At 41.1% G+C, this 144,179-nt stretch overlaps 1 protein-coding gene across 2 annotated transcripts; it reads right to left on the minus strand.

Annotated features, from left to right (window-relative positions):
• Positions 1 to 1,870: 1,870 nt before the first annotated feature.
• GPD2 (glycerol-3-phosphate dehydrogenase 2) lies at positions 1,871 to 107,829 on the minus strand. Of its 2 annotated transcripts, none has more exons than XM_072982969.2 (17): positions 107,649 to 107,829; positions 86,478 to 86,588; positions 78,456 to 78,627; positions 63,125 to 63,249; positions 54,485 to 54,582; positions 51,813 to 51,976; positions 33,230 to 33,394; positions 32,199 to 32,343; positions 23,888 to 24,081; positions 18,495 to 18,629; positions 17,829 to 18,004; positions 16,707 to 16,838; positions 15,449 to 15,607; positions 14,131 to 14,243; positions 12,056 to 12,134; positions 11,701 to 11,799; positions 1,871 to 5,876 (listed from the first exon to the last, which is right to left on the minus strand). In XM_072982969.2, exons 2-17 carry the CDS (start codon positions 86,577 to 86,579, stop codon positions 5,751 to 5,753), a joined length of 2,184 nt encoding a protein of 727 aa, XP_072839070.1. In that variant the 5' UTR covers positions 86,580 to 86,588; positions 107,649 to 107,829; the 3' UTR covers positions 1,871 to 5,750. The 2 variants fall into 2 exon arrangements, with proteins under 2 accessions (XP_072839070.1, XP_020656819.1); XM_020801160.3 differs by lacking the exon at positions 107,649 to 107,829 and adding an exon at positions 107,060 to 107,184.
• Between the last annotated feature and the right edge of the window lie 36,350 nt (positions 107,830 to 144,179).

A 144,179-nucleotide genomic window follows, 5' to 3' on the forward strand; every position in this document is an offset into this window, starting at 1 on the left:
TGTTATGAAGGCAGTCACGTAGCCCAGAAGATGTACCTTATTTGCTACGTAGCAGCACTACACTGTATGAAGACTGGATAACAGAGATAGTGGAGATCATACAGTTGTTAAGAAGAATTAATCAAGGGTACATCACCACTTTTTTAAAAAAAAAACAACTTTAAAGAAATAGAACTCTAAGCTTTAACAGCGAAGGCCAATTTAAAGTTCCAGTTATACTTTTTTTTAAAAGAACCTTTCAAAACAGAAAGGATTTTTTTCTCTTTCTGTGCTCTTCTCTAGAATCCCAGCTTAATCTAATGCATACTTAGGTCTTCAGAAATAAAAAGCTCCAAGTAAATTAAAGTAGGCAAAGCACCATTTAGCTCCACTTATCAAGGAATTAGCCACTGACAGTTTATGGAAAGCAGAGACACTAGCAGGGAGCAGAGACCTGGAATTCTTCTAAATTAGTTGCGTCTCGCACAGATTGAGTGAAGTATTGATTCTGGACTGAAGCCTACAGCCTTCACATCAGAGCACCTGTGCAAATATTGTACAGCATGAATGCTCTTCTGCCTTTGTATACGTTTCATACCTCCAGCGGATAATTGGGGGGTGGAGGTGGGGAAAAAGAATGAGACTAAAAGGCAGCATAAACTTGAGAAGCCCTTCATTTTCCAGAGGCGAGAATACGAACACGTTTAATGGCAAAATGCACATTACCGAAGATGCTGTTCTCTTTATAATCTCCTCCAATCAAATGCAATCAGTTCAGATTTGATGGCAAAATTCACTCTTAAGCACTGCAGCTGAACTACTAACACTGCTGTGATATTTCCTGAGAAAATTGGCATGTCCTTTTCCCACAGGTTTTGAGGCCAGGGACAAGTCCCCCCCCCCATGTCAGGATGCTTATCTATGTTTATCCTGAAGATAGCATTCCACAGATATCTACATAGAAATGATAGTGGTTTCTATGAGCTCCATGTAAGAAAGACATTAATGTTGTTTTGTAGGAGGAGAGAGAAGGCCCTATAGGTTTGGGTGGCAGAGCTGATATGGCATCATGGTTTTATTAACATTGCCTAACACACCATAATAATGTGGAGAGAGGGTTTCAATAATTTTAAAGACATTTCAGTTCTAAACCTTCTGGAATGTTCTGGCCACCTCCAGCAGAGCATATGGAGAATAACCGTAAATAGTTAAAAAAAAACCCCAAACCAAAACCTTTATGCAACATGCAAATAAGATGCTATAAAAGAATAGCAGCATTCTAAATTAAATTGTGTTAAAAACTTATAAACAGCTTTGCTGTTTAGTGTCACTGAAAATATATAGCTTTTTCTTCTTGTTGTCAGAACATTTATCAGCGCTCCGCAATTCTGGACTAACCTGACATGCAAGATGATCAAAATGGATTATGTAATCTTTTCCATTTATTCCTATTGATTTTAGTCATGATAAAATTCATCAGTGTGGTCTGGGAACATTGCGCCTGAAGAGAGTTGGTTAAATGAAAAATAAAATAAATAAATCAGTCCATCCTGGTAACTATTTGCTGGCTACTGTCATTTGTTTGATCCCAGAGGGAATAAGACAAAAATGGTAAGAAAACAGCAATGAAAAGCTTCAAGAAAAACACCCATCATTAGTATTTCAAGCTTCTCTGTATTTCAACTCTTAATTTGCCTTACTAAATAAAGAGTTAAGGCCAATAATTTACAGGTATATTATTTATATTATTCATTACAACGGATGTTTAGGAATTTGTTTTAAACTTCACCACAGGAAAAAAAAGGTGGCAGCGGGTGGTGGTAGAAACAGTTCAAGGCTAATCCACTTTATTTCCGTAACTGCCAGTAACATCAAAATGCCAGTGACTGGACCATTTTAATCAGTTTTATTGATTCATGCTTTCAGTTCTTGTTCAGTTAAAAACAAGGCACATTAAATACATTCTCTTATTGCTCTATAAATGCATGCAGCTCATTCTGTATATCAAAAGTAATAAATAATGGCAATAAAACACAGAGACAGTTATAAAAATGACAACCAGCCTCAAACACAGTATTTAACAGTCCAGTTCTCAACAATAACCCAACCCAATACATAAAAGTACCAGATGGAAAAACATGCGGCATGTATATATGTATATGTATGTACATATGTATGCGTGCATAAGCACACATGCCACACACCCCCACCAACCATACGGCTCTTTGCTGTTAAATTTCCTTCCTTGCTTTTTTACACACAGCAGTACAATATCTTTATACAGCATTAATACGACCCAACACAGCCTTAGAACTGCTTCACATTTCCCATATTATAATCTTCCAAACAAATATTAAAATCCAGGGATGGCACATAATCAAGTGACACTCCATCTTCAATTTTACGGGATCAAGCAGGTGTGGGATGATGCATGTAACCTTTTTCACACACACAACCCCACCCCCAGCCCCATGAAACAGAGATGAGCATCTGACTGCCATAAGAAAAGATCAGAAGAGAAAAGTTGGGCAGAAATCTAAGGAGTAATCACATCCAAAACTGAGAGCACCCACATAAATTATGAAAACAACAGATGTATATGCATGCATGCTCACGACACCACTGCACTAGTAGCAAAAGAGGGAGCAGGAATCATGCTAGCCTAGTCAGAGAAATAATGAGATATTACTGAAAATCCTGCATTATCTTGGAGAGGAACTCTATTTGGAAAAATGCATGTGAATGTGTATATTAGATCCTCTTTCAGTTGCTGGGTACAGGCATGGTTTGACCTTCAATATTTCACTACAGAGCTTAGTTAAAGTTTGGAGGCAAAGAAATGGATTGGTTTAACTGTGATGCCCATGTGAATGAAGGACGGGCATGCTCACATAGACACACATTCCTGATTATAGGCATTATCCTTTATCTGAAGGGGAGGAAGTTAGTTTGAAAATACCATTTTATTTAAATGTTTAGATTTTTTAAAGTGTCAAGGCACTAACATTTCATACAGCAAACATCCATTTCCCTGTGCTTTTAGAACATACAGAAAAGCAGTTGAGCTGATTTTTCTATACTAAATAAGCTTAACCTAATGATAGGAGATGAAAATCGGCATGTAAAACATGTGGAGGGAGAGCAGCAAATAGACCAAGAGCATAAAACAGTCTCGTGCACTCAGAGAGAGAGAGAAAGAGAGAGAAAGTGAACTCCAATTGCTACGTCTGGCACAAGGATAAGCCAGATGCATCAACTCCACTGAAATGCTCAAGGCCTGGAAGCAAGAGGAATCTGTTTCTCCACCCTCACCCCCACTGCCAGCAAACAAAAAAGTAATGTCCTCCAAAGACTATTTATGTATCACAGTAGAAAAGTAATGATGAAAAACATCTGCACAAGCTTTTGCAAGGCTGTTTTTAGAATGATGCCTTCTCATCCAGGTTCAGACCCCCCATGCTGGACAACATTTTAAAATACTACATATACAACGGGCAAATCCATCCCTTTGAAATTAGCTGTTGTGTGGCAAATACTTGTATTTGTTTACAAGGAGGGAAAGGCCTCAGCCACCTTCAGTGCTTGCAGAGAGCTGGAACGGGCAACTCTGGCCCTCGAGATGTTTTTGGCCTACAACTTGCATCAGCCAGCATAACCACGGGTGAAAGATCACGGAAATGGCGATCCAAAAACACACGGAGGGCCACCGACTTGTTACACAGGATTCTGATGTTATTGATGTTATGTGCCATCAAGCCACCTCTGATGTACAGCGACCCTATGACTGAGCAATCTCCAGAACATCCTGTCCTTAACTGCCCTGCTCAGCTCTTATAAACTCAAGCCATAGCTTCTTTCAGGGTGTCGACCCATCCCGTATCCAGCCGTCTTCTTTTCCTGCTGCCTTCCTCCTTTCCCAGCATTATTGTCTTTTCCAGAGTATCCCGCTTTCTCATGATGTGCCCAAAGAAGAACAGCCTCACTTTCATCATTGTTACCTCCAGAGATCATTCAGGCTTGATTTGGTTTAGGATGTTTTTTTACAGAAAGAAAAAAAGTTGGATGATATTATCTGTGAAATATTAAGACCAAATCATTGTTCATTAGAAGGGCGATATGCACTTGTACCGAATGCAAATCCCTGGTGTACAGAGCTACTTTCAGTTACATGTATCTGGAAACCAGGCAAAGGCCAATTCTCACGGTTTATTCAGATGATTGCTCTTCTTTTTGCCACTCAAGAGGTGAAGGTAATAAAGTGGGGGGAAAATGCTAAGCCTGAAAGCCACGCCTGTGTAAATCTTACACACCCTGTGATTTAAACATGCAAAGAAAAGAAAGAAAAAAGAATGTGGGTGAAAAGCCTGCAGAAGGTAAAAAATAAAACCCAAAAGGATATCAGCCGAAAGCTTTATCAGTACTGTGATGTGCTTCCCTTCTGCTTCATGTCAAGGAAGTAAGAAACTTCTTAGGGACCTCTGTCCAGTTTAATACGGGGATAGGAGGCAAGTTCATTCAAAGGCATTTTTTTTCACTCCTAGTTTTTTCAGACAGGGTAAGTAGAAATATCACCTTTTATGAAATCCTGCTGAATGTTTCTACTGTACAGTGACGCCATGATGCTAACTTTCTACTTGTGCTTTTGTTTTATGCATCTAACGTAGATGAACAGATTTAAAAACATGTTTCTACAGAAATTTCACAAGAAAGGGGGGAAACCAGCTACCTGCACTATTCACCTTACTATGTGCTAAACAGAACATGCATTTATTGGGGAAGGAACAGAGATGGAAACTCTATCCTTGTTACAGTCTTCCACAGTGGGATAAGAAGCACCAAGTTTTTTACAGATATCCTTATAATGTGCTTTTATTCTAAAGCTGCCTCAGTGTGTTTCTCAGACATCCATCTGTAAATTGCAACTGCTGTACAGGACATGGCGACTTCAACCACACAAGCTTCCATGAGCCGTAGCTGTGTTTTTAGTTGAACTGGGCCCAGTACTCAAATATGACTAAGCATTACTATGATTAACTGGAAGAACATTTTCTTATATTTTGAGTAATAGTCGACAACCACAACAAAATTATCCTAGATGCCAACACCCTTACATTCCTGTGACAAAACACTCCGTTTTATGCCATGCACATTTAAACAGCCTTGCAACACTTTTAAATACACCATTAGCCCCAATGTTCTCAGCCAAAGATGGAACTGAACACAAGACATTTCTTCAGAAGAGGGAAATAAGCCCACACATTAAGACTCTAAAGGCATGCTAGTGCCCTGAACGTTTTGCCAGGTCAATGCAGCGGAAAGGGGACATTTTAGAGATGGAGCCCAGGAAACTATTCTCACTCCTGTGCAGGAGGTGCCAGCGTGAAAGGTCACTCAGATTCATATGATCCCTGGCTTCAGAGTTCAGACAAGCAGCAGAGCAGATCTTCCAGGATTAGCCTAGAAATGGCATTTCACAGTCACAGACGTTCCCTAACTCTTTCTTACTCCAAATTCTTGTCCACCATTGATTTCACAAAAAGCAAAAACAGATGCCCAGTTCAGTAGGCAGTTAAGCGGGAGCAGTAGCATCTTCAGAGCAAACTGAAAGGGGAAAGGGAGGGGGAAGAATTGCAACAATGCACTTTTATGCACCGCTGCTCGTGTCAGGTCTGTGCAGAGGAGGCAGACACATCCAAAAGCACTGGAATGTTTTTCAGCATCGAGAGAGGCAGCTACACGGGGCAGCATTCTGCAGCTGTTAAGGTCCCCACTCACAGTCCGCCCCCGCTTCGATCCACCGAAATGACTTCACGCTGATGAATGTTCTCTTCAGCTGCTTTCATGAGTACAGCTAGCCGGCTTCCAGAGACATATCCTTTCTGAATAGCAGTCATGAGCTGGAGAAGAAAAAGATGAGAATTTTTTAAATGTCTATTATATTTCTCTCTTTCTCTCTCTCTCTCTCTCTAACACACATTCGCTCATAGGAGCATTGGTGTCGACAGAGCCAAGTAAACTGGTACTCAAATACCAAAGGAATGTTTCTAATTGCCAGTGCCATGCCCAGAGTTCTATGACAGACTTTAAAGTCTTCCTTTACTCACAATACAAAACATTTCAGCTCAACAGGCCAGTCATAAGGAAGCCAGAGCCTTTCAATACGTCACTGGCCTTCAACTCTTATCAGTCAGCCCGAGTGAGCGCTGCCAGTGGTCAGGAATGATGGGCACTGAAGTCTTACTACATCTGGAAGGTCACAAGTTCTACACCCAGGCCAAAACAAACAAACAAACAAACAAGCAAACAACAACAACAACGACGACAATAATGATGATGATGATGTCATCATTATCCCAGCATCCTAAGGAATGAAAAAACAACAATTGCACTACATTTACCAAAAGCACCTCCAGTACTATCTCAAGCATGCAAACCTTCTTAGTAGTGCATTTATAGAAGCTCACATTTTACTTTACAAGAAAGAAAGTACTGGAGATCTGTAGAACAATCAGAAAACTCTTCCCCCTCAGTACGTACATCCCTTTCATGCTGTGGTTGAGTCATGACACAAAAGGCTACAAGCCACATCCTTATTTTACTTTTCTGACTTCTTTCTTAAGGGCTGAAGTAGAAATGAATGAACAATTTGCAATGCATTTTTTAGCCTCTTTTTCTGTTTGTGATCAGGAATTCCTTCAGGAGGTAACATGCACCCACCCACACATTTTTTAAAATTGTTTTTGACATCAAAGTTAATTCACTAGTGTGTGTGAGAAATGGTGGTCAAGCATTTACTGGAACCCTTCTGGCTACTTGTGATATGCCACAAGATCTAAGCAAGTGCATCTGCTTTCTTTTTTGTCCAACACCAAATGAATGCATTTGTTTACTGACATTATGTACGTGTCATGTTGCAAAGAATGGGAGGACAGAGCTCTATCCTGAAGGCTTACAGTATAAAATAAAGACTAAAGGACAGATAGTTAAGCTAGGTACATATGACCTGCTTGAGGAGCTGTAAGACCCTTTTAGTACTGCAAAATTTTAAAATTATTTATTTATTTTAAATTTGTGTGTGTGTGTTTGTGTGTGTGTGTGTTGGAGAAAGGTGGGGAGAAAGGTGGTAAGAAATAGAATAGAACAGAACAGAATAGAAAAAAACATTCAAGCAACCTTCTCTTATACCCTTATGTATATTTCACCCAACATTGTAACCAATCTAATATGGTTTGGAGGATGGGGAAAAGTTGTCCTTTCCCCCATTCTTCTTCTGATAATAATACATTTCCTGCAAGGATTTGCCAAAGAGCTAATTAACTCAGCAAGAGCACTCAGAACTATTTAGCAATCCCAATAGTGCATTCTGCATTAGGAGAGTTATGCAAAAGACTGTACTGGTACATTTCATTCATCTGAAAAGACCAAACAGGAACGTTTTCTAAATGCTGTAAGATTTTGTTTGTAGTGGCTTCAAACGGTAGGAGGCAAACAGATGTGTGGGAATTAAATACAGTGGTGCCCCGCAAGATGATGTTAATCCGTTCCACTGAAATAGCTGTTTAGCGAAAACATCGTCTTGTGAAAAGCATTTCCCCATTAGAATGCATTGAAATCCATTTAATGCGTTCCAATGGGGAAAATAGTTGTTGTGCGAAGATGGCCCATAGGGAAGCCATTTTGCAAAGCGCCGATCAGCTGTTTAAATCTCTGTCTTGTGAAGCATCAGTCCTGAAAACACCCGTTTTGCAAAGATCACCAATAGGGAAGCCATTTTGCGAAGCCGCTGATCAGCTGTTTAAATTGTCGTCTTGCGAAGCTTTGGTCCCGAAAAATAAACCGTCTTCCAAAGCATGGACCGAAACATCGTCCAGTGAAAATCGCCCATAGGAAACACTGTTTTGCGAAGTGCAATGGCGATCACAAAAACTCGTCATCATGCGGATGCGTCATTTTGCAGGGTAATCGTCTAGCCCTTGGGTTGTGCTTTGCCCGTCCACATTAGTACAGTTTCAATCAGATTAAAGAAGCCCTAGGAAGGAAGCCCCGACTTCTATACAGGAACAAACTATAAACTAAGATTTTCACTTGCTCAGGTTTAAGAGTTCATAATAATTAATTAATTCCCCTAACTTAAAAGAGCACCTGTCGGACCCTTCTAAATGAGAAATAATGTTTGAGTATGCTCTCACACACCCTAACCCTATCCACCTTCCCAACTCCACCTTTTGGTATGCTTTATCTTTTAGACCTTAAGCCTTAGGCCAAGATCTCTTTTGTTCCTTCTGCTGCTCAGAATGGCATGAAAGTGCTTTTAAAAAACATTATTATGACCTGAAGTGTGTGAAGCAAGATAAAAATTGTCTTTTTTAAAGAGATTATCATAAAAATGGATAAACTGTTACCACATTTAAAGAGGCCAAATTTTAAATAAGTATGATTTTAAACTAGACGCCTGCAGATTTTTAAAAATATAAAATTAAGGGTTATTCAATTTGGACCCTAACAATAAGACCCTCAATGAGATAGGGAGGTTACTCTTTCCAAAAACAGAACCAGCATGATAGAAATCACAACGCAACGCGGTTCTAACCTCTCCAAAAATGTGTTTAGTCATGCAACTTGACCTACTATGTCTGAGTTGAACTCTTCTGCTGACTTTATATACATGAGAAAATAAATAATTATGGGAGACAACCCATGAAAATTTCTGCATTTAGATTCAACAGTGCTCTTATCTGTGGACCATCTTGAGGGAGAGAGAGACAATTACCATTTCCCCTCGCCTTGATCTTGTTTGTTTAACTTGACACACTGAAGAAAGGGCTGACACTGACCAAAATCCCCGAGCATTAATTTACCACATGTTCTGCATTCATCATTGCCACAGAGCAGGAAGGACCTGGCAGTCATTTGAAAAATCTAACCAAGAAAAGATCTACAAAACAACCCGGCTAGCAACAAAAAACAAATAAGCTGCTGCCTGCATGGAAGGACTCAAATGGATGCGTAGAAACATTTGGGAAAGCTCTTAAAAACCTTTCATTCTCTACAGTATTTTCAGTTTAGGATGAGACATGTGTTCTACTTACTGATACTCCCCAAATTATATACTGAATTTCTCCCTTCCATTTACAAGTTAACAGGGCAATTTACAGTTGAGATGGCATATAATGGTTCAGTTCAGTTGTCACGGGAAAATACAGTAGCCAAAATCACATTATGTGACTATTCCAACAGAAGGAAAATGATGTAATGCACAGTGGCAAACTGCTGTTAGTCAATGAATCTCTGCTTTGAATCCTGGACACATACCTAGCTCCCCACATGAAATACAATGAGGAATATTTAATGACCCCCACATATAAAGTGGGGACTCATCAATTAGTGGCAACTTGCTGCTGCAAGTTACACTACTTTCCTTCCGCCAGTGTTAACTAGGCAAAAGGATTTTGTCTAGTTAGCCGGCTTGAGTTCTTTTAAAGGAGAAAAGTGGAATAAATAAATAAATAAATAAATAAATAAATAAATAAATAAATAAATAAATAAATAAATAAATAAATATTTATTTATTTATTTATTTATTTATTTATTTATTTATTTTTATCCCACTTTAATAAAGAATAGTGGGATAAAAATAAATATTTATTATAATATTCTTAATTTTTTATAAATAAATAAATATTTATTTATTTATTTTTATCTCACTTTTCTCCTTAAAAAGAGCTCAAAGCGACTAACTAGACAAAATCATTTTGCTTAGTTACACTGGCGGAAGGAAAGTAGTGTAACTAGTGTAACTATATAGGCTCACATGCTACTGAAGAATCTGTTACAGGTGCAAGCATGCTGACACTCTCCTTTGCTTCCTATGTCCCAATGTTCTCCTCCATTCACTAAGTGTTTGCTTGCTACCATTTGTCACCATATCTGGAACTGTGTCAACTAGTTTTACTTAGTTTCAAACCAAAATATGAAACCAGTTACAAACACTGGCTTAATTACACTTCATGTTATTAGCTTCAGAGGTGGGGAGATTTGGGCCAAATTCACCTCTAAACTTTGTATGCCTTTTCTTTGTAAGTTTTCACCCCAATGTTTTGAGGGTGTAAGATCACAGGACATCAACTTTCCCTTTCAAAAAGAAATGAAGAAATGAGTAGAGTGATGGAATCTAAGCACCCCCATGGTCGTTAGCAGGTGAATATCCTGTAGGTAAAGATAAAGGTTCCCCTTGTCAATTTGTCTGATCGTGTCCAACTCTAAGGGGCGGTGCTCTTCCCCGTCTCCAAGCCATAGAGCCAGTGTTTGTCGGACGACAGTTTCCGTGGTCATTTGCCAATGCGACTAGACATGGAACGCTGTTACCTTCCCACTGAGATGGTACCTATTCATCTACTAGCATTTTTACATGCTTTCAAAATGCTAGGTTGGCAGGAACTGGGATAAACGATGGGAGCTCACTCTGTTGTGTGAATTCGCATTGTTGATCTTTCAACCTTGTAGCCCAGGGGCTTTTGCAGTTTAACCCGCAGCGCCACCCTCCACATACAATGTAAAATAGCAGAGGTTGAAAACGATGTGGTAAAATTCCAAAACAGAATTTAGGTTTATGCTGCTCAAAATGAAGTCCTGCATACTAGCTAAAGAGGTATAATTTAGTCCTCAACAGTCCTTGCTCTTCCTGTAAAAAGTTGTACAAAGTAAAAAATAACCAGGAGGAGGTAAAACACCAATTCTTTACTAGCCACTTTCTACTGCACCTCTGCGGTTTATATAACAATATGATGAATGCTGAAAAGCAAACAAGGGATGAAAACTTGCCTGACAAGCTTTAAAACAAATCTACCTAGATTTGCTGGGTTATCAGAAAGCAGACTGGAGAAGAATTTTTAAAAGGGAAACAACTACAGGACTGAGCACAAAGGACCTAAGATGTGGTGTAAGTGTTTTCAATTATGAAACAAAGAACCCTAATTGCACTCAAACTGGCAACAGAGTTCAAATTTCATGACTGACAAAATGATCCCTTTGAGCATTCCAACCACCACAAAAAATTAGCTCCTATATTAAGCTCCCTTCAGGGCCCCTTGACTTCAGAGCCACACATTACTTAAAGTCAGATGGTGGGGGTAAGAGTGGAACATGCGTCAAATCTTCCACTGAACACTTTTTGCCACTCAGTAAACATCTGAAGCAGCATCTTTTGACCTCCTATTTTAATCTTACAAAAGCCAATGTAACATTGCCTCACAACGAAGGCACTACTAGAAGAGGCTACATAGAACATGTACAGTGTTAATACAAATGACATCAACCTTTACCGTGCCTTACTTCTTTGAGTGTGATATTAAACACACACACACATATCACATATGTGTATATCGTATGTGTCTCACACATGATATACACATACACATAAGTGTGTGTATATGTATATGTATGTATATACATGTGTGTGCGCGCGTGCGCACTACATATATCTCTAAAGAAACTCAGAAGATAGATGTTTGTGTATTCTGTGCCATCAAGTTGGAACTCACTTATAGGGACCCTAATAGGGCTATCAATGTAAGTGAGATAATTAAGCAGTGATTTTACCAGTTCCTCTCACCCAGTGAGTTTCCACAGCCAAGTGGGGATTCAAATCCTGTTCTCCAGTCCTAGATCATCACTACACATCACACGAAACAAACATATAAATTAATAAAAAGAAGCACTCACCTGCAAAAATTCATTGAGTTCAACCTGCCCATTTTTGTTCAAATCCACTTCGTTCAAAATCTCATGGAGTGCACTTTCATTAATTTGAAAGTTGATGCTCTATAAGGAATTTGGAAGAAAAAAACCCATACATTTGCATTAACAGGACACTCTTAATATCATGCCAAACAATTTTGATATGTTTTTCTTTTGACAGACAGACAGACAGACAGACAGACAGACAGAAAGACAGAAAGAAAGAAAGAAAGAAAGAAAGAAAGAAAGAAAGAAAGAAAGAAAGAAAGAAAGAAAGAAAGAAAGAAAGAAAGAAAGAAAGAAAGAAAGAAAGAAAGAAATAGGGGATGTAAAATGTTACCTCTAACACACGTTGTACATCCAATATAGTAATAAAACCTTTTCCTTCTTTATCAAACATGTGGAATCGCTTTTTGTACCTGCAAGATTGGATTACTCATGAAAAAGATGGACACTGACAAATGGTAAAAGCAGCTTTAAAATAGCAGTCTTTTAACAGGAGCCTTCTTATCTTCATACTAACAAACTTAGCATTGTGCGTACAATGTCTTAAAAAATGCAACCCCACATAGCACTATCCTTGTTGTCATCCCAATGAATCTTGACTCAACTCTCTCCCAACTTCTCTTACTTTAACGCCACTTCATCCCACCTTCTCTTGTACCAGGAGCCACCTCCTTCTGCTAAAGAAAGAAACCAGACCACGCTGAAGAAGCTCATATGAAGAGGGGAGAACCCTAGCCTTGCCCCTTCACCCCTGTTGGTTAAACTGCAACACTGTAGCCAAGCCTTTGCTCACAACCTGAGTTCAATCCCGACAGATTCAGGTAGCCAGCTCAAGGTTGACTTAGCCTTCCATCTTTCTGAGGCTGGTAAAATGAGCAGCCACATTGCTGCGAGTCAGTGTTGTTTGCATATTTATGCTATAAACCACCCAGAGATTGCTCTAACACTATAGGGTGGTATAGAAGTCAAAACAATAACAACCACCCTCTTATGTCGGGATGGACAATAAGTCTGAAGCAGAGATCTTGCACTTTCTGTAAACATTGTTCATTTGAATTGGAACCCTGATTTCCCCCCCTCCCCCACAGTTTTGACTCAAGTAGAGTGACTCCATATGTAGAGGCTCCTCCTCTTCAGACCTGTCACTCTCCATGTATAGCAAGGGATGAGAGGCAGGGCTACAGTGCTCTCCTATTTGCATGAGATTTGTACACGAACATATAAATAGCGCTACAGTCTCTCAGTGTCAACCCCATAAGATCTTTGGTTAAGAAGATCTAAGGTAACAAAACAGAAAACTCTGGCTTGAAACCCTTGTCATCAACCTGACCCAATGGCCATGGCACTTGCATCCAACAACCTCCAGAGGGCACCGATTTCACACCCCAACCTAAAACCTCAGGAGGGACCTCTATCCCTTGTTGTATAGCAGTGTCAGATACTCAATCATCTGTGTATATAAGGTAGGTTCTTAGGTAAAACCCACAGGTCTTGTGCCAAGATAGAGACAGGGAACACAACAGCCTTAAGTCTATCAAGGACAGAGATTGTAAACATTCTTTTTTCAACTATAAAACCTTTGCTGGCTGGAGGATTCTAGGAGTTATTGTTCAAAGACAATGTTTCTTAGTTTTGAGCAAACAGCAGAGTAACAAGAGTTCAGAATAACTGCGAATGCACCATGAAATTAAAATAAGAATACACTGTGCTAATTGGTAGTAAAGTTGAACAAAACAGGACTTGCTTAACTTCTATGGCTGGAGGCAATTTTCTCCACTCCCTAATCGAGTGATGGCAAACCTTTTTGAGCCCGAGTGTCCATTATTATAATAATAATGAAAGAAAAAAAAAAACTCCCCACAGTCCCCACGGCCAGAAATGGATGGTCACATAAAAGAGAGAGTTTGCCGTTTACTCCTTCCCTCTCCGCAACCCCCTTTTTTTCCAAAACCACACCTGGAAAGCCTCTGGATCCTGCCTTGCCTTTCCGTCCCCGCCAGCTCATGAAGACGAGGTACCGGTCCATGGCCAAAGATGAGCCACCCACTTGCCATCCCGATCCCCACGGTTCAAATTTCCCGCGCAGCCTATTAGGCCTCACCCGCCTCAGCCGAAATGCTCTTTCCGCTTCCCGGGAGAGGAGCAGCCGATGTCCTCCTTATGCTTGAGGCCTGGAGGAGTGTCAACGTTGCGGCCATGGCCAGCTACTCCAGGGCCACCCAGGGATCGGAGGACGGGTAAGTATTTCTTGATGGTGACTTATGGCTCGCGTGCCCACAGAGAGGACTCGGCATGCCAGCTGTGGCACACGTGCCATAGGTTCGCCATTGCTGCCCTAATCCAGTCCACCCCATACCATACTTAAAGAGTCCAGTGGCGAAGGAGGAGTATTTTGCACCACACATTTACCTCTCAATATCTCCTGGCGAAAGAGTGATTTCACTGCTATCTGTCAGCTGCTCCGACCGTGCCTTGTAGCCCATTTCATAGTAGAGGAACTTCTTTGCCTGTGCCAGCTCCTCCTAAGGAAGGAGAACAGCACACTGTCTCAGCTCTAGGGTAACAGCAAATATTTACATTCTGAATTTCTTCTTTGCTGTAATGTTTTACTGGCTCCTTTCACTTAATTATAATTGCCAGTCCTTAGAGGAATATCAGCAGTTGATGACCAAAAAGTGCTTAAAGGTGAACAAGGTAATTAAGATTAGGCAGCATTTCATGCTTCAGCTAGATCACTGGTTCAGTTGTACAAGTGTTGATTATCAAGCGATAATTACTCTGGGAGACGTGCAATGGAAAGATTTTTAGGGCTGTATCATGCCCTTAATCCACTGCGCAACTCGCAGCGATGGCAGCAAGACCTGTGCCTGCAGACAAAAGGGCCAAGAGATGGCCTTTAAATTTTATGCTGGTATATCTCGTAGCTACAATAAATACCCTAAGTGGCAAAGTCACGGGTTTTAGCATCTAATTTTTGAGGCTTCTGCATTTCCTGATTACTCTCTTCAGGTAGTAGGGCAACAATGTGGGCTCATGGTCTAGAATCTTAAAATACTTTCTTTTGCCACAAAACTTTCTTTTGTGACATTTATGACCATCTGGATTGTTTCCAGATTCTGCTCACTGGAGAGCGAGGACTGACAATCAGGACTGCTACCTTTGGAAATAGAATCTTTTCTTTAACATGGAAACCATAGGCAACTCTGCCTTTTAGCTCCAAGGGTCAGGGAACAAGATTTGAGAGTTCCTTTCCACGTGCCACTGCAATTACCGAACCAAAATCCCGTTCCTCAACCCTTACTCTCTTTCAGATATATGTGAGATTCGTCTCTGTGTGGGTTCCAATATGGAAATGCAACACTAGAGCAGGGACGAGATGTATAGCTGAAAAGGTTGTTGAAACTGATCTCCCTTCAATGAGGATCCATTCACACTGGAAGTACCTCCAAATATTAAGCCAAGGAAGAGAAGCAAACACTGTCAGGGGCTATTTTTAGCAATAACTCCAGAGCAGATTTCATGTGCACCCTGCATGTGGTCAGAAAATAAACCGATATATAGAGAGAGCTATCCCATTTCCCCTTACACCTCACAAGGAGCTCAAGGCAGCTGACAGCTTTCTCCCACCTTCACAACTACACAGTAACTTGGGGCATAATTCCCCATCACCAACAACACACTCCTTACGAGCTCCTCCCCCACATACAAACCCCCACCTCAGCTGTACCTTCTTCTTCTGTTCGCTCCATTTCAGCTTCTTCCCCATGATCTCAATGATTCGTGGTAAGGCTTCATCAGCAGCTTGCACATTAAGGAAGGCCAAACGTGTGCGACGAGCAATCATATCCACAGCCGTGCAGGCGTACTCTTTGATGCCATACTCAATCTATGATATTTAAAAGAAAAGAATTCAGAGATGAATTCTAGCCTGTGAATCTGCTGCAGACAGACATTAAGAGTAAAGGGGAACATATATATATATATACTGATGACTCAACATGGAGCTAAGCATCCCCACCTTCTTTCCGGACCATATCATGCGGTAAACTGAACTGACCCATGACTAACATTACGAAAAAACCTTCGTTTTCTTAGATAACATATTTTAAAAGAAGCATTCTGAATGACCCCATTTATCTACAAATTCAGAAGCTCTAATTTTAGAACTTCCTCCTTGTTCTATTCTAGAATTTAATCATACGTATCTAACCTTCCCAGATCTTCTACCATCTGTACCTCACTAGGTATGTTCATCCCATAGCTACATCCCCTGAGCTGTTCTTCCTGATCTCCGGAGGATGCCAGCTTTTCCACTGGTTCCTGAAGCTGTGCTTTTTTATAGTAGTTCGATGGGCTACCATACTCAGATAATTATGGTTACGTCACTACAAAGTAAAGCTTTCCTGCTGATTTCCACACGCTTTGCCATAAAGGAGCAGTTCTTTTCTGGTCCCTCTGTAGAATGTAGGACCCTGGCTCCTATCTACATTCTTTCAAGTTCAAACATGTGCAGGCACACACAGAGACACAGTATGTGCCTCCTCCCGTTTGCTGCTGCTTTCCCATCCACCTGGTCCCATAAATCCCTCCCTTCTAGGCTCTTACAGGCCATCCTTTTTCAATTTTCTCCCTGGGGGAAGAGGCAAAGGTAAGGAAAGCAAATAAATAAATAAATAACCCAACAACAACAACAAACAAACAAAAAACCCCACAACATTTGTATTGCCTTGGAATGTGTTTCCCTCCCACTCATCTTTACAACAACTCCATGAGGTAAGTTAAGTGTTCACATCTCAAACTGAGGAAAGACACTTCCCAGCTTAGAATTCACCCTCTTTTGTGGGTGAATTGCTTTCATTTACTAATACGTACTAGTGATCAGAGTCAGCTTGCTTACAGAATCTTTTCTTAAGAAAACACAGAGCATTAAAAAAACACACACAGAGAAACAAAAGAGGAGGGAAAGACAAAGGGCTCAGCCATACCTCTGACTCAATGTACGGAAATTCTGATACCAGGCGTTTTCCCACAATAGGCCACCTCTTTCCGGTCACTTGGGCTAATTTTGCCACTTCAAACGCCTTGTCCCCGAACGTATTTGCAAGATGTTGGGCCACCTATGGAATTGAGAGCAGGTTAAGTGCTTGGTGCTTCCTAGCATACAGCTCTATCTCAGACAGGAGAGATTCTTGTCAGTTCTCTCATTGCCTGTAACTAATAGGCTGAGGAAAGCATCAGATGTGGATTGTGTGGGAGGCAACTCCTGATGCTAGGAATGCTGAGGCCAGCATTACTGCTGCTATGCATGTATCAACTGAACAGTGACTAATGATGCTTCAGGTTTCTGCTACTGTGATCCAGCCTTAAGAATAGATTTCCTTAGAACTGAGAAGCCAATCAGCTCAGGTTGACATGGTTAAGAGACAGCGCATTCACAGATTATACCAGATATAATATGGGAACTGGTCTTATAAAGTAGCTAGAACAACAAAATGGCATCTCCTTAACATTTTTAAAGGGGAAAAGACATTCGGTCTCCATTTTAGAAAGATGGTCAAACATCATGATTTATAGCTGACTTCATGCTGTCAACCTTTAAAAGAAAAGCTCATCCCAAATAAAGGGTTGTACGCAATCAGTAGAGGGGAGAAGGAAAGGGTGTTTCTTCCACCTCCCTTTCCCTCAAGAATGCCCAAGCCGTTCTGCCTTGGCCTAGCCAGCCCGTCCTCTGCTCCATCTCCTTCACCTCAGCCTTCTTCCTCCCCACTCATTTCCCCTTGCTGGCCTCAAGAGTGTTTTGAAGCTGGCTCCAGTAGAACCATTCACATATTTCAAAGCCTTAGAACTCATGGTTTCAACTCTTGTTGTAATCCAGAAGTCCAGTCCAACTTTTCCACTTCCAAAGGTGCTTTTCCTGAATTTGGGTGCATTTCCCTTCTATCATCCCCCCCCCAATGGTACAGGACAGGTTCTTCAGAGAGGCCCAGGGACACCCTTTGCAAACTTCTTTCCATTCACAGTTCTACAGATACAATCTGTTCTGCCTTCTCTCTCTCTCTCTCTCTCTGTGTGTTTATATTCCATATTAATGATACCACAAGTCTCACCTCACTTTCCAGTCCATAGTCTTGAACCAGTCGTATATAAAGGGTAGGGCTCCAACCTTCTGCACCCTGCAGGACGAGTCCTACAGTCCTACAGGGACCTGCTTGAAGGCCATGAGCTTTTACAGCAGCATCAATTGTGTCCTCTGCCATGGAACGGTAAGTTGTCCATTTCCCACCTGAGAACATTAACAAAAATCAGTATTGTAGGACCCTTAATCTACCATGTGTAATAGGCTGCAGTAGCATTTTTAGAGTTTTTAAAGGAAATGTGGAGAACCAGTTGAGAGAAGCAGGCCCCCCAGCCCCATCATAAACTAAATGATGTCAGAGGCTGGGCTAAGCCCCTTGACATCACTGGCTACCTAGTCAAACTGTCTGCTGGGAGGGAGGGACGAACACGGGAAGGTGAAAACAGAGGCAGGAAGGAGGGGATTCAAACTATCAACAAGCTGCAAACTAAGCTGATTTCTTCCCCTCTCTCTGCTCATTTCTGTGTGGCTGACTGAAGCAAATTAACCTGGGGAAACCTGACTTCTCCCAGTGCAATATCACAGCAGAAATGCTGCGTTTTTTTCCTTCTGTGTACTTGCACCCTAAGAGAGAATTCTCTATGATGTAACATAAGTGATGCAACAAAATGATTCACAAGAAGTGAAGTCCTTGTACCGGCTATAGTCACAAGGCCAGTGTCACTGACGTGTACGACATGATTCCGCGATATAGACTGGGTGTCTTTAGAGTTTGGGTCAGTCACGAGAGGACGAATCCCACTCCATGCTGCAAGAACATCTCCTCTCCTCACTGCAAAAGAAAAGAAAAGAAATGATGTCAGAAGTGCCTTCTCACGAAATAATGTATACACAAAGTATCGCACAAAAAAGGAAGGAAGGAGCTCACCACAATTTCTAAAATGTCATTTTGGGGAAATAATATTGCCAGCTCCACAAATGTTAATGACAGAAAGGTGACAAAGAAGAAGGTAGCAATCTAGCATAACAGCATCTTTTGATTTAATATGGTCTAATGCCTAATTTGTCTCTGAGAAACTTCAAAATAATACTGTGATAAAAGAAAGCAAGTTACTACTTTTCAGAAGATTAAGATGCAAAGAAATATGAGTTAACTTACTCCAAATGAATGCCTGCATTGAGGAAGTCACAAGCCAACATTTTGTAGATTGCAACATTTGACAACTACCTTGGTCTTAATGTTGTGAAGAATCTTGGATTACTGATACATTTAAAAGCTATTTTCCGCACACATTTTTACACCAATCTGTTGCTATTTACCTATGTATTTAATTTATGCTGACCTGTTCTTTCCTCTTTAGTAATCTCATGTGGAGCCAAGTCAATTCTACTTCTCTTAAATAAACATGCCAACACACCACGGGCAGATAGTCACAAACACATGCTCTCTCGCTCTCTCCTTCCCCCCTTTGTTTGGATTATGGAGTACGGACATATAACTCTGGATACACTTGTGTCTCATTATCTTCATACCTATTAAAATACTGAGCATTCCTGTTCTCAATATAAGTTTCTAGACTTCCTTATTATTTGAGAGAAGCCTGACAAACAACATATCACCATCTATTATGAGGAATTTATAAACAGGCATTCTCACAGAGATTCTACTGCTTTTCCTTTATTTTTCCTTTATTTCTACTTATTCCTTTATTCCTTTATTTCTACTGGAACATTTTTAAAAGGCCAAAGTAGTTTGTTCCTGTCGATCAAAAATATTACTGGATAGTAAAATACTACCATCTTACTGCTTACAGGGGATATTGTCTCAAATTCTTCACAACATCTATAAATATCTGGAACCAGCACTTGCTGGAAAATTGCTTAGCTTCACAGAACAGAATGAGGACAAATCACCTTTCAGACTAAGACATGTCCTGCCTTTCTCTTCCTTCTGGATTAACACGGATCTTGATTGTTGGGAAACAAAGATCAGTCTGTATGATTAGCCAACGTAATTTAAGTATTCATTGTAAGCTATCATTACATATATCACAAAGCAACAACTGGAACCACGTGATACATATGTAAACCAGGACTGTGTAACCAGCTAACATCGATAAAAGCCTTATGCCCCCCCTTTTTTCCATTAGTTAGTTTACCTACTTTGCTCCTTGCCAACCACAGCACAACATTGCATGGCACTACCAAATCTGTCCACTGTAGTTTTAGCAACAGAATGCAAGAATTTCTGATTTTCTCGTCTACCACATACATCAGAAAATTTGGTCTTATCTGGGAGTTGCCCCAGACATTACATGTCAAACCTAAAGGAAGATTACAGGTATTCTGTAGGAAAGAGAACTGTCAGGGACTCTTCATTTGTGAGGGAAGTGAAAGAAATTTGAAATTTGTCTTTTCACACTTTAAAACCCGTGTTTGAACTGTTTCTTCTCTCTCTCTTTTTAAGTATTCAAGTTACTCTTTGGACCACCTCAAGGGGTTAAGGAGGTGTCACTGTAGTCAACATCATACAATACTTTATTTTTCACTTGTCATCAAGATGGAACACAGCCAGGGGCCCTCTGTCACTGGGTTTTATCTATGGTTATCCCTTGGAAACAGTATGCTGCCTTTCTTTTAAAATTAACAACCTGTGGTTCAGCTCTTTTAACCAACTAGTAGCCACAAATATTTTTTTTAAAAAAATCCCCCCTCTCTCAGAATGGCAAGAGAGTCTGCTTTATCCCAAAACAGAAAAGGAAAAAGGAAAACTGTCAGTGAGATGTCAAAGGATCTGTCTTAACCTTACCATGTCACAGATATGGAGATAGTAAATTAGGACAGCAAAAACAAAACAAAAGAACTCTGTGGTTATAGGACTGCCAGGCCACAGGCAAAGTTGGGGAACATGTGCTTTTCTTGGAAGTAAATGAGATAATTCATCCCAAAAAAGACTTTTATCTTCCATCTCTCTCTCTATCTTCCCTACATGACAAGTAGGTATTTCCCCATTTTCCCCTCTAAAATGAAAGGACAACTAAGAAAATCTGTAACGTAATTTCACGGTTTTACCAAATGGTGCACAAGAACCATCTTACATAAAAGCTTATATAGGTACATGTGGTGATGGGATTGTTTTAAAGATACTGCTTTCACGGGAGTGTTAACAGAAAAATCAATAACGCCTTGTAAAAATATCCTGAAAGAACAGAAGAGAGATCTGAGAAATCAATGTTGTTCCCCGGCACGTTTAACCCACCAAAATGAAGTGCTAATCACAGAAATAAGATACCATATTACATTTATAAATTAATGAAACTAGAAAAAGCAGCATGTGTGACACCATAATTAAACAGCTGGAACACATCCAAGCCTGTGTAAGTTGATAACCCTGCCACTGTCTTTGGCAGCAAAAAGGCAGGTCTGCAGTGAGTTGATATGGCCAGCACCATTGTTAATTCTTTAACAGACAATCTATAAACACAACTAATTACACATATGGAAAACAGTGTGCAGCCCAGGTTGGTGACTTTCAGAAGCATTAAACACTCATGAAAACTACTTCTGCAGAACTGTTCCGCAAAAATAAATAAATAAATAAAACCCTGTCTGAATCAATCCTCCGAGCTCTAGCTTAGTGGAACCAACCACCTTGCCTGACAAACCACAGCTTTTTGTTTGTTTGTTTGTTTATTTATTAATTTGTGCATGCAGGACGTAATGATAGGGTTTCCCCCCCTCATCTCTCCTCTTGCAGACCATTTTTCTTTAATGGCTACAACAATAACAGAACTATCAATTACCCATTTCAAGGAAGAACAAACAAGTAATCTAGAATTTTCCATCGGTGAAGAGGAGGTTTCTGAATATGAATATTCAGGCTCTTTTAACACCTATAAAGGGCAACTCAGAGTTCATGCCTTTTTATAGGATGATTTGAGGGATTTGGTAATGAAACCTGAAGCTTTTTGCACCTCTCAGTGATCAGACAATCACCAGTCTTCAAGGACCTAAAGCTAACAAAAATAAACAAAAAGCCACATCCCATTTTAGCTTCTCAGTGGTGAACTTTGTAGAGGGAATTTTTAGCCCTTTCCACAATGGAAATTGTTTCCATTAGTTAAACAGAAACACCTGAAGTTTTGCAGAGTGACAGCGGGTTACAACTTCAGACAGAATGTTTTCTGGTTCTTGAAAGCATTTCATATTTTCCTAAAAGTTATCCCCCATGCTAATGATAGCAAACCTATGGCACGCATGCCACAGCTGGCAGGCAGTGCCCTTTCTGCAGGCATGTGAGCCATAAGTCATGGGATCGCTACTCTCCCTCCCCCCAGCCAAACCCGAGAAGGCGGCTGTAGCCGCGGTGGTGGCACTCTGACAGGCTGATCTGGAGCAGCTGGCGCTGGTGGCGGATCTAGAGTGGGGTCTCGAGGCACTTCTGTGCCCGGGATTCCCCCTTCTGCCACTGCCACTTCCAGTTCTGCCGTGGCACACTGCCTTTTTCTTTCTTTTTTCAGCCCACAAGGTTCGCCGCCACTGCCCTATGCTTACTTCCTATTAAATCCAATATAACTTAATACAGATTAAATACCAACCTTCTAGTTACAAATAGGATTATTAGAACTCCATACTTATTGATGGAATGCAAATCTAAATTATGTTTGCAATTATCTGATCGTGAACATTAATTAGATTAGATTTATTACTGACTGAAAATAGTGTGATTTCCTTTTCAAGCCAGCTATTCTCAGCTGCAAGTGCCAGCCGAGAGCTTTCTGTACCTCCTTCCTCTTCTTTATAGAGGGAAAAGGAAGGAACAGCAAAACTGGCAGCTCTCCTGATGTTGTTTAAAGAAGCCCTCTGGCACATCTGTAATCACCAACTGAAAGCACTTTGCTCCTCCTTCCCCTTCCCCATGTGGGGAAGGGAGAGCCATGCTATGTCCTTAGAAAAGCTCTACCCAGCACTTCTACCCAGTGGCATCAGAATATGTGGTAATGCCCTCGATGTCTCCTACCACACCACAGGCATCTCCTCAATGTCCCTCCAGATAAGGTACCACATTCTTTTTGCAAAAGACGGCGAGAATACTCCTGACTAGAGATGGGGACGACTCACCATTTTGCCAAGTCATCTTGCTTCGTGATCCATCAAAGTTGACAAATCATGAAGCACGAAGCTCCCCTCACGAACCGATGAATCACAAATTTGTTGATTTGTGGGGGGTTAGACAGAAAAAAAAAACCTGAAACACCCCCCCCCCCGTCGCGGCTTTGACTTCATTTAGGGTAGGGAAGCTGCAGCCTCCATCTTTACAAAGGGCAGCCTGGATTCCCTTAAGGAAAGCTAAGGGAATCCAGCCTGCCCTTTGCAAAGATGGAGGCTGCAGCTTCCCTACCCTAAATGAAGCCACAGCCACCATCTTTGCAAAGGGCATCCAGTGTCCCTTCCTGCAAGTTGTGGCTGCGGAGGCCAGCTGGAGACCGTGGCGGCACTGGATGGTGATAGTGGCTAAGGTAGGGAGAGGAAGGAGGCAGGGGATAGGCTGTGGGGGTGGGTGGTTGTGGGGGTGGGTGGGCTGCCTATCAGCCTGCTGATCAGCTGATCGGCAAGCCCATAGTCAGAATGGGAAAGCCATAGGAAGAAAGAGAAGGCCAGTCTTCCCTCTCTTCCAATGGGGGAATGAATAAAAATGGGGAAATATTCGTCCCTTCTTATTCATCGGAGTCTATGGAACTGACAAACATGAAGGGATGAATATTTAACGAATCAGTGATTTCTCACGAATATCACGATCCATTTTTTAATTCATCCGCATGTCTACTCCTGACCCATAACTCTCAGGAATTTCTCTCACCCTCATTCTTCAGAACATTCTCTTCTTACCTTGCCACACCCTACAAATGGTTGAATTGAGAGAGTGTTGAAATATCAGTTCATGCTTGCTTTATACAGCCTTGCCATATGGCATTTTTGGCTTGGAGAAATCTCCAAACATATCTGAAGCAGTATCATCCAGCAGTTTTGAAAAATTTAGTGGAAAGGTGTTTACTGACCCAGATGTATTCCATTACTGCCAAAGATTACCTTCAACATCACAGCTAAGATAGTTGCGCACTTCTGTTAAGATGAAGTTGATATCTTCTTCTGTAGGAATTGGATGAGGTGTGACTTCAGTTGCAGTATCTGTGGTACCAGCAATGGTCATCTTTTGCCATGGCAGGAAGAAAATCACTCGTCCATCACTAGTAGAGGGGTCAAGGAGTCCCATGTTATCCGGGCTGGAATAAACAAAAATTTAGTTATCAAGGAACTGCTTCAGGAAACTTATGAGAATGAGAACTGCAGAGTTCCTCCTGTTTATCCATTACTCAAGAGGGAGGAAAGACACACATATATTTTGTTCTATCTACTGCATTTGTGTGACTGAGAAGGGAGAAAATTCTGCTGCTGTTTTATGAATTCTGTCACTAAATTGGATTCATAGTTTTTAGGACATCTGTACCTTTGATCCTTTTGCATTTCTCAAATAATACATGACTTGTACTTTCCAGCTCAACTTGTTCTCTTAAGGTAGCAGCTTTGTATGAAGATTATTTTCTGTTGTCAGTTAGTGGTACTGTTGTGCTGATTTGCAATGGTCAGATACTATGGATAGATGGTACAGCTTGATGATAAGGAGGTCAGAAAGACCTGGGAGTCAAATAAGGGAGTCAGGCAGACATGAACAGAGTGCATTATTATACTAATTTCTCTTCTATTGCTTCTCAGGAAGCTGGAGGAGTATGTGTGGCAAAATAAAAAGACCAGCTATACCAGTGGTTCCCAGCTTTGGGTGCTCATTGCCCTCCCAACCCTGGAATAAAACGCGAGACAGTGATATGGGTTAAATATGGGACACACTTTATTAATATACATTCATATTCAAAATTTGCCATTCATAAGGAGGGGGCCTGCTGTAGTGCGGAAATAGTTAAATGACGTGAGTATCTAAATACTCCTGTATTAATGAAAGGGCGAGTCCCCGGCCCCAGTGATCTTAATGGCAGCAGGAACCTGGCCGGCCACTAACAAACACCCACAGACCTCGATCCCCCTTTATTCGAGGGTTGTTAGTCTGGAAGTGGCCCAGCGCATCTTCCCGTCACAGGCACTGTAAGCGCATGATCCGCAGTGCCAGGCGGTTGGATGTACTGTTGACTTATTTGAATTACAGCGGGACCCACCGTAAATACCTGCTTTTTCCGCATTACCTGCCACTGTGACCAAAGTTTATACCACCAACTTGCCACAACCCTCATCTAGTGTGGGATAGGCAAAAACTCCCCCATCCACGGGCCAATCAGGATGAAGGCCAAAAATCCTATCTGGCCCTGTAATGGTGACCAGAATAACTCATACTAGAAATAGGGAGGGAGGGTGGGTGGCCGAAAAGAAGAGGGTGCTCCAGAGAGGAAAGCCTGTTTAAATACCCTGGCTTTCCCCTCCTGCCTAGGAATCATGTGATACCAATCCGTCTCACGATATCCCGGGTGGAAGGCAAGGCCAGCTTCACTGCTTGAGGTCCAAGGACTGCAACTGTTCTTGGACTGCAGCTCTCAGAAATTCTGCCCAGCACAGCTAGTGGTAAAGGCTTCTGGGAGTGCTAGTTCAAGAATATCTGGGGAGCGAAGATTGGGAACCACCAGTTATACTGAAAAGTCTTGAGAAACTACTTTCCACTTCCCTCTTTAAGCAAACTGGAAGGCCTTGGGATAAGGTGGTAGAGATATTCGTTACTTCTCTGTGAGTCCAATTTGGAAGGCAGTGAGCCATGTTTTAATGCAGGTGACAGTGGATCACTCAGGCAGCTGCCCACTCAAGAGAAAATGTAGAGAACTAACTTCTGAACCTGATGACAAGGATTATAATTAAAGATTCATATACTGACATCCAAATAAAAACTCATTCAATTCTACATATCGCTATGCATATTTTCCACCCAGAAGGGGTATTGTCTAGGTGAAGGGAAAAGATGTGTGTGAAATGCATCAGAGAGAAAATGACAATTACATACACTTGAATTCTAAATTCTACATTAACAAGTCTTTGAGATGATATTTATATACAGCTTAAGGATACATTTGGAGAAGTAAAGCTTAAAAAGTAGGTGTCAACATGGACTTGTGCAAGGCAAACCATAGCAGACAAGTAATTACTTTTCAAAATGAAATCACTATTGATTTAGAGAGAGGCAGAAAAACTTAGAAATTTAATATACAGACTTTTACTGCTCAAAAAACTTTTGACAAGTTTTCAAATAAGGTCTCTAAATTGGTTTAAAGCAAGCAGAACTACAGAGGGCTGAGTTTATTCTTTGCAGAGATTGCTGGGAGATTAATTTGAATTAAGTTTTAATATCTGAATCACCAGAGGAGATAAAATGAGAAGAAGGATAAGCTTCTGAAAAGAATGGTAATCCCACCATCTTGCCCAAATCTACCAGATCTAGCTGATCAACTTTCAAGAATTAAGGTGTCAAATAGGTGTCAAAATCCTAGAATCTAGATGGAGTAATAGTAACAATACTTGCATTTATACAGTGCTTCATGCATTTAAAGAGTTTCGCATATATCACAATAAACCCCTGCAAGGTTTGTCTGTTTTATTAAACTTCTAGAGACAGATGAAAAAATCTTATTGCTTAGCACAGTACAGTGGTGCCTCGCTTAGCGATCGCTCCGTTGAGCGACGAAATCGCTTAGCAACGGAGTTTAAGCGATCACAAAAGTGATCACTTAGCGATGGTCCCTATGGGGAAAATTCGCTTTGCGATGATCGCGGGGAAGTGATCATCGCAAAGCCCCCATTTTCGGCCACCTGATCAGCGGTTTCAAAATGGCCGCTGGGTAAACAAAATGGCCGCCCGCTGTGTGTCCTCGCTTTAGAGGCATCGAAAATGGCTGCCCCTATGGAGGATTTTCGCTTAAGGTTAGTTTTGAAGCCCACAGGAACGCATTAATGGTGTTTTAATGCGTTTCTATGGGCTTTTTAATTCCGTTTAGCGATGAAATTGCTCAGCAACGTTTTTCCCTGCATGGATTAACGTCGCTAAGCGAGGCACCACTGTATATCACACTAGAGTTTTTTAAGGTGCCACAACATTTTTGTCTTCTTCAGTTTTTATTTTTCTTTTGTTTTTGCCTGATATGCTAGCCAAGACTTAACATGAGTAGCTCTTCAAAAACACTCAGTAAAACTCTAATGCTTGGAATAGACATATGGCCAGAAATTGTCATTCTCTTTAGTCATGCCAGAAAATGTAGTTTTTTGGTTGATGGTAGTGTTCTGTCATCATCTGGGTTAAATACTATTTCTTAAATCCCCTGGCTTCCAGAAAATTTGGAGTCAAGAACTGAACAGCATAAAGAAGTCATTCCACAGGCCATAATTAAGAGGCCTTCTTCAAGTAACCAGGGATGCAAGATGTATGTGGGGGGTTTGGGTGCACCCAGCAGGATTTTTCGGCACTACATTTAACAAAGGTTGTGCCTGATATCTACATTTCAAAAGCAACTTGATGTTTTGCTGCTTGAAGAAAAAATAATGAATTATAAAATACCTGTATGGGTGTCACCGTTAGAGGCCTTTATCCAACCCAGTCTTATGACAAAAACAAACTTTTTAAAATATCAAGATCTATTAAAAAAGGATGGTGAACTAAAGTCTAAAGAAGAGCTAGAGTCACAGAATATATATATAGAGTGGTGGCCTAGAGCACAGTTAGAATCTAGATATACAAAAGATAAAATAGAAGGCTTCTACTTAGAGCAAACAATTTTTGACAAACTTTTATTAGGTTCAAAAGAACAAACTGTTAAGAAAATGTATAATTATATGTTGGAAATTAAGATGCAAGATGAAATGGTTAAGGAATGTATGATTAAGTGGGCACAAAATATAGGGCATAATATTGATATTGATCAATAGCTGAAAATATGGCAAAATAATATAAAGCTTACAAGATCGGTGAACTTTAAAGAGAATATATATAAGATGTTTTATAGATGGCACATGACCCCAGAAAAATTGTCAAAGATGTATACAGATGTATCAAATAAGTGTTGGAAATGTGAATCACAAATGGGAAGCTATTATCATATGTGGTGGTCATGTGGAGTAGCGAAACAATATTGGAAAAGAGTACATGTAATGTTGGAACAAATATTGCTCTGTAAAGTGCCATTAACCCCAGAACTGTTTTTATTGAGTATGATACCTGAAAATATAGATAAGTCAAAGAATTATATAGTTATATACATAGTTACGGCAGCTAGAATGTTATATGCTAAAAATTGGAAAAGATCAATGGTACCGAAACAAGAAGATCTTATTGAAAAGATACGGGAAATAGCCGAAATGGACATTTTATCAGAAGTCATGAAGGACTATCCCTTGCAAAAGGCAACAGAAAGATGGGATCTATTTAACAAGTGGACAGAATCAACAGGCAGCTTGTGAACAGTACATATTGAAAGGAGAACTGAATCTAGAAGGCAGAAAAGAGTAAACAGAATAATTTAAAATCTTGATATGGCAATAGGTACAGAATGGATGAAAGTATGTTATTGTCTCCCCTCTTCCTCATCAATCCCAATTCCCTTTTCCTTTTTGTTATCCCTTATAAAAAATAAAAAATACAAAAAAAAAAGAAGAAGAAAAAATAATGAAAAGTCCTTAGCATTTATATAGCTTACTGCTTTTTGAACATCCTGAGAGAAGAAACCAACATCAGAATCCACACTGAAATGCAATAATTCTACAATTGTTGTTACGATCGAACAAATTGCTTCCGACTTACAGTGACTTCCTTAAGGTTTTTGAAATGCATTCTAAGGGTCAGATTTTTTTACTGAGATGTTCCAAGAGTGGCTTACCATTACCACCACGCCACCCTAAAGAGTTTCCATGTTCAAGAGGTGAGTTGAACGCAGGTCTCCTTGGTCCTGATCTGGCACTATCCAATACACCACTCTGGCTTTCAGTTCCAAGATTATGTAGTTATTATTTGACACTCTCACACAGTTCCTGATTGTGAATCTAGTTAGGTGCTGACATGGGACCACTAGAGACAAGGCAGGTCAGAATCATAAGAATGGTCTGACACTAGCCAGGAGAAGATCTACCCCGTAAGATCCCATTTTGAATGTGTTTACTGTCAGATAGATGATGCTACAAGCCAAAACCACTCAGAGAGGCAGTGACCCTCTTTTAAATTTATTTTGATCCTTAGAATACATTTCAAGCTCCTGTCTGATTAGTGAATCAAGAGGTAATTCCATGCCCTTCCCACTGCTTGGGGAAAACTCTACCAGCACAGGTTCTTTGAACTGAGCATCTGTTTTTATACCATTTCAAGAAGCAGCACCACAATGAATGCTGCAGCTAGCAATCGGAAAGCAACATTGATTGGATTAAGGACTGAAATGTATAAGGGATTACAGTCACAGTAATAGCATCATGGGTGTAAGGAAGTCATGCAACAGCTACTTAAGTGTGGACCTGTATTGGAAGAACAGAATTAATGAGAGGAGAGGGAACATGGGGATTATTAATGAAGAATATAAAAATGTAAGAACCCACCGGGAAACACTTGCAGTGTATTAACATTAAATTAATTAAATCTTATCTACATTTACACATAAAAAGGCTTTAAACTATTTACCATTTTCCCAAGATGATGTCAAAGTACTTTCCCAAAGAGACAAGTAGTTGTAATGAAATGACACACATTTTCTGCTAAACAGAATTCAATTGGCACCAGGGGCCAAAACTTGTCACTAAATTAATACATACATTTAAAATATCAGTGAGGCACATATTCATTATATAGGCAAATTCCTGGCCTTATCTTTAGGATGAAATCAATGTTGCCTTCACTCAGCAGCACTGTGAATGATATATGTAGAAAGTTATTGCTTTTGAAAGGAAGTAATGTGAATGCTAAAAGATGCCAAGGAATAGGGCAAAGGTGGAGGCTGACACTCAGTTTATTATAAAGTAAATAATCAGATGCCTCCGCCCCCCCCCCCCCCGGAAACTTGTGTTCCCTTTAAGACTGGAGATGTTCTATTCCAGTATGATGAATATTAGCTACTCCCAAGATCTTGCTTGGCAACATAGCAAAAAATATATATATATATTTGTTTAATGCTTTTGACTGAACTTATTTCATTCATTGCAATAGGCAGAAGGTGTAGGCAGCAGCTCTGGCAAGCATGCTAATAACTGAGAGTAAGTGCCCCAGTTGTTCAGTTCAAACAAATAGAGAGCATAACAAATGTACCCTTGTCCTAGAACTCTGCTGTTTTATGGAAAGGAGAAAAAGTAATTTTTCAGACGGGATCTTTAAAAGGCTGGCCCTATTCATTCTGATTTCCTAATATTATGGAACCGAGGTGATACTAAAACAATGACAGCAACAAACAGAGCTGGAAACCAAATCCTGCTCAAATCAAGAACTCCACCAGAGCAGCAATTCAACAGCTGAATGGCGTGCTCAGTCAAGGTAAGTGTGTTTTTGCCAGGCTGACTACGATGCTGAATTAAACTGGGAGCAGCATCAGGTTTCTTTAAATTGATCAGAAAGGATTTAATTTAATCCTTTTAAGGAGAAAGGCAGGGCAGCAATATTTTAAATAAAATAAATAAAAATAAAATAACATATGGTTTTTGTGTTGGTGTGTGAACAAAGGGAACAACTTTTAGTCTGACAGTAAGCGATGTGGTACACTGGCACTTTGGCATTCTGGGTCCTGTTTTCCTGGTTTTTGCTTTGAACAAGGAACTTAATTCTTCACCTTGTTCTCGAGACAGCTGACACCAGATTCAGCAGCTTTTGTTCTGCAAGTCACCATCAGTTACCTATAACACAGCCCACAACTTCTTCAACTGCCATTTTCTCTGTCCTTTAAGAATTGCTGTATCTGGTAAATTCATTTTTAATACTTAATTTTTTGTACTATTTTGAAGTAGCATAGTGCTATACTGTACTGAAGAAGCGATGAAATAGAACCTGATGGGGGGGGGGAGGGAGGAAGAGTCTGGACTGCAGGGTATTCTGCAATCCAAAACCCCTTGTACTTAGTAAACCCCACAGACCTCACAGGCACTATTTACACAGGCAATCACACATGGCAAACGTAGTAATTAAGGCATGACCAGAATTTATTTAAAATAAAGTACCCCCAAGTGGGCATTTAAAAATACCTGCTTCCCAGCCAAAAAATCCGGACACTTAGCTGTACGTTATGTAGTTGGAGATATTTAATTCAATTTCAATCATGACAAACCTGACTCAAAAACAGGATTATTTCAACATGGAATTGTGGCCTAAACTCTCCAGTTCCACTCTTTTTATCATCATTTTGTTCATATGATGACAAAAGAATTTGAAGAGGAGAGGTTTCTGTCTGCATGTGGGCTGTTGACAGAAGCAAGCACGTTCTCCTCAGATGCTTCTATTATTATGTGAATAAGAGTAAAGGAGTGGCAATGGGTGCCCCTCTAATACTTTTGGTGAAATCAGGAAATCTAACAACTGAGTAGGGCTTATGTGTATTTCATGTATTCCCTTTCAGTTAGATGTGTGCTCATGCAGTACTATAGCAGCAAGTTCTACTGTAAATCTCATGTTCTTGGACAAGAGGTTGCACAAATGTCTAACATAACTTATGTCATGACAAGAACATATTTCAGTTTGTTTTACTTTTTCTCCACAACAATTTAGAAGTGGCTTAGCACAAGGCATAAAACAGTCCTTTCACACGAAGTACACATGTGGAAGGTGTGCCTTTGAAAACAACCCATTATTAGTGATACTGAGCACTATATAGCACATTCTGATTGATGGCAAAAAATTTTTGAACCTGTTGGTCAAACTCCAATGTCTGATTAAAATAAAGTTGCTCACCCTGTTTTCTTCAAAAGACAATTTCTCTCAGAGATCACACACACAGAGACCTACCATATTCAAGAGACTTTACACAAACGCACCTTCTCTCTACATTCATATCAATACTCAGCCCATCTTTGTTTAGAAACATTCCACTGGCAGGTACTGTGTTGATGCACGGGGATATTTTGAATCATCCATATCCTTTGAGCACCACATGTTCCAGCCATGCTCCCCCTCCCTGGGATAAGAGGAATGAGTTCATTTTTATTTTTATTTGACTCACACGAAACTGTTTTCCTATGGGGGTGTGGAAAACAGTAGCTTACATTCAACTGCTTTGCTGACCCAGTAGATCTCTCTCCTCTCTTTCTTTCATTCTCTCAGTCCCTCAAATCTTTTTTTGTTGGTTAGGCACACATCTTTAAAATTGTTCTACACAATCTAGGTTTTGACTATCATTACCTGTAATAGCCAGGCATCACAATATGAACGCCTGCGCTTGGCTGACAGATGTTCGGCACTTCCTGCTCATCCATTTTCCTCACAGAGTCTGTGAAAGGTCCTGTAGCATTGATAACACATTTGGCTTTGACATCAAATTCCTGCCCTGTGAAAGAAAACAGCATCAATCACATACTCCATTTGTTTCCCTGTTCACTGACTCTCTGGATTATTAATTTATCTATGAAGTTAACCTATTGTGAAGTGTGTGTATGCACACTCGCACATAAGGCACGCTAAAAGAACTAAACAGCTGGATTTTTTACAAAAATTAGTAATAACTGGCTGAGAGAAAGAGAATAAAAGAGATAAAGCATGTATAGATCAATTCTTTTTAACTTTAAGGATGAAAATACACAGAGCCTCCCCGGCAGCTCCTCCATAACATATAAATTTCATTTTATTTAATGATGTTTTTAAACCCTGAAATTTGTTAAATGGTACTATTACTGAATGTACACCACACGGTATTTTACAACGTCAGCTTTGCTTGACAGAAGGGCTTGGATGTAAAGCATGGCTTAGCTTGCCAAAGCACTAGGATTTGAATGAAAACCTGACAGAAGTTAAAGATGATTGGCATTAATGACATGCCACTGCACTTTGGAAATATGCCTCCTTTGTCAGTTAAGTGATATTTACAAACTCCAGCCTCTCATTGCACTCTTCCATCCCCCACCTCCATTTAGGGAGGGGTGTGTATGTGATGGTGGTGGAATCCATTTCTTTAACAAGAGCAAAATGTGTTTGTAGACAGCTGTGCTTTACTGCAGTTCAGCAACAGTGTGCTCCATGTACACAAATATGATGGAGGTGGCTATGGAATTTCAGGTTCCTCCATACAACAGAATGTGATGCATCAGAAACACCATGAGTGGGAAAAGGAAGCACAACTAACGCGGGTGTCATATGTGCATGTCTGTACCACTTCTATGTAAGGTAAAGAGAGGCAAAGAGCTTTTTAAATAGCACAGTGAACAAGCCCTCCATACCTGTTAGAACATCCCTGCACCTTGCTCCATAGAGACGACTCTTCCCGCTATTGGGATCTGTCTTCTTCAGCAAATGCAGCACTTCAGTATAATTGGCTATGGCAGCACCATACCTGGCAGCAGTGAGGGCAATGGCAAGGTTCATTCGTGCATCGTTGTGTTGTCCTGCAGCAGGGGGCAGAATCAAAGGAAGGACATGAGTCACCTCAAGCCACTGACTTGTGCTATGGAAGTGTGTCAGAACCGATCTGTCACATCTGTCCCTGTCACACTGAATAGACGTCACGGCTGGTCAGGTCTAACGAGAATTATTTAGAGAAACATCATCTCTCGGTAGGGCAGAACATCCACCTCCCCCTTTTAAAACAGCAGAACAATACAAAAGCACTAACAGTTGCGCGGACAGCCAGGATAACTGTCCAAGCAAAACACTTTGGTGCTGCAACCAAAGCATTTATATTTTCATTCACCCAAGACAAGCAGCTTACATTAAAAATAGCTGCCATGTTCCGTGTTGGAGGTGGTGGTAGTGGAGGCCTCTCTAATACCACCACCCCTTTTGAAGAATTTATTTTTTGACAGCCCCACTGGTGTTAATTAACAATCTCTATTAGCACATACACTGCATGACATTAAAAAAAAAGCAATGATCTTTCAGGAATTCCACTGCTGGGCCTCAGCTGCCTATAAAACAGACATCCATTTTATGCACATTTTAAGTTCACCAAAGCCTTAATAGTGTTTTAAAAAAAAATCTTGAGAACACATAAAAAAAACCACAAGAAGGTTTAATTCACAGATCATGCTTAACATATATCATTAAAGATGTATTACTGAATCTCCCTAGTTGTGTTGGGGGGGGGGGAATCAACATGGAAGAAAGAACATTTGGGGGGAGGGAGGGAGCGAGAACGAAAGAGGAGAGGAGATGATTAATTACTTTAAAATAGTGGCATCACCTGAGACTTTCTATTTATTATTGCCACTGGAGTTAAAACCCTGGATGTTGGCTGAGAGCAATTATTCCGCATAGCCAGGGCCAAGTTCTGTGTGCCCAGAATAATTAATGACAAGGGGCTAGACTTCCAAAGGCAGGGTTCAGCATGCCCATGTGTTAGGATCAGTTGTATCAAGGATAATACTGATTTAAAAAGAAGAAGAAAAAAGTGTGTGTGTGTGGGGGGGGGAATGAATGGTAATGGATACTGTTGTTGATTTATGTAGCCAGCATACCAAGTGCTTGGTGTAAATGATTTATCTAAAGTTCGGCCCCTTCCGATTCTACTTGAGCAACACCCAGGTGCTAGGCTAGCAATCTGTTTCAAAACCAAAAGGGCAAACAATGTAGGGAGGAGGATCAATGGCCTCCAGAAATGCACATACACCCCACCCATCTCCCAAACCTCTTTCCCAACATGTTAAGAGCGCAGTGTGCATGAAGCTTAAGCATGCTTGCTTTTAGAAAAAGAAACTCCAAAGGGCATGAAATCAAAGAATTTGGTTATGTGGAGAGCCAGAAGGTTTTGATGGGTTTTATCTCTTCTCTTCGTACTTAAATTGCTGGCCTCACTTCAATCGCCTACAGACTGAAAACCAAATTGACCAGGGGAGAACTGTAATAAATAAATGAAATGGGAATGTCCCTAGCACTAAAAGGAAATAAAAGAGAATGCTAATAAGCTACAAAATAGATTAATACATGAAAATGTAAGCAAAAGGGAAGAATCAAAACAAAGCATGCAAAAATAGCATGTTCATATGCAAACGTGTGCCTGTGAGTAAAATAAAGTCTGATTACAATGGTCTACTTTTTAGTGTCATCCGAAAAGAAACCTGGATGAATTATTTGTTTAATTAATTGAAAGACAAATCTCTCTGTATGTCTGTTGGCCTCATTCACACACGATCATGGCGTTTTCATGTGGTGAGGAATTTCCAGGATCTTAATGGAAGACACTTTGGTAACAGTAACTGACAGTGATGGAATGCTACTGTAATATTCTAGGTGGTGAAATGTTATTTAACAAGGAGCTATATCTCATTTAAAGAAAATACCGTCTAACCTTCAAAATAGCAAAGCATGAAGACATTCACAGATTAAGAAGTATTGCAGTTTCCAGCTATGGCTCAGTTTTATAGTTAAGAAAAACTTTACTATAAAATTTTGTTTGGAAAAGAGAGGATGCAAGACAGAAGTTGATAATAAAAGGGACTGATTTTCATTTTTATTTGGCATAAAGAGCATTTTATGCTCAGATCATTTTGCTTTACAAAATTTTCTGTTGCCAAGATTAGTTGTGCCATTCAGATTGTAGCTGTTACAACGGGAAACTGTCAACATAATAAAAAACAGCCAACTTTTGTGAGATTCACATAAAAATGTGAGTCACTGTAACAAAAATTCCCCACCCTCACACATATATAGCAGCGCCCAGAAAACTGGTTCTGAACTTGACATCACAACAGCAGAGTTGAAAGTATACACAAAAGGCCAGATCTATACGGATTTCGCCATGAAATGTTGGGTGGGCAAAATGTAAGCTGGCATCGATCCAAGATGGTGTCATTTCTGGCTATACTGATGGGAATACGGAGAAATGGGCAAACATGTGATTAGGATCTTGAAGATGTTTAATTTCAGCTTTCCGGAATCTCTCATAGGTTTCTCAATCCAAGCCTCAAAGAACAGAACTAGTTAAAAAACTTGCATTCCCTTTGGATTATATCCACTGTTGTAGCACTGGTTTAGTGGCAAAAAAAGTGGGGAAAGTTTGTCTTATGCAATCTTCAAGGTAAATCTCTAACAGTGTCTTCTCCCTGGTCTTCTCCCTCCAGCCTTTTCTGGGTACCCCTCTTAAGCGTCAGCTCTCTTATGAATTCTCCAGAAGTCGCCCTTCTTAAGAGAGCAAGCCTTATGAAGCCCGTGCCTTCTATCTTTGTTCATGGATGATTAACTTGACAGAGAGAGAGAAAAAAGAGCAGTTTCCTCCCGTTGGGCTGACAAGTTGGTTAAAAAGAAAAAAAAAAAGATGGAGAGGACTTCTGCTGGAAGACAAGGAGAAGACAGTACGGGAACACTTATTTCTCAAATCACAAGGCAGTCATAACAAGACATGTACATCTTGATTTGATATGCACATATTAATCATTTTAACACAAAAGCATACGAAAAGAGAGATCGCGGGGTTTTTTGGGTTGTTCACCAAAGCACCTCGATACTTAAAAATCAGAGAGTGTACCATGCACACCCAGTACAACTATTCTATGCAGGCACAGGACCCAGCTGTGTGAGTCAGAGAGACCACAAAGAAGTCCTACCAGAACACACTGCTATTTTTATGAAAATGTTGCATAAAGAAAAAAAAATGCTTTCAGACAGGGAACTGATCAAGTTCTACAATAATGTTTGATTGAATTAAGGGATATATTGTAAATAAGAACCTTCAAGCGTCAAGTCTCTCTTTTTCACTCTTCTCTAATAAACTGTAGCCCTTCCATGTAACTGGCCAGACATGGAATGCCATTTCAGAGTTGTGGGAAGGAGGGACACAGGTTTCATTATAGACGACAACATTCAAAGCAAGGTCAACAGAGCTGCACTGAAGAATAATCCAAAATTAAAGTAGAAAAGCAGTATCAACCAGCAATGTATTTCAGAACTGTAGGTGGTGATGACTATACGTATATCATATTATTTTCTGTATCAAAAGTAGGGACAAGGAATTGGTGGCCCTCCCAATATCTTTGGACTCTCAGCTCCCAGGCAAATATAGCCAATGATTTCAGTTGTAGTCCCAACGTGTAGATGGCCATCAGATTTTCCTGATCAAAGGGATTTAGAAATTTAGACTTCTGGCATCTATTTAACTGTGTTTCGTTTTCCAGTCTACAAAGGCAAAGGGTTTTAATTAATCAAATGGGGGAAAGGGGAGAGAAAAGTGTTTCTTTTCCTTTTTGGTTTTGTCTGTTTTGTTTCAAGAACAACTTGTATATTAAATACAGAAAGTATTTAATTTGCCATCATGTCTGAAAAATGATATCCAAAATAAAAGACCAGAGCTGTCAAAATAATTCAATGCTCTTTCATAGTAAAGAGCTGAGTTAGCCATTTTCAAGCTCACCACAGCTAACCTGTGGGCAATACAGCAAGAACTGTAAAGGCACAGCACTTGCCCTGAACACACGACCACTTAACACTTTTTCTTCAACCCAGTTACTGCTTTTTTAAAGCTCTGTCACCTCTCAGGATAAGAACTCGGCTGGGAATTTCACTGCATAAAACTGAACCCTCCAACCCTAAACCAATTTGCATATGAAGGACCCCACTAAATTGAAACTATGATTCTAACAAAAATCATCGGCGAAGAGTCTACATAGACTGATCCTTTTCTTAACCATTCTCTGCTTTTCTAATCTGGATGTTCACAACATTTTCAGCTACACCTAAACCTCCAATGAATCCTGATGGTATCACTGTTATTGCTGGATCAGAGGAAGAGGGCAGGGAGTAAGAAGGCAGGGAGACAGAGACAAATGGCAAGAGGAACGACATGAAAGACCATGATTTGTGCAATGTGGATCTGTGACCACATAACCATAACCACAACAACCACCACCAGAAATTACATCAACAGAGCTACAAAAGGGGCAATATTAGGAACAGCGCATATACTACATTGATATGCAAAAGATATATACTGTAGGTTTTTGGTTAAAAATTGTATCTATTATGCAATTTTGACTGACAGTGCCTGGTATTTCATCATCAGCATCATCATCATCATCACCATCATCATCATCATCATCATCACAACAACAACAACAACAACACAACAACAACAACAACATCTTATTGATTTAAGTTTGTGAAGAAATCGCGCAAAGTACACTCAAAGCTCCATGCCTTCCTAACTGTACCCTTCCTAACAGGTTGTCTCTTTATATACAAAGTTAGATGGCCACCCCATTTTCAAACCATTAGGGCAAATAACCCCTTCTCACAAAAAACCAGAAGCATCCACAAAGGTGACTTCTGGTTTTCCTAAACACCTATTTTAATTAAAACAAGGAGGAGCACAGCTCCTAACAACTTCTGGAGGAATGACGCTTTCTGGGAGTGTTTTGACAATTTTTAAGGTTTTGCTTTAAAAAAAAAACAGTCAGGAGGATCTTGAAAGCTGGGGCAGCGCTGAAGGTTTTTGTGGGTCATAATGCAGTCTATAGCCTGTACAATTCCCACTACATAATACATTTTCAGCAGAAAATGTTGTCAGATGGGGGGGGGAATTATCTTTCTCTGTTGAAGTATCTCTTCCTAATGAAGATAGTGAAGTCTAGGAGCCCATTCTGTAATGTCTCCTCAGAAGTAACATATGTTGTGGCACAACACCTTCCAGCATGGCTTTTTTTTTTGGCATTGTAATCTTTAATACTATGCACTTTAAATATCTTTAAAATTTAGAAAGAGCAAGGTATTTAAAGACCTCTAAAATACACTCTTTCCTATTATTTTATTTTATTTATTTTATTAGACTTGTATACCGCCCATCTAGAACATGTGGCAGGGGTCACAAACAGTCTATGAGATGTGGGTAGTGCAACCCTGGCTTAGTAGAAAAGCGACTTAAAGATCAATAGTATAAAATGAGAACTTTTGAGGTAAGCATTTAGCTGACCAGCTCCCACTGCTTACTATGCCACACGTGTTGTTTATTCCATCATGTAAGTAAACCCGCAGACGATTGAGGGCTAAACCTAATATTCTGACCCTTCCCTCCATTGCAGCTCTCTGCACCACCTGAAAACCAAGAGCATCCTGCCCATCCAGTGCCACTTCTGCACGTCCATTGGGGGGGGGGGCGCTGCAGTTGGATGGGAGATTACCCATCTGCCTGTTCTGCCAGCATAAGACTATAACTATATCCTGCTTTAAATCACTGACACTATTCCCTCCGTCCCAAGCAAAATGATTCATCTGATCAAGAGTTTTTGGGTCAATGCTTCCTCAAAGGTTTTCATAGATGGAAACTGAGCCACTGATGAGGTACTGTATTAGTTTTATCAATGGAAAAATAATATTCTAATTTACAAATTAAGCCTGTATCTAGTCAAAGGGAAAGTTGATTTGTATGACATCAGGTGTGAATCACTTGTCAAGCCCTCGGAGGTATGGTGCCAAAGGCCTTACCAGATAATGAATTTTGCCTTGTGAAGAAAGGGGGCTCAGGGGCAGGTCAGAATTAGGATTTACTCAGTGGTGTTGGGTTTTAATTATGTTGTTACCCCCTCTTCTTTTACATCAGCCTTCAACTTGTCAAAGACATCTAACTGCGATGTCAGTGTAAGTAAAAGCACAGTGTGAAAATGAAAGCAAAATGTTGTCAGTGGCAGTTTATGGAAGCCACGTTGAAATGTCACAATGAAAAATGTCTTGACAGCCCCTTCTGCAGCCATGCTACAATGCTGGACAAATGTGGTGATGTCAGGGCACATTATTAAATGCGGTATAATTAACATACCCTGTGTGGATATAAAAGTGCAAGTGAAGATCCAACAAGACAAAATACACACACATTTTAATTTTGCAGCAGGATATATAATACTGACTGCCATAAAATATCTATTCTGACCCAATCCAAGGCCTCTGATATGGTGCAAAAAAGCCATGTTCTCTTCCATCAAAAGAATAGGTGCATTAATAGCTGCTACTTTAAACTGTCTCCCAGCCTAAGGCTGTTTCAAATGCTGAATGAGCAAATTCTCTCAAACTGATATTCAGTTCATGTGAAGGCTATGACGACGATGATGATGATGATGATGATGATGATGATGATGATGGACACTTCTTGTGTGCAAGACATTCAAATTACCCATTTATAGATGTTCCCAATAATCAGTAAACCAGGCTCCTTGTATACCAAATTTCAACTATCAGGCATTGAAACAGCCATACTATGTTGATACTGTACCTCTATGAGATATCCTCCATGAGGAACGGGCTGTATCTCTCCCTTTCTCTGCCCCTGTCTTGGGCTCAGTTTTATTTCCACTGGAACTGGTCAATAGTTATTTTTCTTATCTCTTTTAAGTCAAGTTGAGCCTAGTCAATAGTTTTATGAACTATTGCTGACTTCATAAGACATCAAGGAAATTACTGTCTCTTACATGACCTTGTCTAAACCAACGAGAACTAAAATTATGGTCTAAGGTTATAAAAACAGACGGAGAGTAATATGTCAGAGATATATGGAAGATGCAGAATTACTCTTCATGAAGCAGAGTGACTTCATCACTCACAAGAGACATGTAGTGGTTTTTAAATAAATAATGAGAACTCTCTATTCACTGCAAAGTGAGGAAACCTTCATATGAATGCATATTTATTGTATTCATGGACTACCCACTTCCAAAGAAATCATACACACCTAAGATGCCAAAACTATCATTACATTTCGTCAGCAGAGACTGGATGCATCTAATGAGGAAGATATATCTATCAGCCAACTTAAACTAAGCTAGTCACAACAACCCCAATAGTAAGAACCAAGAACTGCTTTATACTTAGGTAACAATGCATTTTCCACGTGTACTATATTGGCATGCCCACACCAAACACATAGACTACAAAAGGCCATGCATCCTTAAATACCTGTGTACATATATACATTGGGAGACCACAGTTCAATGCGGGCTCCAAATTATATGTACAGAAATTGTTATTCCTATGTGTCTGTCATTCACATATGCCTGCTAAGAATGAATACTAAGGGCACATGGAATTTCTGCATACTCTGGGAAGCATCCCCAAAGAGGCACTTTATTAAGAATGAAATCTTATAGGGAGGGGGAAACTAGCATTCAAATAAGGAAATACCATGAAATTAAAACAAAGCAAAATGATTTATATATTAAGCAGGGAGCAAAGGACAGACTGGGAACAGGTTCCTTTGACAAAGGAGTCCCAAAGGCAAACACTCTTTGTCAGAAGTTCAAAAGCCATAAAACATTCTAATGTGTTTGCTTTCTTTATCACCACATTAGTGAGGTTCCCTGATATGGACAAGGCATGTACTCCCATTTGCCAAGCTCTTAAGAGTTGCACAGAAATACACGGATAATGATAAATAAAAAATAATTTTGAAAAGGAACCTTCCTTTTCAAATAAACCTTCATAGGAATATTAATGCTCCATTTCTCTACATTACATCCAGTCCAGTAACATATACAGTATATACCCAAGCAACCTTACTAGGCTTCGTTGTTGTCAGAACTAGCCATTATGGTCTAAAACAGAAATGTTACAAAACCTCTGTTCTTCAATGGAATTACTGTTGAGATGTCTGATGAATAAGCTAGGCACACTGCAGGGTGCTTCAGGCTGCCTGTACCTGAAAATATCCCCGTTCCATGTACTTCTCACTGTCTGTGCTGAATGTTGGCCTCCAGATATTGTCCACCTTCAACTTCTATCAGCCCTCGACATAATAGCTAAGTATGGATTATTATGGGAGCTGCAGTCAGACAACATCTGGAGGGACATACCGTATATTCCCCCTTCCAACTGTTACGCAAATAGCTTCTACAATCCACTGAAAAGCCTGCCAACTAACAGAATGGCTACTATCCTCCACTTTATTTCCTACAACTGGCAGTTGCTCACAGCACCATGGGGTGGAGAGGTGGGGAGAGGACTGTAGTAACCTTTTAAGCCCATGGTAAATCAAGAAAGGCTTGGAAGTTGTCATCAAAGCCTCTCCTGCTCATCCACAAAACCAAACTCCTTCATTTGAGTGTGCTGCAGTGACCCAAGCAAACAAACAAAACAAAATAAAAACGGCAGAAGCCACACAGCTACTCATTGATGGATTCTTATTAGTGATGAACAGTTCTGTGGTTTTGCACTGGAAATCTCATAATTCCCTAGGGAATTCTGAAAGGTGTCATGGAAAAAACACAGATCTACACATCTCTCATTTTGGGTGAAGAGGAAATAATCTGATACCTTTCAGGTTTCTTGCACCAGGAAAAAAATTGCATTCCACAACAATACCTCCCCTTTATATTTTCCCCTTAGCAGTATTCATAGCACCATCATCACTATCTTATGGAACATGATACATATTAACTAATGGACTACCATTAAGTTCACATAAAACACACACATATAAATTACATGCTTCAGTGGAATCTTCCCTCTGAAAAGCCATGACACATTGGGGAATACAGAGGTGTTTGTGGCATAGTGCACAAATAATACCACTTCACTGAAGAATAATCCTGTATCTTTAAGGCTGGCATGAGATAAGAAAAAAACCATTCATGTTCATTTCTTGTGAAGAGAGACAGAGTTATTGTTGGGTCTGCCACCAAAAACACACAAACAAAATAAACTAAGATCCTTGGAATGTTTACTCAGATACTCATAGATTTCCAATCTTAAACTCACAGCATACAGATAGACGAATCCAGCAAGTCAGAGAGCAAAACCAATTTAATCTGTGGCTCCCCCTGAGGTAAATGTAGTTCACAGTCCTGCCCCCACCCCAACCTCAGCCATAATCTGTGGTTCCTGGAGGTTAAAAAAAGCACTGAAGTGAGGAAAATTCTGCAGCAGGATATAATGATCCAAAATGACAGGGACAATAATGACAATGAATTTCATGTCTCCCAGTCATGTGCTGAGGATGCTTGACTGGGCTGACTTATACAATTAAATTGTTACAGGTACAGCAGGAGACGCAGTTATCATCTGCATGCTTTTGGGAACGGCGCCTCCAGCAACTGGAGTGCTGTGGAATGCGCAACCAGGCTTTTGTTACAAACAAACTGGGAGAGTCTGGTAGGTCTGCTCAGGCATTTGGCTGCCCCCTATAAAAGAGTGGGGAGAGGGATTCGTAAACACAGATATACACCATTCCTGAAGGGCACCAGAGGGTCTCAGAAGCTTATTTTATACACTGAAAACAGCATAGTGTTTGAGGAAATTGAAATTCCAGGTGGCAAAAGATATTTAAAGGATGGCATTAGGAAGAAAAATCTCACTGTCGTCCTTTATTGTATGTACTAAGGAAGATATCCGTGCTCGTTCATCAGAAAATGTGGAAGTTTAAACCTCCTTCCTGCATGCACTATTTACACAAAATCACATTAGAAAGGACCCTTCAATTACAAAAATAGGCATCACCATCTAAGACTAATTATTCATGTCTACTGCATTCCAGCATAAGGGGAAAATTGGCTTTCTATAGCTATCCTCTCTGCAGGTAAGTGCAGGTTTCTCCTGAAAAATTCCAGTTTAAAAGAATTATTCAAAATAATTCTGAGCTCAGTACTGACCTTAACTACCTACAGTTTCCTTACTTCCCTCCTTCCCTCCCACGGTTTGGCACCACACAAGAGGCTGTCATATTTCTTTTGTGGTTTATGTGCTGGACTTCATCTGTAGAAAACCTTTACAAAGGCAGCTTGTCATACTGTTTTCATTTCTAAATGAGAAAAATGCTTTAAATAAGTATATGAAGTTTTACAACTGCCCAAGTTTTCTAACTGTACTCCAATTATATCCTTCGATAGTCTCAAAATTATAAATTTGTCAAAAATAAATTATAAACCTATGACTTTTCATAATTTAGAACCCACTGGAAAGACAACCATAGGTGGCTAAGAGAAAAAGAAGCACTTACTCTACTGTTGACAGCTTAATGAATGTTCTACAGTGTGTCTCACTGATTTTGGTGCTTCCCTCCTAACAACCTTTTTTTTAAAAAAAATCATAAGGTCTAAAATGAGAAAAGTGTCACTTTTTTTAAAAAAAAGGTCATTACTACTTTTCCCACATTTCTTAAGCAGCTTTTGCTAGTTTTAAATAGACATCTATAAAAACAGAATATGCACATGAATTTATGAATGCCTAAACTCTCAAATATAAGTTCCCTATTAATTCTTATTTTAAAAAAAATTAAAAATAAAAGGGGTGGAGCATATTAAACCATTTACATTGGAAACCTGTACATTTACTCAGAAGGAAACCCACTGAATGTCAGCATTACTTACACCTGGAAGTAAGCCTCACTGAACTTAATGTCATTTATTTATGAGTAACCTGTGTAGGGCTGCACCTCATAAAACACCTAAAACCCAACGAAGATTTGGAAGGAAGGTAGGAAAGTCTTTGGCCACACATTTTAAAGGTATAAAATCAACATTCAAGACAGAGTAATAAAAGGCCCATATCTCCTTAAAATGTAACGCATTCAGACATCCCTGTGCTTAAAATAAACACTGTGATAAACAAAAACAAAATCAATTTAAACCAGAAAATGCCTTCCTGCAAATGTTTAACATTTGGTGTTTTTTTTTGTAAGGTAATTTTAAATTATAACAAAATTTGCATTTTTTCCTAGTGATCTATATAGCAACTCTTTAAAATGGAATTAATTCTCCCTTTCAAAAGGGAGCAGGGGAGATGCTTTGAAACCGCCTGCAATCTCAGGACTCCATGTGTTGGCTTTTCCATAGTGCCTCTTTTCTAATTTTCCTTGAGCTACATAAATGAAACTGACAGATCACTGCTCAGATAGCAGCCACATTCCTCCCCCAAAATGCTGCCTTTTTGCTATTCAGGAGTATATGAATACCAACAAATGCTAAATGAAGTCTGACATGTACCCCTAAGAAACAAACTTGTAAGTTGCAGCTTCAAAAGGAACCTTGAATAAATAGGACACATGGTGTACACCCAGGCTAACATCCAACATATGCTTTAGCTTCCTGATGCTGCAACAGAGAAAGAATTGCCCCTGGTAAAGTTTGTGATTTGCTCTTGCTGGTACATCCAACATTTATAATGTAGCTCCCCCCCCCCCGACCCTTTATATAAACAAACTTAAGATGCAATTAAGATGGTTGAAGCAATAATACATGGTGGAAAATGAAAAGCCCTGCAGGTCACTGGTTTGATAAATAATTAAGAATTAGAGTAGGAAAGGAAAGGAGATTTGAATGCTATTTTACACAAGTGTTTTGATTCTATGTACACGAATGCAGAAGATTGTGTACACACTCAAACAGACACACACACACATTTTTAAAAAGGTGACCTAAAAGTAATTTGTTTGAGCAGATGATTCTGGGAGGTGAGTGGGGTGGGAATGAACGAAAAGGGAGGTTACTTACCTATAACTCTGGTTCTTTGAGAGGTCATCTGTGAATTCACACTAATGGGTTTAATCTGCATCTGCGCAGAGGTCTCCAAAATATTCTAGAGCTCAAACATGCGTTCGCCAGAACCCAACCCCTTAACACACGTGGTCCACCTGTCCTGCCAATTATCTCAGTTCCCAACAGCCCGCCGCTGCACATTAAGACAGACGTTATAGACAGAGGGGAGGATGGGCGGGAAGTGTGAATTCACAGAGGACCGCTTGAAGAACCAGAGTTACAGGTAAGTAACCTCTCTTTCTTCTTCGAGGTCTCTGTGAATGCACACTAATGGGTGATTAACAAGCTTACCTCACAGGTGGAGGGACGTCATGACAAGACTGAGGACAAGACCGCACGACTAAGAGCCGCCTTGGCCCTTACATCCAAACAATATTGGGATGCAAATGTTGACGGAGTGGACTAAGTAGCAGCCTTCCAAATATCTGGAATAGGTACACCTCGCAGAAAAGCCATGAAAGTGGCTATTGCTCTGATGGAATGAGCCTTAATCTGTGTAGGCAGAGGCTTTTGAGCAAGTTGATATGTGAGGCCTATGGTTTGAACAAACCATGAGATGGTTTGAGGAGATACATGTGTTCCTCTATGTGGCAAATGTATAGAAACAAACAGTCTCTTAGACTTCCGAAAGGGGCCAGTTCTTCTGACATAGAATGCCAGAGCTCTTCTCACATCTAGAAGGTGGAAAGATCGCTCGAGATCCGTTGCTGGTGACAGGAAGAAGGCAGGGAGGACAATAGGCTGACGGACATGATATTCAGGAGCGACCTTAGGGAGGAAAGAGATGTCTGGATACATTGTGACCTTATCCAGATGAAACTGCCAGAATGGAGGGTCTAATTGTAGGGCTGCAAGTTCAGACGCCCTACGGGCCAATGTGATAGCAACTAGAAATAACACTTTAAAAGAGAGTAGACGCTCAGAAGAGGTGGCGGGAGGCTCAAAGGGTGGTAATGAGAGGTGATGGAGAACAGTGTGCAGGGACCACTGCAGTGGAGGGGAAGGTCAGGATGGATGTAGGTTGGCGACACCTCAAAGAAACTGCTTCAGAGTAGGATGTCTGAAGAATAAGACAGCATCTGAATCCTTTGGTTGGTGGGCTACAATCGCAGACATATAAACTTTGATCGTAGACAATGAGAGATGACAATCAAAGAGATAGGAAAGAAAAGCCAAAACCACGGGACGGGTAGTTGGAGCCATAAGGAGATCATTTTGACGAGCGAATTTCTGGAAAGTAGACCATTTATAAGCATAAAGCTGATTTGTGGTAGGTTTTCTCGCATGAGTGAGGATGGATCCTCCACACCGTGAGATTGAGAGATTGTATGTCGGGATGGTAAGTTTGCCCCTGATGCTGGGTGAGGAGGTGTGGGAGGAGGGGTAGACAGATGGAGATGTTCTGAACATCGTGAACCATGGTTGTCTTGGCCACCAAGGGGCTATCAGAATGGCACTGGAACGGTCCTGTCGCAATTTGACAATGGTGCGCAGGAGAAGTGGGATAGGTGGAAAGAGATACAGGAAATGCGCATTCCATGTTGCCATGAGAGCATCGCCAAGGGAGCCTCAACCCAGGCCTGCTCTGGAGAAGTACTGGATGCATTTGGTGTTGCTCGCTGTGGCAAAAACGTTTATGTCTGGACGACCCCAGTTGATGCACAGTTGGAAAAATATGGTGTCGTTGAGGGAGCACTCATGCATCTGAGAGTTCAGTCTGCTGAGAGAGTCTGCTAGTTGGTTGCGTTGTATGGCAATGTGCACCGCTACGGGGAAGATATGGCACATTAGGCATGACTGCCAGGCCCTCGGCAGATACAGCCATCCAAACTGTGTGACCTTCATTATCTTGTTATTTAAATTATTTCCCGCCTTGTCCCACCTTTTCAGCAAAAACATCCATGACTCATAACACCCCAAGAAAGTGAGATTTTTTAATAGAAAAACTGCACAGAAAAGGCCTCGTTTTCCTTCAGCCTGGACACAGACGCAAGAGTTTGTTATATTATTTTCAAACAGAACCATCCAGTCGACATTAGAAAACTCTGCTGCCACAAACTGCATCTATACAATTAAGTACTTTAAAAGATACTTTCCCAAGACACAGTCTTACAAAGCAACATACAAACAAGAGCACAGTAAGAAAAAAGACACAACAATCATCAATCTGAATATCTATGTCCCATTTAGTACAGTCACAATATAGCACAGTCTGGAGGGGAGACAGCAGGCTATGGGCAGTTATATCATTTGGTCTAGGATTTCCAACTTAGAAGAGCTCCCCCTAGAATAAAAATAACTGAATGTATGTTATTATAATTTGGGTCCATAATGGGAAGAAAAAACTTTTTGAAGTTTTTGAGAGCCGAAGGAACAGGAATGTGTGCGTGTGCACTTGTATGTATGCCAGCATTTGCAAGCACACACGCCCACCCCACCCTCTGCAGATGCAGCCACACACGCATGCTCCCACCCCCTGCACACATGTATGCCCACCTGCATGCACACAGGCATGCACCCCCACCCACCTTACGCATGGAACCTGCATGCACGCCCCTCATCTGCCTGTCCCCCCGTGCTCACTCGCGAATGGGTTGAAGGGAACGGGCTGGACAAAATGGCAACATAGGCTGGATGTGGGCCGTGGGCCATAGTTTGGAGACCCCTGATCTAGACTCTTAGCAGGGTCATCTAAGGAAAAATGCTGAAAGCCAAAACCCCAGACTAAGATGCACCCATCCTGTTCAGGAGCTAGTGAGCTCAACAGCAGAAGAGAATTAAAAATTCCAGTGATGATGGAGGTAGGGAAATTCCTGAAAGGCAGCTACTGGGCAGCAGAAGTAGTGGAAGTGACTCTGGTACAAACCACAAGATGATGATGATGATTATGATCATCAGACGAGCTGCACGGATTTTGGTCAAAGCATCTAACAAGTCTCCCTCAATGTACAGCAGTGCAATTTAACCACTTACTTCAAAATTCTACAACTGAAGACTGGATGACAACAGGTCACACTTTTCTGATAATAAAAGATCATCAAAAGGGCTATGAACCCAGTAATTACTGACCAACTACATGCCTTCCAACAATGTTCAAGCTCCTCACAAGAGTATTTGCAAGATCTATATATAAATACTTAACTGAAAACTCCCTATATCCAACTGAACAGAAAGGAAACTTTAAAAAGTCAAGAGGCACAAAAGATCAGCTGCTTATTGATAAAATGATCCTGAAGAATGCAAAAAGACAAAAAACAAACCTTAACATGACCTGGATAGACTATTAAAAAGGCATTTGACTCATTGCCACACAGCTGGATTAACACCTGCCTAAAAATGATTAAGCGATGAGAAACCTAGACAGAATCTTAAAAAGCAGAGACATCACCTTGCCGACAAAGGTCCGCATAGTCAAAACTATGGTTTTCCAGTAGTGATGTATGGAAGTGAGAGCTGGACCATAAAGAAGGCTGACTGCCGAAGAATTGATGCTTTTGAATTGTGGTGCTGGAGGAGACTCTTGAGAGTCCCCTGGACTGTAAAGAGATCAAACCTATCCATTATGAAGGAAATCAACCCTGAGTGCTCACTGGAAGGACAGATCCTGAAGCTGAGGCTCCAATACTTTGGCCATCTCATGAGAAGAGAAGACTCCTTGGAAAAGACCTTGATGTTAGGAAAGTGTGAAGGCAAGAGGAGAAGGGGACGACCGAGGATGAGATGGCTGGACAGTGTCTGCGAAGCAACCAACATGAATTTGGTCAAACTCTGGGAGGCAGTGCAAGACAGGAGGGCCTGGCATGCTCTGGTCCACGGGGTCACGAAGAGTCGGACAGGACTTAACAACTAAACAACAGCAACAAGAGATACAATATTGCATCTCAGCTCTTCTCCTCTCTGTGTGTGTCCAACTCATCTAAAATTAAATTGACCCATCCTTCATCTATTTGATTAAAAACTTGTTGTCAGACAGATGCTGCTTCCACATTAATGGTGCTATCCTTTTCTTGCTAGCTGTCCAACTGACTAAAAGCAAAAAAAAAGGCCACAGTTCCTATGGCCTAATAAGTCCACACCTTTCAAAGTATTTGTGGTTAGAAACTGGACTTCTGTAACAAAAGCTGTCATATACTATCAAGTTGCTTCCTATTTATGGAAACCCCAATAGGGTTTTTGAAGCTAGTGGGATGTTCAAAGAGTCCAATGAGCTCCCACGGCCAAGTGGGATCTGCAAAATATTGTTTTAGCCAAGGGAAAACAGAATTTGATTTTGGAGCTGATGTGACAGATCTCCATGAGTTTTTTTAAAACTCTGGTAGGATTAAGGAAATATTTAAGTGACTCAAGAAAAAGTGATGTGTGTCATGTGACTGCTTTTATAGAGAAGGAATGGACAGGGTGGCTTCCCTCTTTTGTTATAGATTACTAATTCTGCCATGCCCATTATTCCTCATTTAAAATTAGCCCCCGTTAGATAGCCGTGATGCATGCTTGGGACCATTCAGCTCAGATGAGTTTAGTATAGAGAAACAAACTGAGCTGATTTACATTTCTGTTCACAAACACAATCCCCTCCCCCGCTGTATGTCTGTTTCATTGTGTGGCCAAATCAGAGCTCACTCCACATTTAATGCTTGCCACTGCAGAGAGCTTTTTCAAAAGGTGTTGGCAAAGAAGCACCACATTTGTGCAGAATGGGATCTGGGTACACAGTGAAGCATCAGAAAGCCTACAGGCTTAAATGTGTGTACATATTTATAATTATTTTACAAACAGTCAAACAGAAACCCTATTAGTGCAATGCTGGTTTTAGGGGAGGCAATGTTTAAAAATCTGCACATTAAGACTCTCTCACCCCTAACAGGGAAAAACATAGTCCCATAAATAATCCAGAGATAATAAAAACATTATACGGGTCTATCACAAAGAAAAGAAACTTTAAAGTTAAGGCTGGCCTTTAAAAGGCAGGCATGGCAGGAAGTGAGAAGAAAAGAATTTAGTGGGCCTCCTGTTGGGCAACTAGTTGCATTCCATCATCTCAAACTGAATTGACTTCTTGCCACTTCTTCACACATTTTGTTGGGCTTCCTTCTTCCCTGTTGCTTTATTAAAACATATTCAAGTTCACCTCCAATTCAGTGAGCACATATTATTTCATGTTGTGCCCCAAAATGCAGATGGGATGCTCCTGCAAACTTCTTTGTTGAGGAGTTCTCTATTTAAGAAACTTCACTGATGGCTAACCATACCTTTTTGATCCCAACTATGTGGCTCACTTGTTCACCAGAACTACCAGCCATGGGAAATCAAGCAGCCATAGCATCCAGAAACCCAAATGAGAGAAAATTTAGACACCACTGATACTTTCTGTATTTAATTAGACTCACAGAGATGGTTCCTTAGTAAATACATGCATAATACAGTTCCTCAGTATATAATGACAGGAACCTGAACATACAAAACATTTCAAATGTAAAGCACCAGAGTGGATTTCATTTAAATCACAATTTAAATTTTTTAAACTGGATGTTTTTGACTATTTAAACCAAAAATAGTTTTTTTTTATTTTAATTGTGATTTAAATCAATTTGATTTTTTAAAAAAACACACTGATTTTTATTCACCCTGAAAAGTACTGTGTTTGAGTCAACATCTGCCAATAAGGAACTTCAAGTGGAATATCAGACTGCAACTGTGCCAAATGCTGAACAAGAGTTATCAGCACTTTATATATGAATGTTCCAAAGAACTGCAGAGGTGAAGGGTCAAAACTAAGTTGGTTCAGTTCTCTGATACACTCCTTTGTGGGCTTCAAAGAATCATCTATCCAATCATTTAACCTAGAACAAGACACTCTACCAAAAAAATGGAGCTTCTATTGAAAGAAGAAAGTTCCCACATGGTCTGCCTCCGATTATACAGAAAACCTAAAGTTGCCACAGCCATTGCTTTCAGGAGGAAGAAAGCAACAACAGCAACAACAACAAAATAAGCAAAGGAAGCCAGGCTAGCAACTCCACATTATTTGCATTTGGAGCATAGACGCCAAGCCAAGAGAAGAAGAGAAGCTTGGCAAAGTGTGTTCACCTTCATGCCATGACACCAATAATAGGAGCAGCAACAGCAGTGACTGGATCCCCACCAATCCAAGCTGAACAGATAAAGTTTGTTTACAGCCCAGAGGCCTCTTTGTTGCTCCGTGCTAAGTAGGTGGGGCTGAGGATATGGAGACGGACCTGGGGAGTGAGTTGCCTACTCTGCAATACAACTGCAAAGATGTTATGGGACAGCACTTCCAACTCATACTACAGCAAGAAGCAAATGGTTTAGCATTTGAAAATGTCAAGTAATAAGGAGAACTTACCATCATAGTAGACAATGGCACCAACTAGTTTGTCCTTTTGCAACATGGGAAAGAGTTCCAGGGCTCTTGATTTACTAAGCACATAGCTGCTTTTCAGACACTGGCTTCCTGCGACAAGGTCGTAGAGTTTAATTCCTACCCAGTAGTATGGCAACTGCCACCACCTATAAGAAGAGAGACAGAAACAGAATAGAGCAGAAGGAAAATAAAGAATTAATTCACATAATACTTCTACTGCTATAAATATCCTTCTTTCCAGAGGATCATGAGAACTGCAGGTGTTGTCCAACAAACTTAAGTTTGTTCAGACTTGTGAAAAACTCATGTTATCATCACAGTTACTCCCTGAAATTCAGAGAATGATTTCTTCAAGCCAGTGTTAAGGTACCTTAGAAGGATACAACACAGGTGAAATGACACTCGTCCATCATTGTATTTGGTTTTATTGTATTTTATGAGCCTTAATGTGACACATTTTCAACTTCTGAAAAGAATCACATAATAGTGAACATATTCAAGTGAAATCTGGCTTCCTGTAACTTAAGCCCATTCTTGCATGTCCTGCTCTCTGAGATGATCAAGAACAGACCCTGGCTTTCCTCTGTATAACAGCCTTTCAAGTATTTGGTTTCCAGCCTTCCTGATAATCCTTGTTGCTCTCCTCTGAAGAAGTGTGAAGGATATATACTTCTAAGTATCTACAGATATAACACTTCCATGGACTGAAACAGAGTGCAGTCTAGCTGTACCAAGAGGAGAACAACCTCTCCCTTCCAACTGCAGCCCTTCAAGTACAACCCTAGCTCTGGTGGTATAATAGTGAGTGCTGGACTAGGATTCAGGACACCACCACACCGAACCCCTCAAACTCCTATGGAGTTCACATCCCCACTTGGTGCTAGACTCAATGGGTGACTCAAGACCTGTCACATCCATTGAGCCTGACGTGCTTCAAACGTCCATTGGGAGGATGGAACAGGGCGAAATATGTACACAGTCTTGAGGTCACCAGAGGAAAAGTGGGATAGTTTGTGCCCTGCTGCTTCCACCCAATGTGGTCTCTGTGGGAAAACCTTCCTCTAATACTTTATCCATTGATTCCAGATGGTCTTGCTCTATAACAAATGGGTTTATTGATACAATGGAATGAGGTGCAACAAACCCAGGAATTCTCTCCATTCTTAGGAACGTTCTCAGAGGCAAAGTTCATGGCACTTGCCCCTGGGGTGACTCAGCCTAGTCGGAACCCTTCCTCCAAGATCTCTACCCAAGCGCCTTCCTCCTCCATCTCTGAGGCCTCCCTTAATGGGTGCAGGTGTCTCTCATCCTCTGTGGAACCCCTTGGGTAACCACCAAAGCATCTTTTATGGATCCTAGCTGGAAGACGCCATTCCCCTCATCGTTCCCCAGGTGGATTCAATGTGGTGTGACCTCCTCCTCCTCCTCCCAGGCCAGTTGTCCTAAACCTGCACCTGCTTTGGACCTAGTGAGGGCTTGGTCTGAGTACTCTGCCCGGGACCTGGTGCCAATTGCCCGCTAGGGGAAACCCTCTAACAGAGAGAAATATAACAACAAATAATAATAACTATCATGATCATGATAACAACTAGCTCTGGAAGGCTGGGAAACCTCCTAAAACATCTTTCAAATAGCATGGAGGGTTGAAGATGATGGGAAGAATATTCTGCCATTACAGGCAGAAGAAGGCTGGATTTAGTCCTCAATTACAAGTATAAAACTCCCTGTGCTAAATTAGTGTAGTGCCAGTGTGTAGTGATCCTAGGACTAAGTGTGAGTGTCACACTGGACAATGAGAATAAGATCCCGGGCTATCAAGACAGGCTAGAATCTGTAGATCAGTTTCACTCTTGAAACTACACTATGGCACATGGTAGAACAGTAGGTAAGAATAGGAGTTAACTGCCCTTTTTTCAAGTCTCATTTCAGTAGTATACTTGCTGGGTAACCACTGGCAAAGTGTGGGTCTGATGAAATATGCAGACCACATTTATACTTTAGTGAGTGCTCCTTCGGATATTTAAGAACTACAGAAAAGAGACAAAATTCATTTATTTGGATGATCCATTTTAACACTTCTGTAAGAACATCCAAAGAAGGGGAGAGACATAATGTTTAGAAACAAGACTTAAGCATGCATGTTGCATAAGTTAAATGTTTCATTAAAGCCATTGCACTTGTTGTCCACATGGAAGCTGCCTTCTCATTTGAAACTGGTAACCAAGTCTAAGTTCAACATGAACCATGCCAGTACTGCAATGGTACTGCTTGGTGTCATTCTAATGCCTGTTAGTTCCTACAGTGCCAGAGGATTTTGTGTGTGTGTGTGTGTGTGTGTGTGTGCGCGCGCGCACACACACACACACACACACACACACACACACACACACACACACACACACACACACACACACTGCAACAGAATGTGCATTATCAGTAGAAACATTTCACACTTCCATAAGACAATGGCAACATGTTCACCACTCCAAGAAAAATAAAAATACAAAATACAAAAATGAGGGATAAATCCTTGTACTGGCTGAAAAGCACAGTGAAGTAACAAGCATATTAAATTTATCTGCAATGACATGATTAAAAAACATACTGACATTCATATTAGCAGCGTAAGGCAGAACAAATTTTGAGTGACTTACTTGTAAACAGGAAGCATTATAGGCAGAGGAGAAGATAAATGAGGTGCAATTTCAAGCAAGTTGGCACGTTCATGAAGGGCTTCTTTCACCATTCTGTACTAAAGAAAACAATGCAGAATCTATTGATACTGCCAGACAGCACTATACTACCTCTGTTTTTAATGCATTCATATGGACCTTAATTAAAGGGTAAAAGTCCAAGAACAAAATCTGAAGAAGTGTCTTAGGAATGATGTTTCTGAGCAATATATGGTAACCAAGACATACTGACTAGTCTTCTCAAGACAAAGCAGAGGTAACTGGTACACTGTTCCACAAATGGCAAACTGAGTCTCAAGATGTATAAAAACCTGCTTTGCCAACATTTTTATACATCTTGAGACTCAACCTCTCATTTGTACTTTAGTGTTCTCAAGTACAAGAAAACGTAAGTATCCATTCAATGATCTTATGTCACAAATTATTATTCTACACTAAAAAAAATCCCTCTTTTTAGTGGGCAGCAAAAACCACAGAGGCAGTGATTCATATAAGACTATGTATTTTAGTGGAATTTTCTAAAGTAACTTGTCACGAAAATATTACGCTGGACAATGGAAGATCCTTCATCGAGGTAAAGCGGGAAAATCTGAGCAAGTTAATAATGATGGAAAAGACTTGTGGCAGTGAGGGGGCATGAGTTTAGAAAGAAACTGTGAACCAAATGTAGCAATCATTTCATATACAATGGTGCCCCACTTAACAATTACACTGCTCCATGATGAAATCGCTCCAGGACGATGCTTTCGCGATTGCAAAACAATGTTTAAATAGGAAAATACTGCTTGACAATGATCGGTTCCCTGCTTCAGGAACCGATTTTTCGCTTAATGATGATCAGAAAACAGCTGATCATTGGGTTTCAAAATGGCTCCCCACTGTGCAAAATGGCTCCCCACTGTGTTAAGGATGAATTCCTCACATTACAGGCACCACAATATGGCAGCCCTATGGAGGATCTTCGCTGGATGGTGAGGTATTTCACCCATTAACCGGTTTTTAATGCATTCTAATGTGTTTTTTTTACTTTCGCTTGATGATGATTTCGTTGTACAGTGATTTTGCTGGAACGGATTATCGTCGTCAAGCGAGGCACCACTGTACAGCAGAACTATAGACTGGGCTTAGAATTATCTATGCTTCTGTTACTATCAACACTGTTTTTCCTTAGTTCACAATTTTTACTTATTTATCACTCTACTGAATTTGTCTTAATGAATGTGACACAATTGTTTTGTAACGCCATGGCACACCATTAATGGCGCAAGTTTCCATTTTTGCTGTATCAATGAACTGCATTATAATCCCAATCAAACAAAATCCAGTTCCCAAGAAAATATTATATTATGATAATCCTAAAATGAAAAAATTGATGCCTTCAGTGCATGTAACAATCTAGTCAATAGCATGAATCCTTCAGTGGGCCATCCCTTACTTGACTATGACACTCAACCCTGTGCACTGAAATGGATTGTTGAGCCTTTGATGTACTTGTTTTTATTTACCGCTCACAGGTAAGATGAGGTCAGAATGCAATCAGATGCAATTAAACACCTATATCAGGGCTTATGTGCCATGCCATTCTGACTTTATCCAAGAAAAATTATCACACAAGTGTGTGCCTCTTTCTACATGGAGTAGTAGGGAACCATGTTTCTGCCAGTTTCGGGTGACAGTATATCCAATGCCATCACTACTGAAGATTATTTCTCTCCCATTGCAGAATAGTTCCCTTTTGAAGAATGCTGGATAGCTCAGTGATTTAGGCATCTGGCTATGGAGCCAGAGGTTGGGAGTTCAATTCCCCACTGTGCCTCCTTGACATGGGCTGGACTTGATGATCCACAGGGTCCCCTTCCAGCTCTGCACTTCTAAGATAATTATGTGCATAATACACTTTGTAACAAGCATGTCTTGTACACAAGCAAAAAAGTGTCCCTGCTGCTTAATGTCAACTTTCATTATATTTCCTTCCCCAACGTGACACGTCACAGTACCATCTTGACCAGTGAGTCTGAGCAACAGTCTTGTACCATACCTACCCCACTGCGAGGTTCTTTGAAATCAACCAGATAGATATTCACTGCAATTTTTTTTCAATTTAAGATGCTTTTGTGGCACATTTCAAAATGTAATTTCTTCCCAAAGTGACTTGCAGTAAAAAATACTTGTAACGGAATCCAAAAGATGACGTCATCCCTGCCTGTCAATCAGAGGACAGAGCAGGAGGGGCGGAGCAAAAAGGACAGTTAAGACAGCTGGAAGAGACAGTTAGGGAGACAGTTGGAATGAGATAGGGATAGAGTTGGAATCAGGGAGAGATAGAGAGAGTTAGGGACCACAAGATGTTGAGAAAGTGTTAGGGTTTAGGAATAGATAAAAAGGGGTTCAGAAAAGAAACTGAAAGATTAAAACACACATGTAACAGGCAGAAATGAACTTATAAGTAAAACATGGGAGATATTGATTTAAAGTACACAAGAGCTCTGAATACCAGTGACTGAACACATGATTTATTATACATGAATACCTGAACCAGTTATATATTGATTTCCTTTTTATTTGTTCATTAATAAAAGAATGTTTAATTGAAAACCTGATTCCTAAGTTATATGAGCAACTCCTGTGTGTGTGGGACCTGAATTGGTATTAAGAGAACACCTGGTGGCAGCGAAAAGGGCGCATTTACCTTTGTAGAGCCCAAAGATATAAAGGGCACAAAGGGGGATCGCCACATATGGTTGGCAGCGTGGTGGGATTCGAAAGATAATCCAGTGAGCCACAAGATTTCAGTAAACCAAAGAAAACTTGAATTTCCTGAGCTTAGGGAACCTAGTAGTCTGGTGCTACCAGGACAGGAGTGGGACCCTTGAAAGTAGCTTGGTGAAAAGCTTAAAAAGGGACTCCTGAGGCAGACCAGAGAAAGACTACAGAAAGGGGAAGCTCTGAGGAGAATTCAACAGTTCAAGGTTTACCTCAAGATTGTGAAAGACCAGGGAGGCTAGCTTTGGGGTCCTAGGCTCTGAGAAGAGAGTGCTGAGAGGACAAGAAGCGGAAGCCGGGGTCAAAACACAGATCTGAGGGAAACAGAAACAAGCAGAGGAGCTTGGAAAACTGAAAAATAAACAGTAATAATGGTGTGGCTGAAAGCCAAAAGAAACAGTGTATCCCACAAGGAGCTCAGGCAGGGTGCCTGGAATAACAAAAGTAGCAAAGCAAGCCTAGGCTAGGCTGTCTAAGCTACTAAGTATCTCTCCCTAGCACAGAGGGGAAAAATTAGGTCCCTTTTAAAACAAGGCTTGTGTTTTGAATCTGAGAACACAGATAAAACATGCCTCCTAAGAGAGGGAAAAAGTTAACAATGGAGGTTCCTGAAGGATAAGGGTTACCTCATGAAGAGGAAAGTACTCTTGAGGTAGCTGAGCAGGAGGATGCTACTCAGGATGATGATGATGATGCCTCAAAGGGAGGAGGAGAAGGAGAAGCTACTCTAAACTCCCAAGAGTTTCAAAAGTGGAAATGGGAAAGAGAATTTCAGTTAAGGCAATTAGCCCTGGAACAAGAAAAAGAAAAGATGAGGGCTGAGTTAGCAGCTAAAGAAAGGGCAGAAGCCAGGCGGGCAGAGGCAGAAGCAAAGGAAAGGGCTGAAGCCAGACAATTAGCCATGGAGCAAGAAAAGATGAGGGCAGAGGCAGAAGCCAGACAAATGGCCATGAGGGAAAAGGAGATGGAGCATCAACTGCGAAAGAGACAACTAGAATTAACAGCCCTAAATCAGAATAATAACAGTTCAGCAAGTGAACAGATTTTAAAAGTAGACCTCAAGAAATTCCCACAATTTAGAAAGGGGGATAATCCAGAGGCATTTCTGATTCTGTTTGAGAGAGCCTGCTAGGAGTATAAAATCCAAGAATCTGATAAAATGATCCTTTTGAGGACCCAAATTAGTGGCGAACTCACAGAAATATATGCCCGTATGCCTCAGGAAAAAGTGAGATAATACGAAGCTTTTAAAAAGCTGGTTTTTGCATGGTTTAGGATCAATGCAGAGCATTTGAGGCTGAAATTCAGGTCATTGACCAAAAAGCCTGATGAAACCTATTCTCAATTAGGGGCAAATATGCAGAGGTATTTAGAAAAATGGCTTGAGCAAGCACGGGTTGAGACCCTAGAGCAGTGGTGTCCAACCTTGGGCCTCCAGATGTTCTTGGACTTCAACTCCCAGAAATCCTGGCCAGCAGAGGTGGTGGTGAAGGCTTCTGGGAGTTGAAGTCCAAGAACATCTGGAGGGCCAAGGTTGGACACCACTGCCCTAGAGGATTTGAAAAATGTTCTGGGTCTTGAACAATTCTTTTCAGTGTTCCCTGGGGAACTGAAATATTTAGAAACCGATAAAAAGCCAAAAACTATTTTGGAAGTGAGTGAAATTGCTGACCACATTACAGAAATCAAACATCCAGAGTATTCTGAGGTGAAATTTGGGGGGGAAGGCTTGGGATGACAGAAAGAGAGAACCGAGAATATACCTCAGAGACCAACTGACAGTTGGAAGCCATTTTAAGGGCAAGCAGAGCCAGCAAAAATTTAAAAACTGGGAAGGGAAAGGAGAAAATTTTCCTAGTTTTGAACAAAAAGCTGTTAAATGTTTTGCTTGTGGAGAACAAGGACACTTTAAAACACAATGTGTTAAAAACAGAGATTTTGGCCAACAAAAAGGGAATGTAAATGTGCCAAAGAAAGTATATTGCGTACAGCAGAAAGAGGCACCTAGAGGGGCAGTTGAAGCAGGCGCCATGGCAACCACAGTTAGTGCCAGAGCAGAGAGCCCAGAACCACAAGAACAACTCCCAGTAGCTCAAATTCTCCTCTGTTACTTGGTTGGAAATAATCAGGAACTTATGAAATATTCTGGGGATACTATTTATATAAATGAGACTAAACATCAAGCTCTAAAAGACTCATGCTCTCAGGTGACATTATGCCATCCAGAAATAATCCCTTCAGAATTTATAGTGAAAGGAGAAAACATAAAAGTCAAAGGAATTGGGACAGAGATAATTACACTACCAGTGGCAAAAATACCAATAAAATATCAAGGGTGGACTGGTTGGTGGAGGATAGGAATTGCTAGTGAACTGCCAACGTCATGCCTGATAGGTATAGACCTCTCTGAGAATGTCAAGAGTACTTTAGTGAATTCTCGTGCCCAGAAAGAAAACAAGGAAATATCTGAGGAAAAATTTGAGTTCCCTAATGAAATAATAGGAGAGAATGATGAAACAGATGATTTGGTAACAATGAGAAATCCAAATGAAAGTACATTTAAACAGGAGCAAGAAACAAATCCAACGTTAGGACAGTTCTTTAAATTGGTTAGTAAAGATCCAGTATCACCTGAGAACCCTGAGAGGTACTTTGAGGAAAAAGGCCTTTTATATAGAAAAATCTTAATAAATCCCAGGAAAAGAGGAGAGAGCCTTCATAAACTACTAGTGGTTCCTTCCAAATACAGAAAGAAAATAATAGAAAAAGGACACACAGACACCTTATTTGGACATTTAGGTATTACAGAGACTAAGCAAAGGATATCTCAGAAGTATTAATGGCCAAAAATGGGAAAGGAGATAAAAGAATTTTATCAAGCTTGTGACATATGTCAGAGGAAAAGAAATAGTGAAGATAAATCCAATAGGGAGGAAAAGAATAATAGGGATGATTATTATAATTATATTGAAGACATTAATAATATTTTTAAACAACTGAAACAGGAACATAGAAAGGTGTCAGTACTTGGAAATAGTGGGGATGAGGTGAAACAAGTTAACTTTGTGTATACAAACTCAAAAGGAAGACAGGGAACAATAAATTCAAAAATAGAGGGGAAGCCGGGTCCTAAAGCAGTAATTCAAGATATAAGTAACTTAGAGGACATTTGGCAGAGACCTCTAGAGATTGCAGCAGAGGGTTTGCAGGGCCAGCAATAGAAACAGGAGCTAGAGGCTGACAGAAAAGCCAAAGAGATAACATTTAACCCTGGAGATGAGGATCTGAAACTAGTACCCTTCAAAGGGAAAAGGTTACAATTAAATGGGGCAGATCCGCACAAAATAATCCCTAAAATGAACAAAACAAATGATATAATCCAAGAGAAGAGAGAACCAGGGCAGAAAGAGGTTCAAACAAACTTGATAGAACCAGATTATAGAAGGGAGAACGTGATCCTAGGTGCTATGAAAGAAGCTGACAAGGAGAGATATGAAGTACTTTCCCTAGAGAAACAAAAAGAAGCGAGAGCCTTGCTGAGAAGACAGAAGCAGGTCTTCGCAAACTAACCAGGGGTAGCACAAGGAGCAGTGGACCACATTGATACAACAGGTGCAACTCCAAAGTGTTCACCAGAGATTAGAGAAATAGCTAGCTCTATAGCTAACTTAACACACAAAAAGAAAGCTGAAAATATCCAGGGGGCAAGCCAGAACGAGGAGGACATTGGGAAGTGGAAGGAGGCGGTGATGGCCGGTCTGATCGTGAGAGGCGTAGAGTCCCGGAAGGAGTTACACGCTGAGGTGTCCAGATTCGAACCCAGAGTTGTGCTGAGCCAAGCAGACGACAAGGAAGATCATCAGCCAGCTACGTTCCTGAGTGGAAAGCTGCAGACGGTTGAGAGACACCGTGCATCGATGGAATGTAAGTGGGACAAAAGGGGGTGGTTGTTACAAGAGATTAAGCCCTGCAAGGGGAAAGGACAATTTGGACTATGCACTGACTCTTTACCTTTAACTGAATTACAAACTGGGAAAGCCTGCAAAAAAAAACCCTGGCAAACTGGAAGAGGAACTTGCAAGGTTTGGACTTTGAATTTCACAGAAAAAGAAAGACTCGAAAGACAGTTGCTGAAGCCTGGGCCCAAAGACCGAAGGAAGAAAAAAAAGGACTACTGAAAATAAAAGCAGAATGTGATAAACTTCCAGTTATGTATAAGTAAAAATAAGTAACTACAAATGTAATTGCACTGAAAATGAAAGAATGGTAAGTGATGTAGAAGGTAATAAGCTGTTCCAATTATGTGTAAATAAAAGTAAGTAACTGCAAAAGTAACTGTACTTTTAAATGAAGAAGGGTAAGCAATGGAAAAGTGTATTGTAATAACAAATAAATTGAAAATGTTAATTGCAAATGTTAATTGACTGAAGTTAAAAATGTTGAGTAAGTATTAATGTGAATTTAAAATGCGTAATGTTATTATAAGTTGGTGGAAATAGTAAACTGCTTCTATGTTGTTCATGGAGCAAACCACTATAGGTTTCCTCCATGGAACAAACTTGCTAAGGGGGGAGGTATGTAACGGAATCCAAAAGATGATGTCATCCCTGCCTGTCAATCAGAGGATAGAGCAGGAGGGGCGGAGCAAAAAGGACAGTTAAGACAGCTGGAAGAGACAGTTAAGGAGACAGCTGGAATGAGATAGGGATAGCGTTGGAATCAGGGAGAGATAGAATTAGGGACCACAAGATGTTGAGAAAATGTTAGGGTTTAGGAATAGATAAAAAGGGGTTCAGAAAAGAAACTGAAAGATTAAAACACACATGTAACAGGCAGAAATGAACTTATAAGTAAAACATGGGAGATATTGATTTAAAGTACACAAGAGCTCTGAATACCAGTGATTGAACATATGATTTATTATACATGAATACCTGAACCAGTTATATAGATTTCCTTTATATTTGTTCATTAATAAAAGAATGTTTAATTGAAAACCTGATTCCTAAGTTATATGAGCAACTCCTGTGTGTGGGGGACCTGAATTAGTATTAAGAGAATACCTGGTGGCAGCGAAAAGGGCATATTTACCTTTGTAGAGCCCAAAGATATAAAGGGCACAAAGGGGGATCGCCACAATACTGTACAAAAAAACAAAACTAATCCAATAAACTAAAACATTACCAACATTGCTAAAAACACTATTAATTATTTCTCCTAAAAGACTAGGTTGGAAGAGATACAACAGCAATAGTAAGCATAAACATATCACAAAAAATTGTAACCAGTGTAATAACAATAATAAAATTCCTGTATGCAGAAACCTACACTGAGGAGGAAAAGGGTTCTAATCCTACCTTTAGGTATGGGGATAGAAAGGTACCCATTCTGAATACACTGCGGGGGCTAGGGAAACATACATTTTATTGTCCTTTGTTTTAAAGGTTTGTTGGTAGTCATATTATATGTTTAAAGAATTCAAATCTACTCTCACACAAACACCCCGGAAGCTTCCCTACATTATACTTACAGGAAATTCCAAAGCTCCATAAAAAAGTCAAAAACATCTATTTTTTAAAAAAATATGTGCTTTCTTTTCCAACTGTTTTAAGGTAACTGCCTGAAAAATTCAGTGTAATTTAAATATTAACTACCACAATTTCCTTCTAGATAGAGACTGGTATGCTCAATGTGAGCTGCAAGCAGTCAAAGAATGCATTCAAAACCACATTTAAAAAACCATAAATGTGAGAACAAATTTAATTAGATCTGGAGGAGGGAGCTGAGTTAGAATTTTTCTTCTTCTTTTCTTTGCAGCTACCCTCATAAAACAATTACCTGGTCAAAATCCAGCCTCATGATGGCCTTCTGAAGATATCTCACTCCGCCATGGATCAATTTAGTGCTTCTGCTGCTGGTCCCTGATGAGAAATCATCTCTTTCTACAAGGGCTGTTTTTAGGCCTGCGTAACCAGAAAACCAAATTAACTTCTTAAATTACACAATTTGTATGTAATTCATTAAAGACTCTTCTCTGGGGTAGAGACAATCAGAAGAAAAATTACTCTGAACACAGATAAATTTGTATTCACTGTGCACAGCACCATCTCGTTGGCAATGAAGAGCAGCAGCTTCTTCAGGGAAATCTTTTATTTTTTTTAAAGTGATAAATGAAAAAGGCCACAGCTAGAGAATGTAAGAATAGACAAACAATTACTACGTATCTGAAGAAATGTGCAAGAAGCAACCAGGATTCAGTGAATAATAAACCTGTCTATTACCTGGGCTCTTTTCCACAGCATGTGAAGGCCACAATCCTGGGAGTGAGCCTCTTTGAACCCAATATGGCACATACTTTCAAGGAGATGTATATGAGATTACACTATGAATGAGATTGTTGGACTGGCTCAGGAAAGCTTGACCAGGGTCTCAGTTTGTCAGATCACGCTCACCTTCTTAAAGTCAGTAAACATGAAGATACCCAGCTATGGTAACTGAGCAGAATTAAGCCTGCAGAACTGTTTCCATCAGCAGAACTGGGAGAATGGTAACTTCCTTTCCTCATTTTAGGCATTATAAGCTGTAAAAACCTGCTTCAGCATGCTTGGGAACTCTTCAGAAGAGATTTCTCAGCTGCCAGGAGGGCTACAAGGTAGGCAAGTCCCACTACATTAGGAGACATTCACTACACTAGCAAGCATGACACTGGGTTCAAGCCATGATTATCATCAGTATTTAATTAGGAATTGTCACTATTGCTCTCTGTGGGGCTCCCAAGGATGCCTTTTTACCTGTAATGTGGGATATAAACACTTCAAATGGAAAAAATACTGGCTTAATCAACTATCAGCTAAAGCTTCAGTTAATAAATTGGTTGGGAAATTTTTAAAATCAATAGGTGACAAAATTATGGATCATGATACTGTACTATGTTTGTTTTTTGGTTGTTTCTGCCTGTTTCTGCAAAAAAGAGAAACGACAGCATTAAAAGATGGCCTCTCCTTTCAACAACGAGTGATTATTAAATTAATACAATTAACAAAAGCAATTTTTCTCCTCCTTCAATATATCAAAAAGACACCTATTTCAACATTTCAGTAACATGAAAAATGTATTTACATTTTTATCAATTAAAGCACGACTAATTAATCAACAAAAATCCTCTCATCTGATGACAGTGTTAACACAGAGATTGGTTATCCTGTAATACACCTTAACAACCTTTTTGTACACCGAACAAAAGAGGGAAAATGGACCAAGTTCTTATCTTTTTTTTCCCCTTTAACTTGCTGGATCAGATTAAGGTCCACTATACCAAGCATTCTTTGCAAGAATTTCAGCAAATCAGGAGATGCTACAAAAACCAGAAATTATCCAATGATCACTGGCAAGATGGGGATCTACTTTCTGGTGCACCTTATATTAGCTCATGCAGACATGACACTTCTACCCACGCCCCTGCACTTCTACATGAGAACCCAAAGGCATACAACCTCAATTAAGTACAGAAGATCTGACATTTCTGTAAACATAAGGGACTATTCCAGACAGCATACAATACAAGATGCAGCAATGGCCATCAAGCTGGATGGCTTTAAAGACAGCTTAGAAGGATTTATGGAGCTTAAGGGCTAACAACTGCTGGCAGCAATTGTCAAGGGCAGCACACCTCTGAGTCACAGGTGCATGGGACAGTACTATTACTCTCCTGCCCTGCTTGATGGCTTTCAAGGGACACCTGGTTGACAAATAGTGGAACAGCAGGCAGGACCTAATAGGTATTTTGGATGATTCAGAATGGCTCTTCTAATATGAATGAAAGCACATAAGTAGCATGTCAGGTTTGTAAGAGACTCAGTGGCCTACTGCCTTACTAAAATAAGATGAACCCTATAAAAACGATACTACAGTATTTTTAAAAACAAGAACCCTAGGGTTTCTTTCTGTAGTTCTCATTACAAATGAGATCGATCCTAAATTATTTTTGTGGGACATTACCCAACAAAGAACACTGCATACAAAAATATGCAGATTATGTAGTACCTGAGGATTCAAATGATGTGCAGAGGTTATTTAATAAAATCAATAAAGTAAATAATGAAGGTGATCTAAAAATGATTGTTATGATAATCAAGATCATATACTCAATAAAACTAAACAGTTTTAAAAAAACAGTTAAAAGTCCAAAATGAAACTATGGCTCCTGTTAGCAAATACAGATATATTGGAATTACACTGAATAAAGAGAAGAATGTACTGGCTAAAGAATTTGGAATATTGGTTTGGACGCAGCAAAGCACCACTAAATGGTCAGAACGGTCAGGAACTGTCATGATGTCATGGTTGGGGGGGAATAAGAACCCAACAAAGATCCAAGATGCCCTAACTGAGAAAAAGCAAGTCTCTGCGTAAGTTTTGAGATAACAGTTCGAGGTATAGCTTTCTATGAATGTGTATCCTAAAAACAGTGTGTTCTATCAGGTACAGTATTCTTTCATTTTTTAATTAAATGTCAACAAAGTATATCCTACTGTCAACAAAGTATATCTCTACAAGCTGACAAATATTCTAATAAAATAAAGCTTTGAATGTAAGATTTAGACTATACTATATTGTGTGGTTAATTTAATTTCCCCCTAAACAAATATTACAGTTCAAGTATTTTATAGCTATTGATATAGATTTCCTTTTTTAGTTTTTCTCTGTACTAAATATGAAATATCGTATTAAGAAAAAATGTGTGTTTGGGAGTAAAAATGAGTCAAACAAACGTGCTAACTCAGATAACTTTACTTAGAGGACTGGAATGTTTTCTGGAAAATCTTCCAATTCTATTTTTCCCCCCAGGAAACCTATATTACAGGATGTACATCAGCAATATGATGCACTCCATAAACAGGACGAAGCCAAGCAGCATTTAGACAAAACTGAATTGTGTTGTGACAACATTACATTTACTGAGTTTAGAATGTGGTTATTTATAGCACTTAGCCACACTTACATAAGGTAAAGTATCTTCACTAGGCAATTGCCTGAATGCCTGGACATATGGGTAGTGTTACAGTATGTTAAAAGAGGTGAAAGCACAGTAACATTGCTCAGCCTCTCACAAACCAACATGTCTGTCTCAAAGAAAGGTCATAAATGGGAGAAGTGGGTGTATGCACATGATCTGTGCTTCTTTGTTGGGAGAACTAGGTTGTTACACTCAATCCACAAATACCTCAGCTGTTATCATAGAACAGCAACCAGTCTCCGGATTCACATCTGAGAGAGACATCTAAGAGAGACATGCCCGGCAATTTCCAACTTGCCAATAACTTTTTGGACCTTACATCCAAGAGCAAAATGCCTGGCAAAATCCATCATGCCATGTACATTTGGACTTTTAAGTTCATCACACTGGTACAAACCTGATGGTGTTCTAGTCCACGAAAACTCGTGAACTGTATAATGACTTTTCGGTTTTCTAGAAAAGTATCACCTATTTTTGGATTTGTATTTTGTTTAGACCACATGGCTAACCCTTACTTTGATAGTTCAAACGGTTAATTCAATAGCCATAATCAAAATTTAAATGCATCAGTTGTGCCTCAAATAAGGTATCTTGGTCTTTAAGATACACTGCTGATCTGTGTATATCAGTTTCATGTTTCCTTCTCTCATCAAGCCGAGACCAGAGATCTCAGGAGAGGAGGAGGACCCATAGAATGTTTTTCCTTTCAAAATGCTGCTACTACAATTCCATTACCACCCCATTGAATCTCAGGCTCAGAGGCTGCAATAAACAAGGCAAGCCATTAAAAGGAAACTGCCACCAAGGATTTCCTCAGAACAATGTTTTTAGCCCTTCTGTTACAAATCACACAGCAAGTTCCAGTGAAGGAAAAGGGATGGGTCAAAGACGACTCACTGTCCCAAAATAAAGTTCTGCTTCTCCTGCTCCTTTTGTATCTTGAGTTGAGTTGGAATTTTTATGTTTTTTGTTTCAGAGGGAGCTGAGAGTACGTATTCATGCTTTCAAAAACAAACAGCCAGCAGAAATTTTCAGACAGAACATAGAGCAGGATACAAATTAGAGATGAAGCACATTTTGAGTGGTGTTACCACCAAAAACTTCTTTCACCACCTATAAACTTTAGAACTGATTACTTTGTCCCAGCTCCTCGCCAACCTAGCAGTTCGAAAGCATGCAAATGCAAGTAGATAAATAGGTAACACCTCGGTGGGAAGGTAAAACGGCTTTCCCTAGTCAGGCTGGCCATGTGACAATGGAAACTGTCTTCGGACAAGCACTAGCTCTACAGCTTGAAAAACGGGATGAGCACCGCCCCCTATAGTCGGACATGGCTGGACTAAAAATATCAAGGAGAACCTTTACCTTTACAGCAGAAAAAAGGCAGGTCTGGGGGAGAAATTTCACTCCTCTGGATCTTGCCATTGTTTGTGTGTGCATGTCCGTACACACAAACACATACTATCGCAGTACACCATGAAAAAGAAAAACAAACTCTCTGACAAATAAAGTGATTTCTATCATCATCTGTTTCGAGACATCCGACTAGACAGCATTTGAGAAGGCAGTGGAGCCAGTATTGAGATGGGAATCAGAGCCATTTCATCAGAGCTGCTACAATGACAACTTGGATTTTTCCTCTTTCTTGTTCTTTCCCTTTTCCTCTCATGCTATGACTCTTCTGGTGGCAAGGCAATGGCAGGCATTATATTTTCTTTTCTTTTTTTCACTGACCATATGAAAGCCACTTTATGATTCTTTGGGGCATAAGAGGGGCATTACACAAGTAGAAATAAACAGATGGTGGTTCTGGCATTCATAGAATCATAAAATAATGGAATTGGAAAGGGTCTATAACAGTGGTCCCCAACCTTTTTACTGCGGACCGGTTGGGGAAGGCAGGGCACCCCCCCCCTCGCTCACAAGCACACACGAAGGGACAGGGGCACTTGCATGGGCGCATGCCCACTCATGTGCATGTGTGAAGGGAGGGGGGGTGCTCAGGGCCCTCACATGCATGTGCGAAGGGCCTGTGCGGGAGGGAGTGTGTGTGGGGGGAGATCTGTCTCCGTGGCCTGGTCCGTGGACCAGGGGTTGGGGGTTCCTGGTTTATACAGGTTCCCCTTGACATTTTAGTCAGTCGTGTTCGACTCTAGGGGGCAGTGCTCATCCCCGTTTCCAAGCCACAGAGCCAGTGTTTGTCTGAAGACAGTTTCCGTTGTCACGTGGCCAACGTGGCTATACACGGAACGCTGTTTACCTTCCCACTGAGGTGGTATCTATTTATCTACTCGCATTTGCATGCTTTTGAACTGCTAGGTTGGTGAAGAGCTGGGACAAAGCGACGGGAGCTCACTCCGTCGTGTGGATTCAATCTTACGACTGCTGGTCTTCTGACCCTGCAGCACACAAAGGCTTCTGCGGTTTAGCCCGCAGCGCCACCACCCCCTACCTGGTTTATAAGGCTATTGAATCCAACCACTTACTCAATGCAGCAATCCAAATAAAAGTACATCTGGCAGAGGGATGTTTAACTTTCTCTTGATTGCCTTCAGCGTTAGAGCGTTCACCACCTCTTGAGGTCACGGGTGTCACTGTTGTACTGCTCTAACACTAAGAATGTTTTTTACTGATATTCAACTGAAATCTGGCTTCCTATAACTTGAATCTGACTGAGAACAGATCCTGCCCTCTTCTGTATGACAAGCATTTGAAAAATGCTGCCATATCTTCTTTCAATCTTCTTTTCTCAAGGCTAAACATGTCCAGTTCTTTCAGTCTTTCCTCACAGGGCAAGGTTTCCAGTCCCCTGATCATTCTTATTGCCCACCTCTGAACTTGTTCCAGTTTGTCGGCATCCTTCTTAAAATATGGTGTCCTGAACTAGACACAGCACTCAAGATAAGGCCTAGCCAGGGCAGAATAGAGTGGAACTAGTACTTCATGGGGTTTAGAGACTATACTTCTGCTAATGCAGTCTAAAATAGCATTTGCCCTTTTTTTTTTTTTTTGGCAGCTGCATCACACCGTTGGCTCATATTCAGTTTGTGATTTTTGATAATTCCAAGATTCTTCTTGCCTATAGTATTGTTGAGCCAAGTATTCTGCATCCTGTAACTGTGCATTTGGTTTGCTTTTCTTAGGTGTGGGACTTTGCACTTATCCTTGTTAAATTTCATTCTGTTGTTTTCAACCCAGTGCTTGAGCCTATCAGGATCTTTTTCAATGTTGTTTCCGTCTTCCAAGGCATTAGCTATTCCACTCAGTTTTGTGCCACATGCAAATTTGATAAGCATTCCATGCACCTTCTCATCCAAGTCATGAATAAATATGTTGAAGAGCATTTCCAAACAGTTATCAGCTGCCACGATAAGTGTACTGCACATTCAATAGGCTTAACTTAAAATAAAAGCAGCAGAAGAGATGTGGAAATAACTACTGTAGCAGTTCATACCAAACTTAAAAGTATATTCTCAGCTCCATTTTACACACACACACACACACACACACACAGACACACACACACACACACACACACGTGTGTGTGTGTACACATATGTGTTTGAATTATCAGTAAATGCAGTGTGAAATAACAGAGTTATCAGGAGATGATCAGCCACAAACACACAAAAATAAATGGTTACTTGTCTGTTTCATAAAATGTAGTAATTCAGAAAATAAATCCAATTAAGATAAGCATCCAAAAGACTGGAAATGTAGTCTCCTGTGGAGGAAGGAGGTAAAGCATGGCCAGACATTAATCTGTAAAGTTCTTCTGCAATCTTGAAAACTAAATAAAATGGTAAGACCTGCCAGTGTGGCAACTATTAAGAGCCTACCCTTTCCATGTGGCAATTTCTGAAAAGAAAACTGTGCAAGCAGGAAAACAAGAAGACCAAGTGCAACAAAATCCTTCCACAGGTGGATGAGGACAGCAAAATGACTCTGCATATCCAAAGAGGAAATGAGGGTGACCAGCATCCTTTGCTCTCCTTTACTATGCATTATAGTATTATCTTAAGGATGCTGCAATGCTTTTTTTAAAAGTCTAGTATAAACAACCACATTAGCCTCTCTTGGTCTCCCTAAACTTTAGTGTCCTAAAAAAAAAAATCTAATTATTCCCAGTATCTTTAGAAGATCAGAGCAATTTATTTTTGTCAAATGTGACTGAAGATTAATGGATACAATCAGGAATAATTTGGCAAAAACATATCAAACAGAGAGAAAGCAGAATTTGTTAAGTGAAGCATCAAACTTAATATGAGAGCAAATCCCATGAATGAAGAGCAACAATACACAACTCATTAACCAAATGCCTAGGATGATTTCACACTTCAGAAAGCCAATGATACAATCAATGTATATCGTAAGAAATGGATAAATATAGAACAGCATAAATGTGGCTTTCTTGTATAGTTCTACCAACGTAGAATGAAACCAACATGGCCGATCACAAACACAGGTACAATCATAATTTTCTTCAATTCCAACATTACATCCCAAACAACAAAAACTGGCAGGGAGGAGAAAACAAATAAAAGAAAAACATACATTTACAGAGCTACGATTCTGTGTCACAGCAGATTATTCAAGCCAACCTCAAACAGGTAGTATAGTATCCTGAATATTCTGAAAAATGTTTGGAAAAAGTAAAGCCACATGTGTGAACACTGGCCAGCCACTTTGTTTTAGAACAGAGTGAGCATTAAATAAACTGGGATCTACTGATACATCTCTGCTGACGAACAGTAAATTGGCGTGGGATTTGTGGTTCCTGCCCATTCAACAATAGCAAAAACCTGACTCTTCCACACCCTTGATTATACAATTGAAATGAAAAAAGATGTGGGGAGAATAGGAGGAGTTGGATAGATAATTGTGACCTTCATTCAGTTCTGGTGTTCAAAATAATAATCCATTCCAAGGCTTTGAATTATTTTATTCTAAGTGTAGGCCATTTCTATCAAGCAATAGTTAGTAAATCCGTTTCAACAAGATACACAAAACAAAATAAAAGCAAACAAAAATGTTGTAGCACTTTAAAGACTAACTTGCTAATGTATATTTTAATTTAAGCTTCCACAGAACATCGTCCACTTTCTCAGACATAAAGAGTCAGAAAACAGAGACTTTACACAAGGCTCTAAGAGTGTTTGGTTGTATATTTCACACCTTGTAATGATTTCTGATCCCTATTTGGTGTTCAGTTCTTTTGAAGTCAGGTTCTGTTAACATTCCAACAAGAAACAGAAAACAAAACATCAACTGTGGGTCCTGATGGCAATTTTAATTGTATTTTAACCATTTTGTCTTTTATTGTATTTTAATTGAATTTTAATTGTTGTAAGCCGCCCAGAGACCTTTGGGTAGAGGGGGCGGCATATAAGTTAAATAAATAAATAAATAAAACAAAAGCAAAAACTGAGGTTGTGGCTCTTTAAAGACTAACTGTAAGCAGTAATGTGATTAAGGGAAACAACAGAGGAACAATATGTGGTAATATCAATAATGGAAAACTTCCCCCTTGAGCCTTTTTCTGAAAAGAAGGAAAATAACAACAGATAACACCATCATTATTGCTAACGTATTGATAATCACTTAAGAAACCATGACTGGTATTTAATCCATTGATACAGGTGTCTAGCAGTATACATTTTATCTCAGCTGTTCTCCAGATTCTTTTTCTATATGGTTGTTGTAGGTTTTTCGAGCTGTTTGGCCGTGTTCTGAAAGTTTTTCTTCCTAATATTTCACCAGTCTCTGTGGCCGGCATCTTCAGAAACAGTACTCAGAACTCTGTCTGTTGTCTGATGCAGTTTGTGGGCTAATTGAGTATTTATAGCTATGGGTTCAGCTTTTTCTCATTTTTCAGGAGAATGGGTGATTATGGTGATCAGTGTGTTTTTTGTTGTGGGTGTATTGTTGTGATAAGGTGGAGAGATGACCTGTCACTGTGATTGATGGGTATCATTAGCTGGTCTTTTGTGTGCAGTGATCACCCCTCCTTGCAGCCAGGTAGAGTTCGTTGACCTTTTTTTTAAAAAAAAATTATTATCTAAAACATAAACATAAAATACACAAATCAAAATACAATTTAACTGTGTTCCCCACCACTGTTCCCAAGCCAGCTTTTTGTCCTTTTCAGGAGATTGGGTGATTATAGTGGTTTTTTTGTTATGGTTGATAAGGGGGGGGGGGGGAGAGATGATATATCACTGTGCTTCATGGGTGTCGTTAGCTAGTCTTTTGTGTGCACTCATCACTGGTCCTTGTGGCTGTGTAGTTCGTTGACCTTTTGCAGGCTGTATTTTTCAGTGCTGGGAGACAGGCCTTGTTGAGTTTTAGACTTTCTTCTTTTTTGTTGAAGCTCTGCTGGTGTTTGTGGAATTCAATAGCTTCCCTGTGTAGTCTAACATAATGACTACAGGAGTTGTCCAGTACTTCTGTATTTTGAAATAGGACTTCATGTCCAGCTTGTTTCAGGGCATGTTCAACTACTGCCTATTTTTCCGGTTGGTTTAGTCTGCAGTGTCATTCATGTTCTTTGATTCTGGTGTGGATGCTGCATTTTGTGGTCACAGTATATACCTGGCCACAACCGCAAGGTATCCAATATATTCCTGCAGTTGTGAAGGGGTCATTTCTAAAGTTTTAACTCACCAGAATAGTAACTTTTCTGTCTTGTGAAGGGTATCCTGGTTCGAGAGATTTCTGTGCATTATGATTTCTTGTGTCTGATTTGCTTCCAAGAATCTTCTGCATAGAAATTGTCCTGTTCGTCCTATGTAGAGTGCAGAAGGGCACTGTTGGCAGCAGATAGCATAGATCACACAACTCTTCCTGACCCCATGGACCAGAGCACGCCAGGCCTCCTACCTTCCACTGCCTCCCGGAATTTGATCAAGTTCATGTTGGTAGCTTTGAGGACACTATCTAACAATCTCATCCTCTATTGTCCCCTTCTCCTCTTGCCTTCACATTTTCCCAACAACAGGGTCTTTTCCAAGGAGTCTTCTCTTCTCATGAGATGGCCAAAGTATTGGAGCCTCAGCTTCAGGCTCTGTCCTTCCAGTGAGCACTCAGGCTTCATTTCCTTCAGAACGGATAGGTTTGTTCTCCTTGCAGTTCAGGGGACTCTCAAGAGTCTCCTCCAGCACCACAATTCAAAAGCATCAATTCTTCGGTGGTCAGCCTTCTTTATGGTCCAGCTCTCATCTCCATATATTGCCACTAAAAAACTCCCAAGATGCAGCTGCCTTTTAATTTCATGGCTGCTGTCACTATCTGCAGTGATCATGGAGGCCAAGAAAGTAAAATCTGTCACTACCTCAATATTTTCCCCTTCTACAGTGGTGCCTCGCTTAACAATTGCCCCGCATTACGACAAAATTGCTGTACAATGATCTTTTTGCGATCACAATTGCGACCGCAAAACGATGGTCTAAATGGATTTTTTTCGCTTTGCAACGATCGGTTCCCTGCTTCGGGAACCAATTCTTCTCATTATGACGATCAAAACAGCTGATCGTCGGGTTTTCAAAATGGCCGCCAGGTGCTTAAAATGGCTCCCTGCTGTGTTTAGGGACGGATTCCTCACTATACAGGCAGCGCAAATGGCCGCCGTATGGAGGATCTTCGCTGGATGGTGAGTTTTTACCTCATTGGAATGCATTGAACAGGTTTCAATGCATTTCAATGGGGTTTTTAATTTCATTTTACGATGTTTTTGCTTAATGGCCATTTTCCTGGAATGGATTATCGTCATTAAGCGAGGCACCACTGTATTTCCCAGGAGGTGATGGGACCAGTGGCCATGATCTTAGTTTTTCTGATGTTGAGCTTCAGACCACTTTTTGCGCTCTCCTCTTTCACCCTCATTAAGAGGTTCTTTAATTCCTCCTCACTTTCTGCCATCAGAGTGGTATCATCTACATATCTGAGGTTATTGATATTTCTCCCGGCAATCTTAATTTCAGTTTGGGATTCATCCAGTCCAGCCTTTTGTATGGTGTTTTCTACATATAAATTAAATAAACAGGGAGATAATATAAAGCCTTGTTGTACACCTTTCCCAATTTTGAACCAATCAGTTGTTCCATATCCAGTTCTAACTGTTGCTTCCTGTCCCACGTATAGGTTTCTCAGGAGATAGATAAGGTGATCAGGCACTCCAATTTCTTTTAAGAACTTGCCACAGTTTGCTGTGATCCACACAGTCAAAGGTTTTTGCATAGTCAATGAAGCAGAAGTAGAAGTTTTTCTGGAATTCTCTGGCTTTCTCCATGATCAACATGTTAACAATTTGGTTTCTTTGAAATCCAGCTTATACTTCTGGGAGTTCTCAGCCACATACTGCTGAAGCCTACCTTGGAGGATTTTGAGCACAACCTTGCTAGCGTCTGAAATGAGTGCAATTGTGCGGTAGTTGGAGCATTCTTTGGCACTGCCCTTCTTTCGGATTGGGATGTAGACTGATCTTTTCCAGTCCTCTGGCCACTGTTGAGTTTTCCAAATTCGCAGTCATATTGAATGTAGCACTTTAACAGCGTCATCTGTTAAGATTTTAAACAGTTCAACTGGAATGCCATCACCTCCACTGGCCTTGTTGTTAGACAGGCTTTCTAAGGCCCACTTGACTTCACTCTCCAGGATGTCCGGCTCAAGGTCAACAACCACACTATCTGGGTTGTCCAGGACATCCAGATCTTTCTGTGTATTCTTGCAGCCTCTTCTTGATGTCTTCTGCTTCTGTTAGGTCCCTCCCATTTTTGCCCTTTATCACGTCCATCTTTGCACAAAATACTCCTTTAATAGCTCCAATTTTCTTGAACAGATCTCTGGTTTTTCCCTTTCTATTATTTTCCTCTATATCTTTGCACTGTTCATTTAAGAAGGCCCTCTTGTCTCTCCTTGCTATTCTTTGGAAATCTGCATTCAGTTTCCTGTAACGTCTCCTATCTCCCTTGCATTTTGTCTTCCTTCTCTTCTCTGCTATTTGTAAGTCCTCCTTGGACAGCCACTTTGATTTCTTGCATTTCTTTTTCTTTGGGATGGTTTTTGTTGCTGCCTCCTGTAGAATGTTACGAGCCTCCACCCAAAGTTCTTCGGGCACTCTGTCCACCAAAACTATTTATTTAAATCTGTTCTTTACTTCCACGGTGTACTCATAAGGGATTTGGTTTAGATTATACCTGCCTAGCCCAGTGGTTTTTCCTACTTTCTTCAGTATAAGCTTGAGTTTTGCTATAAGAAGCTGATGATCAGAGCCAAATCAGCTCCAGATTATTATTATTATTATTATTATTATTATTATTATTATTATTATTATTATTATTATTATTATTATTATTATTATTATTATTATTATTATTATTATTATTATTATTATTATTATTATTATTATTATTATTATTATTATTTCTGACTGTATAGAGCTTCTCCATCTTTGGCTGCAGAGAACATAATCAATCTGATTTCGGTATTGCCCGTCTGATGATGTCCTTGTGTAGAGTTGCCTCTTGTGTTGTTGGAAAAGAGTGTTTATGATGACCAGCTTGTTCTCTTGACAAAACTCTATTAGCCTTTGCCCTGTTTCGTTTTGAACTCCAAGGCCAAACTTACCTGTTGTTCCTTTTTATCTCTTGTCTCCCTACTTTAGCATTCTAATCCTCTATAATGGCAGGAACATCTTTCTTTGGTGCCAGTTCTAGAAATAAATCTTCATAGAATTGGTCCATTTCAGCCTCTTCAGCATAGGTGGTCGGTGCATAAATCTGGATGACTGTGATGTTGAAAGGTCTGCCTTGGATTCGTATTGAAATCATTCTATCATTTGTGAGACTGTATCCCAGTACAGCTTTTCCCACTCTTTTGTTGACTATGAGAGCTACTCCATTTCTACCTGCTATTCCTTTTATCTGTTGACTCCCTATGATAATCGTCTGAATTGAATTTGCCCATTCCTGTCCATTTTAGTTCACTGACGCCCAGGATGTCAATGTTTATTCTTGCCATCTCCTGTTTGACCACATCCAGCTTCCCAAGGTTCATAGATCTTACATTCCAGGTTCCTATGCAGTATTTTTCTTTGGAGCATTGGACTTTCCTTTCACTTCCAGGCACGTCCACAGCTGAGCGTCCTTTTGGCTTTGGCACAACCACTTCATTAGCTCTGGAGCTACTTGTACTTGTCCTCCGCTCTTCCTCAGTAGCATATTGGATGCCTTCTAACCTGAGGGGATCATCTTCCAGCGTCATATCTTTTAGCCTTTTGTTTCTGTTCATGGAGTTTTCTTGGCAAAGATACTGGAGTGGCTTAGCAGTTCCTGCTCCAGGTGGATCATATTTAGTCAGAACTCTCCACTATGACTTGTCCGTCTTGGGTGTCCCTGCACGGCATAGCCCATAGCTTCTCTAAATTACTCAAGCCCCTTCGCCACAACAAGGCAGCAATCCGTGAAGGGGGTACCTCAAATAGAGGAGAGGTACAACAGTAAAGAAAGAAAGTTCTAGGTCAGCCATAAATATATTTGCATATTGTGGAGCTATGTGAGTGCCCATGGAGATGCCGCTGATCTGGATCTAGGTTTTATTGTCAAATGTGATCTGAATCTAGGTTTTATTGTCAAATGTGAAACAGCTGTGTGTGAATACAAAGTTGTAGCAGGTGGTGACTATGCGTGCTCCCTCCTTATTTTGAATTATATTTCTGACAGCCTGTAAACCACCCGTGTGTGGGATGTTCGTGAAGAGAGCATCTACATCCATACGATGGTGTTTGTCAGGGAGGTCATGAGGGAGGACATTTCTTCAGAAAGTCTGTGGTATCTCTTACATAACTAGGTGCACTGGTGAATCCAGACATTTTGGCAAAAAACCAAAAGTGACCCCACAAACTTCTGTTCACCCTGCTCTAGTACCTGATTTCTAAACTTTGCTTCCTTTGTGTTATAATTTCTCTTTTTCCTTGTATGTGTCCAGTTTTCCTGATTCATCCATGCTCTTTATTTTAAACCAAAAAACATTGCATCTTTGACAAGCTTATCTTTATCAATAAATGGATACAGGCAGAAAAAATACTATTTTTCTCACATAGAGAGTAATTTATTCTTCCAGTTTTGCCTTAATGCATGTACTTTTGCTGCTGAGGTATGGTGGGGTGAAGGAATAATGGGTAGCTCAATGCTACAAAGGAAAGAAAACATATTTCAATTAATTTGGGGACAAGAATAAAATGTGGCTGAATGTAGAGATGTCCACCAGCTGTCTGGGTGGGGCACAAGCCATAGGCAGAAAAGTGTAATGTAAGACAGGACCCCAGCAAAGGCAGGTGGGATGATGTACATATTTTAAGTGAATGATATGGAACGCCCAAAAAAGAAGGGGGGAGACAGCCTGCAAATGGAATATTTTCAGATGGTCAAACCAAGGAGTAATTGGTCTGAAGAAAAATTTTCAAACATGGTACAACTACAAATAAAGTGAATGCTTTTCAAAAATACATTTTAGAAAAGTCAGGAGAGAAAGAGAGATAACGAGGGATAACAAGGTAAAAACAAAGTCATATTTCAAGAGTACTATTTGGGAATAAGTTTACTCGTGCACTGAATCATATTTTCTAGTTACTTTCAAAGGGAATTTATAAGCATTTTAGAGGCATTTTGACAGGTATTTTTCAAAGTAACAAAAAGTAACGAGCAACAGAATTACTAATAAGTTACGTCCTTTTTCCTTATAAAGCAATTATAACTAATTACTAAACGTTATAAGTAACTAGACCAAGTTACTTTTATACAGTAACTTTCTACGGTTTGTTGCCAATCTGTAATCTTACATTTCAACAAAAGGCAATTTACTATATTTCCTGGTTTTAAGATATGGTTCTGGGATATGTACCAAGATGACATGGGCTTGTTTACGTTTTAAGTTTTTGCTGGGTATATTCCTTGCTCCAATCTAGCATTTAAGAACACTCTAGAATTCACCATAGGCTAGTGATGGGATTTACATTAGCTTGGAAGAACAATGGGAAATGTTGGGTGAAAGAAAAGGGGACCACTCGTGTCTCTATAGTTTGAATGATGTTTCAAATACACATTTAGACCTTGTGGTGGGGAAGGTACCACTTATGTCTTCATTTAGAGAACCCACCTCTCGTAACAGCATCTAAGGCACAACCGCTTCCTGTGGCACCTCCACCTATAACAAGAACATCAAATTCATAGGTTTCCCGCAGGGCCTGTAGATGACTCTCTCTGGAGGGAAGGGAGTCTATCATCTTTAAGGGTCTACATTCAGCAGCTTCAACTGAAGCAAGATGACCCTGGAAGCAGAAAAGACAAAAGTATTCAGAGTTAAATTAAGGACAGAGATTTGGAACTGCATAGTGCTGAGAATGTACAGTGGTGCCTCGCTTTACGATTGCCCGCTTTACGATTGCCCGCTTTATGATGAAACCGCATTACGGTGATTTTTTGCTATTGCAAAACGAGGGTCTGAATGGGGATTTTTCGCTTACGATGATCGGTTCCCTGCTTTGGGAACCGATTCTTCGCAAAACGACGATTTTCAGACAGCTGACTGGCGGTTTCAAAATGGCCGCCGGGTAAATAAAATGGCTCCCCGCTGTTTTCTGGGACGGATTTCTCGCTGCACAGGCACCGAAAATGGCCGCTCTATGGAGGATCTTTGCTGGACGGTGAGTTTCCAGCCCATTGGAACGCATTGAAGGGGTTTCAATGCGTCTCAATGGGCTTTTTATTTTCGCATTACGACATTTTCGTTCTACAGCGATCTGGCTGGAACGAATTAACGTCGTAATACGAGGCACCACTGTATGTGGAATTCTTTGTTGGTACAAACCCATTAACTACCAAGTGTTATTATTATAAATGTCACTTGTTTCTGCTGTTGCACCTGTGGGCATCTAAGCCTTTCTTAAAGTTTAACCAAAGAACACCTTTATTTGGGAAATTTATTCAGACTGGAATTAATAAATACAAATCACAATGTTGGTTATATACTGCATATATGGCGGCAGTGGTGGTGGAGACAGTCTATCTTTACAGGTCTCAATTCACCTCAAATACTTACACTAGTTGGAGTAGGTATAATGAAAAGTAACCAGGCACCTTGATCATAAACAGAGTTACTTAAAATCCTGTGCTCTCTCTATATATGTCTTCATGCACCTAACATATGGCCAACAGGGAGTGGTGTTGTTCATGGCATTTTTCAGCATTTGTGATGGGCTTTCTGTTTTGACAACCAACCACTCAATCTACCAATCACGTCAGTGCTTCTTTTTCTAAAGGACTGTCCTGTTTTGTCTAGGTGCTCTACTATCAAGTAAAACTGAGGCTGATGGAAGGGTTTCTGTGTGTGTTCACAAAAGTATCATCTTTCTTTCCCTCCCTCCTTTCTTATCCGTTGATCTTATGCATAGTAATGTTGGATAGTCTCAGAGCACCAACAGGCTTTCACTGGCAAGTGTAAATAAACTATGGCAGGAAACAGGCTGGTGAATGAAAGAAAAAATTCAGCAAATGTAATTTTAATTTGACAAGCAGCCTGGTAAAGCAAAGAAAAAAGCCAGAGGTGGTTTTGTCCTAGAACGTTCCCATTCTGGAGTGTGTCAGGCTAGCCTCTGAAATATCTTGAAACATGTTAATATGTGCTGCAAAAGAATGACTGGATCTTTTTAACAAACTAAATTTTGATCTTTTACCCTTCTCTATCACATTGTCCAAATTCTTTCTGTTTTCTAGAGGATGGGGAGAATCTGTGTCAAGTTGTCAAGTCAACAGACTTATGTCGGCCTCCTAGGTAAAGGGGAGAATGTGATCACCAAGAATTAGTTGATCACATCTTTTATATACCAAGTCTCCCACAGTGGTAGAAGTAAATAAGAAGACATGGTACTCATAAAAAGCCTTCTCCTGTAGCTTTTCAGAAACCTGATTTTGGATTATGAAGCTGTAACTGTGCTTGCTCCACGCCACACCAAAGGCACAAGTGGCTTCTACACAGTCACAACTGAATGTGATAGTTTGCTAGGCTTTGGTTGTAGGGAAGATGATGCAGACAAACATGAGGCAAAGGTAGCAAACCATGTGCACATTTCAGCTGCACTAAAGGCATCTAGCCTACCAAACTGCAACTTACACCAACACTATTCACTATTTCCCTACACTACCATATTCACATATGCCAGTTCGTATCCCTCTCTTCTAGCTGTGGAAGTCACAGAAATATGACTAGGGCAATTACACATAACTCAAAGTAAATATCACTGCATGTAATAGGACATGACTCTAAGTAGATATGCACTGTGGATTTTCTATCAGTGTTATCTAAAAGATTCTACATTTCCACCTACACTTAGGGAACGGGAATACACATAGGATGTCTACCACACCTTTACAGCTAATAACATACTAATGGCACCATTTTTCTTCAAAGCCACTACAGCTAAGACTGTCACACCAACAATAGTGTGTTGACATAATGGGGAACATTTTAAGAATTACTTTAGTGCTTTCAGAACACAGCATTCTTCTACTTTACTAGGTTTATTTTTTAATAGGGCACAGTATTTTTATTCTATCTGCTAGATTTATCTTGAATTTATTATGTGCTCTCTTCAGTTACTCCTTTTGACTTATATTTCATATTTCTGATGTACAATGCATAGAGATGCTGTTGCTGGGTACTAACAGTTCAGTATGTATTTTATGACAAGTTCAAAATGCTCCCTAAACTGAGAGAAATGATGGCTATATACTGAACCTCTACCCAATTCTGGAAAAGAAATGATCACACCCTTAGTTAAAATCAGGTTATACAATCACTATAGTACTGTGTACACTAAAAATAATTAGTTTAAATGCCTGAGTTATTTTGCCAGATTTGCTTATTTAAAGTTCTTGTTTATCTTTCTTTTTTTTTTAAGGAGATAGTTATGTTTGAATGTGACATTTCTCTATCAATATTTACCCGTGTGGTAAATACAGAATACACAGAAAGATCTCTGTGCTAAACAGCATTAAGTAACTCTGAGAACGGTTACCATGTCAGAAGTGACTTGACGGAGGATGCTAAAGAGTTGAGTCTTAACTGGATCCTAGCTAGGCCAGAGCACTGCATGATCATGCAAGTCAAGATCCTTCCAAGGGACCCTTGAGTTTATTTATATTTATTTATTTATTTATTGGATTTATATACCGCCCCATAGCGCTACAAGCACTCTCCGGGCGGTTTACAATTTTAATTATAAAGGCTACACATTGCCCCCCCAGCAAGCTGGGTACTCATTTTACCGACCTCGGAAGGATGGAAGGCTGAGTCAACCTTGAGCCGGCTACCTGGGATTTGAACCCCAGGTCGTGAGCACAGTTTTAGCTGCAGTACAGCGTTTTAACCACTGCGCCACGAGGCTCTTAAAATGCTAATAGGAAATCTCAAAGAACTGCTAGGAGTCCCCTAAAACAGTGGTCCCCAACTTTTTCCAAACTGTGGACTGGTTGGCGGGCATCTGTGCGGGGGGGCACCCCCTGCTTGAGAGTGGGTGTGGCATGCTTGCAGGTGAGTAGGGCATACTTGTGTACATGCACGGTTGAGTGTGGTTCATTTGTGGGTGAGCGTAGCATGCTCGCATGCACCTACAGGTGGGCAGGGCACCTGTGTGTGCAGGTGGGCAGGTTGTGTGGGCATGTGGGCATGCGTGGGGGGGACTGCATGCTGGGGGCGGGATATCTGTCTCTGTGGCCTGGTCCTGGGAAGCCCACTGCCTGGCAGCAGGACACGGACCAGGGAGAGCTCCATATTTTATAGCCAAGACAAACTCACTTTTCATTTTACAGATGAATGAGAAAGAGTGAAAATTCAGTGCCAGAGTTCTACTCAAAAGTCAACATAGTATCTATATATAGGGACACCGAGAAAAATAAACAATTTGGCATTAAAGAAGTCAGCGACCTAAAAAAAATAGTCTGGTTGAAATCCTGTTCACACAGCTCTCCTATATAAAGTTGATGACATCATCTGCCACAGCAATTTTTCAGAAACAGAAATTTCTGATCCCCATTCCCAGATGTCCCAAGGCTCTCACTAAATTCCTTTCATCATGGAGAAGCCATTGGGCACTACAGAATGGGGAAAGTCATTGCTGGTGGTAAAGACATCTGGTGGCAGTGATTTTCATTAATTAAAAACTCCCCACTCCACCCTGTAGCACCTGTCACGATTCCACATGGCCTCAGCTTGTTTCACCAAACTAAGAGCTCACGCTACGTGCCTTTCAGCTGCTACCAGTTGATTACATCAACAATATCTATTACTAATGATCAAAGTCCAGGCCATATGTCATTGTAAAACAACCAAATAGAAACTGTTTATTACAGATTTTGACAAAACAAGCAATGTTGTTCTTAAACAAACATCTCAAAACTCCCTATCTAAATCTCCCCCTCCTCCTGCTGAATCTCTTATATCTTGTGACTCCGCCCCTCCCACACTCCCACTGGTCTATGCAGATAGTATATGAATGTTAATGACCTGCATGGACGCCCAGCCCCCAATAGCTTTCTCATGATAAAAGGAAGTTCACATGAATCTGAGAAGTGAGAGTGAAATCAGACAGATTTTATTTCTGAAAAATCACCACAGTTGATGACATCATCAGCCTTACATGGCTTAATTTAGGGGAACAGGATTTCAGCCACTAATGTTAGAACTCTCCATGAAATAAATAATAATAATAATAATAACAACAACAACAACAACAACAATAATAATAATAAGTAGTAGTAGTAGTAGTAGTATTTATATGCCACATTTCTCCCAACAAGGGACCCAAAGTGGCTCGCAACATTAAAATTCACAAAATTTAAAAACACAATAAGTTAAATATTAAAAGATGAATTAAACAATGTATGATATAAAATGCAATTAAAAGATTAAAGCATGAAAAAAATAAAAAAAATAAAATTATCTGCTAAAATGGGGTTCAGGGATTCAGTTATAATTGTTAAAAGCCGGCCTGAAAAGATGGGTCTTTAGCTTTTTTCGGAAGGATAAAAGGGAAGGGGCCACCCTGATCTCCCGAGGGAGAGCGTTCCATAGCCTGGGAGCTGCCACTGAGAAGACTCTCTCCCGTGTCCCCATCAGCTGTGCTTGTGCTGGCAATGGGACTGAGAGGAGGCACATATAGTGAGATACGGTCCTTCAGGTAGCCTGGACCCAAGCTGTGTAGGGCTTTATAGGTAATGAGCAGCACTTTTAACTGGGCCTGGAAACGGACTGGTAGCCAATGCAGTTCTTGTAACAGGTGCATTATATGCTCCCCCTAGCTGGCCCCAGTCAGTAGTCTGGCAGCAGAGTTTTGCACCAGCTGAAGTGCACTTATTACGCCGTCTTCATCCACATCTGCTTCCAACAGAGTTTAACACAGAGTTTAACAGTTCCATTTGGGCTCCTCCAGCACCACTGTCACTGCCTCTACAATCAGTTGCACCACTTAGTTAAACTTCAAAGTGAAGCCATTTGGCATTCATTCATTGCTACTCATCTATGTTATCAAACAATTAGTTTTTTTGTAGAAACAGGAAGTTTTTCAACAGAAAAACTGAACGTAGGGACAAGAATTCATTTGGAAAAGGCTGTGCATGCAGCTGTAACATGGCAAGTACAGTGGTGCCTCGCTTAACGATGTTAATTGGTTTAAAAAAACATCGCTATGGGAAAACATCGTTAAGCGAAAGACCATTTCCCATAGGAATGCATTGAAAACCGGTTAATCTGTTCCAATGGGAACGGATTGCTGTCCTTAAGCGAAAATCCCCATAGGAAACATCGCTAAGTGAAACAATGTTTCCCCCAAGGGAAAGCCATTCAAAAGCACTGAAGCCGGACAGTTCAATGGATTTAAATGGGGAAAACAAAAAATCACCAAAAATTAACGAAGACTTAGAAGAAAACCAAATTAAGTTTGCACATGTTTCAGAAGGTGCACTACCGAATCCAAGCATTTAAAACAGGTTTCAAGCATTTTAAGACACTTTTAAATGAGCAAAAACGGACATCGTTAAGTGAAATTCCCCCATGGAGAACATCGTTAAAGATGGGGAAAATTCCTCAAAGAAACCCATCGCAAAGCGAATACATCATTAAACGAAGCAATCGCTAAGCGAGGCACCACTGTAGTTTTCCCTCTTTTAGCTGACTCTCCTCTTGTGTGACTGATTTTGCAATGAGCATACAGTATAGCGGTTGTGTTTGTAGTTCTTCCCAACAGGATTCTGGCTTAAACTTTGTTCAATGGAAAATGTTCTGCTCCACATCATTGATATCAACACATGATCAAGAACCAGTATAAAGCAGGATTCCTTGAAGAAAAGCAAACAGAAGGCCTCCTTGGACTTTATCCCTTTAACACAGGTCAGGAAATGAGCAGGCACAGACTCTGGGAGAGGGCTTTATATGAACCCCCATCTCTCTGTCCAGCTTTTGGCCTTTCTGCAAGCAAGCTGGATATCTGCATAAAAACCTTGTCAGCTAGAATTCTCCATTTCAAATACTGATGATAAAAACAAAGTGTTCAAAATCTTCCTTGCAGTAGAGAAACACGTCTATGGCTTACCCCCTCCCCCCCCCAAAAAGGCCAACTTGTTATAGAATAAATGAGATGTTCCTAGGGGATATACAGTAGGATACAATCTGTGTGCATGCTAATTGAATTATGTCTTCTCTGGGCACTATTGAGTGCTGAAAAGACTCATTTGGAAAAAGCCAAGGACCTCCTGCACTGGCTAGCCAATTAGAGTGTGTCTTGGGGCAACTTCTCTCCTTGCATCTCGCAAGCGTGGAGGTCTTTTGCCCCGTCATCCATGTGATTGGCAGGCAGTATTAAAGAGAGGACAGTTTTGCTGGCAGACATGCCCACAGATTAGATGTGGCAACACTATAAATGGGCTGTCCTCCCTTGCCTCAACCCCTCCAGTTAAATTCCACCTGCTGTCCTACATTGGGTGTGGGTACATAATAGCTGCAAGGGGGCAACACTGCACAATGGATGTGTGACTTGCAATAAATACAGAAATGTAAAAATCATATACTATTCTCTTGTGTGATCCTTTGTCTCAATATACGACAAACCTTTGCTGAGAGAATTCATCTTCTTCCATAGTCTAGTTTTTTGTTTGTTTGTTTGTTTGTTTGTTTTTTTGCTTCTTTAGACGTCATATTTCTTGTAAAGATTCAGGATCATAAATTTGATTGTGGTGGTGAGATGGAGAGAGTGGTTAAGAAGCTCAGACTAAAACCAACATTTTCCTCTTTTTATTTTCCCTCTGCAGCCCCCAACCACACATCCCAGTTCCACTAAGTTGTGTTTATGGATTGCTACTACACAAACTTTTGCTGCCGGAAGAAGCTAAGCAGCTGGAGCAGAAGGGTTCCAGCAGGTCTCCCCAGGCTCGGCTGCAGAGAAGTCCCACCACTTCCCCAATCATCATTCCATTCCAGCTGGGAACAAGGAACAAATGTCTGCAAGTATCAGCCCATCTCTAGATATTCACTCAGGTCTGGTAATTAAATTCTAAATGCCAGGTGCAAACAAAAGTATATTTAAATTTTTTTTTTTTAAGAAAACTGTGCACTCTGAAAACAGCCATGTATTTACTTCACCCTCTAGTTTGCTGAAGGAGTGAATCGCAACCCCAAGAAACTTGAAAATAAACAAAACCCTAAGACACTTTTAACTTGGCTTTCTCTCATACAAAGAGGAATCATCATCTCAGCAGCATCGCCACCATCATTAGCACTTTATAGAGGCTAGGTAGATGCACTGTTCCTTGTCAGAAATGGTGGAGATTAAAGGTCATAAGTGAGGGAGGTTATCAGGCCCCTTCACAAGGTAGGTGACAACATTGCTAGAATCTGAAATGAGAGAATCAAGGAACAAAGGAGGAGGCAAGTAATAGTATTTACCCCTCCCTCTGCCCCTGTTCACAACATCAAGCCCACTCTTGGTTCAATCTCATTCCATGGCAAACACAATGAAACTGTTCTAGAAGAGCGGGAATCTTATATCTTTAGAATAAGGGAGCCACACATTTTTATGCTGAACTTGCATATAGGCCATAACACATTTTCAAAAGCACAATTTCTACTCACATATTTTCTTTTGTACTCAGAAAGTTGCGAGAGGCCAAAAACAGTCGCTACAGCACCTCCTCCAACAAGGATAGCTCCTTTCACTGCCTTTTGGAAAGCCATTTTTTAACTCTGCAAAGAAAAACAGAGAAAAGAGCATTTAAGCATCATAAACATTATAGCAAGGCACCTAACATGGCTAAATCTTCTAAAATCAGAGCGATACGTTTGTTTAAACCAGAAACAAAAAAATCTGTTGAAATAAGTTTGTGTGTTCTAAACAAATGTCTATAAAATGGCAACCACAAGTTCTGTGGAAGTATTCACTTGACTTATTTGCATCCAAACCTTTCCTCCATTTTAGGATGGAATGTTTAATGGCTCAGGCGCTGTACGTTTTCATTTCAAGGTCTTGTGAAGAATTTACGGATTGGCAAATAGATGGGTTAGAGCTGTAGTTAATCCACAACAAGCATGGTAATATTGATGGGAAAAACCCACAAATGATTGCACCCCAGGTCTCAAGAATGATGCTGCTAGCATCATAGCACATCTATTCACTGACTGTAGTGGTTACAGCCATCCCAAAGTATTTTGCAACTGTTAAAAACGTTATTCTGAATAAATGATATTGGCCTTAAAATAAGTCCATGGATGGCAAGTGTTCTTAGAGGTATCACTTGGTTACTCTCAAAAATGGCAGCAATAGGACTGGGAAGGGAGCAGATAGTGCTTGAAGACTTCTCCTAAGTCTTTCTGGCATTTTTACTGCCACTCACCAGAAATAAACACCACAAAGCACTAAGACCTTCAATGGAAAGTACATGTCACAATTAACTTTTTTTTAAAGTACATTTTTAAAAACGCCTAACTATATCACACTGTTTTTTTTTAATTATAGGTGTATAAGAGGAGATGAATTCTTGCACAGAACAAACACACTGCACAGGGAGAAGACCCTGAAGCTACTAGAAGTGATGTCACATGCAGATGCTCACAGACATATCTATAAACTTTGGAGGACGGTTTCTGCTGAGTCAAGAACTATTGGTGGCAATGGAAGAACAGTGGCCTGTTTGTTCCCTTCTACAGCCTTCTCATTGGTTCTGACAGTAGCAAATTGAGGTTTTCCAGGAGTAGATGTTCTTCCCCATGCTCTCCAATGGACAAAGTGTGCCTCTATCAAATGAGCACCATATGATCACAGACATGAGTAAATTTGCTCTACTTCTTTCAAATGCCATATGCCTATACAACCAGGGAACATTTACCTCTGACATTCAGATGTGCACAATGCTGGTATATCACTATGCACAGAACAGTACAGCTGCCAAAACCTCAGATAAACCCTAGACCTGATTTACTTTCTTTCTCACCCTAAATATTTGAGCAACTACTATACATAGAATTCCTTTCTTAACATGGCTGTCACAATGGTACAATGTGGTGAAAGGGAGGAGTCTTTGGTCTTTCAGAGGTTTTGTTCTTTAATAATAACAACAATAATCTTAGAACTGCAGAGCTGGAAGAGACCCTCTGGATCACTGAGTCCAGCCCATGAAGTAGGCAAAGTGGGGAATCGAACTCCAAACTACAGACAGGCATAAACTTTGGTCTGGAGGTTCATGCCCGGTTGTACACATGGCACCACAGATGTCACGTGTTCCCTTCTCTGCTTCCCTGACTGGTTCCCCCACTCACCAGCTGGAGCACACTACTCTCCTCCTCTTCAGTAGTTTGATCAGCCTTAAGTAGGAGTGCAGGCTTCTCTGCCCCGCTTCCTTGGCTGACCACCCATTCAGACAAGGAGGCAGGACAGGCAATCCTGTGCTCCGGCCTGGGATTGGCTGAACAGCCAAAGAGGAGAAGAGAGGCATGCTCTGAATGGTGAGTGGTCATTAGCCAGGGAGGCAGGGGAAGGGAACAAGGTTCGGGCCCATCTCTACTCCCAACCTCTGGCTCCACAGAAGCCTAAACCACTGAGTTATCTAGCAGTTCTGCTGAAGTCAGCACTGCCAGTTATTGGAGTTGCAGGGATTAAAAGAGTTGTACAGTAGTTCAACACATCTGAAGCACCCAAAGTTCCTCACCTGTGATGAAATATTTTTACTAGCAAAATACACGTTTTCTTGCATTTTTAGCAGATAGTATCTAGAACAAAAACATTACATTGTATTTAATATTCTTACAGGGTGACTCAAGAAGAAAGTTGCATGACATGACAGAAGACAGACCAATTCAAGTAGCATGGAACAAGGAAAACGGAGATTAGGCTGTTGAAAAACCCAAGTTCAGATGTTACCAATTTAAAAAAAAAAACTGGTAAGATTCCCAGAACTCTAGTCCAACCTAGAACCTACATCATCTCTGTACTCCAAGGAGAAGTATTTATCATTGCTGGTGCATACCAGGAAATTAATCATAATCTGTTCTCCTCATGTTTCAAAAATTTCTTGCTCAAGCCCATTCATGGGAAGAATTCCCTTAGTATGATGATTAGCTCCCAGGTCTTAATTATTCATTCTGTCTGCACAGAATGAGCCCAATATCATGCTTCTAAACTGCCTCTCCATAGCCTAGGTAGAATATGACAGAAAAACTAAAGAATGTATCAGAAAGTGATGAGAAAGTTCCTAGTGTCTGAACACAGACGTCAATAGTACAAACCAGTCTATTGTGCAGAGAGAAAAGAAAGTTCCTCCCATCTGATAACTTTCCTTCAGAAGAAAATTGAAATCTGAGGGAAATTTCACACAGATGCAATACTTCCACATTAGACTCAGAACACTTTTAAAATATAATTAACTGTGGCAAGTCACACAACATCTATGCGAATGCCAATATAATTCTGGCCATTATACAGTATTTGTCATACGGATGAAACCTATAAAACAAGGCTACTGCATGTTTATCCAGAAGTAAGCCTCTGCTCTTTAAAACTGAATTTACTCCTAGAGAATCATGTCCAGGACTGCTGTCTCAAAAGCATGCCTGACACTGTAGTCCTGTACTCAGAAGTAAGGCTCACCAGATGTTTCTCCAGATGTACTACCTCTTTGGTTTCAGCAAGGAAATGGGTTAACAAGAAAGGCATTTCAGGTATCTCTCCAATTTCCCAAACAACTAAGGGTGTGTTTTATTGCTGTTGTGGTTCCTATGTGCATTCAAATTAGGACTTGCAATGACCGGAACAGGGCTTTCAAGGCAAGTCAGCCTGAGGAGTGGCTTTACCGGTTCCACAGCCCCATGGCTGAGCGGGGATTCAAATTCAAGCCTGAGTCCTAATTCATTACTATATCCACTACACCAAACTGAGTATCGAGGCTGTGGCTAGATGGGGGAAATTATCTCAGCTCGTCTCCAACCAAATAAAGCTCAAAAGGGTGGCCTGCCAGAAACTGAACTAAAACAGAGCACTTCAACTTGCACCACACACACACACAAAAGGAAAAGTGGTCCCTGCTGATGATCCAAAAAAGGTCAAATTCAGTACTGAAAGGGATTGAGCTGGTTCGCAATTAGCTTTATGTCAGGGGATCACATAATAGACTGCACTTCACCATGGCTCTCAGCAGACCAAAATAGGGGATAAATCGCCCTAAAGCTGCCCTCTAAGGTTCTGCATGCTCCTCTCCATCAAGATGTAAAGCAGGATCTGCTAGCTGTGTAGGAATTTTGGTCTAACACACCAAGAGGACATTAGGTTGTGAAAGGCTGGATCAGAGTGTTGCCCAGTACAAAAAATGACTCTTTAAAAAGCAGTATGTGTGTGTTCTGTGCTGTCAAGTCAGAACCAACTTCTAGCAACCCTAAAAGGGCTTTCAATGTGAGATATTTAAGGAGTGATGTTACCACTTCTACTCCCCCAATGAGTTTCCATGGCCAAGTGGGGATTCAAACCCTTCTCCCCAGAGTCCTAGTCCATCACTCTGTCCTCTACACCAAACTATGAATTCAAAAGAGACGAGGTTTTTTAAGGGTTATTGTTATTAGTTTTAATATTTCTATTTTCATTTTTGTTTTGTTATTTTACGAGTTGTAACCCGCCCAAAATAGTGCTGTGACACTAATGGGAGCGGGATACAAATTAATATACTTCCTATATTAAAGACTTCATATTTTGAACCAGTAAAACTAAGGCTTACATAGCAAAAGAACATATTAAAGAAAAACTAGATCTCAAGGGAGAAAATTACACCAGAATTCCTCATTTCAAAATGCTAATTTTCTCTAAGACAGGACATTTTTTTAAAAAAATCACTGATAAACATTCAATGGGCAAAATCCTGTTGCGCCTTGAAGCTAATGGCATAACTTTTAGATACCAATTGCCGTAAATTAAAGAAATACCAATAGGCTGTGGAAACCGGGTCATGGTTGGAGTGCCGTCTCTGTCTCTCCCCAAAGCATCCAAGGGGACGCAGACACCTCCACCCCCTATTCCTCCTAGGTTGGTGCATCGAGGAGTCGACACCCAAGACTTAACCTGAGGGATGAAGGGGTTAACAATGTCCACCCAGACCTACCCTGAAATGGCAGGAAGAGAGTAGAGTGGGCGGTCTGTGGTGGAGGCAGGCATGGGTGATATAAAAGGGAACCGGGACGAGATCCCAGGGGGTTGGGAATTGATCTGGATGCAGGACCCGTGGACTGGGCGATGGGAGCAGGTCCGGGTCCCTAAGCAAGAAGCAGAGAGCCGCAGGAGAAAAGGACTCCCACAGCGCCCATCTTACTGGGGTGAATCTGAAACCCGGGAGTGGCGACGTAAGCTGAGGGAGGAGGAGGAGGCGGCCGAGCGAGAGCGAGAGGCAAAAAGGGCATGGCATCTGGAGGAATTGAAGAGACTGGGGTGTTTCCTGGACCTTGGAGTGCCAACCCAGGAGAAGGATCGCCGCTTTGGGGTTGGTCGGGGGATGAAGAAACCATCCCCTTACTAACACCGGACGAGGGAGATGATGTGCCCCAAGAACCCGAAAAGGTTCTGGCAGGTCCCTGGGAGCACCACCCTACGAACCCTGTCTGAGCCGTTGCTCTCTCAGGAGAAGTTTGTTCCCCGTTTACATGTTTTTGTGCCACTGCCAGAGTTAATAAATGAAAACAACAGTTTTGATCTTAAAACGTCTCCTACTTTATTTGGGGAAAGGGAGGTCCTGCGAACTGAACCCTCACATAGGCATTATCTGTTGTACACCGACTCATACAACTCAGTATGCAACAGGTGATATCTAAAGAGATTTCTTAAAACAGCAACTCATCTCTAAAGGCTATGTCATTTGCATAACTGGGCAACAGGATTTCAATCGTTCATTTAAGCTGTCAAACCTACAGTTCAATGCATTCCAGGGGGGGGGGAAATTCACCAAAAATTAACGAAGAGTCAGAACAAAGCCCAATTAAGTTTGCAAAGGTTTTACAAGGTGCACTAAGGATCCCAATCATTTAAAACAGTTTTTGAACATTTTAAGACACTTTAAAAATAGCAAAAACGGAACATCACTAAGCGAAACAGGGGACCTAATCTGTCATCGCTAAGCGAGGCAAGGTCCCGAACATCGCTAGGCGAAATTTCCCCATAGGGAACATCGTTAAATGGAGCGCAAAATCGCTCCAAAAACCTCATCGCTAAGCGAATACATTGTTAAACGAGGCAATCGCTAAGCAAGGCACCACTGTAGATGAGAACAAACAGATTGAAACTCAATCAAGACAAGACAGAAGAGTTCCTGGTCAATTGAAAGGCAGATCATGAGAATAGGAGTTCAAACTATATTGGATAGGGTCACTCTAAATCTGAAATTCAGGTCCACAGCTTGGGTGTACTCCTTGACTCATCTCTGAGCCTGTATGCTCAGATTTCTGCAGTGGCCAGCAATACATTTGCACAGCTAAAGCTGGTATGCCAGCTACACGCATTCCTGGAAACGCCTGATATGGCTATGGTGACACATACCTGTATCTTAGTTACACCCAACTTGGATTATTGAAACACAGTCAACATAAAACTGCATTTGAAGACAGTTTAGAAACTTCTGTTGGTTCAAATATTGCAACCAGGATGTTGACTGGATCCATTTAGAGCAGTGGTTCTTAACCTTTGTTACTCAGATGCTTTTGAACTGCAACTCCCAGAAACCCCAGTCAGCACAGTTGGTGGTGAAGGCTTCTGGAAGCTGCAGTCCAAAACTCCTGAGTAACCCAAGGTTAAGAACCAGTGATCTAGAGCAGGGGTCTCCAAAATACAGCCCGCGGACCACAACCAGCCTACCTTGCCTTTTTATCCGGCCTGGGCGTGCATGCATGCATGCATGTGGGAGTGAGGGCAGGCGGGCATATGCACAAATTCGTTCCGCACTCAAAAATGTGGAAAATATATTATGTGGTTCTCACAGTGAAAAGTTTGTTTCTGAGTCTGTTTCTGAGCTCTATTCAAAATGGTGGTTGTGACCTATAAAGCCCTATATGGTTTGGATCCAGCTGTCTGAAAGATTGCATCTCCCTGTATGAGCTCTCGGCTTTTAAAATCTTCAGGTGAGGCACCTTCACAGGCATGTCTGGTGGGAACACCAAAGAGGAGCTTCTCTATGGCTGTTCCCCGGTTGTAGAATGCCCTCCTTCAGGAGGCTAGGTTGGCCCCCTCCCTTTTATCCTTCAGGCAACAGGTGAAGACGATCTCGTGGAGACAACCTTTTAACTAACTGGGCAGTTTCTGACCCAGTTGGCTGGGCGCTATTTTTATTTGTGCATGTTTTAATGTACTTTTCATAGTTTTAACAAATTGTTTTAATACTGCTGTACATTTAATTGCTTTTTAGTGTTATAATTTATTGTAGTTTTAGTTAGACTTTTCTTTAATAATTTGTGCACTATCTTGGGAGAAAGACAGCAAACAAATGAAATAATAATAATAATAATAATAATAATAATAATAATAATAATAATAATAATAATAATAATAATAATAATAATAATAATAATAATAGTAGTAGTAGTAGTAGTAGTAGTTGTTGTTATTATTATTATTATTATTATTATTATTATTATTATTATTATTATTATTATTATTATTATTATTATTATTATTCCACTAAAATCCATCTTTAAAAAGATCAGTGACTTCAGACAGCTGATGCTGATGCTACGCAACACACTGTAGTGCAAAATATCCAGAAGATATGGTGCTGGGAGAAGATGGAGAATGGTTCTCCTGAGGTTTTTCAGACTTGCGTTAAACAGAGATTTCAGGGCCCTCAGACTTTGGAAGCTTTAGCATGCAAAACGTGTGGGCTGCCCACTTGGAAAAATGGTATCTTGGGCCACATGCCGGCTGGAGGACCCTAAGGGTTGCTGTCCCGGTCCCTCCTTAGTATAATCACACATTCTCTTTTGTGCATCCCATTCTTACATGTGGCCCCTGCAAATTCACCATTTATTTCAAAGAGATTTGAAACAGCACAACACAACAAGCACAAGGCACAGTTTTCATCTGGTAATAGGTGTGGTTCCACATGCCAGCAGGAGACTAGCTGTGGAATGAGGAAAGAAGCTTATCAAATCCTGCAATCAGCTACACCCCATAAGCCATTGTTAAGTGATACAAGGAAAGGAGTTCAGCTTTCTACAGATTCAACTGCAATTACAGCTATTCTTTGCTGAGCTTTATGGAAAGTTATTAAAGACACATAGGAAGAAGTATGGAACTCTTTAAAAGCCTTCCTCCCAAGATAAATTACAGTATGCAGACTTACTGCAGCTCAGCTTTTTCATTCCCTCCAGTTTACAGAGTAGAAAGGGTAGAAAGGAAAAATGATTATTTAAGGCAATCCTTCCCACCTCCTATTTTTGCAAGTTCCTGACCCAGAAGAGCAATCCTAACCAGCTGGTGTTGCCTGGGGTCAGGATTTAGTAGAGCTGCTCTTCTACCAACTTTGGTAGGGTGGTGAGGGATATTCTTCCTTCACTGTTAGCTAAAGGAGATTTCATAATGTTATCTCCAGTGTCCTCACAAGGAATACAAAGAGTATAAAACAAGGCTTTTCACAGGTAAGGGAAAGCTGGCTTTCAGCTCAATGGACTTACAATTCATCCGTAACTTTCTTTCTCAAGGCAGCCTGCATATGCAACAAATCTGGGAGCAGCTCAAAATGCCCACAGTGTTCTTAGTACTGTATTAGATGTACATATTATCTGCCTCCAACAAAATGTGAGATGTGTGGGTGTAACTGACAGCAACACTCCCTGCTTACAAGTGTTTTAGCACTGGGAAGTACTGTACAGCTGCATTGCTTGTAGGGAGAAAAATGGTTCCCACCCCCAGTTGTAACCCCTCCCATTAGAAACCACACGATTTTGGTATACAACTCAAAATCTAAATTCTTTCTGGAAAATAAGAGCCCATGTCAGTAATTAGCTAGTCCATATGAAGAATACACTGGTACCTGTTCAATAGCAAACTTAGATTCTGGGTGCCATTTCTTTATCATTCTTATTTACCTTCCCATCAGCAGCCCTACAAAAGTCTAATGCTGTATCTACACAGAAGGTTGTTATCAGTTATAAGAAATAAAGAGATAACTTATCTAGCCCCACCTAATAAACTCGTATTATGCAAGAAAGGGTCTGTTTATGTGAAAAATTATGATTCAACATGCAACATTCCACAAATAAATTAAAATATTGCAATTAATAGGTTATGAGCCAAAGGGTTCATGAGCCAAAGGCACAATCCTATCAGCAGTTCCTTTGCCACTTACTTCTAGAGTTGTTCATTGACTCTGGCCAATCCCTGAATCAAATCGAAGCAGTTTGAGCCAATATGTGTGAGGTGCAGATGAAAAGTCAACTGATCAGATGATTCAGACTGATTTGACAAGCTGGATATTTAAAACCAGCATGAAAAGGGCAGATTGCAGTAAGGAATTATGAGAGCATAGCATTAGGACAGACTATGGAAAGACAGAATGGTTTCCTCTAGGCAAAGGTGTCAGGTAAGAGAGTTGGATGCCTGAACATAACCCTAAGAGACCTACAGAACTTTATAGGCCTCCAGGGGGAAAAATCAGGTCTATGTTTGTCACAGCAGGCATTTTATCCCAATAACGGATTAATTCCAGAATGAAACCAATCAATCACTGATATTCAGATCAAAATTCATCCTAGTATCAAAGTATGTCTTTTCACTGTTGCAATAATTCCAAACAACATCAGCTTGTCTAATTCTATAAACTTTATTTATTTACATTGCTCCTGTGTTCAATATGCACAAAATACTTCAAAAGGCCATAAATTAAGATGTACTGAAAATATTCTTAACATTATGAAAACTGTGAGGCACAAACTCTTTAAAATAAATTGCTGTCCAAAAGTCTTGCAAGTATGAAAAGTTACAAATAAGAAACATTCAAAAAAATTAAGTTGTAGGCTTGTATTGATTTCCTTAAAGGAAGCCACAACTTGAGTTTATAAGAGCTGAGGTGTAGAGGACACGAGATTTTGGAGATCACTCATTCAAAGAATCACTCTAAATCGGAGGTGACTTGACAGCATGCAACAACAACAGCATGACTGGGAAGGGAAGTAGGGGAGCTGAGTTTTGCTCATTGAGATTTCTAGCATGGTATTTGAGGCAAGAATTTCAGCACATTTTCTCAATCATAGGACTATCGGTGTGTGTGTGTGTGTGTGTGTGTGTGTGTGTGTGTGTGTGTGTGTGTGTGTGTGTGTGTGTGTGTGTGTGTGTGTGTGTGTGTGTGTGTGTGTGTGTGTGTGTGTGTGTGAGAGAGAGAGAGAGAGAGAGAGAGAGAGAGAGAGAGAGAGAGAGAGAACTGGGGTCATGGATGATACAGTGGGGTCTTGACTTGAGAACTTAATCCGTATTGGAAGGTGGTTCTCAAGTCAAAAAGTTCTCAGGTCAAATCTGCATTTCCCATAGGAATGCATTGAAAACCATTTGATCCGTATCTGCTCTTTTCCGTCCATAGAAACTAACGGGAAGCTGCTATTCTGCCTTCGACCACTAGAGGGGGATATTTTGTTTCTTTTTTTCTTAGGTCAAGAAAGGTTCAGGGAAGGCAGGGAAAATACAGTCCAGGCAGTACCAGGCAGTCTGAAGACTCCCAATCCACTCTCTAAACGCTGGGAGGAGTGAGGAAGCAGACAGACACCCTTTTCACTGGCCAACAGTTAACTGAAAGTTCAAATTTTGCACTTTCCCTGCCTCCCACGTGGTTTTTTTTTCAGTTCTTAACTCAAATCTAAGTATGTAAGTCAAGTCAATATTTTCCTATGAGAGTGGTTCTTAAGTCAAAATGTTCTTAACTCGAGCCGTTCTTAAGTCAAGACCCCACTGTACGTGGTTGATACTTGTTCTCAATGTATGTTTTGGCTTGCATGCCTAGCACAAAAGTAGGCAAATGGTGAATTGCTTCAAAGCCACATTAAAACATGCACCCTCCTTCAGGCATAGCTATGACAACTTTCAAATAAGAGGTACAACACTGCATTTAGCAATGATTCAAGCACAAGTCTGGGACAAAGCTTGGCTGTTTTAAACTTCCTGTCCACAAAAATGAAGGAACTGCAGCACACGCACATTTTAGAAAAACGTTCAAACTGCTTTCCTTAAAAATGAAAATGTTTAGTGGATCACAGGGAAAAGAATTCGGTTAGATGACTACAAAGACAACTGGATGACAACAATAGTGGTAAAAGTGTGTGTGTGTGTGTGTGGGGGGGGGGTGTTTCCAGCAGAGCAATGCCAATTTGTAGTTTCTTGAAGCTGAATTGTTTGCAGGGAGCCAAGATGCATATTTCGGTGCTATCAACCAAGGGCACAAACCAAGCAATTGGCTTTTCCTCTCCTTTTTAATTAAAAAGAGATTGCATTTGGACACCAGGGAGGGAAGCAGCTTGACATTTGACTCTGAAAGAAAAGGACCAGTCTGAGATCTTTAGATTTTCCTTTCTCTCACACACTTTTTCCAAATGAGTATGGTCAGATATAAGCAGGGGATTTTAATGAATCATAGTATGTATTTAATTGAAAGACAAATGTTTCAGAATTTACAGTCATTAAATGTTTTAGTTTACAGCATCAGTATAACATCACCATTTAATACAGTGGTGCCTCGCTTAATGGGCGCCCCGTTTAACGACAAAAGCGCATACCAACGAACTTTTTGCGATCACTTTTGCGATCGCATTGCGATGTTTTAAGTGGGGGAAAATCGCTTTGCGATGATTGGTACCCTGTTTCGCTTACCGATTATCGCAAAGCGATGATTTCCCCCCAGCTGATTGGTGGTTCCAAAATGGCCGCCGGGTTAAAAAAAACGGCCGCCTGCTGTGTTTAGGGACGGATTCCTCGCTTACTGGCCAGCGAAAACGGCCGCCGTATGGAGGATCTTCGCTTAAAGGTCAGTTTTAAGCCCATAGGAACGCACTGAAGGGGTTTCAATGCATTCCTATGGGCTTTTTAAAATCGCATAGCGACGAAATCACTTTGCAGCGATTTTTGCTGCACCAATTAACGGCGCTATGCAAGGCACCACTGTACTGTTCTTTCCATTCTGCAATTCTCTAAGCCAAGTTTGGATGCATTGGACTACAGATCCCTCGCTACAGGTAATGTTTGCTGGGGCTGATCAGAGTTGCAGTCCAAAAATATAAAGTTTTCCCCCTTTATGATGCAATGGTTCATAATGCAATCTTATACAGTACATACCTACTCAGAAGTATGCTTAATGAATCCCACTCCCAGGTTAAGTACAGGATTTGTTTCAGGCATTCTGATTCGACTACAGAATTTACCATCTGAAATAAGCCACACTTTTAACACCTAAAGAACAGACATTAATCACATAAGCCAATGCAATAATGCTGCATCTATCATGACTACGAAGAGGAAATATCAGCCTAGCTCTGGAGTAAAAGTGAGTGCAACACTCTTAATCTACAATCCACTCTGATCTCTATTACCAAGAGAACCACCACTGTAGCTACTTTCATAACTGCACCTGCACATTGAGAGACTAAGCAGTGCACAATCCTTATTCAAGGTAAAAGAGACATACTGGGGACTAGAAGCCAATGCAGCACCACTAGTAGATTTCAGAAAGTAAAACTTTTTAGTGGTATTTTTTTAAAAATAGCAATAACATCAGAAATGTCGAGCTCAACCCCAAACTTCCAAATGAGGATCCTTACTCTTTGACCGCAGCAACAGTACAACCATGAAAGAGAATGTTAAGATGATTCTATTAGCAATAGTTCACACAACATTTTCAAAGAAGACCATCTCCATCAGATTCAGATTCATCATTTAGGGAAAAAGAAGAAGTGAACTGTTAAGGTTGACCATATTGATAGAGACATCACTAACTAGCCCAAGACATGGAAACAGTGAGAGCAATTAGCTGTTCTTGAGCTTGTTGGGCTGTCAAGATACTACATCCTTGCTTTCTTCTCTCCTGTTTTGTGAATCCTTGATTCTTTGCATTTCAATTTAGCCTCTTGTTTGACAGGATCTCACTAAGTACTTTGAGTTTGAGTGAGAGCTTCCCAATTGACATAGTTACAGTAGTATTAAATTATTTCAATGTTGTCTTTAGCATATTCATGAATTGTTTCTTTTGAGCACCTGCACCAAGCTCTCCAGATAAAACACATTCTAGGAGATGGTCATCTGGAAGATACCGCTGAAGCGGTCATCAATAAGAATGCAGGGGCAGACAGAAATAGGCTAGGTAATGGCTGTAGGGAAGGCCTGCCTGTATAGCCACGTCTTCAAGCTAGTCTTGAAGGCCCTTAGCGAGGAAGCCAGGCGGATCTCTACAGGTAAGTTGTTCCATAGGCGAGGGGCCACTGCTGAGAAGGCCCACTGACATCAGGGCAACCCACCCACAGGCCCTTCATCTTGTCCGGGTTCAAACTTAGTCCATTCAACTGCATCCATCGCAGAACGGCCTCCAGGCAGTGCCCAAGCGACAGAACGGCATCCACTGCAGATGGAAAAAAGCAGATGTAGAGTTGGGTGTCATCAGTATATTGGTGACACGAAGCTCCACATCCCCGGATGACCTCCCCCCAATGGCCTCATATAGATGTTAAACAGCATTGGGGAGATGACCGAACCCTGCAAGACCCCACAACTGAGGGACCACGGGGCCAATACATTCTCCCCAAGCTGAACTCTCAGGGGACGGTCCTCCAGAGCCAAGCAAGAGCAAGGCCACTGATTCCCAACTTGGAGAGCCCCTCCAGGAGGATACCATGGTCGATGGTATCAAAGGCAGCTGAGATATCAAGGAGTACAAGCAAGGACATTTTGCCCCTGTCGGCCTCCCTAAGTAGGTCGTCCAGCAGGACGACTGTGAGACCAGAGGCGAGGCGATGGAAGCTCTCGCCGGAGTGTCGTCCTCCCTTAGGAAGGAAAAGGAGACTCAAACAGAGACTACAACTCCCTGCATCGTGGTCAGGCACCAGGGAATAGACACCCGTGAATTGGAACGGGGTTTGGTGAGACTCTCGGTGGACACTCAGACAGGAACAGAAAAGGCGGGAATGAGAGAGAGGGAAAGACCGTTAGTAGAGGCGGGACATGGGGATATAAAAGGGGAACGAGACGCCATACCCCGGGGCTGGGAATTGATATGGGTCGAAGATCCCTGGACGGAGATGCGAGAAAGTGAGAGTGCCTCGGGAAGAGGCTGATTATAGGAGAAGAAGGGGGTTACCTCCCAAGCTGTCATATTGGGGAGAGTCTGAAGCCAAAGAGCGGCGGAGGCGCTTAAGAGAGGAGAAGGAAGCGGTGGAAAGAGAAGAACGCGAAAGGCGAGCATGGCGTCTGGAGGAGGCTCGCTGGAGGAAGTATTTATAGGACCTTGGGACCCCTATGCCGAGGGAGTCGACCCCTTTGACCAGGAGGGAAGAGACGAGGAGACACTAGCCCTGATTGAGGTGGACGTTGACAGCAGAGACCAGGTAGAGACTAACCCTTTCACCAAGGGTCCCTGGTACAACCCTAGTTATAACCCCTTCCTACAAGATTTATGGACACCCTCGTTTGACCCGTTGGCGACGAGAGAAAAGAACACTGACAAGTTTAATGTTGATACTTCTTTGTTTGATGTTCCAATAAAACCTAGTTCTCTTTTCCAAAAAACTGAGCATCCCGTCTTTGTGTCCAACAAGCCTGAGGTTACACTTGAACCCTCACAACGACCAATGCCATTTCTGTGCCATGGCGTGGCCTGAAGGCCGACTGAAAAGGATCCAGAGCATTGGTTTCATCCAAGAGAGCCTGAAGCTGGTCAGCCACCACCCTCTCAACTACCTTGCTAAGAAAAGAAACATTGGCAACGGGCCTACAATTTCCAATGTTGTCGGTCGCCAAGCTCGGTTTCTTCCTAATGGGTCTAATGAGCATTTCCTTAAGGCCTCAAAAAGAGACCCATTTATTATTTCAGTGGCCCATTCAGTTATCACCAACTTGGTGGCTTTGATTAACCAGACCGGGCAAGGGTCAAGGGAGGAGATGGTAGCTCGACAGCGATCAAGGATCTAGTCCACCTCTGCGCATGTCACAGGTTGAAACTGAATAATTCTCAACAGACAAGGCACTGCGCTACATGTCTCAGCTTGTTGCACTGTTTTCAAATAGAGTGTGAGATTCCACTTTTCATTTTAAAAATGCTGCAAATTGGTCACAAGAAATGCTAGTAAAGGAAATATTTATATACTTTCAGAACCAGTTCATCATAAGGTACACCTGAATCAGGTTGGTACATCACAAGCTGAATTATAATACTGTATTGGGCTAACAAAAAACTTGGTAGCTTCCTCAGTTAACATGAAAACATGCCTCCTGTCCACACTATTACATGTTGATCTGTTGATGGCAAACACTACAATGTCAGCCCGAGAGGTGGAGTGGACAAAATACTTTATATTGGACCTGTTACTATCATTATTTCTGTGATAAATTGAACATACACAGGCTTACGGGTTACATAGAGCCCTTCTTATTGAGATGGTCTCACTTGGTTATCACTGGATCCAAAAAGCATTTTGTTAAGAAATGGAACTCATGCTATATATAGCTCTATGGGTTTGCCAAGATGCATACAGATCTTCCATAAGCACAGGCTTTCATGTGTACAGTACTGCAGGTACATGGAACTGTACCCAGAAGAAATGAACTGTGTACATAGAAACCCCTGGGGAAAAAAAACTAGAACACAACAGGACGCGGGTAGTTGTAGCTAGAAGTGCTGCTTAGTGTGGTAAGTCAATTCTATAAGGTCAAAGGCAAAGCATCCAGAAACCTAGGATTTCACTTCTAGGGTGTATGACACCATGAGATCATAGCACTAATGTTAACTGTGTCCATGTAGTGATACGTGGCTCTCTGGCTTGACAACACACTAAAATAGAAGGTGTGAAAGCAACACACTGCTGACTCTGTATCTGGATGTACTTATGAAAGAGAAGAATATTTACTATGCTTATTGTGACTATTTGTTTTGAGAAATTCAATACTATTTTAGCTGTGAAACATACTGAGCCCGAAAGTATGATTTCTCAAGTTAAGTCTGCAGTTCCACCACACCTTACACTTTCAATATACAGTATACTTGGAAAAACAGCAATGCATCCAATACAAAAAAAAATGCAGGATCAGTTTCCATTAATGGGCAGACCAAACAAATGATTATCCTTGACATTAGCAAGGAAAGCATTTTAAGAGTAAACTGAAAATACACGGGACTCATCACACACGAGGACACTAGCAGACAGTTCATCAGCAGTCATCTATCTATAAATCTGTATATGGGAACATATGAAACCAAAGGTAAGTTGCTACCAGTCCATACAACCGAAATAAAACTATATCTAAGTTTATTGTTCAGTCTTCCCATTTTGTATCACTTGAAAAACCTCGAGTTTTAAGGTATTCCAAAAGAAAGGACCTTTGCACATGGAAAGCTAATACAGTATATAAAAGGAAAGCTACAACCTTTCTGACCTGAAAATATTGATGTGATTAGTTGTTTCAACAATGTAAGTGCATGCATTATCATACAATCCACTGCTTGTACTCTTAAGTGATATAGCACTAATGTTAACTACATCCATGTCTGGGAATGACTGTGCCGTGTGCTTCTTTTGTACACATAGAAGACCCTTTCGAAGAAGAAACCTTTAACTGGTTTATCTATGTCTTCTCCAGTAACTGGGTTCAACACATCTTATTGTCCATCATAACAGCAAGTTTTATATAACGAAGGATAGCTGTATGATGTGGAAAGCACTAATTATCCATTTTTAATGATATGTTGATACTCTGCAAGCTGAGTTCACAAATTAAGGGCCGAGAAGAAGAGAAAAAGCACAAAAATGTGAGCAGCTACTGAAAGAAAATATGTGATCTCCTTCTGGCTTTAATGAAAAAAAATAGATTGCACATCTTCATCTGAAAGGCATCACTACTAAAACAAGCAAATGCATGCACACCATCCTCACCATGCCAAAAGGGAAGATTTCAAGTGTGAAAGGACGCAAGGAGGCAGCTGTTAAGTAACCAATATATTTGCTGTAACATAAAACTTTGTGCTCAAGGGACAACATACGGTACATTTCTGTAAAAGTAGATGGGTTCAGATTTATCCTTAAGAATTGGTTTAAAAATAAAGACAACGTAGAACCTAGTGATTGATGTATGCACTATACCTTATCCCACCAGTTTGGAAAACGAAAACAGGCTATTATTTATGAAACAGAAACTGGAATCTAATGAACAGCTATTAGGAAGGCAGTATTAAACACCTACCTACTGGCTGGCTTTGACTATACTGTACAAAAATCTGGTCACCTGTAACCCTGTCTACATGCAAACTAAGCATTCTTACTTGTTCCTGCTATCCTAAACTTGCAAGAGTTTGCAAACACATGATATGATCGGCCATTTGGTGTACCTCCTGTCCCCACAGCAAACTAATCCTTGTATCCTGATTATCTATCAAGTACAGTGGACCCTCGACTTACAGACGGCTCGACTTACAGACTTTTCGAGTTACAGACTTCTCTGGCTGCAAAATTTAGATTCGACTTGCAGCCAGAGAATCGACTTACAGACCAGAAAAAAACCAAAATGGAACAAAAATAGAATAAAAACCACTGGTTATGGGATTAATCGGTTTTCAGTGCATTGTAGGTCAATGGAGATTCGACTTACAGACTTTTCGACTTGCAGCCACCATTCCAATACGGATTAATTCCTTAAGTAGAGGGTCCACTGTATATGCTTTCCTTGATTCTCTGTGGAGGCACAGGGAAAGTGGGCCTTCTTCTCCCATGCTACAGATCCATGCAAAGCAAGTTTTACCTAGTTTACTCACAAGTAAGTTTACAGCAGGGACAGCAGCAGTGTTAGGGAAAAGCATTGAGGTGAAGTTTGGAGAGACAGAAGGGGGTAACCCCCCTCCCCCCCCCCTTAATTTCTCCTTAGCTGGGTCTCTGCTGAGGCTGCACTGCCTTATGAGGTGGAGCCCATGGAGTCAACATAGCCTTCTTCCTTGCTTTTTCTCTCAGATGTCATTCAGGAGGCTGGGTGACTTTCCTTTTTGTTCTTCTTAAAAAACTAAATGACATATCAAAATGGAAATACATCAACCTGGTGTGGTTTAAGAATTTCATTGCATTGATTACAGAAATATCAAAAATAAACAAGGATGAAAATAGGAGAGGGGTCTCCAAACCTATCCATTTTGAGAAAAATCAACCCAGAGTGCTCACTGGAAGGACAGATCCTGAAGCTGAGGCTCCAATACTTTGGCCATCTCATGAGAAGAGAAGACTCCCTGGAAAAGATCCTGATGTTGAAAAGTGTGAAGGCCAGAGGAGAAGGGGACGACAGAGGACGAGATGGCTGGACAGTGTCATTGAAGCTACCAACATGAATTTGACCCAACTCTGGGAGGCAGTGGAAGACAGGAGGGCTTGGCGTGCTCTGGTCCATGGGGTCATGAACAGCTGGACACAACTTAATGACTAAACGACATCAACATTCTCCATCTTCCCTTTTAATGTCACAATCCACCTAATACATCACAGGGTTGTCTCCTGTTAAAGCTGTGTCTTTTTGGTCAAAGTATCTGTCTGTAAAGGCTAAACAAAAGCTATTTTGCATTCCAATGAATTGTGACCGGATGGCCTAGCCCTATGTCAGTTTAGTGCAGTACAACCCTTAAAGGGATAGGATGGGTCATTCTAAGTAGAACCACAAGCAGGTGAGGTCTTTTCTTTCATGCCAAAGATCATCATTAAGGTGCCATATATCATAACCATACGCCAGTGTGGACAGGCTCACAGACTCAAGGTTGAGGACTTATCCCTTGCTTCCCCAAACCCTAGATCTGAAAATGAGGGGATTTATTCACCATTCCTCATTTCCCCATGCACATACACACACACACCATTTTAGCACACAAGAAGCCACACAAGAATCAGTTTTAGCTTGCCCGCCTTTAGATACCTACAGCTAAGCCTTCTGTCCTCTGCCAGTCTTGCCTTCCCTTTGGTTTTGTAGTAGTGGGGGGAGGACACTGGCCCATTGCTATGGTGATCCAGTAATATTATTTCTATTGTGCCAGTGTCACAGGATTCCTCATCACCATGGTGATTTGAGACGCTGCAGTTCTTTGCACCAGCATCCCAGAGTTCCAACCACAGCAGATGGGGAGCTGGGCCTCAACGCCACAACACAGGCCAAGTGTGATGAATGTCAGACAGAAGGTCATGTTACATTCACCAGTGGAATACAAGAATGATCTCCCTGCAATGATTAACCTTCAGCTGGCTCTAACCCATAGATCTTCCCTCATGAACTTCAACTACTGATCTGCAGGTTCTTAGAGGCTGCTGGTGGTGCAAGGGTTGGGGCAAACCCAAAATAAAGAGGCGCACACTCAAACCAAGACCCAAATTATCACTGGAAGACCATTTTGGCAGCAACCCCATGGCAAGCATACCACATTTTCCAGCGTTTACAAGAACCAAGTTCTAATGAAGTGTTTGAAATAATATCGATTTGAGTGCCTAAACAGATCACCCTATTTTTTTGACAGTGGCTTAACTTAAGTCACAAAACTAAACTCTAACTAAGATATATACTTAATGCATTTATACCCCAAATTAACCCATACCTTAACAACAGAGACCTCTATCTCAGTCCCATTTCAATACCCAAAACCAATTCAGAATCATCAAAATGAAACCATCTTTGAGGTAAGGTAGGATTTAAAAATGGCTGCTGCCTCACAGCAAGGGAATCTACTCTGCCTAGAAAACGGACATAGTTCAAGCCCGGGCATTTATTTTCTGGGAACAATGGGCAAAATCCAACTTATGCAAGCTCACTCCTGCTTGAGTGACGGGAGTTTCCTCTCAACAACTTCACAAAGCAATGCCCTTCCTTTATGAATATGCCTTTAGTAATACACTTTCTATTGCGCAAGACACCAGGAAGTTGTTGAACTGACATTCAAATAGTCATATCTAGTCCAAAGCAATTGGCTACCTGAGGCAAGAGACCAGATGACCTCCTTTCCTACATACAGAATTCAACCAGAGAGGCTGTCCAATTCTCAAGACTGGCAACAGGCTAGTTTGGGTTATGCATGATAGACTGTATGGTTACCACCGTTCTGCCTTCTAACATTTCACAGCTACTTTCTGCAGCTGCTTCCATGTGCCTGCTGCCTAAGGGAGCCACGTCGCCTTGCTGAAATGTAGGGCCACCCCATTCTAACGTGTAGTGTTTAGTTTGTTACATGCTGCCACATCATGCCCACCTATTAGGGTAACCCTAAAAGGGTTTTCAACTTGACTCACCTTCAGGGCCAGCACAAGACTTCTGCTGCCTAAGGCAGAGCAGGAAATGATCTCTCCCTCATTCCCAGCCCACCCAGATCAAGATGCAGAGCATCCAAAGCAGAGCAAGTTATTTTGACACCTAAGACAGAAAAAAAGTCACAAGCACCTCTTCCTCTACACAGCAATAAAAGAATACAATATTAGGGGAAATCAACTAAATGACAAAGAAACTAACTACTGTACTTTGTTCCCCTTTCAACGCCCCCCCCCAAGTCTACTGCTTCATCCTGCCTAACTGTAGGGCTGGCCCTACTCACATTAAATCCTGGAAAGATGGGCTGTAGTTCTCCCACTCCATTTTTCCATCTTTATGAATGAAAAACCTGTGGCCCACTGACCAAACAAAGACACAAAAGGCTCAGGACGGCCATGATCCTGTACATGGGGTGGCTATGGTTACTCAGGGAAGACACAGCCGTTTCTGTACATGCTCAGAAGAAGCCTGGCTTTCATACCGGGAACTCTTTTTAACTTGTGGCAACATCCGCAGCAGGTTCTGGGTCGGAGCCCCGGCTTGAAAAGATCCTCTTTCCTCCCCACCCCCAACCCCGAACTATCGATCTTGGCTCCCTGGCATGCCCTGAATCCCCATCTGGACCACCGAACCCCCGCAACGCAGGCCCGAAGAAAGTTCAGAAAGCCCCGGGCGCTCTCAACACGGACTGAAGACTTACGATCGCCTGCCGGAGCCTGCCTGCCTTCCTTCCCAACCCGGGGCCACGCCGGCGGTGCTTTCCGAAGGCGAGTCTCCCTCCTCCAAGCGCCTGGGTTAGAGGCGGGAGAAGGGCTGCCGGTGGCGAGGAGGAGGAGGAGGAGGCGGCGGCGGCAGAGGAGGAGCCAGGCTCTCCCGTAACCTGGGTCAGCACCCTTGCCCGCTCACCCGAAAAGCCACTCCGAGCAGAAGCCAGAGAAGAGGCCGGGCGGACAGAGAAGCTGGCCCGGCGCGCCGGAGGCAGGGAGCGGAGAGACCGAGGAGGTCCTTCGCCAAGCGCCAAGGCCGCTCGGATCTCGCCCCGGGGGCTTTGCCCAAGCGGGGAGCCGCGAAGGAGCCCGCCGTCGCCACCGCCCTCTACTAGGCCCTGATCCAACCGTGAACGGTCCGCGGTTCCTCTTTCTTCACCCGCTGCTGGCGGCGGCGGCCTATCTTTAGCCATCACCCTCGGCCGCCTCTGTTGCCTTTTCGCCACCCCGTTCCCCGCCCTCGCAGGCACGGCTCTCCCGCCCGTCCCTTGCCGGCAAAACCCGGAGTGGCGTCTCCCTCACCTCGGCTTCTGGGCTCCCCGCCTCCTAGGGACTCCCCATGCTTCTTCTTCCTCCTCCTCCTCCTCGCTGGGGCTCAGTCCCTTCTTGGCTTCTCCTTTCTCGCGGCGCCGTCAAGCGAGCCTTTCCTCCCCGCGCAGCCTTGCCCGCGCCTTGGAAGGGGGAACGGAGCCGGGACCTTTGCAAGGCAGCGGGCTGGCCTCTCACGCCCTTCTCCTCGCCGCTGCTTCCTGAAGGCGTGCCGCCATGAGCCCGCGGAAAGCGAAGGAGCAGGTTTCCCCGGGTGTCGTGAGGAGGAGGGGACACGTGGGAAGACGACTTCCCACTCCACCCGCCTCACACACGTGTTAGCCAGCGTTGCAAAGCAACCTTCCTTCCCCAGCGAGGGCGGGGGAGAGCTCTGCTGCTCGGTGACATTTGGAGCCTGTAAACAAGTCTTCTGCCAAGACCCAGCAAAGAGGCCGGGACTTCTTGGAAGGGAGGAGAGGCTGAAGTAGGGATAGTATTCCAGTCAGAGAAAAAAAAAAGAGTACAGTTTCCCACTTGCCCAACTGTCAGAAGTTTTAAGGGGTGGAGTGTATTTATTGGTATTCTCGAAGGCTTTCATGGCTAGGATCCGGTGGTGGTTGTAGGGTTTTTTGGGCTGTTGGGCCGTGTTCTGAAGGTTTTTCTTCCTAACATTTCACCAGTCTCTGTGGCTAACATCCTCAGAGGACAGGAGTTAGAACTCTCTGTTTGTGGCCAATACAAACAGTATTCAGGCCCACCACAAAATACAACAAATGTTATGGTCAGCAAAGGACAAAAGGGACCCACCTCAGCACTGCAGGAGTATAATGGATACCTTGCAGTTGTGGCCAGGGATATATTAGAATCACAAAGCGCAGCATCCACACCAGAATCAAAGAACATGAATGACACTGCAGACTAAAACAACCGGGAAAATCGGCAGTAGCTGAACATGCCCTGAAACAAGCTGGACATGAAATCCTATTTCAAAACACAGAAGTAATGGACAACATCAGCAATCATTATGTTAAGACTGCACAGGGAAGCCATTGAAATCCACAAACACTAGCAGAGCTTCAACAAAAAGGAATAAAGTCTAAAACTCAACAAAGCCTGTCTCCCAGCACTGAAAAATACAGCCTGCAAAAGGTCAATGAACTGTACCTGGCTGCAAGGACAGGTGATCACTGCACACAAAAGACCAGCTAATGACACCCATCAATCACAGTGACAAGTCATCTCTTCCCCTTATCACAACAATACACTCATAACAAAAAACACTCTGATCACCATAGTCACCCAATCTCCTGAAAAAGGACAAAAAGCTGGTCCCACATCTATAAATACTCAACTAGCCCACAAACTGTACCAGAGCACAGAGTTCTGACTCCTGTCTCTGCAGATGCCAGGAAGAAAAACCTTCAGAACACGGCCGAACAGCTCAAAAACCATACAACAGCCATGTATTTATTTGCTTTCTTAGGCTTACACATTTTTATTTGCCATCCTTGGAAAGATGTGGTGGATGGGAGGACAATATTGTTTTTCAGGAAAGAGTCAGGAAAATTAAAGGTTGGTCTAGAAATTCGAGGAGGCAGTTAGAAATTCAAAGGAGAAGATGGGCAAGAAGGACAGAATGGCATATTTTGGAAGATGACGTGCCTGGCTGGAGCAATCCTGAACAGAAACAGTCCCCACTGCAATATTTTGTTGCAAGTTTCATTTAAATATATGCCAGTAGCAAACTCATTTTTCAGCTGTGGCTTTTATGTAGCCAAAATAGCACCATCCACACAAAGGAAGGAATGTCAGCAGGCTTGTGGACATCTCAAGATGATAAAGCACCACACCTTTGAAGATTTAGTATCACTGCCCTGGATATAGATTTGTTGTTACTCTTAGCTCAGCCCTGTAGTTCAGCAAGTACCATATAAGTCATAAGTGCTCAACCTTTTCAATTCCTGATGCCGCACCTTCAGAAGACTGTGACTATACATATGGCGACATGCAGAAAAATGAAATTCTATCAATCTACAGATTCCGCCCCCTCCAAATGTACAAAGCAACCCTCAGTTTTAGGCATGTCTACTCAGAGGCAAGCTTCAGTGCAGCAACTTTTGGCCATGCAAAGTATAGATTTTAAACAAAAACTTTCAATTTCCTCATATGCTCTTTCTAGGATCTGTTTAGGGTTAAAAATTAGAGTGCTTTAAATTTTAAATGTCAGTCGTTTTTATTTCTGATCACTGGTCAGACATAAGAATGAGGTTTTCCTGCCCAGTTCTGAAGAGGGACTTCTCCCCCAACAACTGGCAAGCACTGGTCTTTTCTCTGACGCTTAACCACTCAGCTGAGTGCAGAGTAAAAGTAGGTCAGAACCAGACAAGCGCTGGCTGAGCATCCTGACTCTGCCGTAAATGACCAGGAGTTGCATGCAGGTAAATAACCAGGCTGTCCCTCTTCTCTTAGAAATCGGGAGCAGTCAAATCCCTTCTCCACAGCCAGGAGACAAATCCAACTTTTCAACCCTTCTCTCTCAGCACCCCACCCCACTCCACTTGGCAGATTAAAAACAAGCAAACTAACACCCAGCAGCGGTGGTGTATTTAATTCTGTGATCAGTGAGTGATACTGGTGGTTTCATTTTTTGTTTTGAAACTGGCCTTGTGATTTTTAATCCCTTGCTTTTAAACAACATTTTGAATGTTTTTATTTCTAAACCAATCTATAAGTTTTAAAATAAATATTGACCAGAATGCTATCGGGGTTTATATAAGGTCTGCGTAAGTTGCTGTAGCTAATTGATGAGGTGTCAGGGTGAATCTTTGGTGCACAATTAGGCACATGATGAGGCACACAACCAAGGCATGCCTTGGTGCCGTGTCAATTAGTTGCATCAAACCATCAAACCTTAACAAGGTTTCTGGCCTTTTGGCAACCACCGATCCTTTTTATACTCAGCACAAACAGAAATTAAAAATTAAATATCCCCCTACCTTAGGAAAATGAAAACTTGATTCACATCTCTGACATAAATGAGGGGCAGACATTTTTCTGATGCTATAATTTTTTAATGGAAAATTTCCCACACCATGTGTTTATGCATATTGGTTTGGGCTGTTGTGCTACAGTCAGTCGTGTTAGATGGGCTAAATACAGAATATACATTTTATAAGTTACTATTTTATGGCAAGTACTGTATTGACAAACTATGGTGCTGAATGATCCATGGGTGAACTGAAAATTAAAGAATTACTTTGCCTTCCTTTGTTCAATGTATCTGGCTTCTGGCAGGGTTTGAATCAGACTTATATTTAGTATAATTGCCCTCTATTGCTAAACATCTTCCATAAAAAAAGAGGAAAAAAACAAACATGTTTGATCAGCTAGCATTATTTAGCACATACTAAATAAGGTATTTTAGCAGACATTCTTAGTTTTTTTATTTTCAACCAGGATTAATGAGATATATATTTAATTGGTCATAATAATAATTTTGAAATACCTGGGATTTTTTAATTTATGTTTTGTTTCTATGTTTTCTTTGCAAATTCTCAAATTTCACATGTAAAATAAAACAACTGCATTCGTCAAGAAAGAAAATTCAAGAACAAGTAATGCCCTGGGATATTCATGGCAGTCTTTAAAAGGCCAGTTCTCTTAAGAGGAAAAAAGCCAGGAGCATTCTGATATGTCTATAACAATCTGTATTTTTGGTTCTCTAAAATAAATGTACTAGTTGAACAGCAATTCTGGGACTGCAGCAACAAGTGAACACAAACAATGATGACTTGAAGTCAGGAGTCCTTAAACCAACTGAATTCACTTTATGACAAAATTCAAAATATTTACTTCATATTTTTCCAAGCGGTTTCAGAGTCAAACCGGGTAAATGTTCTTAAGCTTGACCCCTTGGGAATGAATGTTGTACTTAAAAGGGAACTGATAGCGATACACTCAGATTTTAATTATTCCATATTTATACTGCTCTTTCTTCAACAGTGCCATGCGTAGTATCACATTTTTACTCCTTAGGACATAGGCTAAGGAGTCATTGGCTCACCAAACGACATGTAAGGAATGCAACATATGGACTGAATCTGTGCCCTACAGCATGCCCCAGAAACATGCAAAACACACTGGGATTTTTCAGCAGAAATCGGGGATAAAAATTGACACAGAATCTGGTCCATCTTAGAGGGACAAAGGTTTTAAGTAAGAAATAATTTTAAATTCTAAGTCACTATTCAGGTTTTAAAAAACAAATATCGCACAAACCACCTCTGGTTGTTCTTACAAATGCTTTGTCTGATACTAGCAAGAAAGCCTGCAACAGGCACAACGTGCTGTAGTAAAAATTTAACCTTTAGCTGTGTTGCATTCCCTTTAAACATGGGTTTTGGTGCCTTTTGAGAGTTTCCTCACACTGGCCTCTATTAGAAATTACTTTATTGGTATCAGAGTTTAAAATTATGGATGTATATGAAATATAGGAAAACTAAAAACAAAATGTTAAGATAATTACATAATTTTTGACCAGAAGCAGGCTACTTCAATGGCATTATCTCAGCCATTTCCTTGATCTTATTTTGAACAAGTGATGGGGCATAAATCACAGGCACAGAAGTACTCCACAGTCACAAACATTTATTCTATATTCAAGGAGCCCCATTTTGCCCGATTATTCTTTGATCTTCCTGCTTCACTTTGAAGTCTCTTAAGTGACCTCCAGATGGTCCAGCTAGCCATGTCCTGGTGGGAAATATCCTTCAGTAAATATCCATTCAACAAGGTATGTTGTTTTTTGTTCTCCATAGGTTTAGCCTAGCCTCTTCTGGTTTCATATTTAGAGCTTGAGATGTGTGCATGTGATAGGGTTCTTGTTTTAGGATAGGCAGTTCCTTCCCTTTAACAAAAATCACCACAGGAGACTGTGCAACATTGGACAATGGTTTAATATCTTTTAAAGGTGTACTGTGAACAACAGCTTCAGCAGGACCAGCAATCATAAATGCTTCAGACCACATCTCATGTAACCAAGGGATCTCAAATGAGTCCTTTAATGTGGGGACATACCAAACCTCTCACGATTGGTAGGTTTCTACATGGGCTGACTCCTCACCATGCAAATAGTCCCACAACAAGGGTGTTGAGCTTAGTCATTCTCAGGATGTGTTGAGCACATAGGGATCAGATCTGGACATACCACCTTCATCCAAGGGCCTTTCCTTCTCAGATAAACTCACACAGTCCATTCCAAAGGTTCTACCTCTCCTAACAGCACTTCAATTCCCGTGCCTTCCTTTCCCCTTGGATATCTCCTCCCTCTATCGTCCTTTGCCTCTCCTTTTTGGAGGGAAAGAGAATACATAGGGGCCATCAGCAACCCGTGGCAATGGCTTATCTTCCTCTCTATCTCCCATCTCGGGACTTTCCCACTCCTCTTCTCCCTCTTTATACCTTCTAACCTGGCCACAACTTTCGCCTCCTCTGTCATTAAGAAGCCCTCCACTATTGGTTGCTCCTTTCCTGCCACTGGCTTCCTGCTTCCCTCTTCTCCTAACTCCTCACCTTCTCCTCCCAACTCCATGGTTTGGACCATCGAAGACAATAAACTAAAGATGGTGCCACATCCTTCAGCCTTGAGTGAGGGGATGTCTCACTTCTAGGTTCAGCCACTTTCATTGGTTCCTCTTCACAGTGCAGAAAACCTTTCCTCAGTTTTAACCATTATCTAGAGGGTGGTGTCCATGACTTACAAATAACACTAAACCAGAATTTATGTTGTCTAATTGAAGTTTCTATAAATGAGTGCACCTAGACCAAAAATCCTCTTTGAATCTTACTATATGGGATAATTATTGCTCAGTCTCCAGTATAGCATTTTGGGCACAGTTTTGAAGTGTGTGATGTCTTCTTGACCACAGAGATTCCTGGATTAGATAAATTATCGATATGTTTCTATCAGACTTCAGGCCTGGATATGTGACAATCTTTAGTTCTCCTGGTAGATGATACTATTTGACATATACATGAAACCATTGGGAGAAGTTGCCTGGAGTTTTGGAGTTCAGTGTCCCCGGTATGCAGATAACAACCAACTGCATCTCTTCTTTCCACTAACACTGGAATGGCCTGTCATGAACAGCACCGGCAAAACAAAACAAGGCTGCCCATTATCCAGACTGGTACTGTATAGCCATTTCACGAAAGCCATCAAGGAAGACAAGAGAGGTCAACAAGACAGGTCAACAATAAACAAAGGTTATTTTAAAGTAAAACAGAAATGATGTTGCATTTACTGTCTCAAATTATGAAACTGAAATTCTTAGAATAACACATCATCACATATGAAAGATTACAGGTCTTGTAGGAAAAACTGAACATTTTGAGCCAGAATATGTCATTAGAACAGCAAACAGAAATGTCAAATATCTACAAATGTGTATTCCAAATATAACTGGAAAACTCATTAACTCGTACTGTGCTTGCATGACCAAAATTATGAAAGAAAAATCAGAGAGAAAGAAGATATTGCATCCCTTCCGACCACGTAAGATATTGGCTTTGATTATTCTTCTCAGAATATTGTATCTATTCCAGAACCTGGCAGTGACAATATCAGATAGGAACACAGAATAACTGAGTTGGAAGGGGCCTATAAAGTTATCAAGTCCAACCCCCTGCTCAATGCAAGAATCCAAATCAAAGCAGATCTGACAGAGGGTTGTGCAATTTTCTCCAGTGTTGGAGCACTCACCACCTCCCAAAGTAATAATTGGTTCCATTATCATACTTCTCAATAAGTGGCAAAGTCTTAAGTTACCATGTATGCATTACAGAACAAAGCCATGATTAATCAAAAATAACTTTTGTTGGCAGATAGATGCTGGAGGGCTAGGCATAACTAATTTATATTTGTAAAAGATATTTCAGTTGAAACAACATTTGCACAACAAATTATTAACTCCTCCTAGATTTATAGTCTGAGTAGAAGGCCTAATTGTCCTGGCCTGGATCTGTCTAGATTGTGCTATATAGGGTAGCTCTGAGGTACAGTATGTCATCTGGGGCAATCTTTTCGTCTATATGCAAGGATTGGTCACACCACAGCAAAAGCAACCCTATTTAACATGATCAAGACAGATCTCCTTTTCTTTTAAAGAAAAGGAAAAACAACAGCAACCCCCCTTGTCTCCTCCTTTTTTGTTTTGCTTAAGCCACTTGTTTTAAAAAATGAGGAATTAGGGGTAATGGAATATGAAATCTAAAACCTGAGGTTTCTTTGTGAGTGCCTGGGAAGCTGGCTGAGAAAGCAGGGGTTAATCCTGGTGAAAAACAGAAGGACAATTCACACTTTCAATTGACCTCCTGTTAAAGAGCACTACAAAGAAGGACCAAGAGGAAACTAACACCTCCACTGTAACTCTTGATTTAAAAAACCAGTTCATTTCTTTTCTTAGAACCATGCAAATTTAGGGAGGATTAAAGCTGTGGGAAAAGAAGGGACCGAAAGTACCTTTTGGTTTGGGTAAACAAGAAAAGGGATTAAGATGTTGATTGGAACAGTTCTGGAATGTGTTGTTTAAGGTACAAGAGATTACGAAAACTGGTTAGACAGCCTGTCCTACCTCTAAGAAGGGGCTTTGCTCACATGACATCTGCTTGCCGTCCTACAAAGCCATGCCAGGAAGGATGCACTCTGTGTATGACCCAGAACTATGATATATCTCCATTAAGGTGTAAATACTGGGTAGATATGTTTACCCTTTGTTATTTTCTGGTGGGAATTCTAGAAAGGGGTGAGATTGTCTCTGTGTTTTGCTACAAGTATCTTTAGCAACGTTTTTGTTACATTTTGGAATTTTTGTCGTTAACCTCTTTCTTCCCCTTTTTTAAATAGAATACAAAAAATCCTCTCAAGCAACTGCCTGGATTTTGGGGCTTAGAGCAGGGACTATGAGATAATGTTCATCCTCCTATCCCTGCCTCAGTCTTCTCTTTGACTGCAATCCCGGAAGTAGCTGGGACATATCCTTTTTGAAGAAGAGTATATTCTTCCAAGGTATCCATGCAGTAATACAAAGTATTTGAGGATTGATTGGTCTTGAATGCCAGCTGAGAGCCATTAACAATACAAAAATCCTGCTCTTCATCTGTTGATATGAACTGATTCAGTTGCCTACATCTTTGTACCCACCTTATGAGGGGGTTGTTATTGGGGAGTATCAAAAGGAGCATCTCAACCTTCAAATTTAGTATTACACCACTGTTCACATAGTCATATCAGAGGTGCACAAATCAGTTTTGTTCAGCTCTTACATAGTACAAGAGCTACATTTGCTGAGGATCCTCCTGATGATGACATTGTAACTCAATTCTGGGGCAGGTTTTCATGACCTTTAGCTTTACAACACAATGGAGCTAAAAAATAAACCAGAATAAGAAAATTGTAAGAGTGACCATTGACTGAATTCTGTCCATATTTTTGAGAGGAGCAAAAGAAAAGGTGTTTCCACAAATAATGAGTAGCAGCCGTTTAAATAGTATATAATGCATGTGGTAGTTCTTGAAGCTTTGACTTTTAGCAACATGTTTCTGTTAATCTGCAATACTTCTGTGCATGACATTTAAGCCCCACCATGTGTACAAAAGATCTAGCAAAGGACTGAGATAATGCTATTGAAGTAGTCTGCTTCGGGTCAAAAATAGTCTAATTATCTTATTTTAATTTGTTTTTATTTTATTTTACCTATATTTCATATACAGCCATAAATGTAAATTGTGCAATGTTCTGATGCGAAGAAAGAACCTGCAACAGAAGGAGAATGAATAGGTTTTTATTGTACATCCTCATAACTAGTTGAACCAGCCTAAGGCTACTAACCCTACCTTACCAAGGATTAAATTCAACTGAATTCAATTTGGCTGACTTCATAGTAAAGGTGTGCTACAATTTTGCAGCTACTGGATGTAAAAATACATTGTGAAGAGATAAATACACATGTTACCTACAACCAGTTCCAAAAACACTAATTTCACTAAGAAATTGTGATCCTGAGCTCAAAATGCTTTCTTAAACATTCTTAGCAGGAACTAAGTTGAATCAAAATCAACAGGAGTTGCTTCTCTAAGTGAGTGTATCTAGGATAGGGGTGTTTGTGACCTTTTACTGTTTCGTAAGCTTCTGTGCTCTCACGATGCTTAAAGGGACACCGTCAGAATAGGTAGGCCTTGAAAACTTTAAACCACATTGACAAGTTGTTCTATCTGACCAATACGACCCTAAATGTTGCAGCAATTGTTTTGCTAGTTTCCTGTTTTGCTGGTTCCCTATATATATAAACTGGGCTTTGCTACAGGCTCTACGTTGTCCATTTATTCTGTTTACCTACACAGACAGATGCCTAATTCTAATTCTCTCTCTCTCTTTCTGTCTGTGAGCTGTTAAGCAGAAAATGGATGCACCTGTATGGGAGAGAGGTTATTATGGTGTAGCTGATATTTATGATTTCCAGGGAAACAATGTCAATATAACATTCTAATGGAAGCTTTGAATAAATCTAATCGCCATGTAACATCTGTGTCATCTTGTTAAAAGATTTTATCTAGTACCTGTCTGCTCAAGCTTTGTAACGTGCGTCAGATCGAAGTGTCAAGACAGGAGAATTCATTAAGCAAAAACAACAGATAATTAAGCTAGACTTACAAAACACCTGGTACTCAGATATTGTTTCCAATACAATATAGTTTTGTACATTGCAGCAAAATATTCTTAGAAGCTAGCAGAATGCCCACAAAAAAAGTGGTACATTATTAGGGAGCTTGGCACTCTGGCCAACTTTATACCTGTGTGGGTTGGCAACTGAGCATCCGTATTCCTAGCAGAAATATCTTTCATCTTCTGCTATTTTCACATCTTTTTTCTTTCTTTCATCTCAGCTTTGGCTTTGTGTCAACTGCCTCAGCATCTTCCTTCAAATTCTTGCTACATCTGGTGTTCTTCTCTTGCCCCAGAGCATCTTTGTAGGCCTCCCACTAAGCCTCTTTCCTTCTTCTATTCTGCATTTTATTGACACATACCCCCCAATCTCCCACTGTTGTCACTGTCTCTTTCTCCTCTTGACCCGCTCAATGAGGTCCTACAACTCTGTGGAAACACACTGTAGGGAGTGAGTTATTTTATTGTGAGTGGAGGAAATTCAAATACTCTTTGATCCTGAAGTCTACGATGGAAGTTGTTACAAAGCTCTGGGTCCACACTGTAGATGTCCTGACCGTTGGTCAGCTTTGTATGTCCGTATTCAGTCTTCATAATTTATTTCCAGATGTTTTCTATGGCATTGAGTTGGCCTTTTATTCAGGCTGCCATAGACATGAGGTCCTAAATATACGTGGAGTACAATCTCATTGCTGTTCAACTCTTTGATTATCTCCATGGAGTGCCCATCAACTGCACCACAGTCAAGATATAGAAGTTTCTAATCAAGAGGATGTGAATGGGTAAACAGAAATCTACAACCAGTTGATGTCAGAAAGGCAACCAAGTTCATTAAACTGACTTTTGGCCGTCAATTTCAAACTGAAGCCTCACATACAAACAGCAATGAACACGTCACACATGACTGAAAAGAGATGGTCATTTTGGGTGTTAAAGATAGTAAACAATCCTTATTAACTCATTTTCCTTCTCACAATGGGATTTCCCAAGAAGTACATTGCTTGGCTGCAACATTCCCTCTAAGCCACACAGGCTCGCACTGCTTCATCAGGCATGCACAGCTGACCCAGTGATCTTTCCCATTTACTTCTGGTCGTGGCCAGAATCCCACACGCAAGGGGCGGAGCTTCCACACAGCATTCCGGAGAATTATAGGGAACATTGCTTGGCAGTGAGATTTGAAAAATAAGCCCTTATTTCCCCTCAAGTGACCAATCACAAAAGCAAGCACACTACATGGGAAATTGTTGAATAAAAATATGTCTTTCATCTCCTGAGCACACAGTTGCCAGCACAGAAACGGACCACTCTTCTTAAAGATCTCTAGCAAAGGGCTTTTCAAGCAGGGGTGGGGGGGAGGCTATAGGTCCCTACTCTGCACAAAGGGCACCATGCTGCTATTTGTGTGATGGAATCAGCCCAGGGTGTCCCATTTGTTTAAAAAAAAAGTATAAAGGAGGAAAGAAGCACAGGCTAGAATCAGAGATGGGCAGGAACCAAGATTCACTACAGTTTGGTGATCAGGCCCACAGGTGTTGTGTGGGTGCTCCAGATTCCCTGCCTCACTTGTTCCCACGGGCATCCACTCCGAGGAGGGTGCTGGGTAGGGAAGCCCAGGGCGCTGCCTCTGAGTGGGCACCCATGGGAGGAGCCACAGCACAGTTCATGCCCATCTCTAGCTAGAATCCAATTCATGTTGACATGAGGTTTGCATAATGGACAAGCGCTGGGGTGCATCTTAGTGGCAGAATCAGGCACATGGCCAGGCAGTTAGCTGCAATTAGCCGTACTAGGTATGCAGATACCTTATAATGTAATTGTTTAACATTAATAGTAAACGGTAGGTAAAGGTAAAGGTTCCCCTTGACAATTTTTGTCCAGTCGTGTTCAACTCTAGGGGGCAGTGCTCATCCCCATTTCCAAGCCATAGAGCCAGCATTTGTCCGAAGACAATCTTCTGTGGTCACATGGCCAGTGCGACTTAGACACAGAACGCTGTTTCCTTCCCACTGAGGTGGTCCCTATTTATCTACAGTACTTGCATTTGCATGCTTTCAAACTGCTAGGTTGGCGGGAGCTGGGACAAGCGACGGGCGCTCACTCCATCGCGTGGATTCGATCTTACGACTGCTTGGTCTTCTGACCCTGCAGCACAGGCTTCTGCGGTTTAGCCCACAGCGCCACCACGTCCCTATAGTAAACAGTAGCTTCTCACAACTGTATGACTGAACGGTGTTCTCCTACAGCAAGGTTGGGCAACAGCCTCCTTGGAACCTGCCAGCACTCCTCATCACAGGCCCTTATAAATAAAAGAAGAAAAGAAAAGAATGCTCAGAAATGCTCCCTGTGAGTGGGAAGAGTTACTTAACCCTTCCCCTGGGCTATTTTCTAAATGGTCCCCTGCGCTGGTACAAACCAAGGCAGGTGGGACTAATACAAGTTCCCTTATTCCTAGTTCCTTCAGTAGTATACTAGATTTCTGGGAGGTAGTTAGATAAGGAATGGTGCTGGAAGAAGGGTTTAAGGAATCTTGTTACTCCAAAGCCAGATGTAGCTGGGGCTTGTGGGAACTAGTTTCCATGCTGGAATCTTTTGTTTTATTGGTTCCCCCCCTCCCTTGACTATTCGCTGTTTAGATGTTTTTCATTATCATCTTAGCACATTTTGTCTGACAACTCTACAACTTGTGTCACTAGAGTTTTAGAAGAACAACTTCCCCATAGTTATGATCATGCATCTGAGTTTGCTTGTTTGTTCTTATCTTCAGGAGGAAAAATCCGTCAGACTACTATTCATGTAAGCAAGTAGCACAGCTCTTTTGTTGTAAAAGGAAATTAATACATCTTCAGGAAGAAGATGAGCTGAAGAAAGCATCCTGTTCCTTCATTATAATGCAGTATGATCTGATGCTGTAACACCTTATCTTACAAGAGGATGTCTATTCCCTATGTAATTTAGATACGACAAAAATGAGCCGCAATAAAATTTATTCTTATTAGATGACCTTTTACCCTGTTGCTCGGTTTTTGAGTCTTACATCTTTCAAGGCACAATTCTGTAGCCATTAAAAAAAAACCACAGTGGGAGTGTGTAGTATATTGTTTGTACAAAATAAGACCTGTTTCTTTCTTGTTAGTTTAATGAGCCTCCTCAACAAAACAAGTCAATTTCTACTTCACCAATTACGTATTACTATTAAAATACAATAGCAGTATCCTATTGAGGAAACATAGAGCAGGGTTCCTTTAATGTAGGGTTCCTTTAATGCAACATGTCTCCTACTAGTTGGGAGACTGGTCACACAACAATTTACACCACAAGGGGCCTGGTGTATTGGGAGAAGCATTCGTACAATTATCTTTCCACTCCATTCAATATGTTAGTTGGATGGCTTCAGAAGAACATCGGCTGAAATCCTCTTGGTGTAACTTACACCGTGCAAGTAGGATGATATCATCATCCAGCAAGGGAAAAATTAATTTAAATTAGACATTTCATATTCTCCTCCCTTTCTGCTTCAGGTTGTGAGGGTCCCCAGGGCCCCCTTTTGACTTGGGGAAGCCTTTTGGAGTCTCAGAATTATGGGGGCTGTCTTTAATAGCCAAACATTGCTGTGGGTTCACCGACAGTGATCCTGATCCCAATGGTAGCAATCTGGCAGCATTTTTAGCTATTAAAGCCCCCCCCCAACCCCCTTAAATAAAGACCTTCCTATCTTTAAAGGGATCCCTAGAGATCCTTGGAGCCTGAAGGACCGGATAGGAAGCTTTCAATTAATTTAAATTATATATTAGCATTGTTAGATGATGACATCCTCCTACCTACACAGAGTAAAGTTGTGCAAGAGGATTCCAGAAAGGGAATGTATTGGTGGTATGACATATGAAGTAATACAAAATACTTTTTGTATTTCCCTTCTCTTACGAGTTTAAGGATTTTCATCCTCTGTTTTAAAATTATAGTGATTTAGTGGCTGAAATCCTGTTCGTAGCGTGCTTGGTATGTGTGTGCATGCCCCCCCCCGAGGGGCTTGAATAAAAAGATTTTCTTCCTGGTGAAGTGGAAGTTGCCTCACAGAAGCTCACTAAGTTAGTGTCCTGTTGATCCAACAGAGTAGCAGTAATGAGTCACACTCTAGGGGCAGAAGAAAAACAACAACAGGTGTCCTAAATCTACGGACAAAACCGTGTGAACGCTGGGTTTCTGACAGGGTGTTAGTGCAGCCAGATCTGAGGACAGGAGTCCCTGTGCATGAAGTGGCAACTTGCTGAAAACAGGCTGGGGACTCTCTCACTACCCCAATGGCAATGCCCTTGAAGTGACTTCCAAATATGAAAACAGAAGCAATTAATGATATCATAATGGTTCCCCCCCCCCCCAAAATCAGCCAGCTATGTCAAAATGTTAAAAAATAGTAGAATGTTGTCAGCCACTGCCAGCAATAAAATAAAACTTCGGAGATCAATAATAATAGTTGGAAGTAAACTGTGTTAGCTAACTAAATTAGATTGGGGTGGGTGGGTAATGGGAGAGTAACTCAGACTAAATTTTATCCAGACTGGTTTTATTAAATTTTATTTAAACTTCAGCTCTTCATTAACTGCTAGAAATGTTGGGACTTATATTTCTTACGTTTGAGCTGAAATGTAAAATTAACCCCCTTTATGTTAGTTTATCACACTGAATAAAAACCTGAAAAACAGCACTAATGGCAGCAACGTTTCCCCTGCTGTATGTAACATTCCACTAACAATCCTCCTCCCGTCCCTTTGCTGAAGGCAGCAGCGTCAGAGAAACAAAGTCTACAGGCAGATTCCCTCCTCGTTCCCTCATAAACAGCTCACCTTCTATAGAAATGAGAGGAGAAATCTACGTGTTCTCCTGACCGCAGCTTGGTTTTGATACATTTGGAAACCTTTCTGTGAGTGAGGTGGTGACCACACTGGCAAATAATATGTGAAATGCTCCAGGATTGGGACAGTCAGATTCACTTTATTTTCCGTTGACTACACAACATACAAATCAATGCAAATCAGCCTTGAAATTGTATCTCCAGTTTCTTTTCCTCTGCTGATGGGGTACATCTTTTTTTTTTTTTGTAGTGAATGCATTCACATTGATTCAGGTGGTATGATCAATTGATGCAGAAAAGCATTCATTGGGATGCTGGTGTTTGGTGGGGTGGGAAAAGAGGAAGCAAAGGGGCTCTCAAAGAAGGTCAATTCCCCTCAAATGTATTATGAGACCACCAAGGAGACAGCAAGTAATAATGCTAGTTCTTTCCTTTTTTTAAAAGCCTTGGTGCTGGGACTGCAACAGAATTGCTCAGCACATAACAGAGAAAAGAGAGACTGGAGGAAATTGCTAATCAGCATTTCTTTGCAGCTTGCAAGACCCCAGTAGCTCTGATATAGCCATGTCTCCTGCAAATCTGGACAGTTACGGCAGAAGCTGCCATAACAAGTTGCAAACAAAGGCTGATTGCCAATTTGTGCAGGGAAACCTTACTTCCCAAGTGTGAATTTACAGCAGATCCATCTGGATTTTTCTGTACAGTCACACACACACAGAGCAGTGTGCTAATTATCAATTTTAGACCAAAGAATCCCAATGAGTTTACTTTCATTCTTTTGATCTTGAAGAAAACGGAAAAGCATTGGGGCTATAAAAGGTATATTGCATAGACAAGGATGCAGCATAATACACTGTAACAAAAAGACATACTTAGATGCCCTAATAAACTGGAGTGCCCCTGAGTTCAGCTGGGTGAGATCTTATTGAGGCCACAGACCACACAAATTGCTGCTTCTCTCTGCTATGACAGAGGGGCACCCAAAGGTCTCTTATACAGTGGGGTCTCTACTTAAGAACGTCCCTACTTAAGAACAATCCATCTTAAGAACAGCTCCATTTGCTAAATTTTGCTTCTACTTGAGAACAGAAATCCAAGATAAGAACAGGAAAAAAAAAAACCTTTCCTGCTCTTTTTTTAACCTTAGGTCATCTTAGGTTAAAAAAAAAATCTCCCCCTAGTGGTAGAGTACGTATTAACCAGCTTTGCATTAGTTCCTATGGGAACTAATGCTTCAGTGTACGAACACGCCTCTACATAACAAAAAAACAGCCAGAATGGATTAATTGGTTTTCAGTCCATTCCTATGGGAAATTTTGCTTCAACTTAAGAACGTTTCAACTTAAGAACACCATTCCAAAACGGATTAAGTTCTGAAGTAGAGGTTCCACTGTAGTTTCTATGGACGGAAAAGAGCAGATACGGATTAAATGGTTTTCAATGCATTCCTATGGGAAATGCAGATTCAACATAAGAACTTTTCAACTTGAGAACCACCTTCCAATACGGATTAAGTTCTTAAGTAGAGACCCCACTGTACCTTAACCCATCGCTACATTCAAAATGGCAGGAGGAATGGGAGAAAATAGTCAGCCAGTTTACCTACCTACTCCATTTTACCAGATTACCATCTAATTCTGATAAGAAAACAGACTCTTAGAACAAAAGGTACAGGATGAGGCATGTGTTTTTGTCTATGCCCACTGTTCCCACTAAACTGATATGGCATGCATAGAATGGTATTTTATACAGCCATGTACCATTTATTTTATACAGCCATGTAGGGACGTGGTGGTGCTGCGGGTTAAACTGCTGAAGCCTCTGTGCTGCAAGGTCAGAAGACCTGCAGTCGTAAGATCAAATCCACACGACAGAGTGAGCTCCCGTTGCTTGTCCCAGCTCCCGCCAACCTAGCAGTTCAAAAGCATGCAAAATGCAAGTAGATAAACAGGTACCCCCTCAGTGGGAAGGTAAATGGTGTTCCGTGTCTAGTCATGCTGGCCACGTGACCATGGAGGAGTGTCTGCAGACAAAATGCTAGCTCTCTGGGTTGGAAATGGAGATGAACACCACCTCCTAGAGTCAGACACGACTGGGCAAATTGTCAAGGGAACCTTTACCTTACCATTTCAGTACAAGTGACCCAAAATGTGGCACTCGGCCACAGCTGCATGGGTTGAAAGCTTTGTTTGTGGACACCGTCCATGTCAGAGAAATAAGATCCCCAAGAGGGATGTCTGATCTGCTTGTAGGTTCCCCTTTCAACTCACGTTGGGCACTGGCCATCCCTTTTTACGCAATGGCTTCTGCCATCTTTCTATGCAGAAAATCCCTTTCTGTCATGAGTCATCTTGCTCCTGCCAGTTTAATCCCATAGTCTGGAAGTGAGGATTGGGGAATTCCTTTATCCACTTATCCTAAAAATGTTGCCTTGTCATCATTTCAGAATAGGACATATGAAGATACAGCTTTTAGCAACTTTACTCATCTTTGGATGATTAAAAATGGGTATGTTCCCACATTTTAACATTAATTCTTACGGATAAAGAGGGAGGGGGAGAGTTCAATCAATTAGCGCATACATTCTAATTGATTGAACTCAGAAGTAAATCTAAATTCAGAAAAGAAGAGGAGAGTAGTTAATGGGCTTTTTCTTTTTCCACCCCCAAATAAGGCATTACAGTGGTGCCTCGCATAGCGACAATAATCCATGCAGCAAAAATCGCTGCAAAGCGATTTCGTCGCTATGTGATATTAAAAAGCCCATAGGAATGCATTGAAACCCCTTCAATGTGTTCCTATGGGCTTCAGACTCACCTTTAAGCGAAAATCCTCCATACGGCGGCCATTTTCGCTGCCCAGTAAGCGAGGAATCTATCCCAGAAAACAGTGGGTGGCCATTTTTTTTACCCGGCACCCATTTTGGAACCGCTGATCAGCTGTTAAAAAATCATCGCTTTGCGATGATCAGTAAGTGAAACAGGGTACCGATCATTGCAAAGCGATTTTTCCCCATAGGGAACATCGCAAAATGATTGCAAAAAGTTAATCACTATGCGATTTCATCATTAAACGGGGCGCCTGTTAAGCGAGGCACCACTGTATTGCTGTCATCTGGTAACTTAAATGCCAATTTACCATCAACTTAGCTGCTAAAACATTGCTCTCTCCAACTTTAATTAGATTTTGGGGTCACTAACAGAACTAAATGGTTAACCATTTTCTACTGCTTCTCATCTTTGTAAAACATAAGCAACAAAAAAGCTAAATATTACTTCTTATATTGCTTCGAGCTTTTAATTTCTACACGAGTCTTCTAAGAAGCTTCTAAATTTCTCATTACATGAGTTCACAGATAAGCTTACATATCCTGTCAGCTCACAGATGGTCCCAATCTTGAGTGATATATATGTATAGTGGTTTTGCACTTGTTTCAAAACCTCTCAATTTCTCAATCTGTTTTCTTTTCTTTTCTACTTGAAATCTAAGACCAGTATAGTTGTTCCATAGCGTGACACAGATCTCTGAAATTCTGTATTTTTGCAATTGTTTGGAATTATCTCTCACTGTATTGCTAGTTTCCAGATGTCTGACAGGAAATGTGTTGTCTTATTGCAATGACTAGTATAAGGGGTGGGGTGGGGGGTTGAGAATCTGGATGAAGCAAAGTGCAGGCCTCACATTCAGATTTCTCAGCAACATTCTTGTGGGTGAAAACTGACCTCTGCTTTGTGTCTGGGTTTCCACACTGACATCAGAAAGGGGGGGGGATGTCTCTTTACTCAGCAGCAATCTGCACAGTTCCTTTCCATTATGATCCCATTCCTGGTAACCAAGAAATACATAGCCTCACTCAAGCAACATTTGATCTCACACTGGTGAGTGTTATCTTTTATAACACCTTATCTTTGCATACTATACTACATGCTTGACTTTTATTTGAATTGTTGTGTTTATACTAGAATTTCTTATTGTGTTTGTATCTGTTTATCTGCTTTATCTATTTGTATGCTACAGTTCCATTATTCTATCTTTTATAGTCCATTTAAATGACTCTATGACAAAAACATATATAATAGGTTTAACTTCCTGACTGAAATGTTGTTGCTTTGTTACATATGCAGAAGGCAAACTGTAATTTTCAATGCTTTCTCACTGGCAATTAATGAATTCCTGCTTGGATTCTTGAGTGCATTCCAGGTCAGCAGGCAGATGCGAGCACCCACAAGAATCTCAGCAGTGACTCCTAAACTGCCAGCTAAAAGCGACTGAATGGCTGGAACTCTGTCGCTTAGCATAGTCAGTCACACTTGAGTAGGTGCACTGAATCAATGGGAATTTGGTGGGACAACTCCTCTGTTAAGTTCCATTGATTCAAATAGGCCAACTCTAGTTGTGACATACTGCATTAAAGTAAGTCGCAGCTCGAGTAGGCCCATTTGAATCAACAGAACCTCAGGAGGAGTTGACTTACAAAATCCCTCTTGAGATCAAGGATGGGGATTCAAGTTGCGGGACTTGATGTCAAGTCAGACTTAAGTCGCACCAGAGACTCAACTCAGGTTTTTAATCTAATGACCCAGACTAAATTTGCAATGCAGAACCACCACCACCTTTTTTCTTCTTCTTCAAAGCTTGTTTTTAATAGTGATTCGGATGTGGGGCTTGGGACTTGGTATTCGGTACTAAAGACGCAGACTCGGGACTTGGTACCAAAGATTCAGACTCGGACTTGAGACTCAGGCCCAAAGACTTGCCAATATCCCTGGTGCCTATTCTAGAGTGACTTACTATATTAAGCAATGGGATTTCTCAAACAATTGAAAAATAAAGCATGAGGATTTTGGCCTTTGTTATTTATTGAGCTATTGTGTATTTGTTCCAATTGTGTTGTTGAATGGATCCTTAAAATACAATTACTTATTTATTTATTGTATTTCTATTTTGCCTTTCTTCCAGTGTCAGCTCTCAAGGGGGGGTCAAAGATCATTGAAAAGGACATGAATTAAAACAAAATACAAGTATTAAAAGAATTATTAAACATGAAACTATTAAAATCATCAAATAAAACATACTAGAGTATGTCACTGCAGATGGAGACAGCAGCCACGAAATTAAACGACGCCTGCTTCTTGGGAGGAAAGCGATGACAAACCTTTTTTTTAAAGTATTTATTTAAGGACTGGGTGGGGAATACAAAAAGTAAGGGGGAATAGGGAAGACGGAGAAAAAGGTTAGGGGGATAGGAGAACACAGAGTATACCATCATCCAATCAATTCATATTACAATAACAAATCAACTTTTTGCTTTTTCACAGTTTGATTACCCTCCTGCTTTCATCTTATCATTCAATTTTAGTTTCATTCTATGTTACTCCAACACTCTCTGGTAACTGCAGCCATTCATACAATACATCCCACCATCGCTCAGTTTCCTTTTGAATTGAACAATCTTTCAGCCCATCTGACAGAATATCCATTTTTATCACTTCCCATATTTTCACAATAAGATTCTCTTGTTTCAGTGTCTCTTTCTTGAGATTTTTAACATAATGCTTTTAAATTTTGGAAGCTGCATAGGTCACTGGATTACTCTCTATCCCATCTATGTTACCTGGTGTCATGCCCAATAAAGACGGTTCTAAAGTTTGTGCAGCTTCATTTAAGTTTTGTTTGGCATCTAATGTCCCCTCTTTCGTCACTTTCATCAGATCTTCTATTTTGCTAAGACCTTGATTCACTTGCTGAAACCCTGTTATTATTATCTTTTGCATAGTAATCTGTCATTCCTTTTCTATTTCTTGTACCACTGTTCCAAAACTTTGGGATTGAACAGACCAAGTCTTCATTTGTTGTCTTAAATTTTTGGAGGCCATCTCAGGCTTACCAATGAATGGGGTTTGTATAAATAATACTATGCCCTTAACTACAATGATCGCCCCTTAGAGAAGACTCCTTGGAAAAAACCTTGATGTTAGGAAAGTGTGACGGCAAGAGGAGAAGGGGACGACAGAGGATGAGATGGCTGGACAGTGTCTGCGAAGCAACCAACATGAATTAGACACAACTACGGGAGGCGGTGGAAGATAGGAGGGCCTGGCGTGCTCTGGTCCATGGGGTCACGAAGAGTCGGACACGACTAAACAACGACGAGAGTATAAAAGTATTAAAAAGGGATATAATGGCAGCAAGTATAGGGCAACTAGCTATGTTAAAATTAGATATGAAATATTAAAACCTTGTTGAACATTTTTTTCTATTGTTGCAGAAAGAGAAGGGGAAGACAGCCTAGCTTCAGGGGGGAGAGAGAGAGATTCCATAGCCTGGGGGGCAGCCACCAAGAAGGTCTATTCTCAGGTTTCTGTCAAACGTAACTGTAAAGGAGACAGGACTGAGAAGAGGTCCTCTTCAGACAGTCTTAGGACCCAGAGAGGTTTATATGGGGAGATATGGTCCATCGGATACTAATCAAGGAACATACTTTGTTTTCCTCAGAGACAGGACTCCCAAAGCTACAGATAACAAAAGCTCTGCAAACCCAGCAACAATGGTCCATTAACAGGTCAGGATCTTGATACAAACTTCCAGGACAGGTTTTATGGAACACCAACCCCACCACAAAATGAAAGAGGGTGTTTGCTTACATGAGAATTTGCTAATATGGGAAGCTACCACAGCGAGCACTGTCCTTCATCTTCCAGCTGTGATTTGTTCACAGAAAAGCCCTAGGGAAACGTGGAGAAAGCTACTGGGCAATAAATCTCAGGTAACATCTGTAGTCTCTCTCTCTCTCTCTCTCTCTCTCTCTCTTTAGTAAAGAAAGTTAATAACAAAACACTAACATAAAATGTATATACATACAATACGATACACCTATATGTCCCCTCCTGTGCCACCCTCACACTCGGGAATAGATAACCAAAATATCTTTTTAATCCCTTTTCACCCCTTTCCACTCCAAAAATGCGTTGGTTCTTCTGCTGGTTTATGACCTTTCCCTTGCACAAAGACATATTTCAAATATAAATTCCATACCTCTTTAAAATCATTATATCTTGTCATTCCCCTTCTTACTTTCATTTCACATGTTAGTTTATCATTAATCGCTAAACTCCACATTTCTTTGTACTGATCATCAAAATTAATTTGCTTAGCACTTTTCCAATTCTTTGCAAATATAAGTCTTGCTGCTGTGATCATTATAATAATTAACTCTTTCTGTTCTTTTTTTAAATGTGGTCGTTCTTAATTATATTTAATAAGGAAATAATTGATGATATTTGAATATTATATCCAGTAATGTTTCTAACTTATTTAAAAATCAGTGCCCATTCTTTCTTTCTTTCTTATTTCACAAGTCCACCACATATGCATATACGTAGATCCCTTTTTCTTTTTTTACATCCCCAGCATTGAGATGGTACTTTTTTGTTTATTATATTCAGTCTTGCTGGAGTAAAGTACCATCTCCATGCAACCTTGTGACAATTTTCTTTTACCATTATAGACATATTCTTCGTTATTCTTTGTGACTATATTTTATCCCAATCCTCACTTTTGACCTCCTCTAAATCTTCTTGCCACTGATTTTTCATCATAGCTTTTTCAGATCCTGCTTGTGTTGGAATCATAAATTACATTAACTGTGCCCTTTCTTTTGTTTCCTTCCTCTTGAGTTTGTCTTTGCTCAATAATCTCCTTAAATTTTTTCAACTCGCTCAGAGACCTTCGGGTAGTGTGGGCGGCATATAAGTTAAATAAATAAATAAAATAAATAAATAAACTTTCTAATTTCTCCTTTTTTCTGATCAACTTCTTTGTCCAACTTTCCATTTGGAGTATGTTTAACTAAGATATCCCTTCTTCCTGCCCCAAAAATTCCTTTATAGTATTTTTATATTTAATCTTTTTCATTCAACTCATTATTGTAAACACTTTCTCTACTAACAATTCTTTAAGTTTAATCTTAATAATTTTGGGGAAGCTCTGAGTCTCCACTACTTGATGTAATGGGGAAATAAGTGGACTTAGTATATATCTATTATTCTTTCCTTCATTCTAACATGTTTTTCAAAAAGGGATTAGTTATTCTCTTTATTTCTTCTAAAAAAATTCTTTAAAGAGGAAGTCTTCCAATCTATTAGAATATTCTGACATTTCCATTTCCCTCCATATTAAATTTCTGTTATGTTCAATAATATCTGGAATATGTCTAAGCTGGTTTGCAATGTAATAAATTTTAACATTTGGTAATCCAAGCCCTCCTTTTTATGGAACATGCCAAAGTTTGTTATTAATCCTTGTTCATTTGCTTTCATTACAATGATTTGTCAAAGTCTGCCAATCTTTCAAATATGTTTCTCCAATCTTTGTTGGGAGCATCTAAAATGTAAAATTAAGTTTAGGAATAATCTTTATTTTACATAATGCTACTCTTCCAAACCAGACAATGTTAATTTTTATATCAATTTATCTTTTCGTTAATTTCTTTCTTCAATTTATTCATATTCAATTTAACAATTTCTTGTAAATTCCATGTAATGTATATTCCTAAATATTTAATTATACTTTCATTTCTTCCCTTAAATTCTTTTTTCAGTTCCTTCTCATTTACTTCTGAATAATTTAATAAAATACAATCAGATTTCTCCGAATTTACTTTCAGACCAGTTATTTCTTCAAAAGAATTCAAATATATTCTAATTCTCTGCAATGTTTCTTTGGGAGTTTTAATTATTAATAATATATCAACTGCAAAGAAGTTTATTTTATCTGTAGTCTCTATGATCCAAAGGATCTAACATATTTGTGGGCAGGTTCCTATGAATACAAGCCTGCATGTTCGGCTATAAGGTCACTTAATGAGGTTTTGGTTGTGAACCTGCATCCTGACACTTGTACAGTACTTAAAGATCTGGAAAATAAGTGCTAATTTGTGAGATATGGTGTCAAGAAACTGGGAAGTGATGGTTGCAGGGTGATGGTTTATATTGCTCTTCTGAAAAATCAGAGAAGGGGGAGAAATTCTCACTGGTATTTAGAAAACAGCAAACACCTACACCGCATCCCTGTGAGCAAAGAAAGTTCAAGGCCAGCCTGAGCTTTTTTCTTGGTCTAAGTTAATTAGCAGAATGATTTTGGCTAAGTGAAGGGAGAGGGGAAGAAGGTACTCTCTTCTTTGTGAAAGTTTGGGGAAACTCAATGCCAGATTGGTAGATCTTCTGGAAGAATCTGGAAACTGGAATTTGGGGTATAAAAATGGAGAGAGAGAGAGAGAGAGAGAGAGAGAGAGAGAGAGAGAGAGATGTTACATTGTTTAGCCTAGTTATCTCTTTGGAGAATGCTGTGCTCATCTGCTGCTTTGCTACATAACTTATACTCTATATATACTCTGAAGCTATGCCAGGATGTAAGTATTAGCATATGTTAGCTAGCTTTCTTGTTTTGTGTGTGTGTGTGTGTGTGTTTTTGTAGGATGGTTCTGGAACCATTCTGGCCTCAATGCTTTTGATTGCTTATTTTGCTCTAAATGTAACTGTATATAACTATATTCTGTAACTGTTGAAATTTTTGCTCCTTTTGATTTTTTTTACTTCCTTTGATAAAATATAATAATTTTACAGTTGTTTGGTTGTTTTAGGATTGAAAGGGTTGGTGTTTGACCATCAACCAGGAACCTGTGTGTTTTGTCAATATTTTTTGGCATTCTTACCATGCAGAGTTGGCATAGGAGTCATAAAGCACTCAATCATATGGATTTTTAGTAATACCCTGGAAGCAATGCTTAGTCAGGGTGGAGTAAGTCTTGGGAGGGTACTGGGCAGGAAGATTTCCCTCAGCCATCAGCACATTTGCCCCCCACTCTGGATTTTACCTGTACCAAGGCAATTAGGGTAGTGTAGCTAAGTGGATAGTGTAGGCCTTTTTGACCTGGGTAACCTTGATACAATGGCATAAGCATTTTAAGAAGGGAGTAATTACAGGGCCTGTGATCATGGGACAGGGTGGGGAGGGGGAAATACTCGCTGCTACAAACACTTGGGAGTTACATTTGGCCATTTTGAACATGTTTATATCTATTTAATATTGCAGTGCACTGTTTGTTTGTTTTTAATTTATGGTATCTTGGGCACAGTCTTGCTCCAATTAAAATCAAAACATTATTGGTTCTTACATTAAAAGGGGACGAGGGGTTGAATATCCTTCAAAGATGGCCAGAGTTTGAGATAGGCCAGTTAGTTGGCTTGGAACCCTTGCTTAGCTAGTCAGGGTTCAGGGATGGAGCCAACTCACATTGCTTTGAGGGCAATTATGAGCATTAGAAAGAAGGCAAGAGTCAGTCCGTGCAGCAGCAGCTCCTCTTCTCCTTCCCTCTGCCTCCCCACCCCCACCCCAAGAATCTCTAAGAGAATTCCTAAACAAAGACGATGTCCCAAAGGACCCTACTGAGTTCGAGGAATCAGACAGTGGAGCACAAGCAGCACGGCTATATTAGGAAATCACTCTTAATGCTCTGGGATGACTTCAATGACCATACACTGACTGGAAGAGAAAGGAGGGATCAGGGCCACGGAGGGGCTTTCTCAATGTTGAGGCTGGGACAATCTAAGGCATTTTGTTGCCTGAGACAGAGCAGCAAATGATATGTGTCCCCCGCCAGGATAAACATAGCTGATCACCTTTTTCTGACACTTGATGGAGAAAACGCCACAATCATCTTTCCCCAGCAAAAATACAACAATAATAAGTTAAATAACCAATGATGTAGCCTTTTATTCTATCCAAATATCTGCTGCTTTAGGCATCTGCCTTACTTTCCCAATGCATAGAGCCAAAGATAGGGGCTTGATTTTTCGGGCATGCCTTACCCCCTCATATAGAATTTTTGTACCTTCAACCCACAGTTTGATTGCTCCAAAAATTGAGAAAAAATGATCCAAAGCAATTAAAACACTCCTGGAATAGAACAGGACTTTTTCTACAAGATTAAAAAAAATAGAACTAGTCCACTGAAGACTTTGCTGCTGATAAAAATGCTGCTGTAAAAGTCACATATAAGGAAGCAGGGATAGTTAGACAGATTTACACAGATTATAAAGCAGAAGTTTCCAGGCAGTTAAATCATACTGCTTTTTTTTTACAGGCCTTTTATTTATAATCCCACATGTAAAGACAAAAAACTAAGGCTTACTTGGATATCAAAATAGCTTGCCTATTACAATAGATCTTTAAGTAGGACATTTCATATTTGATTGAAGAATGCCTAGTTCAAGACTGTGCAGCACATTTTATACGAATGCTAGAAAAATATAATTGTTTACAATGTGCAAATATCATTTTAAAAAAACACTGATTCATTTCATTGGTGCTCTTAAATAGGTATCTCCAACAATGCATACAATCACACAAGGATTATTTTAGAGGCATTTTAAAGATTTTTTTTCAAATGAAAAAATCCTGCAAATAAGGAACAGCATAGATGATTCATATTAAGTATACATTACAATCAGACTTTAATATTTTTTCACCACTGAGCTAGCTAATTCCGTGTCTCCAACATCACCTAATTATTTACTGTTTTGCTAATATAGCTACTTTATACATGTGAGTTGGCATATGGGAATGGATGTTATACAACAAATGGGAGGGTGAACATGAAATCTAATCCAGATAACAGAGATAGATAGATACATACCAGATGGGGATTGTGGGGTTGTATTGTATTTCTCTTTGTTATGTTGAAAATCCTACAAGGTAGGCTCCTGCAGTGGACCGAGAACTCCCAGAAGTACAAGCTGGATTTCAAAGGGGCAGAGGAACTAGAGACCAAATTGCTAATATGCACTGGATCATGGAGAAAGCCAGAGAGTTCCAGAAAAACATCTACTTCTGCTTCATTGGCTACACAAAAGCCTTTGACTGTGTGGACCACAACAAACTATGGCAAGATATGGTGGCAGTGACAGATTTTACTTTCTTGGGCTACATGATCACTGCAGATGGTGACAGCAGCCACGAAATTAAGAGACGCCTGCTTCTGGGGAGGAAAGCGATGACAAACCTTGACAGCATCTTAAAAAGCAGAGACATAACAATGCCAACAAAGGTCCGAATGGTCAAAGCTATGGTTTTCCAGTAGCAATGTATGGAAGTGAGAGCTGGACCATAAAGAAGGCTGATCGGCGAAGAATTAATGCTTTTGAATTGTGCTGCTGGAGGAGACGCTTGAGAGTCCCCTGGACTGCAAGGAGAACAAACCTATCTATTCTGAAGGAAATCAACCCTGAGTGCTCACTGGAAGGACAGATCCTGAAGCTGAGGCTCCAATACTTTGGCCATCTCATGAGAAGAGAGGACTCCCTGGAAAAGACCTTAATGTTGGAAAAGTGTGAAGGCAAGAGGAGAAGGGGACGACAGAGGATGAGATGGTTGGACAGTGTCACCGAAGCAACCAACATGAATCTGACCCAACTCCGGGAGGCAGTGGAAGACAGGAAGGCCTTGCGTGCTCTGGTCCATGGGGTCACGAAGAGTCGGACACGACTTAACGACTAAACAACAACAACATTTCTCCTTATTAAGCAAGTCTACAATATGGGGATATCCTTCACCTGGTGCATAACTTGGAAACGTTACTTTTTTGGATTAAAGTTTCCAGAATTCCCCGATAAGGATTGCTACAGAGAAGACAAACCCCATGACATTCATTCATGGTTACTCCGGAATGCAGTATCCCAATGTGTGTTGTCGGAAGGGTTAGACCACTAAAACCATCCATAAACTTTAATTTGGTGAACAAAAACACTGCCACCTGACTGTTACCTGGGACTAACAACACCAAACGTTGTACTCCAGTGGTGTTTTTTTTTTACTTCTTTGACTACCTGATTGATTCTAGGCACAATTTTAGATGCCTCTTCTTTCCTTTACAGCTCTTAAGGACTATTTTTCCTTGATACCAGTTTAAATACATTTCCATCAACAGAAGGCGAATGCTCCGTGTTCCACCATTGACTGACACTGGGGGGGGGGGGGTTGAAAACAAGAAGAGTCTTCTGTTCTGTAGTGCTAGTTCTGCATATACCTCTTGATTCAACCATCCTTTTAAAAACTTAAACAAAAATGTGGAGTTGAAATGGTGCAGTATTTCAGTAGAAAGCTGAACTTTCTTCAATCATGAACACAGCCATCACTTCATGTAAAACTACAATGCTCAGAGGCATGGTTTTCCCTTTTTTGTTACTGCTCTGCATGTATTTTATACATTTATCTGTTAATTTGGAATCTCTTCCCCCCTCCCAACAACCAATACAGTGGTGCCCCGCAAGACGATGTTAATCCATGTGACAACCCCAGACCTACTGGGAGATGCCACAGTTTCACTAAGCTGCCACCAACCATTCCCTCTAAGAAGTCACACAGACCAGGGATGGATTTTTAACAAATAAAAGAACAAGGTTTATTTACATAACACACAGGGAAAATAAAATGATCAAATGAATAAGATACAGTAACGTGGCTTAGTCTCAATCATACATACACTAGTTTGGTTCACACAGAACGCATTTAACTAAAGCACAGACCCTGAACCTATCAGTTCTGGCTAACCCTACAGACACCTGAACCTATCAGGTTGGTACTGACTGACACACAGTAGTACCCTGTCTGACACACAGATTCCCACTCAAGCTTCTTCTCTCAGCTCTTCTCCAGCTCCTAAACTTCTCCACACACGCTCCACATATATATACAGTACAGCCCCTCCTCCTGATGTCCCGCCTTCCACTCCCCATAGGCTGGAACTTTCCCTCCAAACCCATGACACACAGGTAACATCAGTGCTGTATGTAACACCTCCCCTCTTTATAAGTTGTTTTGTAGGGGGAAAGCTAAGGTGCTTTTCTCCAAAAAACAACCTGGTTAAAACACACAAAAACAGTTATACATACAATATCATACTTACTTATACTTACACTCTAAGTTAAACATTTACCATGTACAATACATCAAGTTACCTTTATTCATACAAACCAATCATGTTTAATAAACAGGTACATTTAACTTTTTGTCATCAAAATATATACATAGTCCATGTTTCTTCGCCGTCTTCATTCTTCGGGTCTTCTTGACAAGGCGTCAGCAACACAGTTCACTGACCCTCTGACCACCTTCACTTCAAAGTCATAATCTTGCAGGTTTAAAGCCCACCTCATAAGTTTACTATTGTGGGTTTTCATTGTCTTTAACCATTGCAGTGGTGAATGGTCAGTGCACAGAATAAAATGTCTTCCCCAGATGTAAGGCTTGGCCTTCTGGATCGCGTAGACTATGGCCAGGCACTCCTTTTCCACGGTTGCCAAATGTCTCTCACCTTTCTGGAGTTTCCTACTCAGGTAGGACACTGGATGCTGGTCACCATTTTCATCCTCCTGGCAAAGAACTGCTCCTACCCCGCTGTTAGACGCATCGGTGTAGATGATGAACTCCCGGTCGAAGTCTGGAGCACGCAGCACTGGATAGTTGATTAACGCCTCCTTCAACCTCTGGAACGCCGCCTCACAGTCGCTGGTCCACGGGATGCGGTCATCAGTCTTCTTCCTCGTCAGATCGGTCAGCGGAGTCGCCAGCTCGCTAAACCTCGGGATGAACTTTCTGTAGTAGCCCACCAACCCAAGAAATGATTTGACTTTTTTCTTGGTGTTGGGTCTAGGCCAATCACGAACTGCTTCTATCTTGGCCTCTAGGGGTTTGATCACTCCTCCCCCTACTATGTGAGCCAAGTATTTTATTTCTGGGCTACCCAGCTCCAGTTTGTTCTCTTTGCAGGGCCTAGGCCAAAGCACTTCCTCCCCTGGGTTAAAGTGCCTCTCCCTGGCTTGCTGGTCATCCCAAGCTTTCTTTCTGACCTTTTGAGCTTGCAGGGTCTCTGCTGCTAGCTCTAGGTTTCTCTTTAGGTCATTCCTTAAAGAGTCTATACATGTCACAACATCTTGTGGGTCATCCTGGGTGATCTGCTCCCAATTTTGTTTGATCAAATCCAGGGGCCCTTTCACCCTTCTCCCAAATAAAAGTTCAAACGGACTGAACCCGGTACTGGCTTGTGGCACTGATCGATAAGCAAACAAAAGGGATTGCAGCTTCTGGTCCCAATTGTTCGGATTCTCTGCCAAGTAAGCCCTAATCATGCGCATTAGAGTCCCATTGAACTTCTCCGTTAACCCATTACTTTCAGGGTGATAGGCAGTGGTTTCCTTGTGTTTAATTTCACAGATTTGCCATAACCGTTTCATGAGCTTCGATGTAAACGATGCGCCCAAATCTGTGATTATTTCTGAGGCAAATCCCATCCTGGACATATACCCCACCAAGGCATCTGCCACTGTGTTAGTTTCAATGTTAGTCAAGGGTATGGCTTCGGGGTACCTCGTGGCATGGTCCACAATGGTGAGAATGAACCTGTTCCCCCTCTTTGTGGCCTTGGGCAAAGGTCCCACAATATCCACCCCTATGCATTTGAACGGAGTGTCAATCACAGGCAAAGGGCACAACTTTGCTTTGGTCTTGTCGCGGCTATTCCCCTGCCTTTGACACACATCACATTGTTTACAGAATTCTTTGATCTGCTTCCCTATTTCAGGCCAGTAAAAATTCTGTGTGATTCTCTGCTGTGTTTTGTTCACCCCTAAGTGCGCAGCAAACATGTCAGAGTGCCCCCTTTGTAAGATCATGGGGCGATACTTTTCAGGTACCACTAGCTGACTTCTGATCCCATCTCCCCCTTTTGAGATATTCCTCAGGGTCTCTCTATACAAAATTCCCTTTTTCTCATGAAATCTCACTGGGGTTTCAGGTGTTAGCTGAGCGTCTGTCACCTGTTCAAAACACTTTTGGAGAGTGGCGTCTGCCGTTTGCTCTTGGCCAAATTTGCTGTCTGTGGTCAAGGTTTCCACCTCAGCTTCTGAACTCCCCCCACCTGCTTCCGTCTCGGGCTCGACAGTACCCCCCTGAACTGTCCCCGTGGTGGCTTGTGAACGTGTAATCACTAGCACCCGTTTCACATGTTCAGCCAGGTCATTTCCCACGAGCACGGCTGCTGGCAGAGTCGATGAAATCGCTAGCCGCCAAACTCCCCTCCAGCCTTGAAAGTTCACAGGTATCTCCGCTACTGGCAGTGAGATCACCTGCCCCTCAATCCCTGCCACCTTTATGCTCTCATTCGGGATTATATACTCCCTAGGAATAATATCTGGATGGCCCAGGGTCACCTGGGAACAAGTATCCCTTAACCCCCGATACTGATGGTCAAGTATTCCTACGTCCACCCCTGCTGTTTCAAACAACTGTGAATCTGTTCTCACAAGTAAGCAGCGCCTGACCTCCACAAGAGGACCATTTTCCTCAGCCTGATCAGCAGATGTCACTGTTCCAGATTGAGTAGCCATGGCAACCGGCTCCCTCAGTGACAAGGAGCTTTGCTCTTTCTGGACACAGAACACAGCTTTTGGCTTGGTTCCACTCGAATCATGAGGCACAATTCCTTTTAGCTGCTTTAATTTCTCACACTCTGAGATTAGATGGCCCTTTCCCTGACAGAAATAACATTTTCTGCTATATTTTGAGTCTTTCTCATCTTGTTTTGGTTTTCCCTCCAAAATCTGAGGTCTTGGTTTCATGTCTGAGGGCTTCCCTTCACCATGGGTCCCTCCCCCTTGCTGGTTTCTTCCTGGTCCCTGAGAGTACTTGCTGTAGGTTTCTTTGGGTTTACCTATCGATTTCCCCTCAGCACCTAAGGGCTTTCTTATTTGGGAAATAAAATCTGCGATCTCGGCTGCTTCTGCCACAGATTTCGGTTTCCTTTCCCTCACCTGGAACTTCAGTTCCCCATGCAGGACTGAATAGAACTGTTCCAGCGCTATCAGGTCTTTGAGCTGCTGGTAGGTCTCTGTTCCCTCCTGAGATAGCCATTTCTCTAGCAGCCTCACCAGTTGGGCCCCCACTTGGGTAAAAGTCTGCTCTGGTTTCTTTGTGAGGGACCTGAATCTCTGCCTCAGCTGTTCCGCATTTATCCCATGTCTGGCAAACACCAGTTTTTTAAACTCTGCGAAATCTTTTAGCAGTTCCTCTGGCATCTCTGCATAGACTTCTGCCAGGCTGCCACTGATTAAAGATCGCATAATGGTCATCTTCTCAGTTTCCCTTACTGAGAAGTCCACAAACGCTCTTTCCACTAAGGAAAAGAACACCTCAGGGCAATCTCCCTTGTGGTATACAGGGAATTTCTTCAGGTCAGTTTTAGACAATTGGCCTCCCTCAGAATCCCTATTGTTATTATTGTTCTGGTTCATCATTTCCAATTTTCTCAACTCAAACGCCATCCTTTCTTTTTCCAGAGCAATTTTCTCTCTCTCTAATCTTTCTTCTTTCTCCATTCTCTCTATTTCAAATTGTCTTTGCCTTTCCCTTTCCTGCATTTTTTCTCTCTCTAATCTTTCCTCCACTTCAAATTGCCTCATCCTCAGTTCATGCTGTTGGGTTATGAGCAATTTTCTGAGTTCTGGGTTCTGTTCTCCCGTGCTGTCCTCCTGCACTGAGCCAAATTCATCCTCAGAACCTTGGTCTACCTGGGGGTCTTTCACTTCACCCTTTTCTGCCATTTGGCTTCGAGTCAAGGGCATAATCCCCCCCCCCCAGAACAGGCTGCTCTCAAAAGTCAAGCCTCAAAATAAAGCGACCACTTTTTTTTTCTTTTGCCTCAGAACCAGCCTTCTATAGATTGCTGCTGTTCTTCAGCACTAACTTGCAACTGTTGCCAGCCAGAGTCCAACCCCCTCTGCTAGGCCTCTCAGCAGACAAGCTAGATCACTGCTATTTCACACAGTTTTGCCTCAGCTTTTTCCCGCCAAAACAGGTTGCCTCAGAGCTCCCTAATCTAGTCTCCCCAGTTGGCACGTTCTTCCACTAGCGCACCTCCCCGTGAGGTACGCCTAGAAGATTACCTACGCGCCCTCAGATTGTCCCTGACTAGACCCCCCTTGCTCTGGGCACACTTGCCAAGGCTTTGCTGGACCACTGGACAACTGGACCAGTCGTATCCCACACGCTGGACACCAATCAATGTGACAACCCCAGACCTACTGGGAGATGCCACAGTTTCACTAAGCTGCCACCAACCATTCCCTATAAGAAGTCACACAGACCAGGGATGGATTTTTAACAAATAAAAGAACAAGGTTTATTTACATAACACACAGGGAAAATAAAATGATCAAATGAATAAGATACAGTAACGTGGCTTAGTCTCAATCATACATACACTAGTTTGGTTCACACAGAACGCATTTAACTAAAGCACAGACCCTGAACCTATCAGTTCTGGCTAACCCTACAGACACCTGAACCTATCAGGTTGGTACTGACTGACACACAGTAGTACCCTGTCTGACACACAGACTCCCACTCAAGCTTCTTCTCTCAGCTCTTCTCCAGCTCCTAAACTTCTCCACACACGCTCCACATATATATACAGTACAGCCCCTCCTCCTGATGTCCCGCCTTCCACTCCCCATAGGCTGGAACTTTCCCTCCAAACCCATGACAGACAGGTAACATCAGTGCTGTATGTAACAATCCATTCTATTGAAATCGCTGTCTTGTGAAAACATCGTCTTGCGAAAAGTGTTTCCCCATTGGAATGCATTGAAATCTGTTTAATGTATTCAAATGGGGAAAAATCGTCATCGTTTTGCGAAAATCGCCCATAGGGAAGCCATTTTGTGAAGCCCTGATCAGCTGTTAAAATCGCTGTCTTGCAAAGCATCGGTCCCGAAAACACCTGTATTGCGAGTCGTGGACCTAGCTGTTAAAATCGTCATCTTGCAAAGCATCGGTCCCCCTAAAAAAACCATCTTGCGAAGCATGGACCAAAACATTGTCCAGAGAAAATCACCCATAGGAAACACTGTTTTGTGAAGCGCTGTAGCGATCACAAAAACTCATTGTCATGCAGATTCATCGTTTTGCGAGGTCATCATCTAGCGGGGCACCACTGTACAGTCCTGAAATTATTTATCAGTACAGCACAACACTTGTTTGGTTACTGTCAATGTATCTGGTCCTAGAATTGTTGTGGATTCTTTTTTAAAAAGTGAAGCAAAGTTGTTATTTGAAGGGCAGCAAAAATCAGTAGGAAGCAAGAGGGGACAGTGTTAACTCCTATATTATGTCTCACTGTGTTTCTCTTATTCTCAAGACACACACCCAACAATGCTCCGGGAGATCTAAAACATATTTCATGGGATAAAATTCAAAGCCAGCAAATGCAGGCACCCCTGCCACCCCACACAAGAAAGGAGCATAGTGGGCTGAACAGAATGTACTCGATATGCATTGGAAAGGATCGGTATTATACTAGCCATGCCTTGTTCTTGACCTGATAGGTACTGAATAATTCATGTAGGGGCAGGGTTCTCCTTCCCCCGCCTCCACACCATTTGTTTTCAGGCCATCTGCATTGGCAATTAGATAGTAGCATTTGTGTAAATTTGCAGCTACAAGAAAGCACAGGGGAACCTCTGAATGTAAATATTTTGTTAATGCCGCAAAACTCATCAGAAGTGAATTTCCAACATTTGTTATTAACTTTCAGTAGTTATTTCTGACCCACAGGCCTGTACCATAAAATAACGGATTAATTAATTAATTAGAATTAAAATTGCATGCAAATTACATTTTTTATTCAGTTAGGCCTGTAGCGTGTAAGCTGGTTTGTTGCTGAAGGGGTTTTAGCAGCTTCGGTTTATTTTTATTGTTTAAGTTTTATTGGTATATTTTTAATTTATTGGTTTCTGTGTTATTTTGACTTTGATTTATTAAGCCAAAATGCAGAAGATACCACGAAGAATTACATGGGGACAGGACAGAACCAACAAGACCAAAGGTCACCAACTAATCTTGCAACAAGAAACAAAACAAAACAAAAAAAGGAAAAAAAGATGTTGCGACATCTTAAAGATTAACTGCTATATTTTAATGTAAGCTTTGCGGAACATCATCCACTTCCTCAGACATATGAATTAGACTAGTTTTGATCAATCCTTCCTTCTTCACTAGAAGTTTGACGAAAAGGAAAACTCAGGGTGATCGGACAAGCATATTACTCACTATTTGGTCTACTCTTGGTGTGCTTATGGGACGTGGTGGTGCTGCGGGTTACACCACAGAAGCCTCTGTGCTGCAAGGTCAGAAGACCAGCAGTCGTAAGATCGAATCCACATGACAGAGTGAGCCCCCGTCGCTTGTCCCAGCTCCTGCCAACCTAGCAGTTCGAAAGCATGTAAGCATGCACGTAGATAAATAGGTACCACCTCGGTGGGAAGGTCAATAGGCAGCTAGTGCACCGTCTCTTCCGGTGAAAGAGAACATTAAAGAGGAGGGAGAAAAGGGAGACAGTTTGGAGAGAGCCGCTGAACAAGAGAGGGTTAAAATGGAGGTCTGCTTGACGGAGGAGGGAAAAAGTAAGAGGGAGGAGCGATGGGTGGATGTACCTATGGGAGGAAGATATAAAGGGAGGTGACAATGCGCGGGACTTTCAAGTGATAATGGGTGTGAAGGAGGAGGAGAAGGAAAAGACCAAGGCACAAGAAGTAAAAAGTTTATTGGAGGACTTACCGAACTTAAAGATCAGAGGACTATTACCAGACCCTGAACTGAAGCAAGGAGGCGTGGTAGTCCAAGAGACCACAGAATGGACAGTGGTGGTCTACCATTCCTCCAGGGTCCTTGGAGGAAGGTGATATGCCTGGACGTGACTTTCAGCAAGCCCCCCGGCAGAGGGAGACTGGGCACACCACCCTTGTTGTGGGACACTTTGCGCGGTGAGAGGCACCCCCCTCCGGAAACCCATTGACAAGGAGCGTTTTGGTCCGACTCCCCAGTTTTGAGACAGGAATATGTGGTTAACCCTTACGGGCAAGTTAAGCGAAAGTTGTATGATCAGGACATGTTAGAGACTACCGAAGTTGTTATAGATAACCCAATGTTGCAAGTTAATAAAAACTGTCCTGCTTTAGATGTTCAGACTCCTGGCATTCCTGCATATCTCGGTGAACCGCCAAAAACTACTTATGAACCTTTTGACAGTGGCGCCCAATGTGGGACGGTTACCGAGGTGGGAAATTCAGAAATATTATACTTGAGAAGACCGATAGAGCGACAGGAGAAAATGATATAGACCTTAACAGAACAACAAACTTTGATCACCAAGAGGTTTCTTAAGCCAGACGTAGAACAGAACAAAGAAAACAAGAAAGAAGGGTTGATCAAAAAACCCTGGATAGCCGGACCAGCACCTATTCGTGTACAAAAAATGGGAAATGCAGACGATCCAGAGGCTTATCTGCATACCTTTGAGAGAGGGGCAACTGCAGCAGGCTGGTCAAAGGACCAATGGACTCTAATATCCTTGCCTGACGGGAGTGTTACAGGAGGTAGTCAACACTCTTTCACCTGAAGAAGCCGCTAGATACGAAGATGTGAAAACTGTTATTTTGCATATATTGAACCTGACGGAAGAAGCATATAGGAAGAAATTCAGAGAGCTGAAAATGAAGACAGGAGTACATCCGAGACCACTGGCACAAAGAGTGAAAGCCAATTTGATCAGGTGGTTGAAGCCAGAGGAAAAGACAAAAGAACAGATTATAGAAACATTTGTAATGGAACTGATGATTACGACGATGAGCGGTAACATGAGAAGTTGGATCCAGAGAAACCACCTGAAGTGGTTAGAAGAAACCATCCTCCTAATGGAGGATTTTTGTAATTCAGAGGAGGGAGTAGGGGAAAGCTCCTCCTCCTGGGAATGCAACTGAAGGAGAGAGAAGATGGCTACCCGTAGCAGCGCAGGGTTGCCCCCACATGGAGTTGCCGGTAGCAGTGTCTCAGCGCGCGGCCG

The sequence above is a fragment of the Pogona vitticeps genome, chromosome 1 (genome assembly GCF_051106095.1).
Source record: "Pogona vitticeps strain Pit_001003342236 chromosome 1, PviZW2.1, whole genome shotgun sequence".
Taxonomy (NCBI): Eukaryota; Metazoa; Chordata; class Lepidosauria; order Squamata; family Agamidae; genus Pogona; species Pogona vitticeps.

Bases quoted from the DNA above. Each gene is read 5' to 3' on its own strand.
- GPD2 (XM_072982969.2), bottom strand. From the start codon at position 86,579: ATGGCTTTCCAAAAGGCAGTGAAAGGAGCTATCCTTGTTGGAGGAGGT. The intron at 18,005-18,494 runs GTACAAGGACTT...TAATGTTCTCAG, and splicing joins TGGCCTTGTGACTATAGCCG to GTGGGAAATGGACAACTTAC. The intron at 16,839-17,828 runs GTGAGACTTGTG...TCAATTCCATAG, and splicing joins ACTATGGACTGGAAAGTGAG to GTGGCCCAACATCTTGCAAA.